This window comes from Centruroides vittatus, unplaced genomic scaffold (assembly GCF_030686945.1).
Source record: "Centruroides vittatus isolate TY-2023 unplaced genomic scaffold, ASM3068694v2 scaffold_769, whole genome shotgun sequence".
NCBI classification, from domain to species: domain Eukaryota; kingdom Metazoa; phylum Arthropoda; class Arachnida; order Scorpiones; family Buthidae; genus Centruroides; species Centruroides vittatus.
The window spans coordinates 3,583,588-3,717,629 of record NW_027122717.1 but is presented as its reverse complement, the minus strand read 5'-3'; the positions used below and the strand labels follow the sequence as shown (position 1 = coordinate 3,717,629).

The window sequence follows — 134,042 nt, the reverse complement described above, 5'->3', positions numbered from 1 at the left end:
TCAAGGAGTATATTCAGTATCACAGAACTGAAGAAATATAGTAGAGCATCAATTATCCAAATATTGATCAACTGAAACATCGGTTAACCAAAAGCGTTCCCAGTCAGCAAATTCAAATTTCCGACAGTGCTGTGGCGCTGAAATATTTGGCTACATCTTGGTATATATTATTTTTGTTGGTGTGCATATTTTAGCTGGCAGTACTGGTGCGACCAAGAGAGGGCAACGAGATAAAATAACTCGTTGTAAAACTACTCTGTGTTCTGTGGTCTTATTACTTGTTGCGCCACAAGTTTTGCAGGAAAAAGTTTTAGCCTATAACCATTCTGTTTTTCCTTATAACTGGAGAGTTTTAGGATAGGACAACAGAAGCTAAAGAAATAACTTGTTGTTGTTCTATGGGTATGTTCATAAAGTCAAAAGAGTTAAATGCGTTAGTAACGAATCATTCAAAAAGAAGTAGTCTCGCTCAGTGCACATGCTCTGCGGTGATGACGTTTCAAACAAAACTCTAACGAAGATCACAGTGGAAAGAATTAGTTTACTTTGTTAAGAAAATGGTGCCTGACGATACTGATGCTTGTAAATCTACTCGAGTGTTTAAATTATGAATTAAAAGGTGAAATGATAGAAATAAGACTGTCCATCGGAAGCAATCTAAGAAAAATATTTTGGATAAGGCTGCCCTAGTAATATTCATATCTTCGATTTTAGAAACAGCCATTTAGCTATAAACAAATCGGTCAAAAAGTCTAATGAAATAAGAATAACAATGATGTCATTCTCGTTTAACTCGTTCAACTTTACGAACATACGCTATTTCGTTGATCAGAATGTTTTTAATACTAATATTTTGGAAGTTAATCAACTTCCAAAATATTAGTATCAAAAACATTCTGATCATCCAAAATATAATACTTTTGTTTTTATATTTTTCAATATATTTATTTTTTTTGTGCAAAATAAATAAATAATTTTTAACAATACAATAGCCACAATTATTATTTTTAAAAATTTTCGTTAGGCTTAACATTGACGAAAATTCAACATGAAGCGACAGACAACGGAGAAGTTTCAAATGGATAGGTTAATATATTTTTTCATGATCAGTTATCCGAAAAATCAGTTATTTGAACAATCCCAGTCCCAAATTGTTTCGGATACTCGATGCTCTACTGTATCTATATAAACAATGATCAAAGGAAGTTTTAATTCAAATTTGGTTGTATTTCTAAAAAGTTACTTGTGTTGAATGGTGATTGGTGCCAGAATGCTGAGCTGCACTAATACTGGAAGTAATTGGCTAATAAATTGAATGATAAACAGGTTTTGAATGGTCAAAGTTACACATGGGAGAAGGACAGAGTTAGGATCTTTTTTAGATAGGAAAGACATCATAGACATAGTCCACTGAGTCAGTATAAAGCATAAGTTGAGAATGATAGGAAATAAATGAAGAAAAATAGATGCAGAAACTGGTACTAATTTTTCGTAAAAGATGGATGGAACTGAGTCTGGACTATAAGCAGAACTAGATAATGAGTTAATTGCATCGCACAGAACAGAAAATGTAAATATTGAAAGGTACCTTTACAGAAACACATATACAGGGTGGGGCAGAAAGGATGGACATTTTTAAAAAAAATCACATCTGTAATGTTACTACAAACAATATTTATTGGATGATGTGAGTTTGTATTGAAATAGCATTTTACAGAATTAAATGTGGAAAACAACATCTTCCACATGGTGTCCATTATCACTGATGCATTTCTGGAGACAATTTTGGTGACTTCCACACAAATAGCTTCCTTCAGTTCTTGCAAAGAACAGGCTCATATACACGTCTTGAGGTGTCCCCACAAGAAATTATCGCATATGGATAGGTTGGGCAAACAAGGAGGCCAATGAATGTTACTGAACCTGGAAATGAGGCAATTGATGCTCTAACTGTGTAAGCTGTCACCCCATCCTGTTGAAATCACACATGTCTGATGGGAATATGTTTCCATTGTATGCAAGGATGTGGAAACGTATTCTCATCAGATGTGTACGACTGTGAGATCCCCTTTGCGTATGACTGTTTCCTCAGTCGTAAGCAAACACACAGTGCTCTATCATCCATGGCTCCATACCTTCAACGGAAAAGACAATGCTAAGACCTCACTACTTTCATGTTACCTGCTACACAGTTGTCACTTCACCTGGTGGTGAGTTGTAGTCATTTCAAAAATGTCTGTCCTTTCTGCCCCACCCTGTATATATAAACTGCTGAAAAAAAAGAAAAATTAAATGGAAGAAAGAAGATATAAATTTGCCATATACTTTGAGATATTTAAGAATAAGATCATACTTATATCTAAGAAATCAAATGAATATCCCTTTAGCTGCAGTTTCAGCACTTCAACAATGGACTTCAAAAATAAATCTACAGTGAGACATATTGTATGAACATCAGGAAAATTAAAGACTGAATTTTCAGAAGAGAGAAAACTTAATTCTACAGTTTGATGAGATAAATATAGGTAAATATATATCTACCTAATGAATCCACATAATTCAATAATATTTTTAATCACTTGTTTTAAAATTTTATTGATATTTTGGGTACAGTATATACAAGCTGAGGCATTTAATCAGAAAAAGTGAAATATCTACAAAACATTGTTGCAGAGGAAAATGTTTAAAATAAAATGTGTTTATTTAGAAGATGGAAGGGTAACAATTTTTTTTATTTTTTTATTTCAAGATATATTAAAGTCAACTTGTTTTTTTAAATGAACATCTATAGTTTTTGTTCACCAATCTTTTCTTGAATGTACTGAAAAATGGTTGAAGGTCATCATTTTGACACTTTGTAGGTAAATTTACTCATTAAAATTGAATTTTTATGTATTGCTAATAAAAGTATTAATTTCTATTTTGAAAAGAAAAATGTTAATAAGCCTTCCTTTAAAATTTAAATGTTGTCAGAGGTAAATGATAAACACAAAAATTTTCCAGGCAAAAGTTATTTGTTATTTCACATATATATAAACCTGTTACTCTTCTGCTTTCAAAACAAACAATTTCCTTTGCAATACTTCGTTTTGGAAATATTTCACTTTTTCAGGTATATGCCTTGCCCTGTATATGAATGTGATAGAGTGAAGAATAAAGTTATTGGATCTAATAATTAAGTTTTAGTAATGGCAAGAGGACATGTCAACTAATAGTTTCCATGAATTTTGATTTTAAAAATAAAACACAAGTTTTATTTAATGTTATTTCAAGAGTTGCTTTTGTTAGTGACTGTGATGGCAAAATATAAGAATTATGGAAACAATTAAAGATAAATACATTCATTGGATGTATAAATTTACATCCATCTAATGGAAATAATATATACTATTTCCCAAACACACCTTGTTTATTAAAATTTATTAGAAATTGGTTTTTAGATAAGGTTTTATAACTTCAGATTGTACATTAATAAACAAAGAATTATTAAAACAATTATTTCAAGTAGATTGTAATAAATTAAAAGTTTGCTGTAAAGTAAAATAAAAATGTATTATAAGTAAGAAATTTCAACAAAATATTAGATTATTTTGAGAATTATTTTCTAATTCTATTTCCATGCTATTAAAAAATAAATTAACACATCTGAGTTTACATCAGTGGTAGTCAACCTGGTCCCTACCACCCACTAGTGGGCAATTTGAGCTTTCGTGGTGGTTGGTAGGGGTTTTGTCCAATGCCAAAGTTACTTTCCGTTATCACCACGCATCCATGACTCACTGACGGAGCAGGTTGTACTGTAACAGTGGCCATCACTCGAGTTGAGCTTGTTTTGTGGTAGGGTTGGCATTGCCAGATTCAGCTACTTTTTTCAGTTTGACATAAAAAAGAACACTTGGCAAAAAAAATTTCTGTGTATTATAAACATATGCAAAATATAAATGAAAAGATAAATTTAACTACATATTTTTACTAAACCGCCATTCAAAAATTACAAGTACTTTGCAGTTGCGCTAAATTTACTTACTGCAGAACCATGGGTGGTTAGAAAATTTTACTATCAACAAAGATACAAAAGTGGACAGTAGGTATAAAAAGGTTGACTATCCCTGGTTTATATCATCAAGTAAAGCACAGCTTAATCTTATGAATACCTCACCTAATTTTCATTACACAACTGATTATCTTTCTAAATATGTTTGTTGCACTAAAATAACTGAACAAAACGATATACTTGATAATACTTATAGAATAATTGAAAGTATGAATTATGTGTCCAAACAGTAACTTAAAATATTTCAAAAAAGAAATACTTATATCTAAAGATTTATATTTAGATCTTACTTCAAAATTTCCTAAATATCATTATATTTTGACATAAACTGAAATTCTTTAGAAAAAACTCTGTTTTCTCAAATTCAAGCTAGAGATAGTTTAAATGATTACCCTAGTCCATTTGAGGTAGTATATAGCAGGGGTGGCCAACTTTTGTGTACATAAGATCTACTTTTTATCGTAAAAATGTCTCGCGATCGACTTGTTGTCGTAGGCATAGTCTAAGTGGCGAGGGGGTGTGAAATACATACTATGTTTATACACTGTGCTTCAGTACAAGGTGCACTCCCGCGAGCTATGGGTAGATAAGGAAAATATATGTTCAAAACTATTTTTTATTTTTTAAATCACTTATTAAGTTTTCAAGATATAGGCTCATAAAGAAAATAAATTTCCAGACCCAACTTTTGATATTTGCAGTTACGAGTTCATTCCGTACAGGCGGCACCTAAAAAAATCGATTTTTCGACACTTTCAAGATAGATTTTTATTAACTTAAAATATAACTTAATTTTTTTAATCAATTACAATGTATAAATTGTGGTACTATTTGTTCGTAAACTTGAAAAAGTTGTTATAAAACTGCACAGTACGGCTGATAATTTGATTATAAGATTTTACTTTCGCGATTTTTTTTTTTTTTTTTGGGCAAGGAAAATTTATCATGGAAGAATGATATAAGACTTTTAGACTTATTTTTTGCTAATCTATCAATAGCTCGGAGGAGTGCTCTTTGTACTAAAACACCCTGTATATCTACCTACGTAAAAAACAACGTAATTATTTAACGGGCCAAAATACTCACGTCCGGGGGAATTAAAACAACATGAGTAATTATTAACAATATTTATTAATTCAAATTAGCTACTGATGAAGACAGATTTAGAATTTATTTTATTACGTTACATTAATGGGAGGACTGAGTTTGCACGTCTCTTACCAAGGAAACATAATTAGGTGTATATCCTGACAAAGATAATAATAATGATTCTTCAGTATGGGAATCAGTCCGGACAGAATGTTTAGTCTTCGTTAACTTTAAGTATGAAAATGCCAATTCACACAGGTATGTAGTTCCGAAACAGGAATAAATATATTTGCTACATTTGGTGATTCTGGGATATTTTTCTCAATTGACGTATTTCCAAAAATCCAAAAATATAGAGGTCTGTTGCCGAAAACGCTCACTTATCAAGTAAATAGATAGGTAAGAAAAGCCATAATTTAATTTAAAACATAAAGAACAGGTACTTACATTTTAAACAAATGAAAAATTGAAACTCAACGTTGTCACCGTGGATAAACAATATTGATTAATAATAATAATATTGTTAATACTAAAGAAAAGAAGCTACCGCATGACAGTATCAAATATTCAAGCTAAATGGCTGTGTTTTCTACGAGTCCAGTCATAACTGCATGCATATTGTTGCTTTTGCGCGTTACGTTCACGCGTTGCATTCAGTTACAAGTGTAACACATTAAGTTAAGACATCGCGAGCAATCGACCAAAATTGGCATCGCGATCGACTTGTTGGCCACCCCTGGTATATAGAATGCAAATGAGAATTTTAGGTAAATCACCTGAAATATTACAAGATAAATTAAACACTGAAAATAAGCTAGCTGAAACTTAATAAATGACATGTTTGATGAAGCAGGTTTACTGCTTTAATGCAAGAAGTTTCAGATACATCAGTTCTAAAGAACAAGAATTATCTAAAAATTCATGCAGTGTAAATGTAAATGATAATAATGTGTGTGAGAAATCAAAGGACAACATAGAAGAAAATTTATTATATGAATTAAAAAATTGATGGATTACAATATTTAGCAAGATGGACTGTAAGAAAATACAATTAAAAATATCTTAATTTAGGAACTCTTAGTCACCAAACTAAAAATGAATATAATTTTACAATAATGTCTTATATTCAGGATTTGTTGTATGATGGATTATCACAATCAACAGAAAATTTCTTCAATTTAGTTAAAAAAAATTAAATAAAAAAAATCCAGAAATGCATTGCTTAACTTTCCTAGCAACATTTAAAACTGCATATGTGGCATCATCTGTTATAATACTTTATTTTAAAACTTTTTATATTTTTAATTATTATAAAATGGCAAAAAGCTTCATTTTGAGAGTAAGGATGGGTTTTACAAAAATTGTAAATGCTAATAATGAGTAAAATCTTCATTAAGTATGACTCTACTTGAGATATGAAACGACTCTATTTATCTCCCATTCCCTCAACCTTTAACCACCAAAATTTAATAGCATCAATCCCCTAATACACAAACCTCCCTGAAAAATTTCAGAACTTTTCGACAAAAAGTACAGAAATTATTAAGTTTCACAGAGAGTGAACAAAATTGTGCCCCCCACACAAACAGAAAATCATGGTCAACACTTCAAGGTCCAGAGTCAAAAAATTTAAAAATCTTGGGAAGTTATTTTTTGACCATTTGCCATAGTTTCCTCTGTTATATATAACAGCAACCAGGAAAGTAAAAAAAAAAAAAAATGAATAAGTTTTTACAGAAAATATGAAAATGACTTAAATAATCTAAATTTAGATAAAACATCTATAATGTCATTAATTAACCAAATTGACTTGCCAGAAGATGTATGGTTTATAAATAAGTATAAATCATAATAAATGAAATAATACTGCATAAATAAAACTAGGGTGATGTTTTAACCATAAGGATATAACTAGATTCTTTGTTTTGGCATTCAAATAATGTTGAATATGCAACCAATATGAATCGTTCTTCTGTATGAGACAACCTTATATTCTAAGGCCTTGTGTTTAAACAATTCAAAAATGGAATGGTCATTTACAGTACATTTCAAAAACTATATGAAAGGAGTTCCAGCAATACCAAAATATTTCAAAGGATTTAAAATCCTTTAGATTACTACTTTGTGTGACAAAATAAACTATGCGCACAGGTTATTCTAATGCCATAGAATACAACATACTTGTTCCACGCTTCAATAGATGATGCAACACTAGCAAAACATTTATGTATGTATCAAAGATAATCTAAGCAAGACCATACTAAAAGTGTGAAATGAGCATTTGGTTTCTACTGCATAAGAATGAAGCAAGAAGTATGTGAAAGGTTGGCATGTACTTTAAATTAACCACTATTGTAACTTTTTTGTTAAACAAAACTTTTACTATCCCAAAATGTCTTTGAAAACTTATTTGGTTCCTTCAAATGAAACAGACTGTAGTGGCAACACTGACAATATCGAGAGAGAGTAGGACATCACTATACAATTGGAGAGGAGTGTATATTTTTATATTTTTTGGATCTTCCAATGAGTGTACTGTATCTGCAAATCCTTACATGTACAGTACAATAAATCACATACTTGCATTGGATGTCTGGTTCTATGTTTCTTTTGAAGGAACCAAAAAAAATCATTTACTAGCATGCTATCAAGAAACAGACTGCAAATATCAAGATAACAACAACTTAGAACAATAGAAAATGGTTTTATAACTAGCTGGATATTAGAGTTGCGACAACAATAACAGTAGATAATACTTAAAAAAGTGAGCTATAAGTTACCTTAGTCCCTACATTATACACACACACACATATATATATGTGTTTCTTGTTGAAAAATATATATATATTTTTTCAACAAGAAAGTGATTAAGTGATTAGTTACAAATCTTTCTACAAAAGATATATATGTGTAGTGTGACCCAAAAGTTGGTTAATTATCATAAAGAAGCAGTTAGAATCAATTAAACAAATATAAAAACTTATTATTCCTTCCAGCTAAAACTGCTTCACAAATTGATACTACACTGACTTTTCATTTGGTTCCAGTAATGTTAATATACACATAAAGCAAACAAACAAAAAGTCAGTTTAGTGTCAATTAAACAAATGTTTTGAAAAGCATTTCAAAATAAACTAATGCAAAGAAGTGTTTTGGAGTGAGAACAATTCTCTAAATGTTAACCAATCGGAAGAATTGACTGGCATGGAATCATGGCAGATTGAATTGCTCTTCACAAATCAACATGAAAGTCAACAAAAAAATTTGGAATCATACTTATGAAGAAAGACTTACTAAACTGCCACCGAACCACATTCACTTTACATTGTAATTTTTCTTAAAAAACTGGTACTGAAAGTACTGATAGCCACAAAACAAAAGTAACTTAACTCACAGCTGGTTCTATTAAAACCAAAGTATCACTCATGTAAGGTTTGGTTATCTTTTTTAATCACTAGTTGTGACAAATGCATATTTTGAACTTCAAACTTTAAGTAACTTAATTTACAATCTATCTTTTAAAAATGTTTGCAGATTATCAGTATTCCTGCAATGTCTTCTTATGGAAACAAAAATGTAGGAAAGACAAGGGAGGTATGAGACACTGGGAGGAGTGGGACACTTGAATTTTCTGATTTCCTATTTATTTATTGTAAATCTTTATTTGTCCCCAAGTGCAAGTGGCTGCACTTGTATTTTCTTATAAAATGGATGATGAATTGTTTCAACAGAAGAGGCTTTAGAAGAGAAAATTACATTACACTGCTCCAGGTAAATATTAATACCAATATCTGATGTAATCTAAAACTTTATGTTAAAGATATCTTTTAGTGCTTAATACAGGAATTGAAAGCAGTATTTTTATAGTACAATTTTTTTATATTACTTTCTTGCTATTTCCACCAATGTCTAGTTATAGCAAGTATAATACAAAACCTTCCAGTAAGGAGGTCTGGGACACTGCATAATAGGGAGGAGTGAGACATTACTGTCCCATTCCTCCCTAATAATAATTTTTCTGATGTAGTGTTAAATTTTATAGTCTTTGTTTTTATTTTCAGGAAAAATGCCACATAAATGGAAGAAAGATCCAACAAAATCAACACCAGCCAACAGTGTGATTCTTCAAGCAGTGAACATGGTGTGTGACAAGTGAAAGAGTATAAAGAAAGTTACAAAAGCCACAAATTTATCAAAATCAGCACTAGCAAGATATGTAAAATTTAATAGCATTTCAGACAAGGAGTCTGTAGTATTCCAGTCTAACCTAATTTGTGGAATGGTTTTCTCTGTGGAGGAAGAAGCAAAGTTAAGAAATTACTTGCTTAGTGCAAGTAAAATGCACTATGGCCTGACAACAGTGCAGGTAAGAAATTTGGCATACGAGTTTGCTGCTGCTGACTTGAATAAAACATACCCCAGTTCATAGAATTTCAATAAAACTGCAGGATATGACTGGTTCAAGGGGTTTATGGCACATCATTTACAGCTTTAATTGCAATCACCAGAAGCCACTAGCTTTGGAAGAACTACTAGCTTCAATAAGAAGAATATTGATGACTTCATGGATAAACTGAAATCTATTTATGAAAAATATATTACCATATATTTCCACAGATAAGACGACCTTCAGATAAGATGAGGTATAAATTTTTATCAAAGTTTTATAGTTTTAGCATATATCTGTCCTATAAGACGACCCCCAAACTATCAATGGCCTATGAATTTAGTTTAGATCAGTGATCATCTTCTGGATAATAACACTGTATAGCATATACGAAATTATGTCCTATTCGTAATTTTTTGAATGAACAAATTTTATTTTCTGCCTTGCTATTGTTGCAAACATTCGCATTGATTCGGGCATTCAGGTAATGACCTTGACTATTCACAAAAAGTCATATGGGATATTCTATTTTGTGGACATGCCCTACTCTCTACTAGTAAATCATTACGGTTTGTCCGTCTTTTTAATAATGGTTTTAATTTATATAAATTTCAATCTAATTTTTTTGTATCTGTCCTAAAAGACGACCCCGGATTTTGGGGGCTTTTTTTTTATGATTCAACTATCGTCTTATCTGCAGAAATATACGGTAATTTATCTGCATATAATGTCCAATAAATATTTGCAGTGATTGTTGGTTCATTTTCTTATGTTCTCAGTTAAATGTTGACTCACAGTATTCTGAATAAATTATTTATTTATAATCATGTAGTAAAGTTTTTTTTAATACCTCAAATCAAGCATTTCAAGGAAATACTGCTGTAAAATACTATGAAACTTTACAGCAAAACCTTGTGTTGATAGTATGACTATCTCAGTAAAACTAATATTGTATAGATACACACATCAGTAATAACTATTTATAATTGCTAAATAAGTATTTTAATACCAATTTTGTGAATTTGTTATCCTTTTATGAACTGTCCCACTCCTCCCTAATAAAAGGGAGGAGTGGGACATTTGTCACAGCATACAAAACTTATAATTTTTCTATCAAATGTCAGCATTGAAACTTCTAATACTTTTCAGAAGATACAGATGACAGATGGTTCAAACTAACAAGCTAAAAAAAGAAAGACTTAAAAGTTCTTTCATTGCTTATGTTTTTGACATACTTTTTCCAAAAGTGTCCCATTCCTCCCCTACATTTTGTTACAGAAAAGATGTTAGAACAACAACAAAGTATGAAAAATCTCAAAAGAGTGGCATCAGAACTAAGGATGCCAAAATTACTTGACATTTTTTGTTTAACAAGCTTTGTATCATCCTCAAATCTTGCAATTTGAATTTCATCCACTATTAAGATAGAAGGCTGAAACTTTGAGGATGTACTTAAGTCCGATAACAGTGCATTTTACTTACGTTTTTACTGACAAATGACTCTTCCCTGAAACCCAATAAACACTATTTAAATGTGTGTGTAAATTTATTGTAGAGATGTATACAATGGGTATGACCTTGTCCCCCATCCCTAATTACTCATGTAACTAAGCGAAACATTTCAGGGTCTTGCTCCTTCAAAGATTTCGTCTATCAGTCAACCAAAGAATTTGACCAATTTTTTATTTATTTATTTAAATTAAGATTTTAAAAATCTCATGTCTGTTTTCGCTTTAAACTACATTTTTCGAATACGGACTAGAATGTACAGTACTATGCACCTGATCCAGGCATCTTTAAGGCTGCTACAGAAAAAATCCTGGCTGTGGGATTGAGCCTAATTTTATTTTATTTTTTCTTTTAATTTTTAAAAAATTTTAAAATTATTTTCATGTTTTCTGTTACTTTGCAAGTTTTTATAAAATAAAATGCAAACATTTTCAATGATGAATGGCTCAAAAGAGAAAACAAAATAGGATATACCCTGTGGAATGTTTGTATAAGAAGTTTAAAAAACAGAAATATTGACACTACAGAAAATGAAAAATATTGACTTATTTTTGATTTTTTGCCATGATCCAAATTTGAGTCCCATCCCATTTTTTTCCAATATTTTGGAAGGAATAATTAGCCACTTGATATATTTCTTTAAAAAAAAAATTTATTAAAAAATACATAGAAGAGACTAAAATGTTTTCATTTTTCATCATGTTCAATCATCAGGAATAATGTAGTGATTGGACATAATGAAAAATAAAAACATTTTAGTCTCCTCTATGTATTTTTTAATGTGTAAAAATTGTCAGCCATTCTTTAAAGAAAAAAATTAAAATTGAATCAGAATTTTATTTAAAAATTTTTATTGATATTTATCTCCTAAACTGTCTATTTTTTATTGCTATATTTATTTTTTCTTCAGAAAGTGCAATGGATTGCAAAGAACGCCATTACTTCAAACAGACTGTTCTTTCGAGACTTTACTGTAAAAACATTTCTAGAAATGGTTTTTAGTTAATGAACTCAAAATTTGATATGTAAGGAATGAAAATTAAACAAATAATAAAATAATCAGTGAATAAATATATCAGACAGCACACTGCATTATTCAGTTTCTAAACAAGATTTTAAAAAATACATATTTTTAAGTTTTTTCAAAGCCTTAAACAGATTCAAAATGCTGTTAAATACATATTTCATTCTTGAGCTTTAAAAGGAATGTATGAATATAAAATATTCTCCCCCCCCTCTTTATTTTATCTGAAAAATCAAAATTATTGTATAAAAAAATATAATTTGACAAATTTACATCCAGATTTAATAACTACAAAAATTTCATTGTTTAAACTAGACCATTTTATGAATTTTAGTACAAATAAACTAATTCATAGAGATAATAATTTAAGTATAACCAAAATTATAAACAATTTATTCCTGTGTATCCAAAAACACATGTGCCATTTCTATTTCTTATTAAATGTTTTATAATGCTCTTGACAAAAAAATATATGCTCTTGACAAATACAATGCTCTTGACAAAATGTATAAAAAGTTTATAATTTTATTTGTAGTGTAAATATAAAGATGCTTACTTATTAAATTATTATTTTATTATAATTATTTATAAAATGATCACAGTTTACAGTTTTTATTAAATAAGTATTAAGACATTTTCTGTTATGTAAATGATCCTTAAACAACTGTAGGAAAAGTATCGATTTATTAGTCACAGTTGTTGGCTCAAAAATATGTAAATGATTTTAATAATTACAGAATAGTATCTTGGGCCAAATATATTTTCTAATAATTCACTGGATTACACACTTCAGAAGAAATTGTAAAAAAAGTTGGAAGAAAGTGGGATGAACTCATGATGTTGAGCTTTTTAACCTGATGCTTTTTCTCACTAGTCTACCCCTCATTACAATTTGTTTTATAAACAAATCGTAATGAGGGGTAGGCTAGTTTAACATCAAAAGTTTAAATAATGATTTCTCATAAACTACTGTTCATTGGTATGAGTTATGTTACCGTGCATTAATAAAAAAGGTTCACTAAATCACATTGAAATTTCAGTAAAATTCAGGATGTCAAATTGTGGATGTCTCCTTGTCAATTAAAGTCATCATTGATAAACTTACTGATTATAAATACTGTCAATCATTTTATTCTACAAAAGGAAAAAATTACTTTTAATTGAATTACTGTATGTTGCAATTTTTTTAATAACTTTTAGAATGAATACCATTTTAATATCATTTTATAGTATAAGTGAGTGTATTATTTATTACAATGTACAGTACATAATAAATATAAATATATAAAATTCAAAACTATAGTAAGACTTCTATTTAAGAGTATTTGATGAGTCATTTTCTTTTAGCTCATTTTGTAAATAGTTTCCATATTTACAAAATGAAATACTCGATACAATGGGTAGCGACTGATATTTGCAACAACAAAATATTCCGTTCATGAGCAAGACTAAATTGAAATTCCTGTGAACTCCAATTGGATGGTTGATAAAGTTACAGTCTCTACTTATGTTTCGTTCATGTTGCATCTTTATTCATTAGAGCTAGTGCCATTCATTTGAATGCAATTGTGTAATTTAGTGAATTTTTCCCCCTATGTTATAGATCCTTCTGTCAGAGATTAAAATTTTATTTATTAAAAACAATTTTATTTTGTTCTGTTTTATTTATTTTCTGCTTACTTATTATCTTAACTAACTTTGATTTTCTTAACATTAAATAAAGTGTGTGTGATAACTTACATATTCCCTTCTTTTATTTCATATTTTGCTCCTTTTATATGAATTTGCCTGATCAACATTTACTTCATTTATAACAACTGACTGATATGTAAATAATATTTTGTAATACTTTAATGTTATTGGTAGAATGTTGGTATAGAATAAAGATACAAATATCGACCAAAAGAAATAATGGAAAAGCTTGCCCCTATTTACAAGATCTTTGAGAATGAGGTATGCCTGTAAACTGAAGTCACACCGTATCTCTATTCATTTAAACATAATACAAACATAAACAAACTAAAAATTTTTCACAATATCTGTTTCATTATATAAATAATTTGAATTTTGTCAAAATGCTTTGTACCCAATAATATTTCAGTTATTTTTATCTTCTTATTATTGTAAAAACTGTAATATCTAAGGATAGATAATTGTAATCTGTAAACAAATTTTTTTTTCTAGGTTTAAAGCTCAAGAACTGTAAACCTAGCATTAAAAATTTAATGAATTATGTTACTCATTTATTATTGTCTATTATTTATAAATAATACCAAATATAATTAAACATTCAAATAAAAAAAAATATCTTTGGCCCTTGGAAGATGCAATCACACATCTTTTACCAAAATTACCAATTTCATGCTTATTATATCTCATAAAACCAAGATCATTAACAAATTAGGGAATCTATGTGAACAATTTGCAAAGAATTCAAAGAACTATGATGTTACCTGCAATTAGGAATATAACTATGCAATGTCAACTTTGGCATTACGTTAAAATTTAACATTTTCAACTTTGGCTTTACTACCTAGAATTCCTACGGGCATGATACTAATCTAACTGGCTTGAAAATGACCAATAGTTTGATATCTGACTCTGTCTCTGTTACATAAGAGCACTTCAACAACACATTTGATAACTCCATAAAATATCGTTTAAGCAAACTGTAATATTTTAAATTTGTATTACTGAATTTATTTAAAGCATTTGAAAAAACTAAACTTAAAAATAACAAATTTTATAAAAGTGATAAAATAATTTATTAAAATTACTCTTGTAATTTACTAAGCCTAAATTATTTCATAAAATGCAAATGTGTACCAAGTATTTTAAAATATTTATATAATTTTATAATAAAATTTATATATACAGTAGAGAGTCGAAAATCGGCACCCTGGTAATCGGAATCGCCCAATAATCGGCACGATTTTCAGTCGGACTGTGTCGTGCTGAATCGAACGTTTTTGATACTAAATTTACTTCTAAAGTATAATTTTCATGTTTCATGTATAATTTTCATGTTCATTAAAGTATAATTCATAAAGTATAAATGTTTCATGTATATTCTTCAATATATTTATTTTGTTTGTACAAAATGCAGAAATAATTTTTAACGATATGATAGCCTCGATTATTATTATAAAAATTTTCGTTAGGCTTAAAATCGACGAAAATTCAACACGAAGCGACACGCAACGGAGAAAAATTCAACAGGAAGCGACACGCAACGAAGAAAAATTTGAACATCGGACAGGTTAATATATTTTTTCGTACATAGACCGTAATCGGAACAAATCCCTAATCTGAACAACCCGAGTCCCCAATTGATGCCGATTTTCGACTCTCTACTGTATATTAAAAAAATATATATATTTTCATTTACTTTTAATACTTCAAATTTGAGCAAAATTATTAAATTTTATAGAAAAGCAAGTGGTGTGGCTCGGCATGGCAGTTTCCTAATTTCCAAGCAGTACAAATTATTTTAAGCAATGTAAATAATAAATTTGATGACAATAATTTAAAAGATTATTTTACTTTTAAGTTATCAAAAAGATTTAATAAAGGAAACTTAAAAAGATAAATTATCTCTCTAACTTTTTGATGTTTTCTATTTACATATATAAAGTTAACTGCAAGAAATTTGTTTAAAGTTTATTAAGTTTACACATTAATCAACTAATGTATGAACTTAATTAGAATATTGTTTCAATTAAAAGAAAAAGTATTCATTAAATGGGTGAAAAATAATTTTATTATATAATTCTTTATAAAATTTAAAATCAAATATATTTGATACTCTGTTTTATGTATTTGTCTAATGTAAATTAATACATTGGATTAAAACTGCAATTCTGTTATTGTAAGTTAATTTTTTTTTTAATATTAGAAACTTTTACTAAATTCAACATAAGAAATCATTATTGTCTATTTTATAAAGTTTGAATTTTAACAATGCAGTCAGTTGTCATATTCATGAGGATTATTTTCTGAAAATACACTTATTCAGAGAAATTTTGCCAAACAACTATTAAACATTATTAATATATGTTTATATGTTTGCATTGCCATAGGATATGTTTACTAAATACAATTAACTATTATGGTATTTAATATTTCAACAATGATTGTTTTGCAATGTTAACTGTCATACATTATAAATAAATTTTATATAAGTTATTTTCAATGGTATGTACAACATGCGACAAACACATCAGAATATAAAGATGGAGAAAAACAAAAACTTTTAAGATAGATTTTTGTTTTGTTTAAGATTTAATTCAGTTCAAGAACTGAAAGTAAAGAAAAGAAAACAATTATTCAATTATTTTGAACAATCAGATTAGTTTCATTAACAGATAAATCATAAATGATTCATTTTAGTATTAAAAAAGAAGAGGCTTAGAAATGTTCTGTAACCTTTTATACAAATTTTAAAATGTTTTTAAACTTCTAATGTAACTTCATAGATTGCATTCACACACATTTTCTTTACAGGTTTTTTTTATAACATTTTTATAAGCATTGTATTTATGTTTTTTCATTTCTTTTTAATTAAATATACAGTAAATATCAAAAGTTAATCAAGTCAGTTGTCTTTTGCACCTCTTCCAGCAATTAGTCTGTTCTTGCAAATTATAAAAAAAAACTAGTAAGTTCAAACAAAAATAATCCACTTTTATAGACATAACATTAAAAATTGCTTTTGACTCTGTATTATATTTCTAATCAGTTTTCTACATGTGTGAGTGCAACCTTGCATAATATGATAGTTTCTTTGTACAACATATGTAAATTGCAGTATATAGTTTATGTGCTTTTCATTTAAAAAGTGTTTCGTTAATATCACTGTACTCTTAAAAATTCATGATTTAAAGTCAATAACTGCAATGAAAGTTTTATATAAATTATAAATGAAAGATTTTCATGTAACACGATAGCATTTAACAATATTTTATAACAAACAAATTAAAAACTTGTAAATTTATTTAATGTAAAACATTATTGATGAAATTCCACTTTATTTACAGTAAAATTTCAAAATTTATGTATTAAACATTTCCTGAATACAGAATAGTTTAATACATATGAATTCAAAAAATTTATACTGAAAATAAAGATGACTGATTCAAAACATTTTACATTAAACAGATTTACAAATCTTTTGTATTTTGCAATATTACAAATGACATGGAAACAAAATCCAGAAAAATTTTTAACACATTAGACTGTGCCATATTCTGTTAATCACAATACAAATACAACTATACAAAACATGTAAGAACTGCTCCTTTCATGTTGAGCAATGATTAAAAACTGTTCAATTGAGATAGCATTACATTCTCTTGTACTTAGTTTTTTGTTTTGTTAAACATTGTAACTGGTTTATTTTGTGATAATTTGAATTAAGCACTCACCTTCAAAACCTATTTAAATAATTACATAAAAAAAGTTATAAATGTTTAAAGAAAATACATTAAAAATACTAAAAATTTTTAATTAAGTTACTTAAATAGCCAAGAAATTTTTTAAAGAAAATTCAATCTAGATTTTTTTTGTTGTTGAAAAATTGAAAATTACAAACTTCTTTCATAGATAAAATATGTAAAAAATTAAAATAATAAATATTTTGGTCCCAGAAAAATTAGTTTCAATAAGCTTAAAATAATTTTAAATTCAATTTAATTAATTTTTTTGAAGGTGAGAACAATTTTAAAAATATATTAAACACTGTTAATAACTGTTTTGTAATTGATCCCTTATTTTGGAAACTCTAATACCTGATATGTTACTTTTGATTAAATCAATTAAAAATTTAAATTTGTAATTTTCATTACTTCCTATCATAAAAGGAGATTAACTTTTCAAACCCATCACTATTATAAATGACAAAAGTTGCAATCATGGTCATCTGCAAGTGGGCTCCAAACTATTCTCGAATCTTCAAAATAGTCCCATAACAAATCCGATGCGGCCGAGAAGACTTTGGCTTTGTTTCATGATGACAGTCTTAACGGTTCACCCAGCGTCGCATTGTTTCTTCCCAGTCAGTATTGCCACCTTCTTCGTCATCATCTGTTCGAACGTAGCTTTCGTCGTCCGTTGTCATCGAAGAGTGATGATGAAACATATCGAGATCCTGGAAAAGGGTATAGGGATGGTGATTGCAAAAGGTTAATTGTGTCAACTGGACTTTACTTCATTGACCTATGAAATGAAAAATAAACCATAAAAAGATAAAACTTAAAATAAAACAGTTATCAGCATGCCCTAGTAAGTTGAAATAAAAATAAAAAATATAGAGTCAAATAAAATAAAGTAAGGAAAATCTACTCTGAGGCCATTTTTATTATTTATTTATTTACTTACTCTAGGATCATTATCATATAATTCTTCATCCTCTTCTTCATTTATGTTTTCATTATCTTCAGCTGCCAACATATTTCGAGCATGAATTTCAGCCATGAATTTGCTCTCTTGTGCTCGGTGTCGTTCTTCGCGCCACAGAGTTCCCCCTCCTTCCAGACTTTCTACAGCACTTTCTGTGTCTTCAGTTTCAAAATCTGAGTTTTAATTAAACTTTTTTGATAATTTATATAAACATTTTAATACTTTAAGCAATAATACTTTTATGACATATAATAATATTCTTTCAATAAACAACAACTTTAAATTATTTCCTGTTAAGATATTTTTAGTATATATTTTAAGAATTTAATTTCTGACCTCTACTGCTGCTTAGTACTTTGCTGGTACCTGCTCCTTCCTCATCTGAATCTGTATTTAATGTAATAACATAACATCACTCATTAATATATGCAATACTTAAACATATCCAGATAAACCATCTTACACGAATTCACTCACCTGAATTCAGTTCTCTGACTAAAGATGACATTGCATTGGTTACAGAATCTGCAGCCACTAACAAGTCATTTCTCAAGCTGCGGGTACTTCCTTGTTGGCCAAACGATAGTCTGCCATCATTACCCGTTCCGGTCATACTGTCGGTAGTTGGGGCACAACTTCCAGGAGTCGTCGGGGCACTCTTTGATGAGGACAAAGGGTACGGAGTCGACAGCGGTGGAGATTTAGAAGTTCCTGATCGAGGTGAACTGTTTGGGGTAGATCGAGGTGAAGTTTGATGATTCTGAAAAGAGATTTTAATCACATTTTAACATTCCTAACTAATAAAGTAAACTTATCACATTACTATTTATCCTGATAGTTAACAATATACTAGGATTTTAATATATGTAAAATATTCTATAAATAAGTTGCTATTTTTTAAAAGAAACAAGAAAACAAGCCTAAAGAAAGAAGTACATTTATTTTATTTTTATTTCAGTAATGTATTTATTAAAATCAAAAATATAAATTTTCAAATATAAGATGACCGTAATAAACAAATTTCATACATACTATATTATAAAAAATTTAGCAATTAAGGTCCTGAACTTTGCATTACAATTGGGAACAAGCATTAACACATTTACATATTATTAGTCGTTTAAACAATCTACTCCAAACTTCTTACTACCAAAATTATTATTACTGTTTGTACTAAGCATTACAAAATGTGACCAAATCTAAAAAGTGACAAACTAGAAGTATATTCTCTATGATAAAAATTTCATAAGTTGGAACTTAATTGCAAAATTTTATTATCTTACTCTTGCATAAAATTTAATTATTGTTTCTATTTGAATTTGTAAAAAATTTATAAAGAACTGTCATAATCATAAATTCATAAATAACAATTTATTAATTTAGTTTTATACACTATAAATTTTCTCAATAATTAAAACTTTTGAATTTTTTTCTTTAACAGAGAAAAAAATTTATTTTATATATGATAATTGTACTGTAAATTTCCTACAATTCAAAAACATAATTCTGTATCTTATCATAAGTTATATGATAATTCTGTAAATTTTCTACAAAAGTTAAGTAAAGTTAAGTGATTATCAGTTTGAAATCTACAGAAATCTGAATAATGAAAGTTAACATTAAGAAAGAATTATACACACTGTAATCATATTTTAACAAAACAATTTTAATAAAGAAATATTTTTGTATGTAATTTTTTCTTGTTAATTAAATCAATTACCATTGATTTGAATTGTTAACAGGAAAGAAGAGTCAACACAATTCCAAACCTATATGGTATGTCAGAACATTTGATGAATGTTAGAATATCTCAAATGTAATGATTGCAACAAGTTAGAGCATGCATACAAACATCCATGAACATGTCCAGAAGCACCTCCCAACATGGAATACAGTCTGTTTCAAAATTATAAACACACCCAACATTTTTCAATAACAAGAACATTAACAATTGTAATGTATTTATTATATTAATATATTGTTTACAATATCAATTTAAACATTTTCTGAAATTTTTAGAGCAATCTGACAATTACAAAAAAAAATTATCACAGATTTTCAATTTTTGAAACAATAAAAAATTGAAAATCTGTGATAATAAAAAAACGTATTGTGATGTTTCAATATTTTGTACGTCCACCATTTGATTTAATTAGTTTAAATACTTTATCAGGCATACATTTTACTAGTTTTTGAAGTTGTTGTTGTTTATTTTCCCAACAATCCATGATAGCTAATTTCAATTCATTTACAGTATTGTATTGTCTGTTTTGGCCATAAACAAGATGACTCATAATGCCCCAAACATTCTCTATCAGGTTCATATCAGGGCTCCGTGAAGGCCAATCAATTACATTAATTTTTTTTCAGCAAACCAATTTTTAGTTGACTTTGATGTATGAATGGCAGTATTATCCTGTTGGAATTGCCAGTTTTCTCCCCCAATAAGTAATCCAAAAGTTATTAAATTTTGATACAACAGTTCTTGATACTTTTCTGAATTCATTCTACCTTCTATAAATACAATATCTGTTTTACCTCCCCATCCAAATACTGTCCACACCATCACAGATCCTCCACCTTGCTGTCTACTCATTCTGACTTCTTCATTCTTTCTCAAATCATGCCAGTAGTGACTATAACCATTAAGTCCATCCAAATTCCACTTTTTTTCATCTGAAAAGACTATTTGTTTCCACTCTTTTTTCTATATCATCTTTGTCTTTGGCCCAGTTTAATCTAGCTGTTTTGTACAACTGTGTTAATTTTGGTTGGCAGCCATTTTTGTAAATTTGGCATTTTTATGATTATGCTTACATCTCCATACAGTTGCTGGTGAAACTGCAATTGGCAATGTTGAAGATGCTTCTCTGACAGAAACTTGTTGACCATCAGTATCTGAAAAACTTTTCTTTCATTTCTAGGTGTAAGGAGTTTAGGCTTCCAAATCACTTATTTCTACCATAATTTTCACCAAATTAACACATTTCTCACAGCATGTGTAGATCGATTTACAGCTGACGAAATTTGTCTTAGAGATTGTCCTAATCCTTTTAGTTGGTAAATTTCACATATTTCCAACTCTGTTAGTGTTTTTCCATGAGGCATTGTTTTAAATCACAAAAAAACCATCACGTTTTTAATAATGAGTGATACTCACCTCTGGTGACAACTGATTAATTAAACCAATTATTAATAAAAAAAATTATTATACTAATTTTATGCACCTGTGTTTATACTTTTGAAATGCTCAAAAATTGAAAATCTGTGATAATTTTTTTTGTAATTGTCAGATTGCTCTAAAAATTTCAGAAAATGTTTAAATTGATGTTGTAAACAACATACTAATATAATAAATACATTACTATAGTTAATGTTTTTGTTATTGAAAAATGTTTGGTGTGTTTGTAATTTTAAAACAGACTGTATGTGTAGCTAAAAGTGATATCCACCATAGCCATTCAAGCATAGTCTGTATTAGGGTTTCTCAAACGGGTTCACGGGATCCCAGTTATTTTTTTAACCCGGGAAATATCCCGGGAAATTTTTTTTACCCTGGGAAATCCTGCAAATTTCTTAAAATTTCACTTTTTTCTTATTTTGTGTTAAGGTTGAAGAAATTTTGCAAATAGAAAGTGTAGTTAACTCATAAACTGTCAGAATACATTTGTATTTATTAATTTTAAACCTACTTATTAGTTTTTTTTTTAATTTTTACTTGTTATGGCACGTCACAAATGGTCAATAATCAATACGTAGCTTATTTGTAGCAGGACTCTCAAAATTCTTTACCTGTAATATCTGTAATAATTGTGCTTATGTTGTCTTAATTTTTAACCATGCCCAGTAGCTTCAATAACTGCTTAACGCCAAGTTGTGCAAATTGGGCCAGGATACAAATGAGTACGAAGTCTGCAAGTATAAAGTTTTTCTTCATAACCTGATTATTAAAGACAAATGAACTGCCGAATTATTGGGCAATGATGTTTCTATTAGAGCCGTCGAGGTAGACAAATCAAGAATAGAGAGCAAATAGAGAGCAAAAGAAGTACTACAATCTCAAAAACGAACTAGAAATCTTTCAGGATACAGGTGAAAAACACATATTTGTCTTCTCTTAAATGCATTAAGCACGATTCCAATCACACCAATTAAATCGGTAAAGGCATTCTCGTTAGCAAGACTTTTCATTACTAAAATAAAAATTAGATTGAGTGATCGGAGTACTGTATTGAATATATCTGCTTTTTAAAATCTTATAAAAATTTGCAATATTTTGTATTATATTTTATTTAAAAAACAAAAATTACCTTCTAAGTTAGAAGTTTGATCTAAGTTCTTTTTTTTTTAAACTCAATTCAAAGCATTTTGTTGTTGTTGCATGCAGTTTCCAGCAAACTGTAATAAATTTTTTATATTTGTGAAAATTTCTATGTAATTCAAAGGAAATTTTTAATATATATCTTAGCGTTATTAATATGATTTTGGAGGTTGCAGAACGTATTTAATTACTTTAAAAGACGAAAAATAATTATATCATTTGATTTCATGATAATTTGTATATCTTAAAAATAATTAAATTTGTCCCGGGATTTCCCGGGATCCCAGGAAACAGTTCACTTTTATCCCGGAATCCTGGGACAAGCAAAAGACCGGGAAATGAGAAACCCTAGTCTGTATGACTGGTGACATCAAAGAGAAATGAAACAGCACAATGTAAAGTTCTGCTTCAAATTGGAGAAAAGGAAAAACAGCAACAGAAATGCATGAAACATTGATCAAAGTGTATGGGAATGATGCTATCAGAAAAAAAAATGTGTGTATGACTGGCTTAAATAATAAATAAATATCAAGCAATGGGATCGGTTAGTGTATACGTTAAAAACAATAATCTTTAAAAATTGTAAAATTTTTAAAAATAAACGAGTTTCAAAAAATTAACTCTTTTTTATCCGATTTCGAATGAGCTAAGAACTGAGATGGACACTGAAAATTAACAAATATTCCTTACTTTATTGTTCTTTATCCATACGTTATTATCTGAATTATCCAAATGCATTTCACAAATTTCTTTGCCTCTTCAGTGGATATTACACTTTTTCAACACTGTTACATTTATACTCTATCAAGTTTTCCCAGCATGCATCTACAGATAAACCCGTATTCAGATTGATGGTATTTGCATAACTTTTGATACAATAATGTTCTGCGATGCGTCTTGTTACAATATTATCTATTTTATACAATATTTTAATATTACTTCTATTTATGATACAATTATTATTTTTACAATGTTGATACCATGGGGATTCGGTTCTTTTCAGACGAATTGCCGCCTCATGCTCTTTAACACGTTGTTCAAGTTGTCTTCCTGTTTCACCAACATAGATCTTACTTCTTGGACATGTGCATATTAGTTTGTAGACGACTCCTGCTTTTTTCAAAGGGTCGCTTGAATGTCCTACCCTTTCTCTGTTCACCACATAAATACTTTTGCTTAATCTATTTTTCTGCTCACCCACTAAGTTGACAGAACAATTTTTAAAGTTATTTTTATATCTTTCAAAAAATTTTTTAATATATGGAATTTTTATGTATAGATTATTACTTTTTTCATTTTTTACATTATATCTACTTATGGTATAACTATTGTACCACTTACGTATTACTTGTTGGGGGTAATCGTTAAGCATATATTTTTTAAACAGGTTTTCAGTTTCAAGTTCTATATACTTCTGCAATGTCGTTCTGTTAAAAATTTTTCTTAGTTCCATTAGGAAAACATTTCTTTTTATACCTAAAGAACAGTACGATTTATAGTTGATTACTTTATCATTATTGCAAGTCTTTGTATACTTACGAAATAGTAGTGTTTTTTCTTGTCGTGTGATTGTGACATCTAAATAGTTAATTTCATTATTTTTCTCTTCTTCGTAGGTGAATCTAATATCATTGTTTAAACTGTTTGCATAAGTTTCAATGTTTTTGGCTGTGGTAATATTGGAATCATACAGGATCAATATGTCGTCTACATACCTGGCTTAGAAGGAAATGCCTTGGAACTGGAAAATCTTTTGATCTAATGATGTCATGCATATATCTGCAATCTTCGGGCCTATAACGGACCCCATTGCTATCCCATCTTTTTGTCGATAAAAGTTTGTAGAAACCGAAAAATAGTTGTTTTTAAAAGCGAATTGTATAAATTCTAAAATGTAATTAGGTAAACTATAATTATTTAAACATTCTAAAACAAAGTTCCACTTAATTGATGGGTACATTGATTTTACATCCAGACTCATAAGTCTAAAGGATTCCTTACTTTGGCCATATAACAGATGCGAGATTAGTTGATCTGTATTTTTTATACTGTAGCTAGAATCTGGTATGCACTGTAAATAATTTTTTATATAATGTTCTAAATTATATAATATAGAAAATTTAAAATCCACAAGAGGTCTATAAACATTTCCTACTTTATGAGTTTTAAGTCTGATATTAAGTTGCGGTATACGTATCCTGTTAAAGTCTATTATCTTTTTATAATCTTGGTTTGTAAATTCTTTTTTATGTGTCTTCATTAACTTTATTAATCCTTTTTTAATATCTTCAGTTGGATTATTATGTAGTTGTTCATATTCATCAGTAGATACTATTTCTTTTTTCTTCAATTGTAAATCTGAATTCGTAATAATTATGAGTGCGTGAGATTTATCTGCTTTTATGATGGATAATTGTTTATATTTAAAGTATTTGATTAATCTATTCATTTTACTAGTTATATTAACTGCTTTTTTATCTACTATATATTGGTTGTACGCACCTTTTCCTTTAAACTTTTGAAGATCTTTGCTTAAGTGTATTCTCAACTGTTCTTTGTCTTTTGATTTTCCTGGGATTCGTCGAATAGCGCTCTCTATTTCTGCTACAACTTCAATTGACTTTGAAAAAATGGGGAAATTCATATTATCTCCATACGACAATAGCCGTAAATAATCATTCGAAACATCAACGTTTGTCAAATTTATAATTAATTTATTTAGCCATTCTTCTTTATGTGCTGTTGAAGGGTAATCAAATTTTTGGGTTAATTTTATACTCTTCTTTACTTTATACTGGTCAAAAAATACAGATCAACTAATCTCGCATCTGTTATATGGCCAAAGTAAGGAATCCTTTAGACTTATGAGTCTGGATGTAAAATCAATGTACCCATCAATTAAGTGGAACTTTGTTTTAGAATGTTTAAATAATTATAGTTTACCTAATTACATTTTAGAATTTATACAATTCGCTTTTAAAAACAACTATTTTTCGGTTTCTACAAACTTTTATCGACAAAAAGATGGGATAGCAATGGGGTCCGTTATAGGCCCGAAGATTGCAGATATATGCATGACATCATTAGATCAAAAGATTTTCCAGTTCCAAGGCATTTCCTTCTACGCCAGGTATGTAGACGACATATTGATCCTGTATGATTCCAATATTACCACAGCCAAAAACATTGAAACTTATGCAAACAGTTTAAACAATGATATTAGATTCACCTACGAAGAAGAGAAAAATAATGAAATTAACTATTTAGATGTCACAATCACACGACAAGAAAAAACACTACTATTTCGTAAGTATACAAAGACTTGCAATAATGATAAAGTAATCAACTATAAATCGTACTGTTCTTTAGGTATAAAAAGAAATGTTTTCCTAATGGAACTAAGAAAAATTTTTAACAGAACGACATTGCAGAAGTATATAGAACTTGAAACTGAAAACCTATTTAAAAAATATATGCTTAACGATTACCCCCAACAAGTAATACGTAAGTGGTACAATAGTTATACCATAAGTAGATATAATGTAAAAAATGAAAAAAGTAATAATCTATACATAAAAATTCCATATATTAAAAAATTTTTTGAAAGATATAAAAATAACTTTAAAAATTGTTCTGTCAACTTAGTGGGTGAGCAGAAAAATAGATTAAGCAAAAGTATTTATGTGGTGAACAGAGAAAGGGTAGGACATTCAAGCGACCCTTTGAAAAAAGCAGGAGTCGTCTACAAACTAATATGCACATGTCCAAGAAGTAAGATCTATGTTGGTGAAACAGGAAGACAACTTGAACAACGTGTTAAAGATAAAGAGCATGAGGCAGCAATTCGTCTGAAAAGAACCGAATCCCCATGGTATCAACATTGTAAAAATAATAATTGTATCATAAATAGAAGTAATATTAAAATATTGTATAAAATAGATAATATTGTAACAAGACGCATCGCAGAACATTATTGTATCAAAAGTTATGCAAATACCATCAATCTGAATACGGGTTTATCTGTAGATGCATGCTGGGAAAACTTGATAGAGTATAAATGTAACAGTGTTGAAAAAGTGTAATATCCACTGAAGAGGCAAAGAAATTTGTGAAATGCATTTGGATAATTCAGATAATAACGTATGGATAAAGAACAATAAAGTAAGGAATATTTGTTAATTTTCAGTGTCCATCTCAGTTCTTAGCTCATTCGAAATCGGATAAAAAAGAGTTAATTTTTTAAAACTCGTTTATTTTTAAAAATTTTACAATTTTTAAAGATTATTGTTTTTTTTTTTTTTTGGCTTAAATACTTTCACAACAGTAAGGAATCATTGATAGATAAGCTGCATTCAGATTGGCCATTGACAAGCAAAACACCCAACATGATCAAGCAGATGCAAAGCCTGCAAGAAACAGATCAGTGATTGACTGTGCAATTGATAGAAGTGGGCATAAGCAATGACACAGTGCAAGTCATCATTCATGAAGATTTGAATAGTCCAAAGTTTTTTTCACAATTTGTGCTGCACCTCATGACAGATGAGCAAAAAGCAAGATGTTTTGAAATTTGTGATGATTTCATTGCCATCATTGTCATGTGTGACCAGGACCAAAATTAGGCTAGTTTCCCGAAACTGGTGTGGGTATTACAGTAGCCATACTTGGACCAGTGCAATGGAGAGTTATGATATATTTTTCAAACATGTAACTCATGAGTGCAGACCTTGTTAACTTAGATGACTTGCAAGCCAATATTTCACTTGGATCATGTTATCACCATGGTTAGATTTCTACAGAGGTGGATTCAGACATTTTTAGCTTCATTTCTCTCCATAGACCTCACTGGCATGAGTGACTGACCTACCAGGAGCAGATGTTCCAGCCAACATAGCTCTATGGTTCATCAGAACTACTGAGCTCTCACACCTCAGCAAGGTAGTGACTGGCAAGAGGGTTGTTGTTATTATTATTAAACATCATATAATAGTTTTTTTTTTGAATTTCAGTCAGCTGAACTTATAAATTATTATTTTTTTCATTTTCCATCCTTTGAGCACTAATAATATAGCCTTTTTAAGACCCATAATGCAGCAGCTGGGTGGTGAGCAGCCTGGTCCCTTATCACCTAGTTGCAGAAGAATCCCAGATGTGGTGTCTTAAGTATGATCCATTCCTAGGATTTCTCAACCACCTGAATTCAATCCTGGTTCCCACAAAATAGTAGGCAATGCCTTAACTGCCTCAGCAATCAATCCATTTGCAGTGTATGGTATTGGCAAGGCTAATAATTTGTAAAAATATTAGTCTTGTTTGTTAACTTGTTATGTTTGACAGAAAATTTGGTAGCTATCAAAATTAAGTAAGGAATTTATTACAGAACACTAAACATAAAAAGCATAAATAAAATAAATATAAACTTATTCAATAATATTTTGTAAAACCACATTATTTTTTCATAAGTAATCTAAAAAGCATTTTTGACAATTTTATTTTATTAATTACAGGTCTGGTAATATTCTCAATTCTACATCATTTCAAATAATGAAAAACAAAAGTAATAAACAAGAAATTTTATTGACTTATTCTGAAACCATGTCTTCTAATTATTCTTTACTTCACAACTAGGTGCATAGGTAGGCATTGGGCATAAAGAGTGATGTTAAAGATACCCAGTGTATACATATGCACCTAGTTGTGAAGTAAAGAAGAAATTTTATGTCTAGATCATTTATTAGAACAATAACAAATATTACTTATTATACACAACTATAACATTCAACAAACAACTAAACAATAACAAAATTACAGAAGCAATACTATTTAATATATTTTATTTTAACTAAATGAAAATTAATTTTAATTATGATAAAATAAAAGATATTTTAGCTTTTATAATATTAAATCATTAAGCTTTGATAATTCTAAAATTTTAATAATCAGTTCAAAAAATAAACAGTTAAAAAATGAATAGAGAAGGATGACCAAAATAAAATGCACTCTTATTTCTTGATTAATTATTGACAAATATTAATCAAGAATTACAAAATCTGATCTTGAATAAACCTGGGTCTACAAGAATTAAAGTAAAATAAAAACAAAAAATTATAATATGAAAACTACTATGTTTTTCTTTAGTAATGGTTGGTTCCCTTGTGGCAATTTAATCCGATATATCGACATGTGTTTAATATGTTTTTTAATGCAGTCGTAAAAATTTTATGGAATATGAAATGTAACTTATATGTTCTCTGAATTTAATTTTCTGTAATTACAATATTTTAATTTTGCACTCATCATATGTAATAATAATATTTTGAACAAGTTAATTTTGAATCAATTGAATATTACAATATGAAATCAATAATTCACAACTGAGAAATACCTTTAGTAATTTCATGAGAGCTTCAAGTTGCACCATTAATTCTCTTCTACTTTCTTGAAGACTTGACAGATGAGATTCTAATTCATCTTTCCTTTGCCTTAAAGCTCTCAACTCTGCCAACAACGTTGGATTCTGTTCTGATCTCATCACCGCATCTTCCTGTTCCTGTTGTTTTCTTAATCTAATAATTTCTCTCATAATCTCTCTTCATAAATTTGTATAAAAAAAAAGTAAAAAAATAAATTCTTTTACATGATTTACATTTCAAACTGTAAGTTACTGTAATATTTCAATCATTAATTTTTAAATTAATTCATTACCATACCTATTTTTGACTTCTAATTGAGCAATTAAATCTCTCTGTCTTCCACTATCCACAGTTAAATTTATGTCTGAAGGACTTCTAACCTAAAAAATATTTAATAATAATAATTTATCAAATTTGTTATTAGTAGTAAATATATGAAATTAATTAATATAATTAATAAATTTTCAAATTATCACATTTTAATGTATATACAATAAATTAACATTATTCTAACTATAAAATTTGTAGTTTGTAAATGTTATTTTTTTAATGTTTTCAACTTCTTTCTAATTAATTAATTAATTAGTTTTATAATTTTTTCTTCTTAATTTTCATCAGTAAGATAGCCACATAGTAAAATAACCTTTACCATCACAAAAAAATTTGAGTTTTCCCATCCTAGAATAATAAGATTTCATAAATATTGAATAGTTTGGATCAGAAAATTCTCCATTTCTCACATCAAGCTTGATAATTTCATTGCAAAACATGCTATTATGGATAAAACTGAGCTGATAGCCAATAGTGTGTTGTATGCATCACATCAAAAAGTCATTCTAATACTCAGGTATTCTTCAATACTCACTCTTAAAATCTTAGAAGAGGGCAATATAGATCAATCACAATAATAGCCAATTAATAAAGCAGAAAAATTTGTTGAATGTTAATACACTAATTGTAATTCTATATATTTTATTTTTCAAAAAATAAAACTTATCTTCTAACAAGATAAACAAACATTTTCAAAAGAATGTATTTCATAATAAATTTATTGATTGAAAAAGAGCTGTTGACTGTTCACAAAATAACTTTTTACTTTAATCTCATGGAGAAATACATGCTATAAATGCATTTTCATTTAATACAACAATTTTATAAACAACATAGATATTTCTGAAATTTAATAATGCATTCTTAAAATTAAAATGATAATAATTAACAAAACATTATTTAAATTTATTTTGTTCATTAATCATTAGGTGAGCACTCTTGCATTACTGTTAGAAAGTTATATGTAAAATAATCTAATGATGAAAGATTTATATCTTTCTCTGTATTGATCCTTCCAATTTTGTCCAAGCAACATTACTGAATATTTTTCTGTTAATTTATATTAAAATATTAGAAGAGAAAACTAATGTAAATAAATACATAACATAACATACATTATTATGGGAATCTGCAAGTCGGGCTGCATATCTTGCAATAAGCCTATGTTCATCATCTCCACGAAATGAATCTAAACTACGAAATGGACTGAAAAAATTATAAATATAAATAAAAATTAATTCGTAAAAATTAAAATATTTTTCAAAGTAATAAAATTTATTAATAAAATACCTTTTTGTTGATGATCTACTATCTAAAGATGATAAATCAAAAGAAAGATTGCCAGTATCTGGAAATCCATTGTGACTAGGTATAGGAGATGGTGGCCTTTGGAGAAAATTTTTATTTTGTTATAAATTTATCATAGCATTCATATCCAAAACACAGAACTTAATAAAAATATTAAATTTAAATTTAATATTTATACTGCATTAAATTAAAAAATAGCAATTCATTAACAAAATTTGAAATTATAAAATTTATGTGAGGTGTTAAGTTCAGTCAGATTTTAGTTTTCTTAATTCAATTTAAAAAGGACAATTTAACTTTTCTCAAAATATATCTTTTTTATTTTTGAATACCTCACTACAAAAGATTAGACAATAATAATCATAATACTATAGGGAAACAGTTCTGGAAAAAATAACAAGTACGACAAAATGAGGAATTCTCTTTTCTAAAATTTTGGTTCCTTTATTTGAATATGTTTAATAATTCAGGTTTTATATAGATCAGTTTTGATTTGGTACAAAATCTTTCCACTGGAAAATATATTAACATTAATTAATTTTTTAAGACTGAATTGCATATTTTAGTTTAAATAAAAAGGACATATTTGTGAAACTCATAATTCAATTAAAAAGAGCCAGTTATGCTGTTGTTTATTCTAAGTTTAGCACTAACAATTAAAATATGCAGTGTTTCTGATATTTAGTCCAAATTTTGTTACCTGGCAATATTACTACTCTGGTGAAATTCCAGAAACTGACAAAACAAAATGGCAATAAATGATACAAGTTATCATGATAATGTTTGGCAGTTCTTGTGTTGTTAATTAGAATGGCAAATATTGCTGTGTGTTATTTTCTGTAATGACATCTAAATGTCTTAACAGAATGGATCAGGTTCAGACCTCTGGTAAATATGGTTGTCTTGACAAATCATGGAAACATATTTGCAATGAAAGAGCACAACTCTAATTTGTTAGTTAATAATTATAAATCAACTATTCAGTACTAGACATAAAATATTTTTTGAAAACTACATTTAATTATTTGATTTTTTAAAAATTTTGTAAGAAAACATATATTCTGAAAAAATATAAAAATAATATATTATGATAAAAAAATTTTTGATAAAATATATTTATTTTTTAAATCAAGTCAAAATTTGCATATTTATACAATGACATCCATTTCTTCATAATATGTAGTATACTAAACTGTTGAAGGAAAATTACAAATTTTTTGAGAATTTTACTAATTATACACAGTAATTTGTTATTATTTCATTATACAATTATTATACTGATTTCTTTTTTAGTTTACACCTGTCTCTACTAATCAAATGATTGTCAAAACATGATGAGAAGGCTGCTGAAAATTTACTGCAAAATTTATTCTGTTGTAAAGTATAAAATTCTATTGTAATTATGAATTTTAATATTCAATGTGCTTATAATACATTAGATTTTGAAGTTCTTCACTTACAACAACATACAGAAGTTATAGAGCAAATAATTTTATATTCATATATTTCTTTTAGCATCAATACACATTTTTCTCTGAATAAACAAAGTTCTTTGAGTATAATCTTTTCAATCCCACTAGGTACGATTTAAATATAATTTGTAAAAGTTAATAAGAAAGCAAATAAAAATTTATTTACATTGAATAATTTCCAGATATTTGTAAATATAAATTTAGTTCAAGTTTAATTCTCTTGCATGAAGTGGTTTAATGTTGAAAAACCTTGCTTTCTCATAGCACATATTTGAAAAAGCACCTGAGTCTAGACCAGTAGTTCTTAGCCTTTTTGAAGTCATGGAACACTTTTGAGTACAAGAAAAATTGTGACTGTCCCAGCATAAACTATTGTATAAATGTCTGAGTGTAGAAATTAAATGGATGTAGTGTGGTCGTGAGTGAGTGTTTACATAATTTAGTGTTTGTCCTTCTTCCTACCTTTGACTTGTTGATTTTTGGTATTTGTGGTCTTTGTGTGGGATCTGTACCTATATATTTTGTGAGTGTTTCCTGAAATATAAGTGAGTGAGAGCATATTAACTAAATCTACATCTGTGTTATCAGTGGTGGATGAGGAAGTGTCTGTAGTATCACTAGTGGTAGCTGTGTGTGTGCTATTATCAGTGCTTGTTGATGGATTATCCTGACAAGTTACCTGATCTTCATTAATGTTGATATATTTGATCAGCAACCTGTTGTTTGATAAGTGTTGTTTGTGGAATAAGGTTGTTGTGTATAATTATTCTTTTTTGATCAACAACCCTTTGTTTGGTGACAGTGAGGTGACGATATTGTTGTGTGAATCTATGGTGTAGTTGTTGTCTGTATGCTGTCATGTTTGTTTCGAGTCTTGTGATGGTGTAGTAAGTATAGATGATAAACTCGTTCATTTCTATTGTCCATTTCTTCCATTGGTGTGGTTTTCCAGCCTTTGTGGTCTGTGGATGCATTGCCATATAAACACCAAGGCTAGGTTGGTTCCTCACATCTGTTAAGAACATTGCAGTAGCCATGCTTGAACTGGTGCTGCTTTTGCCACCAGTAACCAAGAGAGACTGTGGCCTATTTTTCAAACTTGAGCCTCTGCCTAACCCACGCACGTGGACCTTGTTAACCCAGGTGATGTCCAAGCTAGTATCAAACTTAGATCTGGTTACTACCATGATAAATATCTCCTCAGAATGTGGGTGTGGTCACTCTTAGCTTCATTTCTCCCCATAGACCTTACTAGCATGGGTGTCCCTACCAGGAGCTTGTGCTCCAACCTGCATTGCTCTATGGATCAGTAAAATTACTGGGCTCTCCCACCATGACCAGATGGTTTCCCATATTCTACATAATTTCCATTTTGTTCAAACATCTGTCATACCACACTCAACAATTTTTTGAATTCCGACTTCAAAGAAATCTGCTGCCTGCAAGAAGTCAAATCCACGACTGCAGTTTTCACTTCTTCATCGTTGTTGAACCATTGAACCACCAAGGAACTTCTTTAAGTACTGAAACAAATGAAAATCACTGGGTGCAAAGTCTGGACTGTAAGGTGAATGATCTAGTTGTTCACATCCAAAAGAACTGATTATATCGTGTGTTTGTGCAGAAACATGTGGCCTTGCCTTGTCGTAGAGCAACATCACACTGGAAGACAGTAGGCCATGCCGCTTGTTTTGTATTGCACACCGGAGTTTTCTCAAGGTCACACAATATGCATCAGAATTGACTGTTGTGCCTCTCAGCATAAAATCCACTAACAAAATCTCTTTCCTGTCCCAAAAGACAGTTGCCATGATCTTTTGTGCTGAAATTGTCTGTTTGGCTTTCACTTTGGTTGGCGATGATGTGTGTTGCCATTCTATTGATTGTTGCTTGGACTCAAGAGTTACATGTCTCCCCAAAACACAAAACACCCAAGTCTCATCTCTTGTAAAGATGTGGTCCAACAATTCATCTCCTTCCTGATTGTATCAAATCAACAATGAGCACTGCCCAATCGTTTTGTTTTGTGATTGCAAGAAAGCAGTCTTGGAATCCATCGAGAACACAATTTTCGATAATTCAGTTTCTCCAAAACAATGGTATACAAAACTGGCCTTGAAACCTGTAGAAATTCAATTGATAACATTGAAATCGTGAATCGTCGGTCCTCTCAAATTTTGTTATCCACATCACAAACCAAATCTTCAGAACTCAGAGAAGGTTGGTCAGAGCATGGCTCATCATGCACATTAACCCACCTATCCTTGAACATTCTCACCCACTTTCGAACTTTACTGTCACTCATAGCATTATCACCCTAAACTTCACAAATCTGATGGTGAATTTCTGCTGCTGTCAAGTTTCTTGTACTCAAGAATCGAATAACAGATCATACCTCACAGGATAAGTGACTCAATTTTCTTAAACATTATAAACTTCTACAGCTCAGCACACAGACAGCTGATACAGCTGCAAGTGGCATCTAAATGCACTCAAATCATGCTTGAAGCAGACGCATGTGAACTGCTGCAATCATGCGTCATTCTCACTCTCATTCACAAACTGATCTTATTTAAAAAATAACCCTTGTATATGTATATGTGTATATATATATATATATATATATATATATATGTATTTATTTTATTTATTTTCTTTTCTCTAACAATAATTTATTTAATGCTAATAACCTTAATTTCAACATTTGATCTTTAAAACTATAAAAAAAAAATTTTGTAAGTAACTAATTTAATTGTGAAGATTGCATCGGAATTTCGATTATTTACTAAAATTGCTATGTCAGGGAATTTCGGAAGTTCAATCAGACTGAGAACACGTGTCGGGCAGTAATCTCGACTGAAGTGAAGCATTTGTGCTAAAACAAATGTGACACGGTGATGGACGGCAAAAGGGAATGTCCACCAAGTGAGAGAGGGGCTTTGTCAGGGTGCTTGTATATAAGAGTCAGGATGTACACAATCAAGAAAAGGGAGGAGAGACTTATGGTCAAAGACACCTGTTAGATCATGTGAGCTCGGAACTGTCTTGAAAGGGGGGTAGGCAGACACAGAACATCTGGTTGATCAGTCTAGTCAGATGTCCAAGAGAGGGGGGGCAAAAGGTATAAATTATGAGCATAGTTGTCAACGTTTGGGCACCATCCCCAGCCAGACTTAGTTTTCATCTTGCTTAGAAACAAAAGAATGACCAATTGGGAAAAAGGGATCAAGAGAAGAAGATTCAAGGGAAAATCGTATAAAAACTCCCAAACCAAGGTCGAGAGTCAGAGAAGACGGAGCTTTCCACCTGCAAGTGTTCGTCAAATCATCTGTCAGCCACCCACTCCCTACACTGACGTTCCCCACCGATTCTACAGACTCTTCTTTTTCATTGCCCTGGAGCTTCATCATCCCGCATCCGACCGCTGTCATCCGGAGCTCCTCACCCAGTAGATGATCTAGATCGCACCGTGTATTGTTCTTTTGTAAGTTCACTTTAATGTTAAAATAAATAGTTATTGTAAGACATTTGTCATCTTTGCCTCTGCCACCACCACCCACATACGATCAGTCCCTAGGCTTTTCCTGACGCACAATGAACTTATTGCCCCTAAATGTCGACAACTTATAATTATTCTTAGTTATATTCCATGTATAAATTTTAAAAAATACCAAATTTATGAAATTTTATAAAAGATCATAACATTAACAAAATGTTAGAAATAAATAATAACAGAGGTTTGTGATAAACACTGTAAAATTGATATATCTCCAAAAAGATAAATAAATAACATAATTTAGTTTTTATTACATAGTAATTATATAATTTATCATATATGATTAAAATTAATTTTTAAAAATCAAAATCAATGCTAATCAAAACAATATACAGAATAAGAGCAATTCTATTAGGTTGGTTTTGTGCTGCATGACCTCCTGTCACAGCACTATTAAACAGTGAAGTGCCATCTCCCACTCAGAAAAGTCCCATTTGTTTGGCTGCCACAACTCATGATATAATGAAATGGCTTGAAATGGCTCTGTACAGTTTAGCAGTGCTGCTGCAGGAGGGTGCACAGCAGAAAGTAGTTACTGGGTCAGAGCAGAGGGGCAAAATAATCCTTTGATCTGTAAATGTTAATATGCAGAAAACAAAAATTTTATATCAGCAGATGAAAAAGAAACAAGAAAGAAAGAAATTTAAAAATTCATGTTTCTTATCAAATGTTTATTTAGAGATTTCATAAGATTTTCATATTTTACTGAATGAAATTCATCTGTTTTGTTCACTAAATCATTTCAAAATTTGTGGAACTTGAAGCTACAGTTGTCAAAATGTTCTGAAAATTTAAAAAATGACTTAATTGTTAGAGCACAAAACAGATGAATTTCATTTGGTACAAATGTGAAATTCTTATTAATGCATGTTCTAAATAAATATTAGACAATATTCTAATATTTTATCATCTTTAGTTTAAATGTTCTGAAAATTAATCTGAAATTCAAACTTCAAAGTTTTTATCTACATGTTCACTACTTTATGTTAGTAAACATTGTTGTGAATACCAAATGATACTGAAGGAGAATTAAAATTGAATGTCAAATAAAACTTGAAAAGACAAGAATACACAATAAAAAACCAACTGATGAAGTGTAGTAATAGATCCAAATTGTACATAGTTAAATAGATTTCTTAGTGAACTTTCCAACTAAAAAACTGTGGTCTGATAAGTCCTTTTAAATAATAGCAAATTCAAAAGTAGCTATTAATATTAATATCAAATGTTTATTTAACTGATTTAGGTCATGCCATTTTTCAATACAGTATTATCAATATTTCAATTGCTCATATATGCACACACAATAATCACTGAAATGCAGTTTTAGCTAGAAATTAATCCACATTTGTTGTTTATAATCCTTTAATATATTATTATTATTATTGTGAATAAAATTTTACATCTATAACATTTACTTACACTATATGAGATAAATTTAAAGTATTTTCAGGTTCTTCTGGAAATCTTGGAATAGAATTTGTTTGCTTTTCTGGAACACATTTAAATGATTTTCGAATTGAATGTCCTATTTGTTTTCTAGGAGATTTCTGAAAAACAAAGAATATTTTATATAATCTAAACTTTTTAATTTAAAAAATTTACATAATGTATGTTTACATAATGAGTATATTCTTTCATCTCATGCTGATTTGTATGATTTCCAGAGACTCTTCCTCTCCAAAAACAATCTTGGCATAATTGATAATTATAACAACGTTGACATTTATATCGAAAACCTAAAAATGCTTCACGATTGCAACCATCACATTGAACAGGATGTAGAACTGAAAATGTAATTAAATTTGTTTGTAACTTCATATAAGTAAAACTAATTATATTAAAATATTTATGAATTTTGATTTATGAACATATTACCATTCTCTACATTTCCCATTCTATGAAATAATGGAAACCATACAAGGCACTGTGGGGCTGGATCTGACATTAAGGTATCCAAAAAATCATTTACATTAATTTTTGCTTGCTAAAAAAGGGGAAAAACATTTAATTTAATTAACAAATACAACAATTCATATAATAAGTATTTTTAAAACATTAACAAATTTTTATTAAATAAACACTTATTCAATTTTTATAGGGTAAAGTGATTTCACTTATTCATTTTGTTTTTATTGCTTAAGTTGTTTCTGTTAACTTCTTGTTGCTTTAATTTTTTTGTTTAAAGAATTCTTTAAGTGGAAATTTTTTCACAATCATTATACTGTTTAGTATGATGATTGTAAACAAATCACAAAACCATAAAATTTATTGATGCAAAATTTCATACTTTTTAATTTCAAATATTTTACTTTTATTTGTTATCATTTGTCCTTTAATTTATATACAGAGATCCTACTCAAATTTTTGTTTTAAATTCTATGACTTTCCTTGAACTTCATGTCCTTATGTCACATTGACAAAATAAAACAGCATTTGACTTACTATGAACATATGCTATTGCTTCTCTAGCTTTTTAATTAGTTATTTTTTCTAATTAACAGTTATATATCTTTTATAATTGCCAAAGTATTACAACTAAAAATAAAATGTTTTATTAAATTAAAGTAGTTTATTCTGTTATTAATCCACAACCACAAATCTATAAGACTTTGAAATAAAGAAAAAAAGCAATAATTTATTTATCTATTATTCATTAACAAATCCTGTATAATCCTTGTACAAAAGTATATATTTATTAAATTTATCTCTTAATAAATTTCTTGAAATTTATAAAATAAAAAAAACTGGAAAAAAAACAGAAATTGTTTTGTTATGTAATCAAAATTATTAAAATAAAAAATGATAAATAATATGATTTAAATTAAAATTAGTTATTATTTTTTGTACCTTGTAAATTTTTGGGGAATTTTGTGTATGCTTGGGGAAAATTTTGAGTCCTGAAAATATTCTGCACTCCTTTTCATAAGCTGTAATGCACCACATTACTTCTTGCTGCCTGCAGACAGCTATACTTAGTCAAGCATATTGTCAGCAAAAGAAAAAAAAGACAGCCAAGAAGGCAAATTTCCTGACTTTTCATGACTGTTTCCTAACATTACTGAAAATTCCTGACTTTCTAGATGTATATGTATATATTAATTTTAACAAAAGTACTTAAAAATTTAAAAGAAATTAAGTAAAATATTTTTAAATTTATAAAAAAACAACTGTAATCAAAAGTAATTGTGTATGAAAAATTGTTTTAGTAGTCATTCTGTTTGTAGATGTTTTAGAGATTCTGTTTAGCCACTGCAAACTAGGCAATATTGTAGCAAACTGGTTGAAGGCAATGTTGAATGAAATGTTTGATTGTCACATGGTTGACCATTGATTGCCAGGTCATCAACTCGATTCACTCTACATTATACCTTTGATGGAAAACAGGTAGTCCATTTGACACTTCTCAGATCCAAGAAGTTGAATTTTTCAGGTGATGATCAGCAATGCTCATGTGTATTTGAAAGTTTGTGAGAAAGAGCATGAGCTGTAGGCCACAAAGGTGTGCATTTGTGCTATAATCTTTGTCACATTTCGGTCATGTCTTCACTATGATGGGATTACAAAACAAAAAGCTGTTTGATATATTTTCATAGATATAAGAATATAAAATATTTCATTGATTTTATTGAAATTATTGAAATCTATCAAGTCCAAATTTTCTTTTCATTTAGTTATTAAATTTCAGCCAAACAGACAACAAATGAAAGCAGCTGAAGCTAACTTCAACAAATTGTCATTGCCATTTTAGAATATAAACTACAGAGCAATAGTTCATAGAGAGGGAGACAAAATGTTCATTGGTTCTGTAGAACTACATCACAAGAATTGATATTGCCAAATCATTAACAATCATGCACGTATGATAAAAATTGCATCTGATGTCATGTCGAAAGCAATGGCATTGCCTAGTTTGAGGCAGGTGGGGTTTTGAATGGTTGTCTAATAAAAAATTTGAAGGGATAAGTGTTTATTTCATTTAAAATCTATACTTAAGGAATTAATTTATTTGTATTTTTAAAATATTTATGTTTTCTTTATATAAAAATATAAAATTGATGAACTTAGAATTTACCCCATCAAAAATAGTACTGGCTAAACCATCACTATAACAAAATGAAGGAGATTCTAAAACTGAGCATGGAAGAGCTAAAATTTCTTTTATAAAATCAGAAAATTTACTAAACACAAGATGTCCATTTTGGTCTGAGATTAAAGAAAATATATCTGAAATGAAAAAATTAATATCGCAATTAAAGCAGGTGAAATGAGTAATGAAAATCATCTTATATCCACACGTAAATTCATACTTCATACTAAGTACTTACAAAGTAATTTATCCATTAGCTTTCCTGCACACATTGTAGCCAAAGATACTTTTATGGACATCACATGAATCTTACCAGTCTCTTCTCTATTAAAAATAGAAATAACACTATACTCAACCAAAAAATAATGAATATAAATAATCTAATTACATTTTTTTCCACTTACGGATCATAAGTGACTAATAACCAAGTAAGTAACATTGATATACTTTGATTTATATCAATTTGTTGTGTTGATGGAAGCCTTTTATTTAATTGGAAGAATATTGAAGATATAAGAGTTTCCAAACGGGATATGGGCACATCCAATTTAGGTTCTATAATGTTCAAGCCATTTTCACGGAATGCTTCTATAATATTCCAGATGTCTACTAAATGCACTGAAAAAAAAAATCAAATTTATTACAACTATAAGAAAGAAAAATAATTTCATGAAATTAAAAAAAATATGCATGTACAATTAGTTCTCTTCTGAATAAATCTTAGTTTGCATGCTGTACGGTAAGAGGAGAATCTAATAACATCAAAATTCTGTGCTTCTGAAAAAACAAAGCATATAAAACATAATTATCATCACATATAAAAAAATAATCTAATATTTTTATATAATATTAATTCATTATATCATATTTAAGAATTTATAATTATATTTATAAAGAATTCATACAAGTATGTACTATATATTATTCAAAGTGTAAAATATGAGGAGCAAAGCAAAACAACATAATTACTAAATTTATAATATATAGTAAAACCTCTAATCATGAAACCCTTATTAAGTCAAACTGAATTGTTAGTCCTGGAAAACATCTTACATAATATAACATATTTTTCTACTTTATTCATTCTTGTCTAGCTCACTCTATAGTATCAAAACTTTCACTCTTATGCTAGAAATTTTATTTATAATTATCATGAAATGATTATAAGGCCAAAAAAAATGTTTTATGACAATTATAAATAAAATTTCACGTATAAAAGTGAAAGTTTTGGTATTTTTCTACTCTTAAACTCAAACAAAATTTCACATATATCAATATTTCCCTTCTTAAGTCAAACTCAGCATAGTGACATAGTGACACTAACATAAAAACATAGTGACACTAACAGGTAAGAGCAAAGAATTGGCAGATATCCTAAAGAAAAGGAGAGTAAGCATGTCCTGCTTACAATCGGAGAAAATAAAAAGGAGAGAAGGCTACAGAAATTGATTGTGACTATAAGTTATGGTATTCTGGGATGAGAAATGAAAGGAACAGAGTTGGGATTGTGGTCTGTAAAGAGCTGAAGAAGAAAGTAGTAGAAATAAAAAGAATAAATGACAGAACTGATGATAAAGGTGTTCCTTGGAAAGGCAGATTTAAATTGAAACTTACTCAGTGTATATAACTCTCAAGCAGAGTTAGGGGAGGAAGCAAAGAGGGAGTTCTGAAATTGCATAGATAACCTATAACAAAATACCAAAATGCGAGGAGGTAATACGGCAAAACCTCCATTAACGGACACTCCATTAGCAGACACCTCTACTTAATGGACATTTTTACAATCTTCAGACCCTTCTATACAGGGTGAGGTACTAAATCTGAAAAGTGAAATACAGTAGAGCATCGTTTATCCGAACCGATTGGGGACTGGGGTTGTTCGGATAACTGATTTTTTTGGATAACCGATTATGTACGAAAAAATATATTAAACTATCTGATGTTGAATTTTTCTCCGTTGTGTGTCGCTTCGTGTTGAATTTTTGTCGATTTTAAGCCTAACGAAAATTTTTATACTAATAATCAGGGCTATTGTATCGTCAAAAATTATTTCTTTATTTTGTACAAACAAAATAAATATATTGAAAAATATAAAAACAAAAAAAATTATACTTTAGAAGTTAATCTAGTATCAAAAACGTTCAATTCAGCACGACACAGTCCAACTGGAAAGCTTTTGGTTGACCGGCTTTTGGATAAACGATGCTCTACTGTATCTCCAAAACAAAGCATTGCAGAGGAAAATGTTTAAAATAAAATATGTTTGTTTTGAAGGCAGAAGAATAATAGGTTTATGTTTTATTTTGAGCACAAAATAACAAATAACTTTTGCCATAAAGATCTTTCTGTTTAATCACTTATTTTTCATTGTGCAAAGTAAGTGATAAACAAAAAGATTTTTCAGGCAAAAGTTATTTGTTATTTCATGTAGATTCAGCTGCCACTATAGAAACTATAAGTTTTCATTTGAAAATAAACTGACCTTAATATGACCTTGAAAATGTGCTTAAAATATAAATAAACAAACCTGTTACCCTTGTGCCTTCAAAACAAACACATTTTAAACATTTCCTCTGCAATGCTTTGTTTTGAAGCTAACTTCTTTCATTTCTTCAGATTAAATGCCTCACCTTGTATATGAAAGAAAAATGTTATGATATGTATATGAATATAATGTAAATAAACTTCTAATCTTAATTCTTTGTGCCTCTATGTCATTAATATTTCAATTTTGTTTTTTATATTGTCCATATAGACCTTCTTTATAAATAGGACTTATTATACTAGTACTGTATAGTTTTGAATTAACAAAAAGGAAGAAGTCTTAGTCAAAAAGCAAAATGTCTTTATTTTCACCTGTTGCTTTTTACTTCATTTTTATTACTAAGACTTCATCCTTTTTGCTAATATAAAACTATACCAGTATAATAACCTATAATTATATAATATTATATAAAATAAGTCCTATTTATAAACAAGGTCTACATAGACAATATAAAAAACAAAATTCTGATCTATTTTTCCTATTTAGGAATTTATCAACAAAGTACTTTTTGTCTATTACACATTTTAAAGAATATTCTGTTGAAAATATTACACAAAATAATTAGCTGTTAATAATAATAAATGAGTGCATTGATAATTTAAAAAAATATATTTACTCATTTCTGCCATGAGAAGGCGATAATCAGGAGGAAGGCCTTGAGAACTGGAACTCAAGTCATCTGAAAAATGTCCACTATCCATGCTTGTTGCTGGATCTTTAAAAATAAACATTTTCAAAATTTAATTTGAATTCTATAGTATCTCAAATTTACACACACAGACACACAAAATGTACCATATAATTGGATATAAATTATTAAATAATTTATATCCAAGCAATAAAAATTGCAGTTGACATAAGACTAAAATTTACTATAGATGAGGGGGTTCCCCTTAAACAATTATACATACACAAATACTATTTTTTCTAATTCTTTTATATTTGAAAAGTTTTGAAAATGATAGTGAAAATATTTTCAAGAATTTTTAAATGATTCTATTTGCTAAATAAATAAACAACATTAAAATATATATGCATTTACAGTATGTATCTAATTTGCTAATCAACTCCTAAGGGATCAATACCTTCTCAACAGGAAAGATATTGGTCCTGCTGTAGAGAGAAGATATTTTTATTTATATAATTGTGATAAAAGTTAAGTAACAAGAATAAAAGTATGTTATCATATTAAAACGTTTTGTATATAAAATTAAGGCTTGAAAAAATTACAAAATATTTCCTAGGGACAAACTCTATTTCCTGCTAACTAAAAGAAGTCCTTAGGAAAATTTTTGTAATTCTTCCAAGTTTATACTTATGTCCTGGCAATTAATTTTATTAAATATATATAATTAAAGCATATGGTACTCTCTTTGTTCTAAGTGAAAAACATTTTCTTGCAATTTCTTCATGCAAGGCAGATGATAATAGCTGACAATTGAACTTGAAAAATAAATGCTATAGTTAATTCTGTAAATTTTAATAAATGCCTACTATAATACAAATCTATTGTTATATTCAATGATTTTAATAAAAATTTGTATTCAGAAAAACATTATATCAACATATAGAAAGAAACAGATAAATACACCTATTGAATACAAAAAACAAACTTACGTAAAACCCGATAACCAGAGTGGTAGAATTGCAAGGAATGCTAACGTTTTTTACGAAGCCCCGTCTGGGCTCTTCTTCAGGCTTTATAGTAATACAATTGATTACACCTATTGAAAGTCTCCCTACTATTAAATATTGATTCTACTTATGAAAACTTAAATTCAAGATTATTTTATAGAAAATCTTTTTAACAACAAGAATTGTATCAAGTCATAATTATTAGTCACTAATGAACAAAAAATTACAAAGTAAGTTGTATTTGCCAAAGTTTTTACAAGCCCTCCACATAGTCTCCAGCCATGTATAGCACCTGTTACACTGTCATGTAACAGGTGCTATACAAACACTGTCAACAATGCTGTTTCCACAGATAGCGTGCAAGGACCATGCTACTGAAGCTAAAATGGCATTTGTCAATGGGAATTGATCTCATAAAAAATTTTTCAAATATAACTTTCTAGAGAAATTACTGGTACTGGTAGCAGATTCTGGATTAAGAATCATAAACATTAGTTCAATTACATATAGTAATTGAACTAATGTTTGAACATTACTGGAAATCCAAAGGCTTAGAGGTGATTACTTATAAAATTTCTTGAATATCATTTATGACTTGCATTTATGCAAGAACAGCCAGTTTTGTTATATGACAATGCCTAGTGCCATATTGCTGATATGGCACTCGGCATTGTTACAATGTAGAAATGGTTGGAAGATCTTTAAACATCTGCCCTATTCACAAAACATATCTACCTATGATTTTGACTTGTTCAGAAAACTAAAGAAGCTTTTACAAGCAGGACTTTGAAGCAGAAATCTTGATCATGGCTCAAGTTCCAGCTCCACTCCAGATAATTTGCTAGCTCCTGCTCCAGTTCCAACCAAACATTTCATTTTTAAGTGAAATTGTTTGAGACAGGAATGCATTATTCAAACTACTTTATTTTTTTACTTTTATTTATAATCTGCTTCTGTTACTTCATATAAATGTTATGTAAATGATAAAAATAGGTATTTTTATCACACTTATGAACTGCTCACTTGCCAAATCGATTAACTCCATATAACAAAAAGTATAAAAATTTATAATGTAAATTATTTTATTATATTCCTTTTTAAACTTTAAATTTAAATATAAACATTGTAGAATGTATCTATATATATACTGTTAAATTAAAGCATAGCTTTAATGTAATGATACATAAAATTAGTTACATGATAAATGTAAAAATAATAATGATTATATTAAGGATTTACAAACGAAGTTAATCAATTTGGCCTGTGAATGGCTCATATAATTATAGGTAATTTTAGGATTATTCTCAGACTAATCAAACTATAATTAATGTATAGAAAATATTCTCTATAAAACATATTTAAAGTTTATGTTTTAACACTATAATATGATGAACATTTATATCCAAAGAATGAATAAATAAATATCACTTCAGAATGAGAATATTCCTATACAGAGGCAAAGCTTTGGAACAGAGGTCCTGATTATGGTTCCTTGCTCCAGATCTGTTCCAGGTGAATTTTCTAACTCTGGCTCCAGCCAAACATTTAGTTTCTAAGTATAATTGTTTGAGATCGGTATACATTATCAAACCATTTTATTTCAATTTATAATCTGTTTTTAGTACCGTGTAAATTTTATATAAACAATAGAAATAGATCTTTTTGATCATATATGAAAATACTGTATGTAATTTTTGTATTATTCTCTTAATGACTTTTAGTTGTTTCCTTATAAAATTGCCGGGACAATTTCACATTTAGAAGAAAAAAATATATTTCTTACTAGACTATACAAATACTTGAGTCCATATCTATCAGTCCCTTCACACGCTTTTGTAGAGGCATTAACAAGTCTACAGCAAAACCATCCTTTTATTTGAGGCTACTGTCCGCCAACAAATGTAAAAAAGTTAAAAGTCCTCTAGTGGTAGCACACACAATTTTTAAAAATAATAATTACATTATACAATTGTGTGCTACCGCTAGAGGACTTTTAACTTTTACATTTGTTGGCGAACAGTAGCCTCAAATAAATAAACAACAACTAGCCCGTTATATATAAAGACCAACAACTGCCGAATTATCGGGCTAGCAAATGGCTATAGTAATATTAATAATTTAAGTTAATTTGGTACTAGAGTTAGGCATTAGGCGCCATCTCTTGCTAAATTTAATAATTAGAATTTTAATTAAATAATTTAAATAAATTTAGGCTTAACTGGAAGAAAAGAATCGGCCCGAAGCGGGATTCGAACCCGCAACTTCTGCTATCCGCGCAGACACGTTACCAGTTACGCTACCCGGACCTTCGGTCCGATCCTCCCCTTCCAGTTGATATAAGATTACCGTACGACCATCGACGGCTATTACAATGCCGGCTGGGGACACGTTAATTGCCCACGTCCTCCCAAAGGCACTCAACCGGCCATCGCAAACCCCGGCAAGGCGTATACATATAAATAACCAAATTATTTATTCTAATTATTAAATTTAGCAAGAGATGGCGCCTAACGCCTAACTCTAGTACCAAATTAACTTAAATTATTAATATTACTATAGCCATTTGCTAGCCCGATAATTCGGCAGTTGTTGGTCTTTATATATAAAGGGTTAGTTGTTGTTTATTTATATGTATACGCCTTGCTGGGGTTTGCGATGGCCGGTTGAGTGCCTTTGGGAGGACGTGGGCAATTAATGTGTCCCCAGCCGGCATTGTAATAGCCGTCGATGGTCGTACGGTAATCTTATATCAACCGGAAGGGGAGGATCGGACCGAAGGTCCGGGTAGTGTAACTGGTAACGTGTCTGCACGGATAGCAGAAGTTGCGGGTTCGAATCCCGCTTCGATCCGATTCTTTTCTTCCAGTTAAGCCTAAATTTATTTAAATTATTTAATTAAAATTCTAATTATTAAATTTAGCAAGAGATGGCGCCTAACGCCTAACTCTAGTATCAAATTAACTTAAATTATTAATATTACTATAGTCATTTGCTAGCCCGATAATTCGGCAGTTGTTAGCCTCAAATAAAAGAACGGTTCCGTCGTAGACTTGTTAACGCCTCTACAAAAGCGTGTGAAGGGACAGACAGATATGGACTCAAGTATTTGTATAGTCTAGTAAGAAATATATTTTTTTCTTCTAAATTTAGTTGTTTCCTGTTTACTTATATGTCATGATGATGAGAATAGGCCAGTAATGCAGTGTTCATAATCAATTGTGTATTTGTACTCCTTTAATTCATTGTTAGAGATTATATCCCTTTGCACCTATGTATACAAGTTTCTATTTTTTTTGTAATATATCAGTTTTTATTGGAATGGAGTACCAGACACAGAGTTATGATCATATGGTGTTTTATCATTCTTTAAGATTTTGAAAACTGTTGGGTAACATTGATATACCAGTGTAAGATTATTAGAATCAGCTGCCTCTATGTCTATATATATTTCTTAAAGTTAGGAAGTAATGATTGAAAATGTTTTTATCTTAATAAATACATTGCTGGAACCAGCAATTATTTATTATGACATTGTCACAATGCTGGGCTGAAATTTTTATTTATTTAATTTAAAATATATGCTATCCACCTCAAATTAGTAGTGGTTTGCCCTTACACATCATACTTTTCCTTTAATAACAGAGTTATGCCAGTTATCTATCTAAGACCTTTTGGGAGAAATTTTTGAACTGAAATAATATGACTTCTGGTTTGCATCAGAAGTTCATATACAGTGGGTGATCAGTTAACAAACAGTTCAGACTGCGAACAAATCAGACAATGAACACTTTTGTGGAAGATTTTTATGTTCAGACAACAAATACATGTTCAGATATTGAACACCTCACAGAACAAACACAAGATGAAGCAACGTAAAATAGTGAATACCGATTGATCTTCCCTTGTCTCTAGGTGACAATTTGAAACCTTTCAAAGCTTGGGAGATGTCGACATTGATGCTCAGCCAATACCAATTGGATAATACTCCTCTGAACTTTGAGACTTTCCTTTCTAATTCCAGCTTTTTGTTTACATTTCTAACAAAAGAAATTTTTTAAGGTCTTTGCAAGACTGTTGGACAGCACTCATTAAGTTTTGCATTGGTTTTTATTTTCAAAAGGCGAGAGTATAATAGCCAAGGTAAAGAGAGGGGTAGAGATGTCTGATGTGACTAGGAAGTATGGCTTGAACAGATCAACAGTAGGCACAATCTTAGCTAAGAAAGATATAATCAAGAAGACTCAAGCAGCTAAAGGAGTAATGAAAATCACATCTGAGAAATAAAGTACATTGACAAGCTCATAATAGAACCTGAAACTGATCTGACAACAGAACTCCAAGAACTCTTAAATGAAGAACACCAAGAAACTCAGTAAGATATGTTTTCTTCTAAAAAAGAGGAAAATGAAAGAGGACTAATGCCAACATCTGCTATTAAAAATCTTTTGAAGAAATGGGAGGATGTCAGAACAACTGTCTTAGAATGGCATCCAAACCAGGTTGAGGTTAAAGAGCTTAGGATCTCTACAATGACATTGCTATTAATTACTTTCGAAAAATCCTGAAGAAGCAAGAAAAGCAATTGACATTGGATAGATTCTTTAACATCCCACAAATGCAAAAGAGAACATGACTGATAAAAATGCAAGACTGTATATATAAATATTTTTTATTATTACATATAAATACACATAGTAAGAAAGTTTATAATTTTTTATTTATTTTTTGGGGTCTCTAGAATAAATTAATCAAATTCCCATAAAAATCTGTGGTAAATTAATAATTGGTTAATGAACAATTCAGGTACCAACAGAAAATACAGTCTTGGAACAAATTATGTTCGTTAACTGATCACCCACTGTATAGGTAATCAGGACTTCCTATCCTCATGGTTTCCATATCTGGTCTAGTCTTTCATTTATCAAACTCTGTTCTTGAGAGGGTGCGTTTTTTATGCAGCACTCGAGAAGCGCTTTACAGCGAACACTCTGAAACCCGTTTCTAAATGGCCAACGCTGCTCGTGACATCATTTCGCTACATTTTCGCTGCATAAAAAAATGTGCCCAGATTAAAGGAAGACAAACAGATGGACAACAGTAAGAATTTATAGGTCTACAATTTTTTCAAATTGCAGCCCAATAATATAATTAAAATTCTGGCCTTTACACCAAAATCAAAACCAAATTAAAAATAAAATCATAACTAATTAAAATCAAATAAATTGAAAATTAAATCATTTTTAAAAACTATTTAAAAGTTGTTTTGAAATCTTCAAAACATAAATCTAATTAATTTATAAATATATGTTATTTGTGTGTGGCTGTGGCCGAAAATTTTGCTTTTAATATATATACTTGGTAGAGAAAAATTATTCAAAATAATATAAAACTAAACCTAAATCTGTATATCTGTATTCTGTATATATTCAAAGATTATTATTCAAAAATCAAACTTAAAGAATAGATGCTACTGGAGCAAATGAATAGCTATCTCTTTAACTTTAACTCTAAGTCAAAAGTGAAGTCTTTTTGTGTCTCCTATCCCCACACAAATTCCTTCTTTTCCCTTTGTTAGCCCTTTCCACAAATTCATGCCGAGTCCACATAGAAAGTTAATGGCTGGTCCTTTTGAGGAACGAATTGTAGACGCCATCTGCAACCTGATATGATTTACACACTGCTTCTTTGTAAAGTATTGGTTTCAGTTTTGATGGGGACGAAACATTTTGTTTTTAATATATAAAGATTTATGTTCCTCAAGTCTTGCTTTCAAGCTCCTCACTTAGCTCCCACATATGTAAGTTTATGTTGAAATTGTTGATCTACCAGAGGGATGGAGTATACTCCTGGTGTTCCACTTGCCTTTGCTGACATATTTGCCTTGAGAACATTTTAGTTGGGTCATTAAACAAACTTCAATTCTTGTTTATTTTGAAAATGGCCTAAGTCACTCACTCTCTCATAAATTTGTGATTTGTGAAGAAAAAATTAATTAATTCCTTGCTGTCATTAGATAGAATCAAAAACAAGAATACAAAATACTGATAGAAAAATCTCTCTGCTGGTTACAAATACAGCTGATGTGATTTCTAAAAACTGCTGAATATAAAATGTTCTGTAAGACATCTGTGCATTATGATGCTGAATTCCATGTTTTAAATCTTTCATCCAAAAGAGGAAGGTCAAAAATATATCAAAATATTCGATTACTTTCATTATATGCTACCATCAGATCAGTTACAAAGGAAAAATATAAAGATGCCATACCAATTTATCAGGAATATTTCATTCCTCATAAATTGGTGGGATGTATGGCATCTTTATATAACAAAATATGTCATCAAATATTTGCTCTTGTATAATGTAAATATTTTCTTTGATTATACAATTTTATCTGTAGATTATAAGTAAATATGTTTTTCAGATGTCAAATGACAAACTATTTTCAAAATTAATCGTATAAGTCATTTGACATCTGAAAAAATATATTTACTTGTAACCAACAAATAAAATTGTATATAATCACAGAAAATATTTACATTATATAAGTTATATAATGTATATAGTTACAAAATATATTTTTATACATCTCATATCAAAGAGCATATCAAAATGGCGATATTTTGCTCTTGGATAAAGAAGGCACACATGCATTGCACGGACGTTTCTGATACAGTTAAAGAACTACAGTATATCCGAAGAACAGCTTTGCAGAATGGCTACAGAGGAGAAAAAATAGATGCTCTCATCAAGAAAGATCCTAACCTGGTGCACGGGAGGAATAGAAACCAACAAAAAGAAAAAGTGGTACTCGATTACATACCTTTTCTTAAGCCGTTTGTTAAGAGGATTTCTAAAAGTAAGAACTTGCAAATCATTTATCGACACAATCCCACTATATACAAGCTATTAAGAAATGACAAGATGAATTATGATCATAACTCCTTAACAGGAATATACTCAATACCACTAAGGGACCATAGGTTCGACTCTAAATTAGTATATACGGGGGCAACGTTGAGGAATTTGAAAAAGAGGATTAATGAACATAAGCAGTCGGTGAGCAAAGCGGTTGATAGTACAGTCCTTGCCAATTATGCCAAGCAACAGGGCATCACAGTTTTTTGGGACCAAGCCTCTATCATCAAGTCTACTAGATCGAAGCATGTGATAAAATTTTTGGAAAAATTGGAAATCCACAGGGCGCAGAAGAGCACACACATTGCATCAACTATAGGGACGCTGATGGGCTTTCCACCGCTTGGAAGTCTTTTTGTGACGGGTTAGCGTAATTGTAAAATTAAGATAATCCTAGATTATCCTTGTTTATTTTAAGCCTATTGTTAGTTTTTTGTTTCCTGTTGTATTTATTTTATTTTGTGACGTATTGGCGTAATTGTAAAATTACGATAATCATAGATTATTTTATTTTGTTTACTTTAAGCCTATTGTTAATTTTTGTATTTTTTGCATTTATTAACGATTATTTAAAATTTAATTTACGTAATTTTTGTTCAAATTTCACATTCGATTTAAAGAAAGTAACTGATGATGGACGCTTAATGCGTTTGAAAACATTCTTAATATTAAAGAACTTGTGCTGAAGTTTGAATGGTTATTTATTTTATGTTATTGATTCTTCAGTAAGCAAGTATATATTTATTTATTAATTTTTAATTCATAAAAAATTTTTAAGGAGCCATTTTATTACTACAGATTAGATTGTAGTTCTTCACTAAAACATTTAGTATTTTTGTATCTTCTGTATAAGCTGTAAATACATGATGATTAAATCGATTATTCAATTTAAGCACAGAATAAACACAACCTGTACTCTTACAACAGATCTCTGAGGAATCCTCCTATTTAATGAAAAGGATCAGAAAATCACTTAATTCTATGATGATTAGAATATGATCAAAATAAATATACTGAGGGAGAATAAACTAAAGAAGATGAATCTAAATAAATTGTAAAAATATCTAAATGTAAAAAAATGTTAATATTCTAAGTTTAAAATAAAATTTTAATGTAAAGGAAAACCTGTAAAAACAAGAATTGCACAGAACTATGTAAACATTCTGGCTTAAACAAGTTTTCTGTCACTACTTCAAAATGTAAGTTTTTTTCCTTCTTTTTTTTACCAGCTTTTAAGCTAGACCCAGTATTTGCTATATTTGTAAAAGTTGAAATGATAAAAAAACAAAAATAAAACAGCACAAGAAACAAAATACACATTCAAGAATATATTTTAAACTAAAAAGAAAAAAGCATACCTGTTCTAAGTAAAATTTCTTTGTGCTTTTTCATATAAAATATAAACTTTTAGATATCATCTTGGATGATTTACCAACTTAAATTTGAACTTTTAGAGAGAATAGGCTCAAATTTTATACCCCAAGCTCTTTCTGCATTTTTGGTAGTATGTTCTTTTTAAATTTGTCCATACATAAGAAAATCACAATAATTTTTCTGATGATTTTAAATTGGAATGGACTTAGGCTACAAACACTCATGCATAAAACATGACAAAATATAAACAGAAACAGAAAACATTGATATGTTTTCTGAAGTTTTTGCTTTGATCAAATACAAAGTCAAGTAAAGCAATTTTCTTATTTTTACACACTGAAAAATTTTCTGTCAAAGTGTGATCAATAGAAGAAATCTCTCACCATCTTGTATTAAATTTAATGCAAGATTTTGGCTTAACTGCCTACCTCTAGCCATATTCTTTAGTAATTAATTAGCCTTAAGCAGCCAAATAAAGAATAGAGCTGTTCATTTAGTATTATATATATTCATATTAGTATTTATGTAAGCTACAGTATTAGAATTAAAAGGAATTATTGGAAAGATTTTAAAATAACAATAAATATTTTCCTAAAAAAATGTGTATCAGCATCAATAAAAACAATAAATATAAAGAATAAGAATATATAAATGCAATTGAAACTTTTTCCATTATTTTATCTGATACTATGGAATTTCCAGCAATTTTCTATAATAATTTATAAAAATTCTTACATTTGAAAGCATAATAAATATATTGATATATAATATTTGATTAAAACAATTCATTACTACTACTAGAATTTACAGAATCAAATTACCTTTTGGGAAAAACTTCAAGAATAAATTTGAACTATAAACTTGTATGAATGTATCCTTTGTAAATCAATATTGAAATAGATTAACAAAATAGTTAGTAATGTATGCCAGTTGTTTTCTTTATAGACTCATTCATATCATTCAGATTGTCTATCATGTTACTTAAATTCTCAACTGTCAGACAATTCACTTCAATCACATCATTCATTATGAGATAAACAATGCATAAAATTGATAAATTGCTAGAAATTACTCCTAGATTTCTTCAGCAATTATTTCATCAGTGGATAAGTGTAACAAATAATGACACATTGGACAGTTGCCAAACAGTGTACAGTATTAAGATTTATGTCTGAAGTGAAAAGAAATAATTTGTCCCTGAAGCTTTACATTATTAAGAATCAAGTTACTTTGAATAAAAAAGAATAGCATTCACATTTAAATATGCTATTATATTCAAAAAAGCAAAATGAATTCTGAAAGAACATTGTTATTTAATCTACTGTTTAAGTAATAAAATAGATTTATTTTCTTTTAATCAAAATTATTCTTTTTTATTGCCAACTTTTAAAATGCTTCTTTTGCAATCTGTAAAATTTTATATTTACAGTAATATATTGAATGTCCTTAAACTATGTTAAAAAAATAGTAATGGCTTTAAAACTATGTTTTAATTTATCATCTTAGTTTACATGTAAATTATTTATAAAATTAGACCTTGGAATGTTATAATTCAGCAAACAATTCTTCAACTTCCAATCTATTTGTTAACAATTTGACATACAAATTATGGAGTGGGCTATTTAAAATCTTAATTCAGTTCTCTATTTTTTGAATATATACCGTATTTTACGGACTATAAGACGCTACAGACTATAAGACGCACCTTAATTTTTAAGCAATTTTTAAAAAAAAAATATGTATAAGTCGCTACGGACTATAAGACGCACCTGAATTTTGAAGGCAATTTTTCAAAGAAAAAAGTGCGTCTTATAGTCCATAAAATACGGTATATTCTTACTAAAAACTGATGTTGAAATTAGAATAAATAAAATTTATATAAAACTTATCATAATTTTTTTTCTTAGAAATGCATGCTATGTTGATGATGTATTGATTATATGGAAAGAAAAACCAGATATCTAACAACTTATCAGAAATGTCAATTCCAACAAGTTCAACCTAGAACTCAAACTAGAGCAAGAGAATGACAAAAGTATGCATTTTCTAGACATAGCAATAAAAATAGAGAAAAGAGGGAAAATCGTAACAAAAGTTTACAGAAAAGCGACATATAACCCTCTGTTTATACCATGGAACTCCTAAGACCCAGCATTTTATAAAATAGCAGCATTCTGCACACTTAAAAAGAGAGCGTACACACACTGCAGCAACCCACAAGACAGAATTAAAGAATTAGATCATGTCAAAGAACTAGCTAGGCAGAAAGGTATCTACCAGAATATGATAAAAGCCATTATTAAATAAAAATATAATAAATAAATTAAATTAAATTAAAATATTAACAAAACAAAAATAGACAATAAAGAAAGTAATGACCAGGAAAGAATAAAAAAATACACAGTAATGAAATACATGGCATCTTTAAGCAATATTTACAAAGAAATAGGAGCAGCAACAAACAAAAAGATACTTTTTAAAAGGAATCTCACAGTATACCAAATGCTACGTACAGACAAGAAAGACATAGACCAGAGCTTGATTCCAGGAGTATATAGAATACCATAGAAGATGAAAGGAGACAAAAAGAGCTATACTACATCGGAGCCACAAAGAGATCTTTAAAATAAAGACTGAAAAAGCATGAAAAGAACGTACAAAATGAGCAACCAGTCACTGTGCTACATATGCTATAGCAGACCCAACAGAAGTCACTGTGGATTGGCAAAGGGCTAAAATAATACAAAAGATCCAAGACAAGAGGCACTTGAAATATGCTGAAACATGGCAGATATACAGGGTGTTTCACAGCTTCTCCACAAACTTTTTTTTGAATAACTTTTGAACTGTGCCGTTTTCAGCCTCAATTTTTTGTAGGTGGCACTTTGAACAAAAAGGAATTGCTTCTATCACAAAGTCAGATGAGAGAAAGCATCGAGAGCATCATGAAGGGCATCTCAGATCAGACCTGTAGTAATGCGATTGCTAATTTCCAAGAGAGACTGTGCTACTGCATCTCAATAGAGGGCAGACATTTTGAAAATATCTTGCATTAATTTCCTTTCTCATCTTCTATCTTTGCTAAAAATTTCATTAAAAAATTCAAATTTTCAAAAAAGTTATTCAAAAAAAACTTTGTGGAGAAGCTGTGAAACACCCTGTATAAGACATACCAAAAAGGATTAGCAATAAATTTTAGTGTGTCCAGTAAAATATCAGCAGCTTGGAAAGCAAGCCTAATTTGATTATTATATTATAAAATAAAGGGACGAACAGCATTAAAGAAGCAGGCACTTTGGTGTTCTCTATTTTAGCAATTGTGTTATGTATTTTTTCATATTTTTACATATTTATTGTATTTACATATTTAGTTACTTACTTATTTTATTTTAGCTAGTTATTTATTCGTGTATTTTATATTTTGTGTATATTGGTACAAGTACCATTATAGATTGTATTTATGTATATACTAGCTGACCCGGCCACGCGTTGTTGTGGCATAAAAAAGTAAGTATTAAAAATGTATAATGTTCCAGAACAAATGTCAGTTTAAAAATAAGAATCATTCGATTATTATATTTCCTGATGAAGGCCTTTCAAAATGGCTGAAAATATCAAATAGAAAATAGAAAATAGAATAAAATAGAAAATCAAATTAAAAAGGCTGCATTATAGAGATTTTTGTGTCGATGCTTGAGTTGTAATTAAGTGCAGTTAAAGAAGAACGTTCACATATGCTCATTAGCACTACACTTGACTTTGATTTGTTAAAAAACTTGTCCATTTTGGTCTGTTTTGATATCAGTTTTCAGACTATTGAATACAACAACTGCTTGATATTCATGTCATGTATACATTCTGTTTGTTTATTGATTTGGAAAGAATTGATGGCCTCACTAAATTTTGGCACTATCCTTGCCACCAGTGTCAGAATGTTCTTGAACTGTATGTATATCAGTCAGATGTAACAAGTTCAGAAACACCCAAATACAGTATTAACTAAACATTGAAAAAAATGAAAAGTTTACAATAGACTGGACTAGAAAAAAATCTCTTATTCCAAGTTAGGGATCTGCTAAAAGGAGATAAAATTATATTGATTTGGCAAGACATGGGAAAAAATCCACTATTCCAAGAAACTTGTTCTGCAATCTGTTAAAGCAAGATTCTACTGTACATGTTTTAGTCACCTTGGCCATCTGGTACTAAAAAGATTAAGAGCATCGAAAAGTTAAATAAATTTAACAAATCTTCAATTCTGAGTTTCTTTTATAAAAACACATACACGCACACACAAGCACATATACATATACACAAACAGCATAGCCTAGCCAAACTTAATTTATGTCTGGTTTTGACTATAATTGGAATATCAAAAGTAATGTTTAATTTAAACATTTTTTTAAAAACCATAAATTCTTATACCACTGCTTTTTCAGATTTAACATGAATTCTGGACACGTTATAATTAACTTTTAAGATGAATTCTGGACACGTTACAATTAACTTTTAAGATGAATTCTGGACAACGGACATCTTTTTTTACCATGTTAAACCATAAATTCTATTTTGAAGAAATGAATACCAAAAATACATAAATTATATAAAATGATTTCCTAATTACAAGATGAAAAGTTTTCTAATGCCTTCTAAAATGAAGATTTTCTAATGACTATAGTAACAGGTGTGGTCAGTTCAGCCATAGCAAGATCACATTTTGCTGCCAACATTATAAATACAATTCTAATTTTAAATCATCTACTAGTATGTAACAGTGTCAGACCATACCAATAGACTTTTCCATAAGGAAAAGGGTAAAGGAACAGGAAAAACGTAATAATTCCTTAGGAATTGCTTTTTCCCATAACATGACATATCACACTCTTTTTCGGCCAGATCATTTTTCCTCCTTCCTATTTAAAATACTGCATTTATTGTAAGAAACAATATGCAGTCGCATATGCAATATGCAAGTTTTTTCAGCTTGTAATTGCATTGTTTATTAGATGGCGACTATTTCTATTCTTTAGGAATTGGGTGCAATTATTATTTGAGAAGATATAATGGAATAAATCCAGTAATTTTTTACTTTGTTATTATTTGAATAACAATGCAACACTCAAAACACACATACTTTATTTTAATGTAAAGTTGGACTGACGATTCTGAATAGCATGAAATGTACAACAGTGATTCTCAATCTGTGGTCTGTGGAACATGAGTGCTCTGTGAAGTCACTTCAAGTGTTCCACGAAAAAACAAATATACAATTAAAAATTGTTGCAAAAAAAAAATCAATACAATGTAAAATAATTTCTGTATGGGAATGTAATTAGCAAATGCCAATGTTGTCATCTAATAGACCGAGTACACTTGATTTCAAAAAGGTTTGCCACCCCTGCTTTAAAGTTGGTGTATTGTAAGTGTTCCGCAGAAAACAATGTGAAAGTTTAGTGTTCCCCGACTACAAAAAGATTGAGAACCACTGCTGTACAGTACAGTTTTTCAGTTTTCAGTAAGACTTATCTTCCAATAAATAGTGCATTTACAATTAGAGAGCACCGTCTAAAACTTTTTTCATCTTGTCTTTGCACTAACTCTAAGTCAAAAAGAACTACAGACAAATACATATTTTAAAACATTTTTATACTGTCATGTAATTTACTGTACAGTAGACCAAATATTTGGCATTATTTGGTATTTGGCTATAAAGTAAGTATTTGGTTTTCAGCTGAATATTAAATGTGTATATTCAATACTAGGACAAAACATTTCCTTAAAGTTAAACTATTTGGCCAAATAATCTCATTTTAGATGGGGAGAGAAAGAAAAGATAAATAAATAAAACACAAAATATAATGAAAATAGCATTAATCTCATATATTTAAAAATACAGTAGAGCATCGTTTATCCGAAAGCCAGTTAACCGAAAGCTTTCCAGTTGGACTGTGTCGTGCTGAATCAAATGTTTTTGATATTAGATTAACTTCTAAAGTATAATTTTTTTGTTTTTATAATTTTCAATATATTTATTTTGTTTGTACAAAATAAAGAAATAATTTTTAACGATACAATAGCCTCGATTATTATTATAAAAATTTTCGTTAGGCTTAAAATCGACGAAAATTCAACATGAAACGTCACGCAACGGAGAAAAATTTCAACATGGGATAGGTTAATATATTTTTTCGTACATAATCAGTTATCCGAACAACCCTAGTCCCCAATTAATTTGGATAAACGATGCTCTACTGTATTATCTATTTCTTTCCAAAACAAATCTAGCTTTAATATGTGATCTTAAGCAAATATCTATTAATAATAGCAATTCAAGAATGATAAATTGTAATGAAGAAACATTAATGCTTCTGTATTTATGGGAAGTAAGTGATTTTGTAGGTTGTCATAAATACTTCTAGCTTCAAGGAACATACCACACATTCACTAAATACACTACTTTATTGGGCTGCCAAAAAAATGACAGCCCTCAATAGCAAGATTTATTTTTTATTTTTTATCACAATAATTTTTGTGAATGAAATAATTTAAATTTTGTGCCCCCTGGTAAACAAATGTGCCCATATCACATACTTCTTAGAGCAAGAATTAGCAAAGTTTCTTAGACCCTTTAATGCCTCATTTTGAATTTGTGGTATCATCTGCCATTGAAGCAATCAATAAAATACTTGGATCTTTAGCACTAAATGAGTTCCAATTTTATAAAATAGATGTTGTTTCTTTATATCCATCTGTGCCCTACTTCAAGGCAGTAATGCTAACAAATATAATTTTATTAAACAAAGGATTTTCTATGCAACAGGTATTGGAAATCTGCAAGGCCCTTTTACTTGCCCTTTACAGAGTCTAATTATTTTCACTTTAATAATGAAGTTTATCTCTGAAGATAAATTTCATTATTAAAGGATCAAGCCCATTGGCACTTCTTGTTTCTGAAAATAAAAACAAGAAGTGCCAATGGGCTTGATCCTTTCAGCAGTCCCGGCTGAACTAATCATGAAAAACATTGGGTTTACGGTATTTTCTGCACCTCTGCAGTTATCCACTATTATATGTTCAATATGTTGACAATAATTTGTCAGCATGAGATGGGACAACTGATGAGCTGGCACAATTCTTTTATCCAAGGTATATCCTTCAGTAAACTTCATAATACAAAGATTCCAAGATACAATTTCTAGATCTTTTAATAAATAGGTTGCCTACCAGCCTTTATTATGGTGTACATCACAAATTAGAACTGTCCTCTCATCACAACTGCCACATCTTTCCAACCCCCTAAGTATGTTAATAATACTATTACAGCACTTGCTTGTAGAGCATACTTGCTTCCCTCCTCATAAATGTTGATACATAAAGAATTATAGATCATTACCACAGTGGTATGCAAGATACCCAAATGCAAAGTTCAAGTACATTAATGCCTTAGTGCATAGACACCTACTACTTTAGATACAAAACAAGAAAATCTCACCCTCAAGCTCCTCTATTCCATATTTTGGATCAGTCTCACTCCACATGTAAAAAGATTTAGAAAATTTAGGCTTACTCTTCCAATTAAACCACAATGACTTTGCATAGAATATTATGCAATGACAGGAACAACTTATTCACATTAGAAAAGCATATACCCATGCTACAGCAAAAACAGTAGTACAAAAATTTTATCTGGGAGGATTTGTTTATCAAGAAACTAGAGCAGTGGTTCCCAACCAGTGGTCCGCAAGAGCTAAAATATGGTCCGCGAAAGATTTAAAACTTTTATTAATTTTGAGTTATTATTCCCACATTGATACAAATTGAATTTAATTTTTACTAAAAATGATATGTTTTCTATTATAATAGTACTGTTAAAGCATGTTACTCTTGAGTTTAACGATTACTTATGTTAAGTTTTGATTAAAGTTTATTTTTAGATTGACAGTTTATTTTTCTTAAACCTTGTGGTCCCTGCTAGCAACAATGAAATCAAAGTGGTCCCTGGTCCAAAAAAGGTTGGGAACTGCTGAACTAGAGCCATGCAACAAACCCACATTGAAGCTCTCAAGACTATGGGTCACACTAGGGTTTTTCATTTCCCAGTCTTTTGCTTGTTTCGGGGTTCTGGGAAAAAGTGAACCGTTTCCCAGGATCCCAGGATATAATTAATTATTTTTCAAATATAAAATAAATCTTAAAATCGAATGATATAATTATTTTTAATTTTTAAGTAACTTAATATGTCCTGCAATCTCGAAAATAATAATATTAATAATGCTGTGTAAAATATATATAAAAAATTACTTTTGAATTACATATAAATTTTCACAAATAGAAAAAATTTATTAAAGGTTGTTGGAAACTGCTTACAACAAAAATGCCTTTGAATTGAGTTGAAAATTTAAAGAAAAAAATGAACTTAAATCAAACTTCTAAGTTAGAAGGTAATTTTTGTTATTTAAATAAAACAATACAAAATATTATTGTAAATTTTTATAATAAGATTTTAAAAAGCAAAGATGGTCAATACTCCCATCACTCAATTTGATTCTTATTTTACTAAAGAAAAGTCCTGCTACCAAGAATGCCCTTTTCAATTCAATTGATGTGGATGGAATTGTCTTTAATGCATTTAAGAGAAGATGGATGTTATGTGTTTTTTCATCTGTAGCCTGGAAGATTTCTAATTGGTTTTCGAGATGTGTTACAGTAGTTCTTTTGCTGTCTAATACTCTTGATTTGTGTTCCTCACTGCTTTAATAGTGGCTTCAAGCTTATCGCCCGATAATTCAGCAGTTCATTTGGCTTTAATAATCAGGTTTATGAAGAAAACCTTCATACTTGAATACATCGTGCTCATTTGTATCCTTGCCTGCATTATGCCAGGTTGTGCAAATAGGCACAACCTGGCATAATGCAGTTATTAAAGCTACTGGTGTGTGGTTAAAAATTAAGACAGCATAAGCACAATTATTCCAGATACTACAGGTTCTGACAAGTAAAGCATTTTCAGAGTCCTGTCACAAATAAGCTACATATTGATTATTGACCATTTGTGACATGCCATAATAAGCAAAAATTTAAAAAACTAATAAGCAGGCTTAAAATTAATAAATACAAATGTATTCTTATAGTTTATGGATTAATTATACTTTCTATTTGCAAAATTTTTTCAACTTTAACACAAAATAAGAAAAAAGTGAATTTTTATGAAATTTGCAGGATTTCCTGGGATGAGAAGAACTTTCTGAGATATTTCTCGGGTTAAAAAAACAGCTGGAATCCCGGGATCCCATTGGAGAAACTCTAGGCCACACTGTATAAATCCTTAACAAAGTAACATACAGTGGAACCTTGGTATATGTCTGCTTTAGAATATGTCCAATTCAGAATACGTCCTGTTTGGACAAAACAAATTTTGCTCGGTATACAACTTTTGTTCATTATACGACTTAATTCAATTATACGTGCCATCTGTGAACAAGTAGCACTATCGGTGTACTAGACCAGACTAGACGTTCGCAGTCCCATCATTTATAACTTTGTTAAATTGCTTCTGATTTTAATTTGTAAGTAAAATTTTATTATTTTTATTAATCATGAATTGCAAAAAGGCAAATGAAAAGCAACAGAAAACTAAAAAAATGACTAGAATCACAATGGAACTGAAAAAAAGAGATTGTTGAGAAATATGAAGGTGGCATGGGTGTTCGAGATTTAACCGTTGCATACTGTATTCCGACAACAACGATATCGACAACCGTGAAAAATAAAGACATTATTAAATCTGCTAACGTTGCAAAAGGGGTTTAATCAATTTCTAAACAGATTATTAGTATTAAGGAAAGTTTTATTTGATTTGATTTTGATTTAATGATTTAAATAATACAAAACAATATACAATAATAACTTTAAAAATCTATAATAAAATTTATTTTTTTATTAATGTGCTCAAACAGTGTTTAAATTATTTTACAACCCCATTAATATATCATATCAAGAGGGTTTTTTTTTACATGAGAATGGATTAATCATTTTTACATTACATCTTATGGGAAAGGTTGGTTTGGTATATGTCCTATTCGGTACAAGTCCAAACATCAGGAACGGATTAAGGTCGTATACCAAGGTTCCACTGTATAAGGAAAACTACTACTTCAATATAATCTTTTTCAGTATGGTAAAGCAGTACTAATCTACATTCTATGTAGTTGACTCTCTATGCAGGAATCAATTCATCCTTATTTTCAAATTCAAATTTCATAATTGTGTTCCATCTAGAATGGTTTAACATTAAAATTTAAAAATTTTATACTAGCATTCAAGCATATGTTCTTTTGCTTTTCGCTTGGTGAAGATGTTTTTGAAAATGCTGAAAGTGCTTGTGTGAATATTTCTTTTTGTTATTAGACATGGATAATGCTGAAAAATAGTGTCCTCAGTGCTATTTATTTCATGAGCAATGCAGCATGATGGAAAAGTTCTTTTTACATCACAGAAAAATTATCATAAAAAAATAAAAATACTTATTGTGACATCATCACAATGCCAGGCTGCAATTTTTAATCATATTTTAATTTAAATAAATATAACTTTTGATGCTGAATCTGAAACTGATTAGTTTTTCTATGATGATGTTATTTTTCACATGACTTTTATCACAGAAAAAGTAAGATCATGTGAATATTGTACAGTAATACCCTGAACTTACGCGATAGGTGGGGCCGAGCGATAACCGCGTAAGTCGAATTCGCATAAGTCAGGGTATAACTTCGTATATAAATACATACAAATTATTTTTAATTTGGGCCAGAGACTAAAGAAAACAAATTTAGAAAAAAAATGTTTAATAAAATCTTAGATAACATTGTTTCCATCTCAGCGATAATACCGTGACGTTTACGAATAACGCTTGAATTTAAAGATTGAGCATTTTTCACAGCATCGAGAATTTTTTCTTTACCTTTTATAATTATTCTGACCGTCAATTCAGGTAGATCAAACTTCTTTGCCAAATCACAAATTTTCATTTTTGTATCGAAGCCTTTAATAATGTTAACTTTACATTCCAAAGATAAAGTTTTTCTTTTCTTGTTTGATGCAAAAGAATCAGTTCTACTTCATTTGGATGACATAGTAGAGTCTCTCAAGTCTCCATAGATATAACAAACACAGAAATGAATAACACAAAATAAATTGTAGCTATGCGTCAATTCCGCGCAACACATCCAAACATGTAAGCTGAACAATAGTGTGGGGGAGTGAGTAATCGAGAGTTGCGTGGCACTCAAACAAAAGACAAATCATCGAGATTTGAAAATTGCGTAATTCTGGGTTCGTGTAAGTTGGGGTAGCGTAAGTCGAGGTATTACTGTACTGTACAGTACATCTTAGAGAGTCAATTGATATATTACTGATCTTACAAGGAGAACATTGCTACATGCAAATCATGTAATACTTTGTACTAACATTTATTTGGTATTTAAACACATGCTGTTTCCCACCTAAGAGGATATTTCTCTATATTCAATACTTCTATTTTTTCATAAAAAAGCAATACATGGACTATTTGACAAGCAGAGTAAAGGTGTAAAGCTGATTAGCAGTGGCATTAATGAATTAAGATGAAATGTTTCATTTTAATGCAAGAAATATCCTCTTAGGTGGGTAAACGGCAAATGTTTAACTACCAAATAAATGTTAATTACGAAACACAATATAGTGCTTTGATGATCACTTGGCTTTCTTTTCCCTTTTATTTAGTTGACTAGTCACTAAATAAAAGGGAAAAGAAAGCCAAGTGATCGTCAAATAGGGATTGCAATTGCTGGATCCCTCATCCAGCAATCCAGATGGATCCAGCGCATTCTTCGGCCTGCTGGATCCAGCACTTCGTGCTGGACCCAGCGCTGCGGATCCACAAATACTCAATTAACTTTCTAAATAATTGTGCAAAAGTCTACATTGTCACGTTGCCGCTTTGCTAACTACTAGACTGCTACTAATTACTTACTCACTACTTTACTAACACTAATAATTAAATTACTTATAAATAAACTATACCTTAATCAATCCAACAAAATTTAATAAAATAATAATGTATTCAATCGCTTTAACGATCTTCCTCAGTTACAAAAAAATACAACATTAACTATAAAACATAAAATGTGTTTGGAATAAATGTAAAAAGAATAGTGCTTAATTACATTCCATTTTTAAACAAGATACATAGATGTACTGCCAGGTCTAATAATTTTCGTATTGTATACCGACGTAGTCCCACTATTTTCAAACTTTTAAGAAACGATAAAAAGAAAGAGGATCGGAATTCAACAACGAGTATATATTCGGTGCCTTTACACAACCAACGTTTCAATTCCAAGCTTGTTTATGTGGGTGCAACGATGCGCAGTTTAAAACAAAGGCTCAAGAGCACAAATATACAATCAGTAAGAACCTTGACAACACTGCGCTGGCACCATACGCAAGACAGAAGGATGTTAACGTCCAATGGGATCAAGCGGCAATTATAAAAACGATGACGAATAGGCAAACGGTCAAACATCTTGAGAGATTGGAAATCTGCAAGGCACACATGACAACTGGTCGTATAAACCATAGAGATGCGGACTCATTGTCTACCATGTGGAGATCCTTTTACATTAATTAATGTTATTAACGGACAATGCTGGTTTCGTTGGATCTTATATACAGGGTGTTTTTTTAAACTGACGGTACTCAGAGACATCTGTAGAGCAATCTAACAGCCGGACTGTCGCCAAATTTGGGAGAGTGACTAAGGACGACATGGGAAAGAGATTCCGCGAAGAAAAAAGTAGTACCCAAATTTTCCGGTAGGGGTGGATTTGGCACTGTTGTAGCAAAACAGCTAAGAATCTGCATAAAATCCAGCTGCAATTAACAAACACACGAATGAATAATTAGACAGAGGTTTCAGTGTAATAACGAAAGTTTAATTAATCAGCAAATAACCTTCTCCCTTCTTCAATGTGATCACTGTCCTGCTGGACAACTCATTGCATCCTGAACACCGTGTTCTCTATGGCCGAACGTAACATGGCTCCGCAGGAATGTTCATCACAGTTCGAGAAATGTTGTCCTTCAAAGTCATCAAGTTTGGGACACTACCAAGATAGAGCTTGGACGTTAAGTAACCCCCACAGGAAGAAGTAACATGGGGTTAGATCCGGGACCTTTCTTCAGTGAAGTGCTGGTAGCTTTTTCGCTACAACAGCGCCAAATCCTCCTCTACCGGCGAATTTAGGTACTACTTTTTTTCTTCACAAAATCTCTTTTCCATGTCGTCCTTGGTCACTCTCCCAAATTTGGCGACAGTCTGGCTGCTAGATTGCTCTACAGATGTTTCTGAGTACCGTCAGTTTAAAAAAACACCCTGTGTATATTTTTTCCGCTATTTATTTTGTTTATTTATCTATATTTTGTCCATTTGGGCGTTTTCCGTTAATTTTCATATTTATTCCGAACACATTTTATGTTCTATATTTAATGTTCTATTTTTTTTGTAACCAAGGAAGATCGTTAAAAACGATTGAAAACGTTATTATTTTATTAAATTTTGCTGGATTGATAAAGGTGTAGTTTATTTAACTTATTCTACTTCCAGTACATAGTTTTATATACTTATAAATAACTACAGACTAATATGTAGAGCCTATATATGAAAACTGGTAAGACTGATAGCCACTTAGCCACTGATTATCCGTCTTTACATTATTATAATATATTACCGTATTTTACGGACTATAAGACGCATTTTTTTTCTTCGAAAAATTGCCTCCAAAATTCAGGTGCGTCTTATAATCCGTAGCGTCTTATAGTCCGTAAAATACGGTAATATAAATTAATCAGTAGAATTACCTTTGCTATCATTTAACTTAAAGATTACATTATAATTATAATCTAACTAAACATTTAAAGTTAATTATCTCTATCTCGAATGTTAAACCGAACCAAAGTTAAGTTTACTACCTAAATGTGTAAAAAGTTTTACTGATTTATAGTGACCAGTCTAAATAATAAAAGCTTTTTAAGTATTTTTAAAAAATGTTTTATTTCATTAAAAAAAAACATAAATTGCAGGATAGATAGATAGACAGATAACACTTTATTGCACCAAAAATACATCCACGCTGGATCCGCGCTGGATCCAGCTGGAATGATTTCAATCCAGCAAAAATCCAGCTGGATTCAAAACACTGCTGGATTGCAATCCCTATCGTCAAAGCACTATATTGTGTTTCATAATTAACAAGAATTAAGCGCAACACGGTTTCAAGTCATTAATTAATTTACCAAATAAATATTAGTTTATCATAAGAATTAATTCTATACCAAATTCACTCCATATAGTAAGGAAAAAATTTTGAAATGAAATCATGTGACTTCCAGTCCAATTCAGAAGTTCACATATAGTGAATCTAGTCTCAATTTTCATCTATCCAACTCCATTCTCAAGATTAAAGAAAGACAAATGAACAGACAGATGAGAGTGGAAATTTATAGTTTCAATTTTTTTTCAAATTGCAGCCCAGTAATAGTAAACTTTCACTGTTTTAAACTAGTTAAGTAACACTGTATCAGCGTGTAGTTGGAACGAAGCTGCTCACACCTTTATTTTCTAGATAAGCGGTTCTTAACCTTCTTATACTCGTGGCCCACCAAATATTTCATAATTTTTTTGTGACCCCCATTTTTTTAATAATAATTTATATTTGTTAAATTATCTATAATAAATTGTTTTTTTTATTATTACTTTATTTTTTTATATAAACCAATAAATGTAAATCATAACTTTATTATTTCATGATCTATTTAAATAGCATTCAAACTTCACAATTAAACACGAAAACGCATTAATTTTTATCAAAAAATAAAAAACATGTTGATAAATTGATCCAAAGTCGATGCTAAAACTAAACTAAAATACCCACAACTTGTGGTAAAGATTTTGCATATCTTTTGCAAAAATATTTAAATTTTCAAAGCCAACTACTAAGCCTACTATTTTTCCTAATTATTTTTAAAATTCCAAGCATTAATAGTTTCTTAGAATTACTTTGGAATAAAAGAAGTAAATACTGCAGTGTAAGTAGCATATTTGCATTTATTTCTTCTGTACTAACAAAGTTGTATGTAGGAAGAAATAAGAAATAAATAAAAAAAACTAAATAGGAAAACTTTATCTTTCTTATTTCACTTTTTAATATGATATTCAGTTATACATCAATTTTCTTATATTCTGAAAGAAATTTTGCATAATTTGGTGGCCCCCGGCAAACTTGTTATGGACCCCCAGAGAGCCGTGGCCCCCGTCAAGAATGATTGTTCTAGATTGAGGGAAAAAAGAAACAAAAAATCATTCATTCTCAACAATGTATTTGATTTCTATAGGATCATTTAAAGGTACTATACTGTACATATATAAGGTCAGAATAAGCCATTAATTAATTGCTATGCCAACATCTCGTGAAATTCTGTCTATCACTATGGTCCTTGGACTTACAGATTGACTCGTAGTGATCTTTATTGTAACTCTTTAAAAATACTGAGTCAGTTATTTTTTTCACTTGACTCAATGTAACATAGGTAAGACCGATAGCTGTCTCTTTTTTCCCTATATCTATTTTGATTTTTGGAACAGTTAATCCCTGTGATTTATGTATAGTCATCGAGTATGCTAAGGTAAGGAGAAACTGTCTACGAGATCGCAATATATTGCCATTGTTCAAACAGCGTGTTATGGAGATTATTGGAAACAGATTATCATAGATGAAAGGTTCCTGATAGCTATCGAATTCCACTAAAATAAACAGAGGAAGAGCTGGAGGGCGAGCATTAGGAGCATATATAATGTAGCGTATAGTTCATAGTGAACCATTGACGAGACCTCCTTGCACCAATAAGTTGACTCTCAGCATGATTCTGACATTAACTGAATACTTGGAGAGACCAAGAGCTGAATCATCTTTGGACAAAGGCAGGACAATATCTGGAGTGTTTTCAGGTGCTATATAAGCAACAGGGTACCCAGTTGACTGCAAGTAGTCTTCGTTATTTTGTTTAACTTGCTCATTTGTTGGATATAACTCTACTGCCGTTTGGAACTGATCAAGTTCATTTCTGGATAAATAGGCTCCATTTCTTGTTGTCAGAATGTTCAGATCTGTATCAGAGAAATCACCTGAAGCTAGATGTTGTAAGACATCTGTGAAGGAACTATCTGTGCTATTTTGTCTATGAGAATTACTAAGTTCAATGAACTTCTCAAAAGAATCAAATGTGAATATAATGTAATGTGCCAACAAGGTCCCTACCTTGTTTGGACATTACATTGTAAAAAACACTCGAGGAGAGAAGAGTATCTTTAACAGGAGGAAGCTGACGAAAATCACCAAACAAATAGATAAAGAATCCACTAAATGGCTCATCTTTCTCAGGGTTTATCTCCCTCAATCTTCTCTCGGCCATGTAAAGCATTTTTGCACCAATCATTGACATTTCATCGATGATGATGAATTTAAGTGACTTCATCTCAATCTGGAATCTCTGTGCAGCTTCTCCATTTAGAGATCGAAATTTTGTACTAACGATAGGAAGACGAAGGAGAGAATGGATCCTAAAGCCATCAATATTGATCGCTGCTGCTCCACATTTTAAAAAGAAAACTTTTTAAAACTTATTATTCTATAAAGATTCTTTATATTTGTTGTTGTGTATCTAGTTAGCGATAACATTTACCTTTCAAAATTACCGTGTTAATGCTTGTCATATTTTCCGGCCACTAGATGACGCTTCTATACGCGCGTGCAGGAAGTGACTAACTCTTGACTTCATGCATTCCTTGTCAACATTATAACTCTAGAATGAGTTGTCCAATCTTGATGAAATTTTCTAGGATGACTCATCACACTCAAGGATGAAATGATTAAAATTTCAACTCTCAAAAATGATCCATACTGAAGAAAGACATGATCTTCGTTTTGACCCTTATCTCCAGTTCTACAAAAATGGATCATTTTTGAGAGTTGAAATTTTAATCAGTTCAACCTTGAGTAATGATGAGTTGTCCTAGAAAATTTCATCAAGATCAGACAACTCATTGTAGAGTTATAATGTAGACAAGGAATGCATGAAGTCAAGTATTAGTCGTCACTTCGTTCTGACAATTAAACATAAAAATTTAAATTGAACAGTAATTAGTTGTCCATTTATTTATTTATTTTTATCTGCACAATAATCTCCATTAATTAAGTGTCCTCAATCACTTTCCTAAGTAGCAACCTGTACTTAGGAACAATAATGTGCGATAATTTCACAACAAACAAACATACATGCATAAGTGTTATATCGAATTGTACAAAACAATGTCTTTCTGGCTCAGTGCCAGCAAACAACTATGTAACTAGACAATGTTAATTTTCACAAAATGTTACAAATTATCAAGTTTATGTGTCAGTTCTGATATATATTACTATTTTTCTTATAAATTTTTCTAATAAAATGTATCGAAAAATATTGCATTTAAAACTAAAGATATTAATAAATGTAAGTGATTTTTTCATATAGATATAATGATAATTTGATTTTTGGTGAACTTTTAAAATAATATCACCCGACTGACCTATATTGCCTTAGGAGGAATTGCAAAATAAACGTAAACAAGATGTCGGGGGAAAAGAGTTAAAGCGATACGAAATTCATCATACACTATAGGAACGTGTTAGCTGAATGACCTCGGTCGAAACAGTTTTTACTAAGCCATTTTGTTAAAACACGTTTTGTCTAGTTAAAACTAGTTTTAACTCATTCATTTTTGATTAGCAGTAAATTCTAGTTATAACAATGACATCCAGTAAAAACTAGTTTCTAGTTAAAACATGTTTTAACTAAAAACGGGTTTTTACTGAAACATATATTATCAAACCTGAAGCAGATCTCGATAGAGATACGAAAATGTTCGTTCATGCAAGTAAATATTATTATATTTAACTGGAAATAAAAAGGTTTTGAAAGGGCTAGTTATAAACGCCAGTTCTTAATTGTGAAATTTTGACTGTAATATTAATATTACAAGGTCAATTAAAAAACATGTATCTTGAAAATTTATTAAATAATTAATAGTAATTTATTCATTGTTGTTTGCCTGCTGCATTTTCTCTGTAAAAAGTAAACAACATTAATAGAGCACTGTGACTAGTAATAATAAGATCCAAACAAAAACATCTGAGATGTAAAAAAATTAAACCAAGTAAAAGTTTATGAGAATTCACATGACAGTCAAAATTTTTCTTAGGAGTTTTTCTTTGGTAAACATAGGCTTGGTGCTTGGAGGCAAAATGTAGAAAACAATACAGGTGAAAATCTTGTGGGTACTGCTTCCAAGTGCCAAGCTTATCTTTACCAAAGAAAAACTGCTGAGAAAAATTTTGACCATCATCTAAATTGTCATAAATTTTTTTACATCTCAGATTATTTGTTTGGATATCAATTGATTTTGTTTAATAATTGTATTATTACATCAACACATAAGAAAATGATGTACAATTCAGTTGGTGCTTGTGACCGAACATGCCGCTGACCAAATGTGCTGCCAACTGAATGCTTTTAAATATTCATTTTGGTTGGCGCTGACTGAATGCATCAATGACCAATGCACCGCCAACTAAACGCACTACTCCCGACCAATGCTTTTGATATGCTGTTTAGAAAAATTGTTATAAAAAGTTTTTATTCACATAAATTTGAGCTTTTGTACTTCTGAGTAACATTTTGAATAAAATTTGTTTTCATGCAATTTTATCTTTATAAGCATAAAATTAAGCTGTAAAACTGAATTAGCTCTATGGAGAAACCCTGTGAACTTTGACCTATCAACCCCTAAGTTTCATGAGCACCTCACCTCAAGGTTTAAGTTTAAAATTTGCGCTTTCTAGGCCCAGTAGTTTTTACTCTATGAGTGTCTACAGTGCCAGATGAAGAAAACAAAAGAGAAGAAAATACAACATTTTTGGCAATTTCTGCACTTTCCAATTGCTTATATTTTGGCAACTGCATTAAATAAAATCTTGAAATTTTGCACACTACCTAAGAAAACAACTTTCTTTAAAATGAGTTATTTGGAATTACTTTAGATGTTTGGGAGACAGAGAAATCGTCCCCGAAAATCGGTAACTCTAATTCCTGTATATATAGTCAGTCAGGGACTATTTTACTTGTCAGGAAGGTCCTGACTCCTGAAAAGTAAAGTAGCACAGAAATGCAGAATATATCCAATTGTGCAAACAAGGTTTGGGAGAAATTAAAGCAGTCCCAGAGAAATTTGCAATATAAAAAATTACAGCCAAGTTCTCATAAATGGAAATGTGTCAAGTTATCCAATATGATGACTAAAATAAAGTTGAAAAAAAACCAACAATTAAGAAAATACAGTAGTGCTTTATACAGTATTCTCTGACCACCCATCACTGGCACTACAGTTGGTTTCTACTCCAAGTATCCCAGCGATTTCCATCACTTTTTGTTTCAGTATCGTCCTGAAACAGGAAGATTCGATGAATGAATTTGCTTTAGCCAACATACCAGAGCATCTTCCACAACTTTGTATGACGACTTTCTCTGGCATTATTGAGAGAGCCACAATAAAGATCCAAGAAAAAGTTTCTTAATTTCCTCTTTTTTCTTCAGAATTTCCACCAATGTTCTTGGAAGGTTTTCTTGTTTTACAAATTCGGCTTGCAAAGTTTTTTCAGGAAGGCGAGTCGACTTATCAGACATCTAAATAAGTGTGGGACAGAAAAAGTATGTCAATTTATCCAGTGGTGATGAGTTAAACGGTGTTGAATAAACCAGAGTTTTTAACATTAATGCCTACTTAAGTCGGCCGGGACCACAGAAAACTAACTATTTAACTAACAGTGACTAGTTACACCTATGACAACTTATGTGGACTCGACTGATCCAATGCAAATATTGTGGCCAGGTTTTGCATTCTATTTTATTTATCTTTAGCAAACAAATCACAATTACCATAACCAAACCATAATGTTTGGCTATGGTAATTGCAATTTTCCAAGTAGTAAAAGAGTGAATATTTTGTTTTAATTCAAACTGACAAGAAATTTTACCCATTTTAAGTAGTGTCAAAAAGGTTTGAAATAAAAATGGATTGTTTTTTTTTTTTTTTTGGTTTTTTCTGAAGCTCTATTTAGATATCTTTTTTCACATGAAATGAAACTGTGATTTGATAAGTGAGACTAACTTATCCTTACTGCAAGCAGATAACAGTTTAAGTAGGCAATGATGTAAGAAGTGAATGATTTGATTAGAAACAAAGTAAAAGATATTTTAGTTTCATTTTTAAAACATGTGATCCCCACATTTTGACTAATTTTTCCAGTTAATGTCAATAATCATAGCTGAGATGCTATTTCATTTTTTTTGTGGCTATTGCTATAACAACTATACTTCTTACTGTAAACTGGATGAATTATAATTCTTTCTTCCACGTAAAACCTTCACAATCCAGCATTAGGTGTTTATATAACTGCTAACGTTTTCAACCCCGTTGGGGTCTTCTTCAGGCACAGCACAAAAATAGTTTCAAATGCCAGTGAATGGAACGAAGAAACCGAAGCTTCGGTTTCTTCGTTTCCAATGTTTCCAACCCCAACGGGGTTGAAAACGTTAGCTGCTATTGCTATAATAATACATGTTAGTACTAGCAGCCAAACTGTCCTTAGAATTCAAAAAGGATAAATACATCCTTGATATCAAAAATTATATAACTAATAAAAGAAACACCATCTTTCAGTATTATGTAATTCAATAATTTCACATACAACAACTAGACAAGTATTTTCAACACTATATTAATGTCATCTTCTGGCAAACAACATATCTTGAGTCTGTGTCCTTATGCATTACCAGCTGATTTCAAAAGTCAGGATTTAACATTCCAATAAAACCACAGCTACCCTTATGTAAAATTCTATGTAATGACAGGAACAAATTATCTAAGTTAGAAAATCAGACATATACATAATGCCCTTACAACCACCAAAACAATGATGAAAAAGTGATATATATCAGGGCCCCAAGTAGAAAATTACAAAGCCAAATATTAAAACAGTAAGATGACATTTGTAAAACCAAAATTTCCACAGAACTATATAGAACAGTGATTCTCAACCGGGGTCCATGTAACATTACTGGGGGGTCCACAGAAAAAATACCAAATTAGGGGTTAATGGTGATATTTTAGTGGTCTATAGAATAATTCCACTTCAGAACAATTCTTTTACTGAGAATTAAATTTCTACAGTACATATATTGTCAATTTCTTTATTACTCATTTCTTGCATAAGGGTTAAAATATAAATTATTTAAAATATTGAATACATATACAACATATATATCTCATTGACAAAGGTCAAAGAAAGATTATAAAGCCGGGGTTTGTTAAGAGAATCTTATGCCATCAGCGTCATGTCACTTGGCAGTGACATTCTGAACATTTTCCTTTCTTTTTTTATTAGTGAAAAATATAAGGTTTTTTTTCCTGTGCAATGTCTGTTGGGGTCCACAAAAAAAATTAAGAGGAAAAGGGGTCCATGGGTAAAAAAAGATTGAGAACCACCGATCTCAATCATTACTTTACACCCCTATGGAATGTCCATCCTCATACAATGCAAGGACTGCAACTGTTTATTCATCTGGAAAACATAGATATAAATTTTTAAAAATATATTAGCATCTTCTTCACCCGAAGATGACATTATTATTATTATTAACATACTCAATGTAATTAAAAATGTTTGTGTTTAGATTGTGGATGTTTATTTTTGCTGGATTGTTAGGCAAGTCTAGTTTAAACTGACGTCATTAATATAATGTCAAAAGTACACGCCTAGCTGTCATTTACGAAATGATTAAAGTACATAATACCAAAAGACAGCAGTTCTTTTATTAGTTTTACAAACTTTCCTCAAAAACAATCATACCATAGGTACACAATTTCCGAAGCCTTGGTATGGCTCAGATGTCGTTTCACAAAGCCCATAAAAGGACCTTCCGAACTCGTAAGCAAAAATTCATTTAATTTTATGAGCATAGATTTAATGAGTGCTTGCTTTCTCTGCTTTGGGGAAAATTTCTACCTTCGGAAGAGAAAACTCTCCCCAAATTGCCCTAGATAAACCAGTATATTCACTATTAAACCATTCCAGTATTAAACTACTATTAAACCAAACTATTAAACAATTCCAAACCAGCAAAAGTATTCTTTTGAACTTATTCACTACACAATAATCACAGACATCTTACTGAATCTCATCTTAATCGACTGTATATTAAAAATAATATAGAATTCATTAAAATATCAATAAAGACTTTCCATCCTCATTGATGTACAGTGTATCAAATCTTCTAGATGGAGGAAAAAAACACATTTTAATACATTTATATGTTTGTTTTTATTCGATTCTAACCTTTATAAATACGTATTCAAAAATCAAACACCTGTTGCCTTACTTCTCCACATAACTCCACTTAAAATTCGTGAATTTTAGAAGTGAAGATCGATCGCACATTTATCCATAAAAACACAAAATTCAATTAAGGAGCGCCATATCACTTACTACATAAATATATATTTATAGATTTTAATAAAATAAAAATAAAATTTTTCTATCTTTTTAAAAAATTTTAAATACGTCATATTTTGCAATTCTACTGTTTTTTGTTTTTAATAAATAAAATTTGGCGATTTAAATTGGATTTTTTAGACTAATTTATGCATCATTTGTGGCATTTCAAATACATTTTAAATGTAAACAATGAGAAAATTTATAAAATTGAAATTTAATTTAATTTACAATTTTCTGTTGTTTTTTTAATCAAAAATAATAACATTGGTATTGAATTTTTTATACATATTTTTTTAAGATTACAAAAAGTCGTCTGACGTTAAAGTCCAATGACCTTTTATATTATCAAAAATGGTTTAAAGATAAAACGTGACTCACCCGTTCTCAATCCACTCCTCATATGGGTTTAAAATAATTTTTTACGATTTATTTATCTTCACCTTTATTGTGACAAATTGTCAAATTGAATGTAGGCTTTCTAATCAATCCACAACATGGCGACCTTTCTTCCCCACTAAATAGTTCTGTTTTTGTCTACTAGATGGCACCACGCGCAAATCGCCTGTCATTTGTATAAAATATCTATATACATATATAATGACATACAATTCAATTATTATTCTTTTATTAATTTATGTTAAATATGAGGAATTGTTAGTTTTTAATTATTAAAAACTAGCAGGTAAGCCCGGTGTTGACCGGGCAAAAAATAAGCACAAACATTAAGTTTATTAGATTATTTCGTATTTCTAATCCTTCTATTACATTATATTGTAGTGTTTGATTTATATTTACAAAGGTTATCTTACGTAAGAGATTATCACACCGAGTGGCCAATTTAACACATTTTTAAAATTCTTTAAATTGTGTACAGTAAAGGAGTAAATAATTTTTAAAATGTGTTAGATTGGTCACTCGATGCGATAAACCCTTACGTAAAATAATCTTTCTTGTTATATAAATTAAATACTGTAATATAACAAACATTAACATGAAAATCATATAAAGAGTTTGGTTATTTCAGCCTACGATTGTCACGTTTTTCGCGAAACGCGGGTGTTACGAAATGGCACAATTTTATTGATCAAGTAGACACCAATGCAAAATACGATACACTACCTTACAAAATAAGATAAGATATCGTACTTTTTTCTAATGTTAGCACTAACAAACTGTTTCATTCATTGCCGAATATCAAATGGTGATCGGACAACCAATCAAATTTCGCGAAAAATGGACCAAATATTTAAACTCGAAACTCTCGAAAACCACTTAAATCGTATTTTGTGCTGGCCAGCAGCGTCGTAAATAGTCTTTTAAGAGTCGTATGCGCCCGGTGCGAGCTTCTGTAACTATCCTATGCCTTAAAACTATGATATAAAACTTGGTCCAGGTCATTTCTACGCCTCCCCAGGGTCTACGCCCTGTGCCTGGGCACCGCTGGCACCGCCCTAGTTACGGCACTACTGGCCAGTAACCTCGTATTATGTAATTTTCCTATTGAATGCCACCATATCGCTTGTCCGATAGAAAGGACGGTCTGTTGCGAAAGGGGTTTGAAGTAATTCGACCAAAAGTAGCCGTTGACCTCCTCCCGGGAAGAGAGGATGGTCAGACGACTGCTAATTAATACCGGTCTACTATCAGTATTTGAAAAGTAATCCGTGTTGGATAGGTTTTGATGGCCCTGCAAGTGACCGAAGTTGCTAACTTTAACGTCCGAAAGACTTCATATAATGCTTGTTTAAATTTTAAAAAATCATGTAAAAAGGCGAGAATAATGGCTTTTATGTGATCCCGTAAAAAACCTGGCGAAATCAGGTTAATACCTGTCATAGCGAAATTTTCGGAAATTCTGGAGATGTGTAAGCTCACTGTAAAAGGAAGATGCCTAAATCTCAGGGACTCTATGGATGTATTTGACAGAATGCATGGCGAGAAACAACCCTGTTTAGTGAACTTAAGAAAGAAAAAACAGATCAAAATTGACAATTTTTTTTTTAAATCATGACATGGTGAGCGAGAAAACTGTCCTTTGAATACATTATATGTCAAGCTCAAACAATATTGCAGATATGTTACCTAAATATCTTAGTGAAGAAAAATCTAAATCCTTTAATGAAATGTACAGACTTTTCGAATAGAATAATGCCTTATTTTAATATAATGTTTTATTTTTAGAACTTGCAGTAGTTATTAAAATTAAAGATTCACGAATGTGTTTGTTTATCCTAAAAAAAGGACAAAAATGTTGTTATGTGGTGTGTTAAACATAAGTTTAGAAGTTGTTTCTGCAAACGACATATAACTACTAGATCCTGAACTGGGCCGCCATCTTTGCGTCTGCCATGACAATCTAAGGCAAAAAGCTACACACCTGCAGGAAATACATAATACAGATACTATGACTGTTCATCACATCAATATATAATTTTTATGACTTTAATTTGCAGAATTGATAAATAATGCAGTAATACCTCGGTTTTCGTTGACTTCGGTTATCGTCGATTTTTTCGCGAAAAATTTGTCTCGGATTTCGTCCGTGCTTAAGTGACCTCGCTGCTAATTTTTCGAAAACAAAGGACGACCCATGCGTTTTCCAACTCAGCGTGGCGTTATTTCTCGTTATGTAAGCATTACCCCGCGACGGCTTACCATTGGCCAACGGCTCCGTTCTCTCAACACTGGGAGTTCGGTCGTGGGTTCGCGCTTCGTCACGGCTGGCCACGTGAAGTTTTCCGGGTTTTCTCCACGTCTGTAACGCCTAAATAAGAGTCAGTTACCTTTAAACGAACCTCCCGGAAGGCATTATTACCGCGTGTGCCGCGAGATTTTTAAAGTGTACCGCAACTGCGAATACCCACAGATAAGCGAAGTCAGACAAGTAGTTCAATCGGTTCTACCTTCTTGGAAATTGTACCGGTGTTACCGGTGCCGATACTTAACAAGGCGTTTAGAAAATGTTACCTAAACAACCAACTGCGTTTAAAACTCAGTTATGACGTCATCGGTTGTTCTGCGGTACTTACCGAAGTAACCGTGTGTACCGTGACAAAAGAAAAGGTTGAGAGTCACTTTACTAAACCAATAAAATTGTGTCGTTTCATACCATTCGAGTATCGCAATAAACGTGACAATGGTAGGCTAAAATAACCAAACTCTTTATGTGGTTTTCGTTTTAATGTTTGTTACTTTTTTCTCGGCCAACGCCGGGAAAAAAAATGGCAACGTATCGTTAAAATTAATTCAATTTTATTAGTGAGCATCCGAACTAAAATGTTATCATCAATAACTTTCATATTCCATTCGATGTTGTATTTTTATTGTTCTATTTTTTATGCATATTAAAAGTTGTTATATAAAATTTATGTTTAATTTCGGAAAAATCAATACATTATAAAGTTTTATATTAAGGATTTATTTTTTCAATTATTAATATATGCAGTGGCGTAGCGTGGAAATCAGCCGCCCAGGGCGGAGGAAAATTTTGCCGCCCCCTTATTTAGGTATCTCAATTTAAAAGACTAAAATATGCAGTAATTCTAAAGAACACTTCGGCAAGAACAATCATCGTTATTGTGTATTGTACAGGTTACAAATAAAAAAGTCATGTATATATGTTTTGCAATATGATAATCACACATTTTTATTACAAAAAGTTTTACAAGATATTATTTATTGTGAAATTTTGCCGCCCCCACTACGCTACGCCACTGAATATATGACGTTTTATAATGTATGGAAAATATATTATTTTGAATGTTAATCCTTTTATATAATTAAAAGCTTGAAACTTTTATTACAGTTATCTTATGAATGAACATCTTCAATTTGTTATGCAAATTAACATTAAGGCTGTGTCATACGGCCAATGGCGAGGTTGAGGCCGAAGTTTTAAACGCGAAAACGTGTACGTCCGACGTTCAGCGCCGCTTTCCTGTAAGCCTAGAAGTTTGACAATGGTGTTTGGAAAGTCAGTGGAATCATGCTCGATATTCCAAACGCCATTGTCAAACTTCTAGGCTTACGGGAAAGCGGCGCTGAACGTCCGACGTACACGTTTTCGCGTTTAAAACGTCGGCATCAACCTCGCTAATAATAACGCGTCTTTTGGCGCCAGTTACAACAGATTCTGATGTTGCATGGGATTAGATGAAATAAACAAAATCTTGTTAAAATTTACAAACTAAACTTTCCATATTCGTGTTTATAATGACATTTTGAAATGTTATTTCTTGTATAGCTTATAATTAATATTCTATTCCAAATAAGTCATTTTATATACTTTATATTAATGCATAAGAAAAAAAAATATTAAAGAAATACATTTTGCATTATTTTCCAATTATGGAATAAAAATGTTTAAAAATAGCAGCTATATTATTGAAGACTATTATTTTTTTGAAGTGAAGAATCCCAGCACTTTCAGATTTTCTGCCTTTCATGAGCAAAGCCATTGAGAGCTGGAATGGGGCCTCAAATAGTGGGCTCTTTCACCATTTTCATTTTTCTTTTTTTAAAAAATGAAATACTGTATGTAGAATGTTACTTAACTGAAAAAAGCAGTCTTACAGATTTTATTGTTTGTTAGTAAAAATAGCATTTATTTTATCAAGGTAGGAACCTTTATGGGCCCCTAAGTTTTCTCTTGGCCTGAGAAAAAATTCTTAGTTCCCTCCATGGCCCTGATCATGAGTTAACATGAGAAAAAACCTGAAATGTTTCTCTTGTTGACTCCTGGTAATAGCCTTTCCTGTACGTAACCTTTCTAAAGTTTTTCATCCAAGAAAAGTAGTTTGAATTGAATTTAAACTCAAAAAATTTCTTTAAAAAGAGCAGAATATTTTGTCTTCTCACTATTTTCAATTCTAATTTTTAACAAAAGCTTACAAGAATAAATAAAATATATTAAAATGTAAAAAATCAACTAAATTGAATATGCTTTTTTCATTAACTTTATGTAAACTGATTTTCTATATACAAATGAACATAATGAAATAAATATTTGAATACAAACATTTCAACAATCCAACTTTTACATTAAAAGTAACAACCATTTTACATTAAAAGTAGTTTTTAGATCAATATATTAATTAGAGTGATGAATATCTCATGTATTTGTTACTAAAAAAAAATACTCAGAAGAGTTGGCATGTGTGTGATTTCATTACCAATGATTAATTTATAAGAGTCAGTAATAAAAATGTTCTTGCTCAAAAAATTTCTTTTGCATAACTAAATATAGTCCTCAGATAAAATGCTCAAATGGACGAAGAAAATAAAACTTGAACTGTTGATGGTAATGCATCGATGTTTGACATTTCTTCGACAACTGAATATGTTTCGTTGTTTTTATTTGATTGCCATCCTCCAAGTTTGGTACTGGAGTGACGTTTAAAATGTTTTGCAAGATGATCACTACGCATAAATCTTCTCTCACATATTGCACAAACAAATTTCTTTTCACCCGTGTGAGTTCTTTTATGCCTTGATAATTCGTCCGATCTTGAAAACTTACGATTGCAGTTATCCCATGTACAAATGAATGGCTTTTCACCTATGAAAGAAAAACAATTCTTAACATTTATTTAATTCAATGTAAATAAAATTTCACGTGTAAAATTTTAAAATAAAATGGATAAATACCAGTATGAGTTCTTATATGAGCTTTTAAATGTGAACTTTTGTAGTATGTTTTTGAGCAGTTAGGATAATTGCATTGATAAGCTCGTCTTCTGATATCTGGAGGTGCATTGCACGATTTAATAGGAGCAGTAATTACGAGAGGTGCCGGAGCAAGTAAGCGCTGTTTGGTTGCAATGGTTTCTTTTCCTACAGGTATCGCTTGATTTTGAGGAAGAGATGTTGGAACAACAAACTGTAATACAGATGAATTACTTCCAGACAACAGAGTTGGTGAAGATGTGGGAATATGAGCAAGAATGATTGTCTGCGAATCATTTGAAGGTACTGAAGGTATGACTGGAATGATGGCTGGAGTAAATATTTTTGGAGCAATAGCAATAGGTTTGCTATTTGATAAAGCATTCACTTCTCCCACAGGATTCTGTAATATTGACATGACAGGCATTGTCTGTGTGCTAACTGACACTGAAACCCCTGTCTGGGCAGTTGTTGTTATAGTGGGCATATTCATGGTTGAAATTCTGCTCGATTGACGGGTTGGAAGATGGAATTGTTTTACTAATGAAACAGGCAAACTTTTGTTTTTTGGACCATCGGACAACTGATTTCTCTCGGTAGAATTTGTCATCTTAAGTACATCTGATTTCAAATTACTGGTTGTAAAACTTGGCACATTGGCTGCTTTAGGTCCACGAACTATTACCGATACTGGCATGGCAGTTGGAGGATTTGGAGTTGGTGGCGGAGTGTTTGTTAAAAGCAACTGCAAAGAAAAACATTCACTTCATTGATTATACTGAATATCAAAATTCTGAAAAATTTATTTTGTTAAAAAACTAATACTAAAAATTATTGTTTTATTAATATCAGTACAAAATAACAGTCTAAAAAATTATTTTATATTAATTACTGATAGTAATCCAAAATATAGCCTGAATAATCTGGCATTTGAAGATTTAACTCATTACACATTTAATAATACTTATAAAATAAGTGAAGATAACAATAATAAATGCTAAAATAAACTTGGAAAAAATTAAATAGAAAATAATTTTAATATAGATAACATCCAACATGATACAGGTTAAAGATTCATTCAGTCTTTAGATTTGTATTTATTTTACTACTGTCTTCTAACTTGAAAGTTTTCAATGATAATTAAAAATTTAAATGAATGCCCATTTAATTAATATAAAACAGATTTGTACACCATTAAGTTTAAAAATTGAAGCGAATAAACTAAAATGGTAACGGCATCTTATTTCATTTCAATTTCATTAGCTATTGTGGTGGAAAGTAATACTGTTGTAAACAAGGAGAAACACTGTGCAGTCAAGTAAAACTTTTGTTTTCAGTGTATAATTATTTTAATTTACTTTACAACAATAAAAAAATTCAATGAGTTTAATGTAAGATAAACTGGACAGTCACTTTCTAAATAGTTTTCTGAAATGCCGACATTATAAAGGTGGAAGTTAATTGGATATTTCAACTTTCAAGATATAAGTTCAAGTAGAAGTCTCAAATTATTCTGATCTGGGACAATTCATATTGTATCATAACTAAAAATATCAGAAAATCAACATATTTATGTTGAATGTTTCATAAAAATATTATGATTTATTCAATTCTATTAATATGATATCAGAAACAATTAAGCATCCCTCCAAAAAAATCAACCAAACAAAAGTAAACAATTTGATTCAAAATGAATGAAATGAAATTCAAATGTTTCATTTCACAAGACTTGAATATAGTTGTATCAAAATAATTTGAAAAATATTTTTATTTATATCATATTTTAGCTAAATCCTGAAAATATAAACAATCTTTATGTATCCAAATATTCAATGACAAGATATCATTTTTCAGTAACTATTTAGTCTAAACATAATTGTTAATGTGACAGAAACAATGCTTATAATTCTAATAATTCTTATTTGTATAGGCTATACTTTTCCTATGAAACAAATATTCATTGCAATAAAATCAGTCTACATTCATCTGCTTTTAATATTCCTCATTTCATTTTTCAAGCTTAAACTTGTATTCTACATAATAGTAGTTGTCTTCCAATAAAGATTATAAAACCATAATAAGCCATAAACCTAATAACAACATAATATTTTTCCCTATGATATGTTAATATTAGACTATACATAAAAAAAGCAAAGCCAAACATTATTTAAAGTATTTAATGAGCATCAGTTTTGAATCATCCTACATCCAAAAGTGCTTTACACTTTTTTTTCTTTTCCATTTTGAAATTGTCTGCAAAACATTTCAAAGTTATCCACCATGTAAGGCAAACATTCTTTGTTGCACAATGATGACTGATTCAGAGCCTGTGGACTGCAGAACACAATGCCTTCTCTGTTGTGAAGTTGCCATTTTTGTTTTTGGCACTTCCTAGAAGCAATAGACAAAAAGATGTTTGTATGCAAATGAAGATGAAACTTGGACATTTAAGCTACTCTATTGATTGATGTACAGTACATAGCATAATTCTCAGGTAATAATTAACATAATTACAGTAATTTAAAATAATAGCATTCTTTTTGGACGATCCTATATATACAGTCAAACCTGTTTTTATGCGCTCTTTTTATGTGCGATTTTTATTTGTGCAATTTTTTTAATGCGAATTTTTAATTTATGCGGTTTTTTTTGTGCGGTATAGTTGGCGACTAGTTTCGTGCGATTCGTCATGTCTCACGTTGACTTATTATAGCTAAATAAACTTATTATAGCATAAATGCACTTATTATAGTAATATTAGTGCATGAATATGCGAAAAATGAAATAATTTACTTTTTAAGTCAACAAAACACCACCTGGACAAAAATATGTAAAACAGACGATAGACCAGACAATGCAGTCAAGTGCTGACATCTGTTGTCAATAAATTCTATTTCGTACGGTTTTGAGTTATTTTCTATGTGAGACTTTTTTTATGCGGTCCCTGTTGACCGCATAAAAAAAAAATATTTTTTAATTGTGTTGCGAAAACTATTTTTTACAGCCATTCGTGAAGTTTCGTGCGATTTTTTTTAATGCGTCTTTTTTAATGCGGTTCCTATCCCCCGCATAAAAACAGGTTTGACTGTATATATATATATATATATATATATAATATATATATATATTATATATGTGCAGGCTGTTCTTCAATAACTTTTGCATGTTTTGACTTTATTATAAAGTTATTTTTAGCAATCTTTAGAAAACTGGTATTATAATGAATGATCATTATATTAAAAATTTTCCAATTTTTTTTCAATTTTAGTGGGAAGATGTCAATTACTGTCAAAGAACTTTGTGCCTAAATAAGAAAAATACTCTAAAACTTAAAAACTATCTTTTAAAATTATATCAGGTTGTAAAGATAAACAAAAGAAATCCCCAAAAGCTGGAACTTACACAAATTAAAAATAAACACCATGTACAGTTATTCAGCAAATATGTATCAGAATCAATTAAAAAATGGAATGTTTTTGGCTTAGAATTTCTGCTAACGTTCTGTTTTTAATTGATTCCAATACATATTTTTTTGTTTGAAAACTGTACATATGATGTTTAGTTCTAATTTGTAAAAATAAAATTTAGACATTTCAATTTTTTCTAGAAATGATTGGAAAAAATGTTCTAGAACATTTAATGTAGGTATCTAGTAGAGTAACCAAAGGGCATTTGATTACATATTTCATCAGAAATTTACACATCAGCAATGTCTGACAATATACAACTTATGAAAGAACACATTTGCATGCTGTTGCTCTATCACTTCAAAAGTGGCTACAATGCAAAAAGCATTGTAGCTACTTTTGTGATTTCATCTGCAAAGCATTTGTTAAAGCATTTGTGGGTAAAAAAAAATCAACCGGCTGTTGCAAATTTCAACTGGTCGATAGTGCAGAAGGCAATGATCTGCATTTGTTAGTGTCATCAAAATCAAGCTGCTTCCATCCAATATCACCGTCATGAAAAAACTCCATCTAAAAATTGATAAAGTCCAATACCATTCCACAACACACCAGCACATAGAGCAAAGATGACCTTAGCTGGCCAGTTTGGACTGGGATTTCTGCCTATTCACCTTACAGCCCAGACTAGGCTCCAACTGACTACCATCCATTTTGTGTCTTGTAGAACCTCATTCTGCCAATATACAGTTTAATGGCAATACCAGATGCTCAAAACTTTCTTCAAAGAAAAACTCCAATCATTCTATGCTTATGGGATTGAAAATTTGCAGCAAGATTTGATTGATATTGATAGTGATTACCTACCAGACTGAACTGTAATTGTTGATGAGTTAATTGTCAATAAAGTTTTTCAAAATGTCTACCCAAATTTCACCTTTACAATCTGATATTATTTGAAGTAATTTTAAAAATTAAAAAATGTAGAAATTTATCATTACATACATTTGTTTTTAGTAATTAAATGACAGTTGAATCAGAAAAACGAAAAAAATCAATCAAATTATGGTTTTAAATTCTACAAATGTACAAGCACACTACTATTATTCTTACTGGAATTAGTATCACTATCATCATGTCTTGGAAGAAATGGGTTTTCATATTTACATATTATAATTTTTTCCATTAATTCATTAACAAACTATATTTATACAGTATTTTTAATGAATTAATGGAAAAAATTTCAATTTTTTCTAGAAATGATCTTCTATTTTGACTTAAAACGTGATTTTTTAAACATTAAGGCATATTTTCACCTAAGAAGACAGTTTTTTCCCCCTCCCAGATTTCTTGATTTAGGGTTCTAAAAGACATACATGAGATTCTACCATTTACAGAATGGTTATATCAATGTAAAATGGCTTTATTTTTATAGGAGAATAGCTAAGACTTTCCCTTCTTTCATTATGTCATGAAAAATTGCTAAATCAAGGTATAAAACAAATCTATTGTTTATCTATTTATTGTATGTTTACTTATTATCTTTTTATTGATGTTTGATGTAGTTTAGTCTGATAGGATCCTGTGCCAAGAAAATAATATATAACCAAGTGCTTGTAAACAGATTTTAGTAATAAAAGTAATTAATGCGTAAATTAATAAAAACCTATTGTTTTTATTAATTTATGCATTAATAACTTAAGCAATACTATAAAGCAATGTTCAGGTACTGGTATAAAGCAAACTTTCAAAGAATTCAAACTTAGTATTTTGAACATTATACTACTATTCTGATTAACAAAAGTTCTAATTCTAAATAATCTGTTATTATATTACTAAGTTTCATGATTTTACATCAGCTGAAATAAATAATTTTTTTCTGTAAAAACTTATCTAATATATTTTCTTATCTGATCAGCTTAACAACATCATTCATTTTTTATCATTTATCTCTAGAAAACACAATGTAGAAAACATTTATTTTAAGATTACAATTTATTGCATCATTTCATACCCTTGCCAATTCTGAATTCTTTTCGCAATTCTGCAAAGATTCTTCTTGCTCATCTTCTGAATGTGGTGGAGTTATCACAGTTACGGATTTGTGGCAGTTGTTTCTACATTCAAGATCAAACTGATTCGGTTGCTGACCAATCGATAGAAGAGTTTCTACAGCATCAAAATCCATATGTCCCAACTGATGACTATTACTTGTCGATTTAATTGGTTCATCCTGAAAAATATTCAACTTTTAAATTTAAACAAATAAAAAAATTATATCAACAGCATGAACTGAACATTTAACAACTTCTATCACATACTGAAGAATAAAGAAGTAAATAATAATGTATTTTCTTGTTTTATAAGATGAAGTAAGTGTTTTTATTTTTATAAAATTAAATAACAATGTGCTTAATATATCATCTACTGTTTTACAAAACTGTTTGATTTCCAAGGTTTTCGAAAACAGGGTTCATTTTAATTTTTTCCATAGCAAAAGCTATAAGTTAATTTGTAATTTCATTACACTTTCAGGTTGATTTCTTTTAATTACATATTCTCATTTAAAAAATTTACTATATTTTTGTGCTTATATATTGTAGACTATTTCTACAATAAAAATAAAATCTTTGTTTATTTTCATTTAACTCTCGCCCATTACGGGATTGGCAGGCCCACAGTGAAGCTGCTGGGTGATGAGGGATGGGACTTTACATTCCCAGGGAGAATACCTCCCAGAAAAATTCCTGGGGTTTTTGACCCATCTAGATTCAATCCTAGGTCCTCCAGGGCTGCAACCTTAACCACTTGGCCATTTAATATGCTCCACTATATACTCCACATCCACAGAACAACTGTTACTCCATAGGTGCAAGTTTGTAACTGCAGTTTAAAATTGGCATAAAACTCATCCCATCATATAACCCACATTTTCTTTCTAACTCTTTAAATACAGATAACCTGTGTGTAATCTGCACAAAAATACTATAATTTTAAAAAAATACATATTTTTTTTTAATTAGAAAATGGCATTTCATTTTAATTTTTATTAAATAATCAAAGATATAGAATAAATAACTTTACATATCCTCAAAGTTCCACATGTTTTTGACCTCTGATAAGAAGTAACAACTGATATTTTCAAAACACACAGTTGACAATTTATAAAATTTTAACTTAGAAAAATAATTATTAACAGATTATCTTATAAAATATCTTTTCTTCATTTAATTTCTTAAATAATTAATGAAATGAAAGTTTTTACTAGCAATTTCTAACAGACATCATAAAATATTTTTAAAAAATTAAAGAATTATTTATACTAAAAACAAAATTTCATTGAATTTTCACAATAAAGAATCTACTAAAAATTCAGGAACATTTTCAAAAACAATAAAAGTGCTCTAAGAATTTTGTTTTTTTAAATACAGTAAAATTATTTATAAAAATCCAAATGTTTCATTTATTTGATTTTTTGATAAATTTAAAACTAAATTACATTAGATGCTTATGTTACATAATTTTTTCATAAATAACAAAGTTTAAAATCTCAGACTAACAAAAATCAAAACTGCTTTAATGGAATAAAACAACATTTATAAGTAAGAGCACTTTCAAGTTTATAGTGTCATCAAGCCAAAAAGAATTTAAAATCCAAACATGTAGTTGTTGCTAGGTGTTAAGTCAATCTACTACATCATGAAGGAAGGAACTTTTCATTTGTGAACCAGGGATACCCAGAAGATGGCAAATTGCCCCAGGCTCCAAGAAAGTAGAAACTGCTATACAAAGTCAATAAATAAATAAATAGTATTTGAACTGTTTTTCATTTACTTTCTTTACTGTGACGATTTAATTTGCTATAGAGCCTCGAATATGTTTTTTTCCGAAACCCCATTACCCTCTAGTTGCCCTATTGTCAATGCACAATCCTTAGGCAACTCGATACACATACATTGCTGAGAATGTATCCATTAAAAAGTTTCAACTTACAAATAATTTGTTCTGTTTAAAATATTTTAAAGAAGCAATAAAATACTAATCAATTTCTAATAATTATGTTCAAATAAATAAAGCACAATACAAAATTGATAAACAACCATTTTATTCATTAGATTTTTAGATTTAAAAAGTTAATTAACTAATTAAGGAATATGAATCATTCAAATTTAAACCCAAATTACATTCAATCCTTAATGACACACATAATCTGTACTATTTAAAAGAAAAGAATATTTTCAAAAGCAATAAAAATGCCAAAGAATTTCTTTCAAAAATGAAATAAAATTATTTATGAAAATTCAAGAGCTTCGTTTGTTGAATTTTTAAAATAAACTAATAAAATAAAGAATTATTTTAGTATCCGACGCTTGAAGTATCTGTTCTATTTAAAATTGAAGAACTTTACACAAAAAAATGTTTATCGTTTGTGCTGGATTGATATCAGTTAAAAGATTATTTTGATTAATCTACAGCTAAATATATATATAAGGTAGAGAATATTTTATCAGTAGTCACAGGATTGTTTATGTTTCACAACATGTATCAAAGTGCAACTTTTTACATGTTAAACAGTTGAAAACTTCAATTATAAATCCAATTTAATCAATTTTTGAGAGTTCAAATCAACTTTTAATACAGTTTTTATACTTTTTTTTTGGTTATTATTAAATGCCGAATTTATTTTTCTGTATTTTTTATATATATAATTATTAATAAAGCTTAATAACTAATTCTACATCTAAAAACATAAAAGTCTAGGACATTTACATATTTTTTATACACAGAGAAAAGAAAGTATAGTAGAAGTTACTTTTAAGTAATTTGTATCTGTTGTATGTATATAAACATTACCTAAAAGTAACTTTTACCAGAAATATATACATATATATATAAAAATAAAGCAAGGGAGTCAAATTTGATGGTTTTATTTTCCATTTTCTGACTGCATTTAATACTTACAGGATAAATATGCGGTGGTGTAAGAGGTGAAAAGACAGTAGACATGTTTAGCACCATGGAACGAGACGTTGATCAGAAAAGATCTTAAAACAAAATAAAAACCTTAAAATTCTTCGCAACTTCCTTTTATACCCAACCATAAGGACGATGGGTGTGTTGATTGAATCAAAACAAAATCATGTGGATCACTTACGTCACTACCAATCAACGACAACGGAAAGCGTGGGCACGTCTGAGGCGACCAATCGGATGCAACTGATCATATGATCGCCGCGTGATACACAGCTAGGGATACACGTGCTACGGGTGTGACGGCGGCATGAGTAATTTAGAAGGCGTGATGGTGAACACGTTTAGCTATTGACGACGCCGTCTTTTTTTCGTATTTGCGCACTTCTCGAACATGTTTACAGTTATGAATTCTTTCTAATGACATCTAACGACATTGATATTGCATATTTATGAATCGCATTTCGTATATTACCCTTTATTTTTAATCATTTTCCTTCTTTATAGTTCTACTTTTAGAATTTATTTCTAGACACGTATTCAGTACAAAGTTCGTGACGTTAATCATTACCAAATCTCAAAATAGTTTTATAATTTATTATTCAGTTACGTCATCAATTGTAATTTGTTAAGTGGATTAAGGGAGCAGTGATGTTACCCCCAATTTCTTGAATAAAAAGTATTTATAAACATACTCTACTTCCTAAACAACTGAGTGAGGCCCTATATCCTATACAGTGTGTTTTCGGGACGCCACAATAGTGAGGCTCTATAGAGAGACCACAATTGTGGTGCCTCAAAAATCTTTGTTAAAAATTACCATTGCATTTCTTATGAATTAAGAAAATCTCTTTATTTTTTGTCAGATTTTATTACTTAAAAAAATACAATATAGGCCTAATTCTTTAATGCCATTTTGTATGTTTTTAATATACTGGAGCCTCTCAAGACCTGTAGAGGCCATGTTAAATATTTATACAGTATATAAATTATAATTACAAAGAAAATCCTTAAAACTTTAAGATATTAACATCTAAAATATATTATTTTCACATAATTTATTAAATATTAAATATGTTCACTTTTATCATAGATCTATCTAATCGAAGGTAGGCAAATAATACAAAACAAATAAATTATATATATATAGTGTACTGTACATGAAAACAACTGATTAAGAAGTAATTGTTTAAGCTTCTAAATATTAAAAATTAAGATTTAATAAAATTCAATTTATAAAGAAAGAAAAACTTAGAATGTTAAAAAACGAAATAAATTTTAAATTAATTTTAGTTTAATTTCTTTTATGATGAAATTAATGATCTTATCTTATCTCAACGGTTTATTATTAAATACTTAAAGTAAGCATTTTAAGTGATTGCATTGTGCTAAAGCATTTTGTAATTACATTGATTTACGATATATTGTTAACATTAATATCATTAACCATAAATTGTTATATCACAAAATAAATATTTTAATAATGTAAGATTAAACATTCAAGAATTAATAACTTGATTGAAAAAAATAAATTCAATTTTTATAGTAAACGAAAAACTACAGTAGAGTCAGTGGCATATCTACTCTGAAACTAGCGAAGCTTCGGGGCCTTTGATCCAAAGGGGCCCGAAGCAACTATTTTTGGATGTTTTGCTCTATTGTTGATGGTTGTGAAGGGGTTGCTATAACAGTTAAAGCTTCTCGGTACCAAAAATGTCGGTTTATCACCGAATACAGTAAGAATAGTACAATAAAATTACAGTAAAAAAACTATTAGGTCAAAATTTGAAAACAAATGCAGTAAATATCTTATCTATTGTATTCAAATACTGTACTCAATATTTATCTACAAAACTTATAAAATATCGCATTTATGTATTTTTTCTAAATATTTTTTATTTGATAAGATCCACTTTTAATTTTAAATCTGTTATACAGTATTATATTATATATTATGAAGTTATTGGTAAAATATTTATTGTGAAAGTATAATTACTTAATAATAATAATCTATTAGTTAAAATTTATTTATATAATTAAAGTTTATTTATAGTATTTATTTAACTATAATATTTATAATGACAATTAAAGTTTAACTATTCCCGTATTTTTAAAAAGTTTAAAGATACAGGCAATAGAAAAGTTTGCTTCTACTGTTAAGCATACTAGAAAAAACTTAATTTCATTTATTTATTAGTATTGGAGCTATGATGATGTCAACATAGAGCTCATTCTGAATTAAATTTTCAGTTTAAATGTTAATATTCGGGTTCAAGAGTTTTGATAAAATCTATAACTTCCGGGTGTATTTAAAGCTGCTTTTTAACACACAGTTTGCATTTATATAAGTTTAGGCTATATCATATAAAATCTTCATGTTAAGCATATAAAGTTCCATTGGTTTAACTCGATGATAGACTATTGAAGTTCTTTCCATGGGAACGATCAGTCACAGCCATAAGCTAATTTAAATACAGCTTAAGGCCTCATTAATATCTTACACATTTAATTTTAAATGTGTAAGATATTAATCATATGTTATACATTTAAGATCGAAATAAGTCTAAATTCAGCCTACGACTAGTAAAGTGTTTCACTTTGAATTCTATCTGGTATTTGAATGCTATCCAGGACTATCGAGAGGGGGATTTTCCCCAGCCTCTCCCACTCGATAGTTAATAAGATAGACTCAATAGATAGACTCAGAGATAGCTCCTTCTCGATAGACTCAAAGATAACAAGAGAAAAAGTCCCCCGTCTTACGCTATAAATTAAATTATTTTTACTAATAAAAATTAAAATCTGTAAAACTGCTTTTTATTAATAAAGAAACATTCTGCGAATTCCATTTATAAAAAAGAAAAACAGGAATGATAAAAGGGGCCCGCTCCACCTTGAATCCCATACAAGTTCTTGGCGGTTCTGAGGTTGTCTTGAGGGATTCGAATTGCATTTCACGGATATAAAACGAGACAGATAGATCGCAGGAAGCTCAATGATGCTACAAAAATCGAATTTCAAGTGCAATTTTTGACACTTGAATAATCGATTTCATATAAAATATACTGACACAAAGGAATTAATTTTATTATAAATCTATGGATTTAAACAGGATTAATATTCATTTCATCACTTAATTACAGTTTCGAAACAAAACGAACGGCAGTTTAAACAATAAACAGCCAGATAATATACAATCATCATACAAAAAATTTTAAATATATTTATAACTTTTAAATTATTCTTATCTAATTTGTCCAGCTAAGTTATTTGGACGCGATAATTATCGTTAATGTATATTTTAACGATACGATATGCCAGCGATACGTTGTTACTGTTTGCTGGTAATTGTATTTTGCAGAAATGACCTCACTCTAGTAGCTCACGGTCGTTGATACGTTGTTTTCTATAATTGATGTTGGCAGCTCACCAATGCTACGTGTTTATTTTTTAAAATTGGCATCTAATGGGGTAATATGTGACGTAACATTTTTAATAAAAAAAACAAGAACGTGTTTTGCAGAAGAAAAATGAATACAACGCCATAACATTGCTTAAAAAGTTTCAATCTCAGTTATTTACAGACGCTTCATTCAAGTTTTTCAATTATTTATTGGAAGAACATTTAATATAAATAATAAAATCAGCACTAATTTAAAGTTGATTAATTAAATATGCACTTCAAAAGTTATTCTGGTATTATTTGTGAACATTTGGAATGTAGGTTATATTTAAATCATTTCCTATCATTGAATTTAAATTATTGTCGATAATCCTGTTGAAAATAATCTCACAACAGAGAAAATGTAAAAATTTGAAGATAAAACTGTAAAACCTGTCTAAAACGGAAGCATCTGAAACGGAAAATAAACTACCTATCCGAGCAATTTTTTACGTGAAATACTTTTATAAACCGAAAAACCTGTCTAATGCGGAAACTGAAGGCCTTTTAGGTATCAATTTCATAACGTAATCTGAGTTAAATGGAATTTTTCGGTGTGATATCAACTGAATTTTAAATTATAACCAAATATATTGCAAGGATATTATATATAGGATTTTACTTATTTGTTAGTATTTTTCATCCATACACCATATACATATTTGATGCTTTGAACATGTCTGAAACTTTAAAACCTCGGTACATTGAACAAAGGAAGTCTAGGCAAAATTTGTTTCTGGTCCGTTAAGGCCCAGAAACAAAGTGCCCAAGCAGTTTTGTTCCTTGAACACTGGGAGTTAGGTCTGGGTTCGCGCCCGCCAGGACGGGCTGGCTACGTGGAGTTTTCCGGATTTTCTTCACGTCTGTAACGCCTGAATAGGGGCAAGTTACCCTTAAAAAGATTTTCCAAAGTCATCCCCCTAGGCAGATCGCACAAGTATTACGTTGGCATGGAAAAACTAAACTGGCCCGTTGAAGCGTTGAAGGTAAATTTCTTTAGGTCTTTTTTTTTTATTTGTTAAACTCTTTCCGCCCTGTGAGCACTAAGAGAGCCTCCATTAGCAAGTCCATTACAGTTTCAGTCAGGGACCAAAATGGGGCGAACGGGCCAGACATACCCAGACAAACCACCCCCAAAAAATTCCTGGGGATTAGTCGACTCATTTGGATTCGAACCCAAGTCCCCCAGAGTGGTAGGCAGATATCTTGACTGCTCGGGCATCCGGCCGATTACTTTACATCTACATTAATATATAAACAGACAGTAAAACATAAATTAAAGCAATAAAGATGTGTACAATAGTTGAATAATGAACTGGAAAATTCGACAGTTGTATAGATACTCAGCTACAAAATTGCACTCATGTTTTTGGCAGCACTGAATTCATCAATTGTAACAATCAAGTCCAGTTTTGAGGCAATATTTCTCTTTCAATGGATAAGATGGAAAATGAAGAAAGCCTCTCTTGATGGAGGATGTTCTTGATCAATTTTAACTTGAAAATGATTGTTCTGTAGATGCAACAGATACCGATAAAGTTATATTTTCAATAATTACCAATTTCATGTTTTAAATACTAAAATAAACTACCAAATTTGCGAGGCCTCTGAAAGCGCGAGACCCTTAGCATCGCCTTTTTTCTCTTATACGTAGGACCTCTTCTGACATTGGAGGAAAAACATACAACATTTCGCCGATATCATATATTTGCCAATGGCCGGATGACTTCATCGCTCGAAACCTTTTGAACATTGCTATAACTTTCAATTTCGAATTCTTTTACTGGTTTAGTTTTCAAGAAGTCCGTTATGAGTATGATGAGTGCTTTTTTGCAATTGTTTCTGAAGTTTCTTAGGTGACAAAAACTTTCGCCGTTTGAGGGGAAATGCACAATCTACATTGGCGAACTATGTTGTAGTAAATGAAAGAACATTTACTTGATAAACAGATGATTTCATATGAATTCCTACATAAAAATCGCGTTGTATAAGTACCGTATTATACAAGGATTATCTGTATTTTACTTATTTAGTGTCTTTAAAATCTTAATTCTTAAATCTCTTCACAGAGGATAAGATGTTGTGTAAATTTGTAAAGATTACACATATTATCTTATCCTCTATTCTTAAAACAAATATTCAAAATATAAAACAGCATACAAAGATCAATCCGTCCAATCAAAACAAGGTATCACGAACTAGATAGTGAAAACTGCCATCGGTATAAAAGCAGTCCCGTAACCAGGTGTAAATGATTGGTGGGGTAGATTAATAAATGAGGAGCGAAACTGAAAAAATCCAGAAACGAGCTGCTTAACTTTCCCGGCAAAATAAAAAACTGCGTGTGAGGCGCCATCTTTATATTTTATTTTTAAAAACTTTTTGTATTTTTTTTATTATTATAAAATGGCAAAAAAAATTAATTTTGAGGGTATAATGGGTTTTATAAAAAAAATTGTAAATGCTAATAACGAGTAAAATCGAAATGAAGTCCGACCCTACTCGAGATGTGACACAAGACCTCATTTATCTCCCCATCCCTTCGACCTTTAAACACCGAAATTTAATAGCATCAATCTCCTAATAAACAAACCACCCTGCAAATTTCAGAAATTTTCTACAAAAAGCACGGGAGTTATTAAGCTTCAAACAGGGTGAACAAAATCGTGCCCGCCTACACACACACTAACATTTATACATACAGAAATTAGCCCCGAATTTTTTTGCATTTCTCGACGTTTCAAGGCTCCGAATCCGGAATGTAAAAATGGAGGGGTTCATTTTTTGACCGGTCGCAATACTTTCTCTCTGTTATATATAACAGAGCGGGGAAATTAAAAATTGTATAGACTTGGTATGGTAAGAATGATTGACTGCCGATTGGCCGAGCGGTGGTAACCTGTCACTCTGGGAGACCCTAAATTAAATCCAGACGGGTCGAAAAACCCCAGACATTTTTCGGGAATAGTCTGTTCCTGTCTCTCACAATCCGATCGCTCATTGTGGACCTGGTCGAACCCATAACGGGCTTGCTAAAATGGCCGTCTTAGTAGGTAAGACTGCCTGGCTTACACGAACACCTTCAACTCTTATTAATTTTTCCACTTTCCAAGCTTGTCGTGGATGATTATTAATTTAATCTGTTAAAAATAGGTTTATATTATTTGATAATACAAGGGGTAAGAATTGGACGCTCAATAAAAAAATTGAAAAGTAGGCCTAAATGCGACAAAGTTATGACGAATGATTGGTATTTTTCTCTTTTCCAGCCAATATTATCCAAGACAGCCCATCCAGGAAAAATCCCTGATGTCTTTTGACCACCCAGATTCAATCCCAGGTCTCCAGAAAAATAGGCTAACGCCTTAACCGCCGCAGCCAACCAGTCACCCGCTTTTCGGATTTCAGAATTTACACTGAAAAGTTCCAATAACGTCCATTCAGGTATTACATCCGTAGTTTATGAGGAGGGAGAGTTTATTTGTATTGATGATTATGAGGAGAGAGGGTGAGTCTTTGACAACGTAACATTACACCCTATAATTTTCTCCCCTTTCATCATAAAATTTGTGGGGGTTGACTGTACTATTATTACAGTATTTCTTTTAAACTACTGTATATATGTCATGCGCTCTTCATATTCTTGCTGGAATATGAAGAGTGCATGATTTTTATATTTTGTGATATGTCAGTCTGGCAAAATAAAGATCGCAATGATTTGGCAAATGATAATTATACCAATTTCACCAAACACCTAATTTTTGCTGAGCATAAATGATTAGTTGTCACTTGCCAGATCATTGCAATCTAGCAACTAAATTTCATGAAATGCAATTTATACAATTTATTATAATTCATCTTTAAATATTTAATAAATAAAATTACTTTCTGAAATCTAGATTTATGGAATATGGCGAGAACATCAGTTGGGAAGCCTTCCGCAAGGATGTTCCCCATTTCCTCAACGGATTCTTAATGTTACGTGTGAAGCAATTAAACAATTGTTTCATGAAGTTTTAGTTTGGAGACTAATTAGATGGAAGAGAACTTGATTTCTAATGACTAGTAATGATAAGCGGAGGGGATATCAAAAAAAGGCAAATTTTTGCCGAGGTAATATTTGAATGGCCCCATAAACTCGTCATTTTTAATTAAGCATTTAATTTTTAATGATATTTATAGTGCCGGACGATTCAGGCTAATAGAGAGGTTGCGGCCGAAGTTTTCATCTCTAAAATGTAAACGTCGAACGTTGAGCGCCACCATCTTGAAAGCCTAGAAGTTTGACAATGGCATTTGGAACGTCAGTGCTCTACGTTCCAATTGCCATTGTCAAACTTCTAGGCTTTCAAGATGGTGGCGCTCAACGTTCGACGTTTACATTTTAGAGATGAAAACTTCGGCCGCAACTTATTAGTAAAACGATCGTAAAAATTAATGAGGGGCTAGAATTGAGAGAAATTTCGTTTGAACTTTATAAAAGCAGAAATAAGAAAAAAGGAAAACCAGTTACGATCAAAAGAATGTATACCCGATATTGCCAACGTCGTTTTTTTTTGTTTTTAAATACTGTACTTCTGTAGGTAATAAACAGCACGTCGCAATCTATGAGAGCCGTGTTGACGTATACACGTCTGAAATGAAACTAATTACCAACGCGTTTCATGGAAAGTAAGACGGGCGCTTTTCTGTCCGCGAATCGAAAAACACTGTCAGTGCATTTTCACGCTCGTCTGACTAACCTTAACCTCCCCCAAAAAAGGCGGAGGAGGTTAATTCCAATTTTACATCTTCATTATGATGTCAAACATGAAATTCGGGATTTTTTTTTAATGAAAAAAGGTATGCTAAATAGAATCGTTAGGAACTATAAACAACACAAAAACAATATAATTGTTTAATGTATCTGCTATTTTCTTGGAGGAGCTATTACGTTGCACTTTTCTGGATTGATGCATTAGAGCATGCGTAAACAAATGGAAAGCGTACACTGGTACAGTATATTATGGGTTTGCTAGACCCACAATGAGATGGCTGAGTGGTAAAGGAAGGAACCAGACATATCCGGACTGAAAGTCCCCCGAAAAATTCCTGAGGTTTTTCGAACCGTCCGGATTCGATTTCGGTCTTCCGGAGCGGTAGGCTGACATCTTTTACCGCTTACGAGAAGCGACGTCTATTTTTAAAATTAATGTAAATATTCGAGTGGAGATCGGAAAATTTCTGTTCTTATATTTTTGAATGTTTAAAGTTTTGGAATAAGTGTAACTACACATTTGTCTTCTAATGCAGTGTTTCTCAAACTTTTTGAACCGCGACTCCCCTTCTGCACTTAAAAATTTCAAAGGACCCCCGAAGAATGAGTATGGGTCGAAAAACATCCCGGAGGGAGGGGGTTAGGCTCGTATTTAAATATTTATATTATTTTTATTATTTATATGTGCAATTTATTTAAGTAAAAATTATTTTATATAGTTTTTATTTCTATTATTTCTAAACATGAATCCATAGTAAATTTATAAAATATTTGAAAAAAATTGATCTAGAATCAATTTTTCAGCGACCCCCCAAATATTTTTCACGACCCCCACTTTGAGAATCACTGTTCTAATGCACCGTCAGTAATTTGTTCTATTCTTTTTCACCTGACGATGATCGGTTAAGCTGGTCGTTAGTGAAATAATAAAGCCCTGTTTTGATGGAAATTTAAAGTGTGGTTTAAGATATTACGAATTGTTCCAGTTGAGAGACGTTATTCTCTTTATTGATGTTTCAACACATACTAGCAACGATGGTAGTATAAAGGTGTTTCAAATTCTTATTCACTGTTTTAACTAAAAAAATAGGTTTTTAGGAATAGGAAAATTAATGGTTAACGTAGAAAGCAGCCCATTAAAACGGCAGAAACTATTACAATTTATATCAGTGAAAAACTAAAAAATCTAGGTAAAATAAATGTGTAGCTTTGAGGGTAATTATTGCAATATAGTATTTGGTGGTAAAAATGTTTGCAAATTTGAAGAGGTTAGCTAAACATTAACAAAATGGGATGCCCTATATGTTCTTAATGATTGCTTTCAACACGGCACAGATCTTGACATTGACTTACAAGCTTTTGTAGTGAAGATTTTTATGGTTTTTCAATATACTTATCCATGTTATGTTCCGTGGGCTTATTAATGCAGAAACCAACTTTAAATTACTGGAAATTAGACTTAATATGAAAATTATCACCTTTAATTGTCCAGCACAAATGTTTTAACAAAAATAAAAACGTTTTCGATCGTTTTCAACGGTCATCTTCAGTTACAACTCAAATTAAAAAAAGAACGATAAAATAGAATTAAATACGAAAATAATAAATGCGCATGCGCAACTATAAATATATCGCGCATGATGCCTAATATACAGAATAAATGAATAAAATTATGTAAACAAAAATACGTGGCCGCATCTCTTGTATGTTGTTATTGTTTATCTTTATAAAACGATTTCCATGCGGTTGATAAAGAATCCGCGTCTCTATGATTGATACATCCCGTTTTTTCTTGGGCTTTATATATTTCTAGCTTTTCTAGATGTTTGATTGTATGTCTATTGTTCGTCGGCTTGATGACGGAAGCTTGGTCCCACAATACCTCAATATCTTGTTGCTTGGCGTATGAAGCTAGAACCGTACTGTCCAGATTCTTATTAATCGAGTACTGGTGTTCTTTGATTCTTTGCTCTAAGTGCCGTAAAGTAGCTCCCACATAAACAATATCCGAATTAAATCGTTGGTCCTTTATTGGTATGGAGTAAACCCCCGTTAAAGAGTTCCGATCTTCTCTCTTCTTGTCATTCCTTAACAATTTGTAAACTGTCGGATTACGTCGGTAAACGATACGTATATTATTGGCCTTAGCAATTTCGTTTATCATTTTGTTCAAGAAGGGATAATAATTGATTACCATCTTCTGTTTACCGTTATCCGCGGGAGAGTGATTACTTCGATTCTGGAACGTTGTGATAAGTTTTTCTACTATATTTCTCTGGTAACCTTGTTGTGTTGCTATTTCGAGTATGTAATCCAATTCTTTATAGGTATCACATATGTTTGTGCAATGAGTATAGGCACGCTTGATCCAAGATCGGAACGCCGCATACTTAATATGCCTGGGATCCACCGATTGATTCGGGATGATGATAGTATTTAGACCCGGTTTCCGGTAAATGTTCGTCTTGATTTCCCCTTCCCCGCAGGTGATATTAATATCGAGGAAATGAACATTATTATAGCTCTCCTGGTCCAGTTGTAAAGTTAAACCATAAGGGTTATCATTGATATCATTTAGGAATCGTTGAGTGTTGTGCTTATTATTCCATAGAATGAATATATCGTCTATGTATCTAGTGTATAGAATAATATCATTTTGGAATCCGGGAAGAATAGTATTTTCGAGTTGTCGTAACACCAAATCGCATAGTATAGCCGACATCGGACTGCCCATTGGCACCCCTCTACCTTGCAGGAAAACTCTCCCTTCAAATTGAAAGAAGGATGTATAACATATTAAATCAGACAGCTCCAGGATGTGTTGATGGTATTTGTATGAATCATTGCACAAACATATGTGATACCTATAAAGAATTGGATTACATACTCGAAATAGCAACACAACAAGGTTACCAGAGAAATATAGTAGAAAAACTTATCACAACGTTCCAGAATCGAAGTAATCACTCTCCCGCGGATAACGGTAAACAGAAGATGGTAATCAATTATTATCCCTTCTTGAACAAAATGATAAACGAAATTGCTAAGGCCAATAATATACGTATCGTTTACCGACGTAATCCGACAGTTTACAAATTGTTAAGGAATGACAAGAAGAGAGAAGATCGGAACTCTTTAACGGGGGTTTACTCCATACCAATAAAGGACCAACGATTTAATTCGGATATTGTTTATGTGGGAGCTACTTTACGGCACTTAGAGCAAAGAATCAAAGAACACCAGTACTCGATTAATAAGAATCTGGACAGTACGGTTCTAGCTTCATACGCCAAGCAACAAGATATTGAGGTATTGTGGGACCAAGCTTCCGTCATCAAGCCGACGAACAATAGACATACAATCAAACATCTAGAAAAGCTAGAAATATATAAAGCCCAAGAAAAAACGGGATGTATCAATCATAGAGACGCGGATTCTTTATCAACCGCATGGAAATCGTTTTATAAAGATAAACAATAACAACATACAAGAGATGCGGCCACGTATTTTTGTTTACATAATTTTATTCATTTATTCTGTATATTAGGCATCATGCGCGATATATTTATAGTTGCGCATGCGCATTTATTATTTTCGTATTTAATTCTATTTTATCGTTCTTTTTTAATTTGAGTTGTAACTGAAGATGACCGTTGAAAACGATCGAAAACGTTTTTATTTTTGTTAAAACATTTGTGCTGGACAATTAAAGGTGATAATTTTCATATTAATGCAGAATATTGGCAAATCTTCAATCATGGCAGAACATGATAGCTGTCTTTATTTCCATCTGTTCAAAGACTTCTACAAAAGTGAGAGAATGGGCTATTGTGTGTCAACAAATTGTAAAAGTAAATCTTTAGATGTTAGATTATTTAGATTTCTCGCAGATAATCAAAGAAAAGCAAAAATGGGTGCAGAACTGCAGATAGGCTGAATGACAGAGAACTGAACATTCTAAACTGACTTGTGAGTACAATTGTAGATGTGAAAGACACTGTTGGGATCTCAACAGAGCTGCAGAGCATGCCCTTAGAAGCAAAAAAGTCAAAGGAACCATACCTCTTCATGTAACCCTTTATGGATAAAACCTCCAGAAATCATCACTGATCAAGTTTTTATTAGTGATATTTAATTATATACATGTGATTTATGTTATTAAAATTAATAAAAATATGAAAAATTATTATTTATATTTCAGATTTGATGTTTACTTTTTATCCCATGTAATTCATTATAGCCATCTTGTTACTTCATCATTTTTAATTTTTTTTTGTTTAAATATTTGGATTTTCTGTACCAAATCAAATAGGCTTGCTGCTAAATCAAATCTTTTTGCTGCAAAGGATGTGGATTTGTACAACCAATATACGGACATCTGAAATAAGAGAAATTTTGTATTAAATTAGAAATAAATCAATAAATGATAAAGTTTTATTGATATTATAAATTTAATATTTACTTTTTTTCTCTTCTTCTCATGTAATTCAGTATGCTTGTCTTATCATAAACATGATTGCAATAAATGTTCTTTACAGGATCTTTAATTTCTAGTTGTGTAATAGGATCTTTCATACCAGAACTTTGCTTAACAATAATTGCATCATCATCTTCACATAATTCCTGTTCACCATTGATTTCTATAGCAATATCAAGTAAAATATTTATTTTCTTCCATAATGCTAAAATTAATTTACCATGTAAAATTGATATATAACTAAAACTATGAGGTATGCTTTAATGGAGTGAATAAACAACCATTACGTAGCTTTCAAGTACAAAAATCTCATCTGCAGGAAAGGAAAAAATGAACAATAACTATGGAACACATTGCTATGGAAACACAAACAGAATATTCAAATATTTTGAAAGCAAAATAAAATAGAAACTAAATAAGAATAATAAATAAATAAAAACAAAGACAAGGAAAGATTATTAACAGTAAATAGTAAGATAAAAAAAATCCAGCAATGAGTTGCATAACTTTCCTGACAAAAAACCATTTAAAATTGTGTGTGAAACCATCTGTTGTAAGATTTTGTTAAAAACTATATTATTATTAATAATTATAAAATGGCAAAAAGCTTAATTTTGTGAGTAGAAATGACTTTTATTAAATGCTAACAAGTAAAATCTTCATTAAGTCTGACCTCACTCAAGACATGACACATGATTCTGTCCATCTCTCCAACTGGTTAACCACCAAGATTTAGTAGCATCAATCCCCCTAATAACCAAACCTTCCTGCAAAATTTTAGAATTTTCAACAAAAAGCACAGGAATTATTAAGCTCAAAATGGGTGAACAAAATCATGCTTCGTATACATACAAACATTCATACATTCAAAAAAATTCTCCAGTGTTTTGTGCTGCTATTTGATAAAATTGTGGACCTATAAATTCCCACTGTTGTCTATCCATCCATCTGTCCTTCCTTAATCTTGAGAACAGAGTTAGATACATGAAAGTCAAGATCAGATAGAGAAAGCTTAGGGGCAGGGGATCCCGATTAACTGTATAAGAACTTCCAATACCAGCCTGAAGTCACGTTAATTCAATTCAAAACTTTTCCCTTGAAAGCAGTTAGATAGATGACTGGCACAACTCCATTGCTAATGGAAAAGTATGACGTACAGGGGCAATACACTACTAATTTGAAGGTGGAGAGTATACATTTTAAATTAAATAAATTAAAAATATGATTAAAAATTGTAGCCCAGCATTGTGACAATGTCACAATAAATAATTGCTTGTTTTCTTCATTTTGGCATTTCAAGGTCCAAGTCCAAATATGTAAAAGTCTTAGAGTCTTTTACTTTTCTGGTTGTTATACAGGATGAGCTAAAAGTAGGTGGACAATAAATGATAACATTTATTAAGATTACATATACAATTATCTTTGTGTATTAATTTCTTGAAATGCATCTCTGATGTAATTTTTCAACCATAACCATAACCAAGTTAAATATACACCATTGTTATAGTATAACCCTAACACAAACCCTATTCCACCTACTTTTGCTTCACCCTATATATAAGAGGGAAAGTAAAAATGACCCCCAAGATTTTTACATATTTGGACTTAGACCATCTTGAAATGTCAAGAACAGCAACAAGAATTCAGGGGTAATTTCTATATGTATGGATGTTAGTGGGTGAAGGTGGGCACAATTTTGTTCACCCTGTTTGAAGCTTAATAACTCCCATGCTTTTTGTAGAAAATTTATAAAATTTTGCAGGGAGATTTGTTTATTAGGGCATCCTGTTAAAAACAATATTGCTTACTTTTATTTATTTATTTAGTACAAGGATCCCCAAAGGATGCTATTAAATTTTAGTGGTTAAAGGTTGAGAGGATGGAGAGATAATGGGAATTGTGTGTATCTCCAGTACAGTTGGATTTTACTCATTATTAGCCTTTTGTTTTTTTTTTTTTTTTTTATAAAACTCATCCATACCCTCAAAATTAAGCTTTTTGCCATTTTATAATAGTTAAAAATATAAAAAAGGTTTTAATAAAATATGATTACAGATGGCAACTCAAAAATTTTGCCAGAAAAGTTGAGCAACTCGTTGCTGGTTTATTTTGACCAGTTACCATACTCTCCCTTTTATACATAACAGCCAAAGGCAACAGGCAAAGTAACTAGGCAATGTTATTTTTAATGGCATTGAAATGGCAGTTAGCTGTAGAGCACGTTAGCCACTTCCAAGGGTCTTGCTAAATCAGGAGGTGGTAAACTTTTTTAGCCATTACCCCAAAATATATTTGTGTAAGTCGATATTACCCCCTCACTTTGAAAAGGAGAAAATCAATACAAATTTAAATTAAACACTATTTATTGAATCATTTTACACTGAAAATGAATCATGAAAATAATAAATAATAGACAAACCAGATAAAATTATCATTTTGGAACACAATATTTTCATTGAAAACTTTTACTCTTTAGGTTTTGGAGAAACTCCTTATTACCCCCATAATTTCATTTTTACCTCATTTGGGGTAATTTACCCCGGTTCCCCAACCACTGTGCTAAATTGTCTAAATCTCTTGGTAGCTTACATTAGTTGCTTCTGCATATCCATACAGACTTAGCAGTAAAGTATGAAAAGTCTACTTAACTGCCACGGCATCCTGTTAAAAACAATATTGCTTATTTTATTTATTTATTTAGTACAATTGGAAATGTCGAAGACGATTGTATTCCACCCCCCTCATAACAAGAAATAAAAAAGGATCCCCAATAAAATAATAACAATATAAAAGACATAATAAAAATTAAAAACATAGCAAAACAAAAGTTACATTATATATAATACAAAATAGATTTACAGTGGAACCTCTCTTAACGAGCATAATTCATTCTAGCGTCTCACTCGTAATGCGAAACACTCATTAAGCGAAACAATTTTTCTCATAAAAATGAGCATAAAATACGATAATGCGTTCCATGCCGAAAAATATTCTCCACCATTTTACGTATAATGTTTATTCAAAGAAAATTATACAATAAACATTATTAAGAAGCGTGAATCATCATCTTTTCTTCTAGTGCAGAATGAACCAACCTAAAATACAAATTCAATTTGCAGAAAACCAAAGAAATCAGATAATTTGTCTGATAAACACACCAACCAATATGTCAAATTTTTGGGCTATGCAAAGGTTATAATTAAATATTAGAATTATAATTAATTTGACTAGAGGTAAACAGTTATGCTTTTATCTTGCATTAAATTTAATAATTATAAATAATAAATTTTTAATTTAGACATTTCTGGAATTTAATTTGGAATTAGTCATTAAATTTAATACAAGATGACAGCATAACTGCCTACCTCTAGTCAAATTAATTAATTTCTAATATGAAATTATAGCCTTTATGTAGCCCAAGAATTTGGCATATCATTTGGCGTGTTTATTATATAATGGCCTATGATTGTTGATGTTTATACGTAATATGTGTTAGAAAAAGTTTGGAAAAATGTGTGATCACACGCAACACTAAGATGCTAGCTGAACAAGTGCTAGATGGAGCATGTGCACAATCCAGGACTTCCCCTCACCTGGCTATTCGTTGTGCAAAAATTCGCTCATTAAGCGAGTCATTTTTTCACAATTTATTTTGCTCATTATGCAAAACACTCGTTATGCGAGGTGCTTGTTAAGCGAGATTTCACTGTACATTTATTTTTAAAAAAGTTAAAATCACAATGTAGGTATAGTTCCACAGGCTGCATGAGATGCTATATGGTTAAAAAAAAAATCTTTGTGAGAGAGAAAGGCAAAAAATGAGATGAAGAAGCATGATGTATTGCAGGTTCTTACAATTGGGATTTGGAGTTCTAACCAGTAGCTTGAAATCAGACCATTGAAATATTTAAAGCAGAGAATGCGATCAAAATATTTTAAGCAATCAGAAAGATTAGGAAAACCAAGGCAAACTCTTACTACATCATGGTTATCAGTAAAGGGTAAATTGCAGAATTTATGTATCAGAAAATAAACTTTATCTAATTCAGATTGTATTTTTTGAAGCAGATAAGGGGCAGCCAAGGCCCAGACGGGTAAACAATAATTGATTGAAAATTAGTAAAGAAAATTGTTGTAAGTACAGCTTTGAAGAAATATTTTTGCAAAAATGCCAGATAAATCCACATCTAATGGCAAGGGATTTAATAATGTAAGAGATATGTTCATGGACAATTAATTTTTCAAATATGACACCAAGGTTACAATGAGACTGAACATAGTTTATTTTAGTAGAATCGATAAATATTTAAGGGTGGTAAGGATTGTGGAGTAGGGAAAAAGCACATAATAACAGTTTTATGGATGTTGATTTTTAGATTATAGTGGCAAAAATGGAACATAAAGAATTGACTAATAGCCTGAAGGGAGGAGAGATCACTGGATAAAATTTTAATGTCATCAGTGTAGGCAATTATTTTAGAGTGTGGATTGATTAATAATTTATCTATGTAAGCTGAGAAAAAAAGCATGCTTAATACAGAACCTTGAGGTGTGCTGCAGATGGGGGAGAAAAGGAAAAAATCAAAATCACCAATGTGAATCTTACATAGTCTATATAGATAAATAGTAATTGTTTAACCAAGAGTAGAGAGAGTGATTTAGATCACCTAAATCAAAATAATCACTTAGCATCTTAAGTAGTAAATTAGGAATAATAGAGTCAAAGGCTTGGGAAATGTCAATATAAATTATGTAAGTAGCTTTTTTGTTCTCAAAACTTTGCAGATTAGTATAAATTGTTTCAAGAAGGTTGGTGGTAGTAGAAAGGTTACGGATGCTGCAGTATTGTTAAGGAGAAAATCTGGAGGTAGTTTGGGTATAGATATAGATTTTATTATATAAGCAAATTTCAAAAATTTTTAACATGGCTGATAGAATAGTTATTGGTCTAAATGAATTATCTTTTTTGGGGAGAACCTTTATATTAGAAATTAACCATTGATTTGGAATGTGACTAGAGTTTAATAACCTTGTGAAAAATTTGGAGAGAATAACAGCTGATATTGCTTTTAGCTTTTTATAAAATTGTGCAGGAATTGAGTCTGGACTATAATCAGAGTTGTTTAGGCTATCTATAGCAGACTTAACATTGGAAAAAGAAATAAATAAGTTATGTTTACATTGTTGAAAAGATAGGGAGTGAATATTAGCTTAAGGTAAAATGCAAAAATATCTAGATTTGATATTATTAAATATATCATAGATTTTCTCATCAGGAATAGCTTTTTGTGTGGAGATAGTTCTTTTTAATTTTAATTTATTACTGTTAATAATCTCACCTTGACTTTATGTAATAATTTATTTATTCCTATTTAGTTTTAATTTTGTATTCAAAATATCTAAACTTTCTATTTGAGTTCCCACAGTATGTTCTTATTTATTTGCTTTTCTGAAGATGAGTGAGATAATTCTAACATATTTGAAAGCTATATAATGGTTGTTTATATACTCCATTAAAGCATAGCTCATAGTCATTTAGTTGTAGTGTTCTAGTTTGTTAATATTGATGTATAGATAAATCTTTAATACCAAATTATTTTACATTTAAAGTTAGTAATTCTAGTCAGTTCAGGTTCTATAAATTATTATTTTAGTAATAAATAAATGTTAAATTCAGTTATTTGCTTTTTCATTGTCAACTCATTACATCATGCCTCTCATTAAATGCAATACAGTAGTACCTCGTATAACGTATGCCTCAAATAACGGACTTTCTGTTTGGCCATTATGTGACTCGAGCAACGACTGGCTGTGAACAACGGACTTTCCGGCATAATTGGTGACTACTCCGTGGGTGCATTCTTTAATAGCAATTGCTCTGCATCTCTGCTACTACGAGAGTGCGCTGCTGTTTGTAGGCATTTAGGAATGACGGTGAAAGAAAGAAAGACGGCGGCACCCGCACTATCGATAGTATTGTGATGGAGGAATCTATAATTCTAAACTATGAGCTTTAAAAGGCAAAAGAAGGGTCCCAATTTAACCATAAAATGGATTATTTGTTGAAAGAGCATTCAAAATAGCCTCGAAAAAAAATTCGTAAAGACACTTACATCACCGCATGCGCTAACTCGCGCTTTCACAATTTCTAAATTCTCATTCATAAAACCACATAATGGACCCAGAAACGAAACTATCTGAACCATGGAGGACGCCATGTTGCTTTCCACAATAAACTACTGCTACAAGCGGCCGACCGTTCGACGGCAAGCTTTTGCTGTTCGACGGCACGCACTCCCACCGGAATTTAGGAACGTGTTCCGCAGGAATTTTTATACGGATGTCGCTCGCGCAGTTACGTGGAAGAATAAAAGAACGCACCCCATGTTCATTTTTTTATGATACAGTACGGTTATTTTATGCTGCAGAACGAATTAGATGTTTTAACATGTATTTCTATGGGAAAATGTGTTTAGTATAACGGACGTTTCACTTAATGGATGTGCACTTGGAACAGACTAAGTACGCTATATGAGGTACCACTGTAATGTCATAATTCAAAAATGATAATTTTTCAGGAGAAGCAATTGAAGTTTAAACTTTTGATTTATGCCTGTAAAAAAACTTTTGAAATACTGTTCTCTAGTGGTGTTTTATTCTGTCTCTTAAAAACATCAATGTATTTAAATTAGCCTGAGGATGATCTTTTAAAAAGGTTGAAAATATTAGCATTTAAAGTCAGTGTACTGAAATAGCTTTGTGAATTATTGTTGGTAAGTTTGTCATAAAAGATACTTCTAATGTCTAGCAATAAAGCAGTAGAAAAGTAAAAAAATATCAAATTGCATAATGCAAATTATAACTGTTAAAAGTTTATTATAATTATGAATTTAATTTAAAATCAATAATATTCAAGAATTTTAGTTATATTAAAAAAGTTTTAATTTTTAATATAGCAAAATGATATGGCTTACTTTGATGCACACATTGATTTATTATAGTTTTTAATTTCTGATATGAAGGATGTTGTTTTAATGCCATATCTGTATTGTTTTTAGATATTTCTTTTACTGCTTGCTGAAGAGTTGCATCAATATCAAAATTTTCATTTGAATCTTTACTTGCTAACTGTAAAAAATATTAAAATTCAAAATCAGAACAATTAATGAATTTTATAATTAAAGTTTACTCAAAAATGTGTTAATTATGTTTGAACTTTGAACGTTTTCATCAAATTTAAAAATTACATTAAAAGAAAATAAAGTTCATCTATGAAGAAATTTTTTGTTAAAACTTAATTATTATAATAGTTTAAAAATTTACAGTTTTGTCAAACACATATTTGTAAATTTCCAGGGACACATAAAATAAAAAGAAAGAATTAAAAGACATCAAAAGATATAATTGTTTGAATTTACACATGATCAATTTTATGGAGTTTACTCAAGTCTTTGCATGCATCTGTAATGGAGGGTGTGTGCGTGTGTGTGTGCGCATTGTAAGTTGCCCTGATTAGGGCCAAAAAGGTTGCAAACTTGTGAGAGAGAGGATCTACTAATGAAAATGGAATGCAGAAAGGTGAAAAGGTTGGTTTGATATACTGGTAACACTCAGTTTTTAAGGCCCCTGTCTTTCACTGTGATTTGTTTATCCAGGCAATTCCTGGATGTCAAGCCAATGTCAAGCTTTCTTGTTCCAATTCCAAGGTAAGAATTGTTGTTAAATGTCTAAAAATCCATTAATGTTTGGTTTAATTTCCAGATGTTGAATATATTGTCAATATATGTAATATATGTTGTTGATGTATTTAGATATAAAGATAGATTTAAGTTTCCTCTCTACTAGCTCACTTAGTAGTCCAGCCATTGCGCTACTAATAAGCATGTCCCTTTTGTGTGTAGATGACTTCACTGAAGAAGAAGCAATGACCTAAAGTTAGTGGACACCAAGTGCACCAGAACTCTAGGATGTTGTATCATGGTAAATTGATTTCTTACAGAATTTTAGCTTGAAGTCCTTAAGTATGGTCTAATGTACTCAGTCAGGTCTGAATAGAAAATGGACCTCTTTATCCCTGAAATGGAACTAATTGTTTGACCATTAGACAATATCAACCAAGATCCAGGCCCGCCATAAGCGGGCGTGCAAGGCGTGCACCGCACATGGGCGGCATGTCCAGGGGGCGGCAAATTGGTATTGATGGCAGGTTCAGCGTAGGTAGTCGTAGTTAAACAGGGGCGGCATAATCGGTATTGCACACGGGCGCTCAAACAGCTAGCGGCGCTGCTGCCAAGATCTGTACAGATGGAAGGCATCCATAACTCTGCTAGATATATGCAGCATGGCTGTGAAAAGGAATGCACACTATTCCAAAGCATGACAGTTTGGTTGTGTGACAAGAGCAGACAAAAGTAAAACACTTGTAGTAATAAAAAGGGACATGTACAAACAAGGTTCAATGGACTATATATGTAGCATAGATTGCATTATGGTGCTTGATGGATCTGTGGCAAAATTACTAAGCAGGGTACACAGCCTTTATAAATCTGGCCTAGTTCAAAGTCTGCCATTTATTATGAAATTTATTGTTCTGGCATATAGTATGCTAAGATTGTTTGACTTTGCCAAAACTCAGGGGTAGGAAAGAACTCTGACCAGTTATGGGAAAATGTAACCCCCCCCTACTTTGATAGAATGCAGGTTTCTAGCAAAGCAAATGGGACAGTTACAGATACATGGCAACAGTGGAGTGTTATCAGATGATCAAGGACTTGCAGAGCTTAACTATAGTAAAGTAGCTCTCAACTTGTTTCTGTGGAACAACTGTGTTTCAGAAAAGTGTTTTTTAAATTTTTATTGCAAATTTATTCAAATGTACTTCACACAATTTGAATTAATATTTAAGATAAAATCAGAATATACATTTCTGTTTCCATATTATCAGCACATCATAACATCACACACTAGAACATCTTACATCTATTGTTCGAATACAGTACAAGTAAGAACTTGCAAACAACAGTCAAGAGGTCAAGTAGGAGGAAGAGGTAATTGTTTTATTTAATTCAAAGTTACATCCACTCCATATGGCAACAAAAGTGGTTATCATACCATCAAAAGATGCTTTTTGTTAAATGTAAAAAAAGAGAAATAACCAACGATCGCCTTAAATATCGGGCTATAAATCTGGCTAGTTAAATGATTGATAAAGTAATTTGTCTCTAGAGGTAGACATTAGATGTCATCTCTTAACTAAATTAATAAATAAATTTAGAACCTTCTGGAATAAAAGAACTGACCTGGGAAGGGGCTTGAACCCACAACCTCCGCTTGCCAGTGCACCACCGGGACCCCGAGTGAGTCTTTGCTTCCAGAGGTATATTAATTTAGATATAACCTTACTTGGTTAAATACGGCATTTTCTGGGTACAACTCCTACGTCCACAGCCTAAGAACATCTCCACAATGGCACTCAGCCAGCTAACGCATTACCTAGCGAGGTATTATATATACATATACGAGGTGTATATATATATATATATAAATAGAAATAGAAATAATAAACAACTTATATACATCGGGCTTTGAGTTGTTTATTATTTATATATATATATATATAAATAATCAATTGCTTGATGTCTGGGTGGCACAACTGGCAAGTGCACTGCATGGCAAGCGGAGGCTGCGGGTTCAAGCCCCGCCCCAGGTCAGTTTTTTATTCCAGAAGGTTCTAAATTTATTTAATAATTTATTAAAATTATAATTATTTAATTTAGTTAGTGATGACATCTAACATCTACCTCTAGAGACAAATTACTTTTATATCAATCATTTAATTAGCCAGATTATAGTCCGATATTTAAGGCAATCGTTGGTATATTTCTGTATATACATCAGGCTTTGAGTTGTTTATTATTTGTAAAAAAAAAAAAAAAGTTTCAACTCTTAGTTTTTGGTGTTAAGAGCCTAGGAATCAATTTTCATTAACAAACTATATTATATACAATTTTATTGAGTGGTGCTAGTTAACACTGTATACAGATTGTCTTTGTGTGTTTTGTAGTTTTGTTTGGAAATTATTTGTATATGATCTAATTTATTTATATTTTTTTGCATTTACTTAATTTAATATTTAATGTTGTTAATATCTGTTAAGGCAATTTATTCTGTTTAAGAATGTTGTATAGTATTGTATTTGAGAAATTCAATTTTGATGTAATCTGAAGATAGATGATTCTATTCAAAAACATTTAATGTAATAAATATTTTTTCTGGTTCATTAAACTTCAAGTTCTACTCAAAAATTAACCTCTTGTAAAGCAGTGAAAAATGCAAGAATAAGACAAACTATATTTATTATACACAAAAGGTACATAGCTACTTTTCGACATAACTTCTGCCAGAATTCAAGCATTTGTTGTAACATGGCATCATTTTTTGTATCCTCTCAAAGAAATTTTCTGCCTGGAGTCTAGCCATTCACAAATGCCATAAATCATTTCCTCATTGGATTTGAATTGCTGCATCCCCAACTGCACTTGGGCTATAGGTGGGGTGATCAAACAACTCCCATCAAAACTGTTGGCATAATGTCTGTGAATGTGCATTGTCATGGACAACAATCAGGCCTGACAACATGGTTGCCTCCTGTTCTGCACTCTTCAAAGTTTTTTTAGTTTCACAGTGTTGTGGAGACTCAAATGTTTTTGGATGGAGTCTAAAATTCTTTAGACTCTAGAGACTCTGACCTTGAAGTTTACTATAGGTAAAATTGAAAGTATTAAGAATGCTTTTTAATTAATTAGTATCTAAAGAAATTTCTTAAAAACAGACACTTCAATAAATTTAGATATCAAAATGATATTAACCCATGAAGGCCATTTCATAGCAAAATGTGACATGCTCTATACTTTCAGAAAACAGTTTTTATTAATTTAAAGCCCACCAGTGGCAAAATGGATAAATCCACTGAATACTGTAGTTAGTCATGGGATCACACCTGGAAAGTAAATGCATATAGTATTACTTCAAAGTGCCAAGCTCATTTTTACCAAAGAAAAGCTCCCAAGAAAAAATTTGACTTTATTTTGTGTGCCATAATTTTTACTTAGCCCAATACTTTTTTACATCTCAGACGTTTTACTTTGGAAATCAATTGTTTTTTTTTTACTAATTTTGACTATTTAAATTTTTCACTGTCCTTCTATGACTATTTATTATAGCTTCAAAAACATAATTTGGTCTTAAAACAATCAATAGAAAAACAATGAAAAACATAAAATCAAGATAAGAATCTAACTTCAACAGACTAAGAGGAAGAGCAAACTGCAAAATGTAATTAAGGATTGTTTCAGCATATTATTTACTAGTTTAAGTTTAGGCAACCATCTGTAGGAAATTAACTATTCCTGTTGTAGCCAAAGTGGGAGAAACTATTTCACAGACCAATTTATTACATCATTCATCAAATTATTTTTGCATTTCATTGTATTTAATTTTTTTAAACATCTTCTAACTATTAACACTGGAGTGAGTAATAAACAGTCACAAACAAAACCTTTTACCAGTGTTGTACTTGACATCAAGTCAAGTACAACACTAGTAAAAGGTTTTGTTTGTGACTGTTTATTTAATTTTTTTCTTGAAAATCATTAAATTTAAATATATTTTTCATAATTAACTAATAAAAGTGGAATTCTTTTGGCTATTAAATTGTAGTGTATTTCTTTATGTACAGTACGTGAAATTTTTCCAAGGTAAATTTGTTATATCTTTTTTTTTTCTCACCATCAATTTTAATACAACTTTTTTTACAGAAATTTTAGATAAAAATATTCAGATGTCTAGTGATATCTTTATTATAAAAAAAATCGTAGCATGACATTTTAAAAAGGGTAAAGTTGGAATTGCATATTGCACGTTTGCCAGAGTCAGATGTTTTGTTTACTGACTCCACCACACTGATTTCAGAGTACACCTGCAAAGTAATAGCAGTTCCAAGTTTCATAAAATCTGTCAGCAACACTCCTCTATAGTCTCAAAAAATTGTAGTCATTTTCTCTTTTCTGAATAACAATCAATTGAATTTCTTGGAAGGGCAATTCAGAACAAGAGGCAAGGCATATTGTTCATGACAACACGTGTTCACAGGAACTGCTCTCAGAGTTTCAATGGGAATTGTTTGATCACCCCATCTATAGCCCAAACCTCATACCAAGCAACTCATTTATTCCCAAAAATGAAAGTGTAGTGGGGGATGCAGCAATTCAAATCCAATGAGGAACTGATTCATGGCTTTTGTGAATGGCTGGACTCCATGCAGAAAATTTCTTTGATGAAGGGATACAAAAAATGGTGCCATGTTACAACAAATGCCTGAATTCTGGCAGAAGTTATGTCGAGAAGTAGCTAAGATATGTATGTATGTAACTTTTGTGTATAATAAATATAGTTTGTCTTTATTCTTGTATTTCACTGGCTACTGGAGGTTAACTTTCAAACAGCCCTCATATTTCAGCATTTTTGTATGCAAATATAAAAAATAATTTGAGTCAATTGCCATCTCAAAAAGATGGCAATTGATTCAAATTATTCTTTTTTTCTTTCTTTCTTTCTTTCAGAATATAATTCATATATAAAATGAACCAACAAGAAAGTAATTATTAAAACAAATGCTTAATTTTAATTTTATATTTGTTCTAAGAGCTATTTAATATTAACATATGTAAAAAAATAACATTGAGTTAATAGCTAATAAGTGACTAATAATTAGATCCAATTTGTTGTTGGATAATATTTCAGTAAAACCTTTAACAATGTTTCCCTAATTAAAAATATCAATTCATTAAGATTTAACATTAGGAAATATTATAAAAAATAATATTTAATTTTCATTATTATTTTTTAATATTTTAATATTTTTTTTAATATTACCTTTTGTCTAATTTGTTCTGCAGCTTCCTGAAACTGTAGCATTTCATTTTCTAAGTTAAGAAAGTCTATCATGCAATCTTCCAATTGTTTCAACATATCTACAGAGGATTCTATCAAAAGAAAATTACTAATAAAAAATTTTATATGTTATAAATTAATAACATTTTTATAGTTTTATTGAATTAATAAACATTCAGAAATTCGGCAGCTTATAAAATTATAAAAATTTAAATTTATTTTAAAAAGTTATTATATATATTTAAATTCATATTTGAATTTTTAATAATAGAGTAGAATTGAAGGTTTTAAATTATTTTCTAGTTTTGATGACATATCAGAAGGTATTTTCTACCTTTTCTATAGTATGCCGCCCCAATCGGAGATTGAGTGCAATGTAGCCTCCCCTAGCATACGCATATGTGTTTATCGCTCTGTATTCAGTATTTATTTATTTTTTATTACAAATTAAATAATATCAGTAAAGTTTGATTGAAAATATGAAGCAAAAATACAATTACACTACTAAAAATACAAATATACCTATCTGCAGCACTTTGCACAAATAAAATGGATATAGTGTACAACCAGGATTTCATTCCTTCTGAATAAAGTCATAATAATGTAAATTTAAAAAAATGTTTTTCATATTTTAACAAACTGCAAACATCAATGTGAAATTTGAGCTTATTTTTAATTGCACAAAATGATCGATGTTTGGTTCTAACTCTGTCAGTCCCACATGAAGGTCATTTTACTGCCAAAGCTGTGGCTTTCACTCGAGTTACAAGGCCAGTATTCTTCCCTGTCATAACTGCAGAGCCGTCAGTGCATAAACCTATATAATCAATCCAAGTCAAGTTTTCAACACACAAATTTGTGAAGTAAGTGAATATGTCTTCACCTGAAATTGTTGTTGGGATTGTTTTATAAAGCAGTAACTCTTCTCTTATATTTCCTTCTGTGGCTTATCTCACATAACAAATAAGCTGATCCTGTGATGAAATGTTGGTTGATTCATAGAGTTGTAATGAAAATATTTGACTTTATTTTACTTGTTGAATTAACTGTATTTTCAAATGCATACCAAGCAATTGATTTGCCATGAGACTTATTATTTGACAGTGGAATAGTTTATAATGCCTTTGCAGCTGCATCTCCATTCATAATGTGACACATTTCTAAAGCTGCCAGAAGCAACAAATTCTCAGCAATAGTGTGTAATTTCTTACATTTAACGATTTTCATAGCCACTACATAAGAAGCTATCAATGCTTCCTGCAATACCATGGCTTTTTTTGACATTACAGTCTTCTGCCGTTTCAATTCCATCTTCTATTTTTGAACAAAAAACTCACAATTGTTGTGTATATAATTTTCGTGCACTGTTTCCAGATATCTTTTAAGCTTTGCAAGCTTTTAAGGCTATCATTGGCAAGAACTTGAAAACAAATGACATACTGAGGCTATCAAATGCCAGATTTGCTACAAAAACAAGAACATCTGAACTTGATATAATTTGTATCATATTGTGCCACTTTTCTTTTTCTTTATTCATTACTATTATTACATTCACTTTGGTCTGCAGATTCTTCACTTCTCATAGTTCTCTTCAAATAGCAGTCCATTCTAGATATCAAGACAATTGGTTTAAATTAAGTAAAATATATGCTTACTGTCCCAATGAGTGTTATGTATGCGATGAAGAAAACTAATAAGAGAGCGATGGAAAAACATCACATGCGTGTGGAGGACTATAACATTGTGTTTGTCCATTTTCATTCACATACACTTACTTGTCAGTCATACACTAAATAGTATTGTGTGCATCGGTTTGCTTCTCTCCTGAAGGTGTTCCATGCCTCCCAAGGGAAATGGTGCACCTCAGCAGTTGGGAATCACTACTCTAGATAATTAGGTATTATAGTTAAAATTAAATCATATAATAAAGTAGGGAGTAAAATCTAATTGCAACATGCAATATATTGCTTCAATTTTAAACTTTCAAAAGATTACAAGGAATTAAAACAACTACAGTGCCTGTGACCAGTGTGCTTCTTCTCTAAGGAAATCAGAGGACTTTGCAAAGGAAATTAGCAATTGAGAGAAATCTGAACACACTTATGTTCCTTGATTTACTTCCACAGCATTTTTTCGTAAAACAGTTTCAGTTTTATCCATCTACCATCAGTCATATTAATAATAATGTATCAGTTAAGCTAGTAATATATTTTGTATTACTTCATTGGTCAGTTCATTTCAGTCAACAGTTTAATGTTTTATTAAATCCATTTTTAATGCAAGTGTAACTCTGCATATACAGAGTTCAACTTAAAGTCTAATTGAAATATTTCTTGCAACTACATTCTAACAGTTCAACAAATTTCAATAAAAAAAATATTTTAGACTTGATAAACACTAATGTTGTGTGTTTTTTCTTCAAAGACACTTGGCAAGTTTTCTATCAGATATCTTTATTCATTCTCGTTGAATGAATAAAGATATCTGATAGAAAACTTGCCAAGTGTCTTTGAAGAAAAAACACACAACATTAGTGTTTATCAAGTCTAAATTATAGAACAAGACACAGTTTCATAAAACAAATAAAAAAAATATTGTTAATTTGGTAAGTAACACTTTTACACTAAAAACAACCTTGGCTTGCCTTTCAGTGTTCTCAATATTTGAACAAATATAATCCCATCAACTAAACATAAAACTGAGCAGTTTTGTAATGGTCTACTGTTTCTTATGAATAAGCTTATCATTTCTCTACAGTTTCTTTGTTTTTATGAAGTTTACTTGTTCCAATAACATGTTGAAGAAAATATCTGCACAGATATACAATTCTATATGAAATACCATATAGTCAAGTACAATCATAACATATAATTTTATATTCTATTTTCCTCCCATAGTGTGCCACACATTTTTACCTCGGATAAAGCACTTTTTGCTTGAAACCTAAAAAATTTATTCCTCTACATCAAAAAAAGTTCAGATATACTACACCCATATAAGAGAAGTGATAAAATGTAATAGTCAATTCAATAGGATGACAAAATTAAGTTTCATTCATCCAATTAATGCTTAGAAAAAAATGACTTCAAGATTTATTTTATTAACATTTGACTTGAAAGCTATTTAATATTTTAAATCTTATAAAAATGCTATTTTAATTTATATACAAGAGATAGCTACAGCCTAAAATTTTAAGCCACCATTACTCAAGGGTGAGTGCTGCACTCACCTTTCATTTTAAAACACTTATAACTTGAGCTTCTTGAAAGTTTTGTGCCAAACTCGTCTACCTTCCTTCCTGAGTTTTCCCTTAAACAAGATACAAAAGTCAGAAATAATAGTCATCACTAGTAAAATCAGCTGTATGCCATCAAATTGCACTACAAAGTTGCAACAACTGCATCAATTCATCAAAACCCTAGTAATATGCCCCAATACAAACAATAATATTGTTAGTATTATGAGTATACTGTCTGATTGTTCTGCAATTCTGATTCAACAGACAACTGTGTAGATGATAATATTGCAGCAGAAGCTGATATTGAGATCTTATCATGGACAACAACCAGCAGCATTTGTTATGCTAGAATACCTTGAAGTATAAGATAAGTATAAGATATTCAAACAGTATATATCTCAGCATTGAAAAGATCTCTCTATGAGCAGTCTGTGAGAAAAAACAATCATCGCTGATTTTAAAATAATTTTTACTTTATACAAAGCACTAATGTAATAAATTACCATTTTTTTAAAGATGCTTTTTCAAAACTTTATTTAAAACACACTCTATAGTGTTCTCCATTGGAGTGTTATAAACCAGCAGTTGACAACCGATGGTCAGTGGATCATTGATAGTCCGCAAAAAAACTTGGGTGGTCCGTAAGAAATTTGGACATTGATCAATTCACATCTAAAACCAAATACAAAGCGACTGTTATCAATAAATAATGAACAATAAACAATATTGTGAGTACGATTGTTGTTCTTTGTGGAAAATGCTAAGAATCCATAAACTTATTTCAAACAAGCAGCAATGAACTGTAGACTTGCATTAATTTGTTATAATTAAACACGAATTTCATATTAATATAGTAAAATTGAACTTTTATGATCATTATTCTACACATTTTGTATCGTTTAAAAAAATTCATAATAGTGGCCCACAGGATTCAAAGTTGAGAGTTTAGTGGTCCATGGGGTCAGAAAGGTTGCCAACTGCTGTTATAAACCTATACTCAACTATACAGATTAGGAATAACATTTCCTAATGGAGAATTTCTACATATATGATTACAAAAAATAATATTAGAACTATAATTTATATGATACTAACTTTGCAATTTTATACAGATATAGTAAAACCTATGTAAACCAAAATTGACCAATACTGAATTTTTTCCATTTTGGGCAGGTTTCAGTCTTTTTTTTTTTTTTTATCTTTAAAGTATACCAGATAAATGTCATGAAGTTCATTTTTACAGTGAAATCACCTTTATTATATATAAAAAACATTTTATTACTAGATTTAATCCAAAATGATTCCAACTAAAGATGGAGTATCCAAATGCAAAAATTGAGGAATATTTGATTATAACAAAATCTTGTTATTCAAATACTAAGAGTTATTGAAAGTATTCCACATAAACTCACATAACCAGCAAACAAGCCAATTCCAGTACCAACAACTAGCATTTGGTCTGTTGTTGAAAATTTTAACTTGCATTACAGTAATGCAGAAACCAAGTTATTCTATAACCTGACTTCTTGAAGAATTTTAATTCTATATTCAACCTCCTCTAATTACTCACAATGTTATTCTTAATACTAGTTTAATATTATATGTTTACAGACTCACTTCTTATACCCTAATTAGTTCTCAATTACTGTTATATTCCAGTTATTTCAGGAGTTATCACACAAAGAGACTTGAGACCATTATTTTATTATAAACCTATCCAATATAATATACAGCATTCAACATCTAAAATGCATTTTGGCACTTTTTGCTGAACGAAATCTAACTGGAGAGGGCACAGCAAAATGTGCCAAAATGGATTTTAGATATCAGAGTTGAACTCTATATATTATTGTACGACTCCGACTGAAGTGTACAATTTGTTTTCAAAGACACGAAAAGGCAACGGTAACAAAACTACTGAACTAATTTTAATTATATTGAAAGATTATATACAGTGACTAAGCAGCCATCTTTCTTCTTCTTCTTGTCAAAAACAACTAGTGCCCCCTGCTTTTTTTCCTCGCCTCCTCGTGCGATTTTTTTCTCTAAAAAACTTCTTACAATTATATTGAATAGGTTAATAATAAAATAATGGTCTCAAGTCTCTTTGTGTGATAACTCCTAAAATAACTGGAATATAACAGTAATTGAGAACAGTGGTACTAGTTTGTTACTAACTACTCTATACAAGGCAAATTGGCAGCATTATGTCACCTTATTCACATTGTTTTCATGATTTGCATGTTCTCCTGAGCTTAATCATCAGAAACTCATTCAATTCTTAAAGAACTTGATTCTGCCTCCCCCCGGTTAATTCCAAGAAAGATCTCATATCTGTATATGCCCTTGTTTTGAAATAGTTTGTCATGCCTGTGGTGTTATAACTGGAGGCAATTTTATTTACTTGTAAGTGAAATCTTAATTTTCCATTTTATTCATGTCAAGTTTTGTTTTTCATACCCAAAAAACTCTATTCCTTTTCTGTCAGACAGGTTTCTGACTTATAAAATTTAATATAGAAAATTGCTGTTCCAAAATTTTTTCTCATTTAGTCAGGTTTCTGTTTTAGATAGGTTTTACTGTATATGAAATTATCGATTTGCAATACCTTTCTTGTTTATTTGTGAAAGATCCTGGGCAATATCAATAGTTATATTCTTTCCATTACTAATAATTTTTTCTAATTCACTCAAATTGGACAATTCATTACCTATCACAGAAAGTGAAGACATATCTGAAAAAAAATACAATCAAAGTAAAAAGTAAATTTTAAAAAACTAATAAAATGTAACTAAAATTTAATTTGTTTCATATATAAATTAAATATTAAAGGAAGTATATTTCTTTATATAAAATTCAGCACATGGAGAAGATAAGTGATAACTATATTATATTTTATAACCTTTTCAAACTGTCAATGTAACAGTATATTCATGATTATAATTTTTCATGAAACCTTTTTTCTTAAAGTAAGGGTGCGACTATGGAGACATGAATTTAGTAGCAAGCGAGAGGTTGCGAGAAGCGAGAAATCTCTCTGGGATGAGCAAATTTCTGGTTCTCACACATATCTGACAGGGTTTGATATTTATCACGTCTTGCCACATTCTCGCTCACTTACATCTGCATAGTCGCACCCTAATGTTTCACTTATGTATAAAAGTAATATTGAATCTGTAACATTTAACCTAATAAGTTGGCATATTAGTACAATGGGTGACCGGTTAACAAACATAATCTGTTCTAAGACTTTGTTCGCTATCCGAATTGTTCATTAACCGATTATCAATTTACCAACGGTTTTTATGGGAATTTGATAAATTCGATCTGGAAACTCCAGAAACTAAAAAATATATACTAAATAAACTATTTAATGACGGATAATTGTTGGAACTTGAGAAATAACCCTACAGAAGAGTCCAAGTTATCTGGCAAAATGCATTTAGGGAATATATCAAAGTAATAAAAGTGTTTCTCTCTGCAAAGCTGGTTTGTTTTACGTTTTTAATTTTAATTTTACTTCATTGTTAACATAATGTTTTAGAATTGAAAAGTTATTTATCCTCTGTAAGTCAGAAAGGAATGAAAATTTGAATTTTCGTGTATTTGTCTACAATACAATTACATAAGAAAAAATATATACTTTCTTACTACGTTTATTTATACATAATAATAAAAATACATATATACACAGTCTTGTGTTTTTATTAGTCATGTTTTTTCCATTTGTGAGGTTAAAGAATCTGTCTAATGCCAATTGCTTTCCTCTCTTCTTCAGGATTTTTCAGAAGTAATTAATAGCATTGTAACTGTAGAGATCCCCAAGCCTATTAACCTCAACTTGGTTTGGATGCCATTCAAAGACCGTTGTTCTGATATCCTCCCACTTCTTCGAAAGATCTTTAATAGCAGATATTGTCATTTATCCTTTTTCAGAAGAAAACATATCTAGCCAAGTTTCTTGGCATTCTTCTGTCGTCAGATCAATTTCAGGTTCCACTATGAGCTCTTCAATGTTCTTTATTTCTCAGATGTGATTTTTGTTACTCCTTAAGCTGCTTAAGTCTTCTCAATTATACTGTATCTTTCTTAATAAGATTGAACTGCTGCCTACTGTAGAACTGTTCAAGCCGTACTGCCCAGCAACATCAAACATCTGCCCATTCTCTACCTTTGCTATTATACTCTCATCTTTCAAAAATAAAAATTGATGCAAAACTTAACTAGTGCTCGCCTGACAGTCTTGGGAATACTATAAAAGAATTTTTTCTGTCAGAAAATAAAAGGCTGGAATTACAAGGGAGAGTCTCAAAGTTCGGAGGAATACTATCCGATCAGTATATACTGGGTTGAGCGTCGATGACGACATCTCCTCTGCTCCTCCAACAGGAAGGAACAGATGACTCCATGTATATACATTTACATTTATCCATGTTAAAGTATTTAGTATAAAGAATTTAATAATGTTTCACATGTTTGAAAGTCAGTGCATTTGATTTTCAAGAAACATTACAAGTAAAAATAAGAATTTAGTACTTTTGTCATTTTATTATGATGTTACCTTATCCAATGTACTTTTATTTTAGTTTTTAATCTTTAACTTTTACATATGTTGACATTATTTTATGTTTATTAGAGTTTTCTTGTACATCTCAAATAATATTAGTTTAAAATGTACCAGTACCTGATAAAATGTCACGTGGCAGTCAACGTGTTAAAAACAAAAAATGGTAAGTAGGCATTTTAAAGCTGCCTTTTCACATTATCAACTTCTAAATTTTATTGGCTGTTAAAATGATCAAATAAATGTTTTTGGGTAAGATTCAAGCCCTGAATGAGGAGTTTCATACTCCCGTCGAGAATTGTAGACCTCCCCTATACAAGCAAAAAAGTTAAAGGAACCATACCTATAGATGTGACCCTTCACGAGATATTAAGTTTTAACATGTAACAGTATATTGCCTATTTTCCGTGCTCCGCATCGTCAAGGCTTGTTATCGCTCACCTTGTAGTCGGGCGCTTTGGTGCTCACTATCACTTGCACCTCATGTCTGGGTGGGAGAGCCCCATCCCCTAAAACTATATAACATCACGTACTCCACGAACAGTCAAGTGGGCTACTCGAGAGCCAGCATAGTCACATGGACGAAATAGTTAAACGTGATAGTAAGCAGAGCTTAACGCGATCTTTTGGGGGGTTGTAATTCACGAAGGGTCGCTTATAGAGGTATGGTTCCTTTTGACTTTTTTTGCTCCTACGAATATGCTCTACAGCTCTGATAAGGTCCCAATTGTCTCATTCAGAGCATGAATAAAGCCCTTGAATCTTACCGTCAATTGTTTGCAGTTTACCTCAATAGACAATTTCAATTTGACAGACGACAATTATGCACGTTGCCAGATGTTTTTAGCTTTTGTAACCAAAAATGTTCTAAAAAGTAGTTCAAAAGTAGCCAATTGAAAAAATTCTTTTTTAATAATCCAAGATTTGACGATAAAATAATAATAAAAAAACACACCATTCGTACTTTTCCAGCAATAACTTTAATCACAGAACAAACGTTTTCGGCCAATTTATAGACCTGCTTCAGGTCTGTAAACTAATTCGAAAATAAGAATCGCAAGACTCAAAATACATGCATAAACTATAATTTATTAATATATCGAGAAAGCCCACCAGTGGCCAAGCTGTTTCGTTCCCTGAAAAATGGAAGTTTGGTCGTGGGTTCGCGCCACGCCAGGACAGTTTTCCGGGTTTTCTGTAATGTCTGGATAGGGGCCAGTTACGTTTAAAAGACCTCTCGGAAGGCATATAAGCCTAGAAAATTCCGATATTCACTTAAGCAAGCATGTGGTGCACACCGTAATTTTCTACAAAGTAAAGCCATTTGTTATCGCTAGGGCTATTTTGGCTATACAGTCAAACCTGTTTTTGTGCGGGGGATAGGAACCGCATAAAAGAGAATGCATAAAAAAAATCGCGCGAAACTTCACGAGTGGCTATAAAAAATAGTTTTCGCAACACAATTAAAAAAATATTTTTTTATGCGGTGAATAGGGACCGCATAAAAGAAGTCTCACGTAGAAAATAACTCGAAACCGTACGAAATAACTAGGAATTGCTTTTTTAACTCCTTGGGCCTTTTTCTGCAACACCTAATGGGGAAAAAATCCTCTAAGAATTTTAATTTTTATATTAATTAATTATTTCCACTTAAATACGAATCTAACATTAAAAAGTTAAAAATAATCGTTAAATAATGATTTTATTTGATAAATATAGCTGCAGGAAGTGTTATTTCATTTAACAAGGCGTGAAATTTCACACCTGCAGTCTAAAGCTGGAGGGGAGCTAACTTACCGCATCTGTTCAAATATAACATAATATTTATGGTTTTTATGCTATTAAAATAAGAGGGGACCGAAATAAACGTATGAGAAAAAAATTTTTCTGAATAAAAAATGAAAAAACCTGCTGATGTCATAGAAAACAACCAATAGAGTTTTTAAAAATTTTACAGGAGTCAATTATGTTCCAATTTGATTGAAATTTTCATATACCGCACAAAAAATCGCACAAATAAAAATCGCACAGAAAAAAACCGCGCAAAAACAGGTTTGACTGTATTTTTTATTTAATTATAAGCTTCCCGCCACGAATTTTGTATATTGCTGTTTGACAACTGATACATCAATGACATTTATAATAAATATTTTTTACTTTTATTAACGAGTTATCAATGGCTGCCTGATCCAAGTGAATCTTGTCAGGCAGCCAATGTAGTAATCCTTAAGTTTGTTAGTCTTTCATTTACAAAAAGCACAATAGAGAATTGTATTACAAAGTTCTGTTCTAAATAGCCTACATTTTAATGCTTAGATAGTTGATCACAAATGGATACAGTAATTTTTACTTGTCACCTGTTCTATGGCAATGAAAGTGGCCATAAATGGTTTATCAACTTTCATTTCTTGTCATTTACTAATCTAAACACTTCGTTTGCTATTTAGGTGCAGTACCTACCTACTTGCCTGTTTTTTTTTTTTTCTTTTAACTTTTTCGCCCTGTGAGCACTAAGAGAGCTTCTTTTAGCAAATCCATTATGGGTTCGGCCAGGCCCACAATGGGGTGGCCGAGAGGTGAGGAACGGGATCCGACATATCCGGACAAACGACTCCCCGAAAAATTCCTGGGGATTTTTCGATTTCGACTCGTCCGGATTCGATCCCGAGTCCCAGAGCGGTAGGCTACCACCTTGACCGTTCGGCCATCCGGCCGTCTACTTGCCTGATTTAGTAAAGATTAGATAGGTATTTACACTCCTCAAATCTCCAAAAATGAAAGGTACAGTACCTATTTATCTGTTAAATAATTACTAGCATGGTGAATTATAAAGTATTCATGTAAAACTAATCCTATCTTATAATATAATCGAGATGGGTTGGTGATGTTAATAATAATCTCAGAGCCCAAACGGTTAGGAGTTGAAAGTTGAAATTTGGTATACAGTTAGGATACGTCATGAGAATGTACAATAAAAAGAAACTTTTAGAAATTCTCCCGCTGAGGAGAGGGAGAGTGTTAAGGATTAATCCGAAGAAATTGGCTTCTATTATACTATTTTAAATGTGGTGTTTTTGCGATTTTTGCAGGAAATCGAACATATTTTTAGACTCATCTAAAAATTTTATAATTAGCCTCAGAAGAGGGGTGTCTAATTCTTGTACCTGGTGAAAACGAGTAAGATCGGCTATATAACTATAAAAGTTATCTTATGTATGGATTTAGCACACCAAGTGCCCAATCTAACATATTTTAATAATTCTTTATTTCTCTACTGTAAACAATTTGAAAAATTTTTTAAATGTGTTAGATTGGTTACTCAGTGTGATAAACTCTTACATAAGATAATCTTTGTAAATATAAATCAAATACTATAATATAATATAGTAGAAGGGTTAAAAGTACAAAACAATCTTAATCTTTGCTGTTATGCTTTGCCCGAGCAACGTCGGGCTCATCTGCTAGTATATATCTGGGTTGTCATAGTTTCACGATGACAACCCAAAATTTGTTGTCATCGTTAAACTATCCATTATTACGAAAGAAATCATTTTATAATTTCAATTGTTTATGTAGAAATAATTGCGAAACGAAATTTGGATTTTTTTTTATCTCGACAGAACGAGAGACTTTCGTATCAATTTCGAAACACTATATACAGTGTATCAGTTATTTCATTAAAAAATTATATTTTATTTGTAAAAACAATAATTTCGTAATTTTGATGAAAGAATGACTAATATGTTTATTTATTATTCAAGAAAATTAATAACGAATATTGTTACAGTATATTATGGCATCGAAAGAATTAATGGATTAGTATCAATAAAAACAGGGTGTATCAATACTGAACATGGCTCTAGAGCCATATTTACTTTTCCAGGATTATTTCTAAGTCTAGTTTTCTTTTTAAATTTTTTCCCTCCCTGTGGGCATTAAGTGGGCCTTATTACTGTATGACAAGCGTCTAGCTGCAGGAACACATTGGTTAGATGAGACCGATCGTAGCGCCTCTAGCGAAATATATCGAGTGAACTAGTAATCGGTAAGACCAGGGGTGCATATACTTTTCGTTTTGTATGAATCGATCTGTAAAAGCGGATCAGTCCTTGTCACGTGATACAGATAGTTTCTGTCATGGCGGAAAGTATACTAGTAGGATCGAAGATGGCGGCAAACATTTGTTAGTTATTAATAGTCTCTCCTCGTTAGTTAACATATACTGAGTTTTAAAAATATTATACGTATAATATCTTTGTAACTCTGTATATGTTAACTAACAAGGATCAATTAATTAAATTAAAATTATCCATTTTATCTCTCGATATTAAAACTGTAGTTAGTACTAAACGACATACGTTGTTATGAATTATCCTTTATTTGACAAAATTGTTTGTGCTCATTCATACGAATTTTAATTCGTATTACTCTATGAATAAAATTGTTTTCCACAAAATAACATTTAAATAAAAATTTTACAAACTTAAAGAAAATAAAACTTGCAGAAAAGATGAAAGTGCACGCCATACATTCATGAAGTTCAACTTCTCAAAATTGTCTCTAAATACTTATTTTTTCATCTCAGTTTATCGGATATTTTAATAATGATGTTTTTACTTGCCATTTAATAGTTTTAAATAAGTTTCTTTGTCAACAATTAAACGTGTTTCTTCGTTATTTACTGTAAGCTTAACTTTAACCATGGAAGCCGCCATCTTTAATCTTTTTTATCCGATCCAAACGATCCTATTCTCCGCTCGGATTAGTTTGATCGCGATCCAGTTGATCCTAGATGGCGTTTGTATACGCAAATAGAGATTGATCGGATCGCAGTAGTTCCTTTGTATACACGATTTGAACGATCGAAGTGATCTTGGATCAGTTTGATTCCAAAAGTATATGCACCCCAGAATTAAAATTTTATCATCTTTCATCATCGTCTAGTTGTTACAAATTATCATCAAGTTATATAAAGTTTATTATTGTACAGTAAATTATTAACATCTATAAACATTTTGAAACATTTTAAGCATTGTTATGTGTACATACATAACATTTCATTGGATATAAGCTGATAATTTATTAAAAAATATATTCTGTTTATGGTGAGATTGAACATTTTGGTTGCATCAAACAAATCAGACGTGATGAAGAAAGATTGGATCATTTTTCATCTTTGATTTGATAAACATTTTCAAAGCTGAAGTGGAAAATTGCATTAAAACAATTTTAGGTTTTATATGGCTTCTATGTGTTTCGCATAAATTTCATAATAAGTTTTAATACAATCTGTATTAGGATTAACATCTTTAAAATTATTATTTACATTTTTGTAATATATATATATATATATATAATAAAATAATATATATATATATATATTTTTTTTTTCACAGAAAGCTTTTGTAAAACATTAAATATTCAAACCTCGTTTTTACATATATGAATTTTTACATAGTTTGTTAACATTTTAAAGAACTAATAAAAAGCAAAACATAAACAAGAGACAAAAAATTCATTAAAATTGACAAAAATGGTCAAAGTCATTACGGTCCACCAGTGGCCAAACGGTCTTCGTTCCCTGAACACTAGGAGTTCTGTTGTGGACTCGCTCCTCGCTCGGACGCGGGTTTTCTCCACATCTGTAACGCCTAAATAGGGGCCAGTTTCCTTTAAAAAGACCTCCCGGACGCCACCCCCTAGGAAGATCGTTTAAGTGTTGCGTCGTCATAACTGAACAAATACCCAAATAAAGCCATTACTTTTTCTTACTATATCTATGTCAAACTTGAAAACTTTTATAATCTTTTGATTTTGTTCTACTATTAAACTGTTTATTTCACGTATAAAAAATATATATACGTTATCGTACCTATGTCACTGTCGTTACAAATACTGGGCAGTTGATCATTGCTTTCGATATATACAGGGTGGGCCAGCGAAAACGAAACGGCAGAGTGTTCGTGTTCGTCCAAGCAAAGCGCTCGGACAGGTCGATTTTACTCTCGAGGGGACATCTTATGCAATAAAGTTTTTGCGATTCTGAATATTAACTAAACAAACAATTTTTTTCGAAATAAATGTTTGTTTAGTTAATACAAAATAAATGAGTTTTTAAAATTTTTTGTTGTCTGTTGTATTCAGAATCGCAAAAACTTTAATGCAAAAGATGTCCCCTCGAGAGTAAAATCGACCTGTCCGAGCGCTTTGCTTGGACGAACACGAACACTCTGCCGTTTCGTTTTCGCTGGCCCACCCTGTATATAGGAAAAGTAGAATTCAGATAGAAAAGCATCCGGAGTCAGTGCCAATCTATCACATGGAATCTGCACTAATTGCGTGACCGAATTATTTTATAATAATTGATCCTCAAAATGCTTGTCACATATACCAGCCTTTGTGGTTAATTTAGCTTCAAGTGAGAATGAATCTTCTCCAGTGTTCCAAACGATTTTCTGGCACTTTTAAAAAGTGCCTTTTATTGTCTTTTTCACTAGGAAATTCGGAATTGCACCCGGAAACAAAGCACGTCGGAATGTTTGCTAATGACTAAATGAGTAAAATCTAAATGACTAAATAACTAAATCCCTTAACGATTAAATGCTAATAACTAAATGCATTAATTAATAAATGCTAATGATCAAATGACTAAAAAACAAATGATTAAACGACTGAAAAATAAAAGGCCTTCTACTGTTTTCACATTGTAGCGGATCCCAAATGTTCGAAGCGCACCTAGCGACCAATGCAGTCATTTTCACTACTTTTCTGCTTGCAGTCGGTGACCAAATAATTCATTGACGAACGAGGTAAACATTGAGAGGCGGAAACGCCACCAGACGGAAGCAACTTGAAACTGTCGCCATATTTCTTTTAGTCAAAACAAGTTTCTTTTAGTCCTCTGAACGTAATAGAAAACAGAGTATTTCAATGAAAGAAAGAATACCATTTAGCATTTAAATGTAATAATTTAGACATTCAGATATCATTTTATTATTAACATAAATAATATTTTAAAAGGTATACAGTGGTGCCTCGTATAACGTACGACTCGAATAACGGACGCTGCGAACAACGGACTTTCTGTTTGGCCGTTACGTGACTCGAGCAACGGACTGGCAGCGAACAACGGACTTTCCGGCATAATTGATGACTGCTCCATGGGTGCGTTCTTTAATAGCGGTCGCTCTGCGTCTCTGCTACTACGGGACTGCGCTGCTGTTTGTAGGCATTTAGGAATGACGGTGAAAGAAAGAAAGATGGCGGCACCCGCGCTATCGATATTATCGTGATGAAGGAATCTATAATTCTAAAATATGAGCTTCTAAAGGCAAAAGAAGGGCCCCAATTGTAAAATTTAACCATAAAATGGATTATTTGTTGAAAGCGCATTCAAAATAGCCACGAAAAAAATTAGAATGCGGGCTACCATTCGAAAAAAATTCGTAAAGACACATCACCGCGTGCACTAACTTGCGCTTTCACAATTTCTAAATTTTCATTCATAAAACCACATAATGGACCCGGAAACGAAACTATCTGAGCCATGGAAGACGCCATGTTGTTTTCCACCGTAAACTACTGCTACAAGCGGCCGTTTTTGCCGTTCGACGGCGCGCACTCCCACCGGAATTTAGGAACGCGTTCCGCAGGAATTTTTAAACGGATGTCGCTCGCGAAGAGTTACGCGGAGGAATAAAAGAACGCACCCCATGTTCATTTATTTTATGATACAGTACGGTTATTTTATGCTGCGGAACGAATTAGATGTTTTAACATGTATTTCTATGGGAAAATGCGTTTCGTATAACGGACGTTTCACTTAACGGACGTGCACCTGGAACGGATTAAGTACGTTATATGAGGCACTACTGTATATATATTCATTATAATTTAATGCTGCCTTTTTTTTAACGTGAAAAATTATTAATTTGTCAATTTCTTACGAACGTCTTCACTATTTCTATTAATATAACTACCAGTGTCAATTTTGGGAAGATTTCGTTTCACGCCTAGGTCGGTAACAGTTTTAACTACTTTCTACTATACATATAAATAATTTACCTTAGAGTAATCCCTACCTATTTTAATTCTAACGAAATAAAATGTCATCTGCCTCGGATATTCGGTGTATTCAAAATCTCATCATGAATCCAGTGGGATGCTGACAGGAGCAACGCAACACGTAGGCGAACTGCCAAGAGTGGAGAGGACTCTCTATGAGAAACTAGGCCCTATGTAGGTGTTAGACGTAGAAAGAAAATCCGATAGGGAATCAGATAGGGAAACTAGGCCCTAAGTAGGTGTTAGACGTAGGAAGAAAATCCAGAAAACTTCACATGGCCAGCCCGTTGGTGAAATGCGAACCCAATGACTAATTAATAATGTTTAATGGTGTTAACCAGGACCGTCGAGAGCTTGCATGAGGCCCGGGAATAGTGTGTGTCTTTTTACCACTTAACGGGCCTCTTTAGTCTTTTGTTTTTCGAAAAAAAATGAAATACAATACGTAAAATAATTCTTTATTAATAAAAAGCGATCTTATAAATTTTATTTCCTGTTAGTAAAAATAATATTAATTTGTTGTGAAACCGTTTTGTACTATTTTAGAAGTGTTTCTTCCACCTTTATTAAGGTGGAAAAAAGCCATGTAATTGTTAATAACACGATCTCGTGTTCAATACTTCAAAAATAACATTAATTTTATAGGAGTAGGAATTAGAAATCACTATGGTCTCTAAGCTTTCTCCTGGCGGGAAAAAATTCTTATCTCTCCTCTTGACGGTCCTGGTGACCACTCTATAAAAATTGAAATTAAATTCAAATATATAAAATTTTATGCAAGAAAACTGAGAAGCATGCATAATATGAAATAAAATTCTCAGTAATGCTTTGTGAAAAGTATATTAAAATCATTAAAAATATTTCAACCTACGAGTTTAAAACTAAAATTTGCGCATCAAACCAAATGGATAGAACGAAAACATTATTCATTTTTTCAAATATAAGTATTAATTAATTAAACATTACACAAATTATAATTTCGAGAAATTCGTGTATTTTATTTCTTAATCGTGAGAATCATTTTGGCATTCCCTACGTAATTACTTTAATGGCCATTACAGATTATATAATATCAGTTATTAACTTATAGAGATAAGTGACGAATTGTGATATACAAGTTATCACTTTCGACTGGATTTATCTCTTAGGTGAAATATTCTTCGTATAAAAATAAACAATATTTTGATCTGTGTTCGAATTTTTAATAATTTGTCCTATTATCTGTAATGTTTCTGATAAATTCTTATCGTACTTATTTTAAATTAGGAGGATAAACACTGAATGAATATGTGCCAAAGTTTAAATCAAAATACAGTGATTATGTACGATAAAATGTTTGTTTTGTTAAGTTATGGCAACGCAACACTTGGGCGATCTGCCTAGATGGATGCCTTCCAGGAGATCTTTTTAAAGGTAACTGGCTTCTATTCAGGCGTTACAGACGTGGAGAAAACCCGGAAAACTCGACGTGGCCAGCTCATCCGAGCGAGGCAAACTCACGACCAAACTCCCAGTGTTCAGGGAACGGAACGCTTGGCCACTGGTGGGCCACGTACGATCAAAATTATTTTAAAATTTGTGTAATTTTTCTAAAATAAATTCTACTCTATTAGAATGGGTGGTATATAATTTATTTTTTTATAAAAATCATGATGATGCACCTATATAGAATATACGAAATTTAATATCTGGATGGTCTTGACAGCAAAACTTTCCACTATATAAACCGGGTTTGAGTTTGGATTAATGCCTTAAAAATTTTTAGGAATAATTTGGCATCCCTACATCCAGTCATGTTTCTCAACATCCAGTCATGTTGGTGTGGACCTGGAGTGGAATGGTATAAAGTAACGAATACGAATAAGAATTCTTATTCGTTAGTGCTCGTGGGGCAGCATTCATTATCCACTTCCTCGACAGTAAAGATATTCGTCACATTGAATGGCCAGCAAAATCTTCGAAATTAAATCCCGTATAACATGATTGGAACGTTCTAGAGAAATCAATTGCATTCTGTAAGTCTCTAAGCATACCAGTGAACGAGTGAATAAAACCATAGAACCGTGTTGGTTGGTCGCGGGTTGGCCACTTGTTTCCGGATTTTCTTCACAGTCTAACACCTAAATATGGGGCCATTTTTTCATGAAAAGCCTTCCCGGAGGCATCCCTACTTTGCAAATTGCCCATGTGTTATATTGCCTTAGATCACAGTCCAATCCGTAAGACTTTGCCAAGAACACTCCAGGAGTTTCAAGATGCTCTTTTTCAAGAATGACATTGTTCTAGATAGAGATGACAAACAACGCTATAGCCAACATGAGCAATCTCTGTGAAGCGTTTGTGCGTGCAGAAAGTTAAACAGAGGCGGCGTAATCGGTATTGCACACGGGCGCTCAAACAGCTAGCGGCGCTGCTGCATTTTATTATACATTATTTACATATTTTATTATTGTTTTCAAGTTTAATTTATTATTTGAGCATGTAATTGTTTTATTTTTACATAAAATAATTTTTGGATAATTCTTAGTCTCGTTATCTGACGATTTTTTCCAGCAGTAAAGATCACTGCTTGAATCTTGTGCCTATCAGAGCCTTTACGACGTTTATGGATGCCCTCCTGCACCCACTACTTTCAACACCTTGCTACTGCTTTATCTGTACTGTAGGCCAGTGGTTCTTAACGTTTCTCGTGTCGCGATAATACCCTTAAAACCCGACACCATGATGGACAGCGGACCCCTAGGAGTCCAAGGCCACCAGTTGAGAAACGACCCTATAAGCTACATTTAAGATACCGAGCGATTCTTCGGAATGATCAGCAACTATCCCGTAGTCCAACGACAAGCTCTCTCTCAAGCTCGTTTAATTGGTTGACAGTTTCATAACTTTTTTTTTTTAATGGGATAAATATAGCTCAAACTGCACTCCAGTCAGTGGCGGAGTTGCCCAAAGTGCAATTGAACCCGGCCCCGAAGCCAACAGGAGCCCGAACGTGTCAAGCAAAATGCCTGTTGGTCTTTCCTATGGATAAACAGGTCATATATTTATAGTACCATTTATTCTGATTATAGACTACACTATGTAATGAATACATTTTTACAAAACAAAAAATTTCAGTGACGTTATTGAGGGAGTGCCAGTAAAGATAACACAATTTCAGAGTTGTTTCGATGAAATTTATCTTAAAAATTATCCGAATTTTTGGGTATTTAAACGGGTTGAATCATTACTAAAAATAAATTTATTAAAATTTAGTGCAGCGGTTCCCAACCAGTGGTCCGCGAAAGATTTAAAACTTTTATTCGTTTTAAATTATTATTCCCACATTGATACAAACTGAATTTAATTTTTACTAAAAATGTTATGTTTTCTATTATAATAGTACTGTTAAAGCATGTTACTCTTGCG

The 134,042-nt window shown here is 30.7% G+C and overlaps 4 protein-coding genes across 7 annotated transcripts; all 4 read right to left on the bottom strand.

The window, feature by feature from the left end:
• Window positions 1-15,474: 15,474 nt before the first annotated feature.
• Window positions 15,475-75,644, bottom strand: LOC136989782 (dystrobrevin beta-like). 4 transcript variants are annotated; one of them, XM_067288055.1, is made up of 17 exons: window positions 75,482-75,644; window positions 43,111-43,209; window positions 40,646-40,726; window positions 40,354-40,567; window positions 40,188-40,273; window positions 39,935-40,086; window positions 37,738-37,846; window positions 37,480-37,646; window positions 37,282-37,409; window positions 30,814-30,909; window positions 30,639-30,729; window positions 29,491-29,573; window positions 29,166-29,370; window positions 18,937-19,219; window positions 18,796-18,846; window positions 18,439-18,632; window positions 15,475-18,276 (listed from the first exon to the last, which is right to left on the bottom strand). In XM_067288055.1, exons 1-17 carry the CDS (start codon window positions 75,501-75,503, stop codon window positions 18,253-18,255), a joined length of 2,085 nt encoding a protein of 694 aa, XP_067144156.1. In that variant the 5' UTR covers window positions 75,504-75,644; the 3' UTR covers window positions 15,475-18,252. The 4 variants fall into 4 exon arrangements, with proteins under 4 accessions (XP_067144156.1, XP_067144154.1, XP_067144155.1 ...); XM_067288053.1 differs by lacking the exon at window positions 75,482-75,644 and adding an exon at window positions 74,945-75,094 and having other exon boundaries at window positions 15,475-18,208; XM_067288054.1 differs by lacking the exon at window positions 75,482-75,644 and adding an exon at window positions 53,243-53,589 and having other exon boundaries at window positions 15,475-18,208.
• Window positions 75,645-80,042: 4,398 nt separating this feature from the next.
• On the bottom strand, window positions 80,043-89,302 carry LOC136989791 (Krueppel-like factor 11). The gene is made up of 4 exons (XM_067288065.1): window positions 89,134-89,302; window positions 86,186-86,404; window positions 80,750-81,512; window positions 80,043-80,660 (listed from the first exon to the last, which is right to left on the bottom strand). Exons 1-4 carry the CDS (start codon window positions 89,188-89,190, stop codon window positions 80,365-80,367), a joined length of 1,335 nt encoding a protein of 444 aa, XP_067144166.1. The 5' UTR covers window positions 89,191-89,302; the 3' UTR covers window positions 80,043-80,364.
• A 9,749-nt stretch (window positions 89,303-99,051) lies between these two features.
• On the bottom strand, window positions 99,052-100,074 carry LOC136989849 (uncharacterized). Its single transcript, XM_067288132.1, has one exon. It carries the CDS (start codon window positions 100,072-100,074, stop codon window positions 99,052-99,054), a length of 1,023 nt encoding a protein of 340 aa, XP_067144233.1.
• A 1,358-nt stretch (window positions 100,075-101,432) lies between these two features.
• On the bottom strand, window positions 101,433-123,343 carry LOC136989744 (E3 SUMO-protein ligase NSE2-like). The gene is made up of 6 exons (XM_067287993.1): window positions 123,338-123,343; window positions 120,615-120,740; window positions 114,751-114,860; window positions 108,792-108,945; window positions 101,803-101,980; window positions 101,433-101,718 (listed from the first exon to the last, which is right to left on the bottom strand). The coding sequence occupies exons 2-6, from the start codon at window positions 120,736-120,738 to the stop codon at window positions 101,661-101,663; spliced, it is 624 nt and encodes a 207-aa protein (XP_067144094.1). The 5' UTR covers window positions 120,739-120,740; window positions 123,338-123,343; the 3' UTR covers window positions 101,433-101,660.
• Window positions 123,344-134,042: the final 10,699 nt, after the last annotated feature.

Bases quoted from the DNA above. Each gene is read 5' to 3' on its own strand.
- LOC136989782 (XM_067288052.1), bottom strand. From the start codon at position 75,503: ATGAGGAGTGGATTGAGAACGG. The intron at 40,727-43,110 runs GTAAATATATTT...TTGTTTTTTCAG, and splicing joins CCTTCTCATGGCAGAAATGA to AAGCACAGAATTTTGATGTT. The intron at 30,730-30,813 runs GTATTTTATTAA...TAATTTTTTCAG, and splicing joins AGTAGATCATCAACAAAAAG to TCCATTTCGTAGTTTAGATT.
- LOC136989791 (XM_067288065.1), bottom strand. From the start codon at position 89,190: ATGGTGCTAAACATGTCTACTGTCTTTTCACCTCTTACACCACCGCAT. The intron at 81,513-86,185 runs GTATGAAATGAT...TTTTCTTTGCAG, and splicing joins AGAATTCAGAATTGGCAAGG to TTGCTTTTAACAAACACTCC. The intron at 80,661-80,749 runs GTATTTATCCAT...TTTCTTTCATAG, and splicing joins TCATATAAGAACTCATACTG to GTGAAAAGCCATTCATTTGT.
- LOC136989849 (XM_067288132.1), bottom strand. From the start codon at position 100,074: ATGGGCAGTCCGATGTCGGCTATACTATGCGATTTGGTGTTACGACAA.
- LOC136989744 (XM_067287993.1), bottom strand. From the start codon at position 120,738: ATGTCTTCACTTTCTGTGATAGGTAATGAATTGTCCAATTTGAGTGAA. The intron at 108,946-114,750 runs GTAATATTAAAA...TATTTTTTACAG, and splicing joins CAGAACAAATTAGACAAAAG to TTAGCAAGTAAAGATTCAAA. The intron at 101,981-108,791 runs GTAAGCCATATC...ATATTGCTATAG, and splicing joins AAATCAATGTGTGCATCAAA to AAATCAATGGTGAACAGGAA.